This window comes from Denticeps clupeoides, chromosome 20 (genome assembly GCF_900700375.1).
Source record: "Denticeps clupeoides chromosome 20, fDenClu1.1, whole genome shotgun sequence".
In the NCBI taxonomy this organism is placed as follows: Eukaryota; Metazoa; Chordata; class Actinopteri; order Clupeiformes; family Denticipitidae; genus Denticeps; species Denticeps clupeoides.
Window position 1 is genome coordinate 5036676 of NC_041726.1, and position 128298 is coordinate 5164973.

Consider the following 128298-nt stretch of genomic DNA (forward strand, 5'->3'; position numbering starts at 1 on the left):
TGACACCTTGCTCTGTTCAAGCAACACATCGCACTGCTGTGCTTCCTGCCTTGTGCTCTTTCCTTTTTTCTATTCTCATGGCCTGTGATGTCACACACGCTGTGACTCGGAGTGGGTCGGCTCGCCCCAGCAGGCAGCCCACTGTTGCATGACGGCTGCAGACAGGTTGGATCAAGCAGGGGCCATTTCAGGTTACCTACCTGCCCTCCATGCTTGTCAACCAGGAGGTACCCCCTGGAAACTCACCAAACGCTGTGCTTTCAAAGTGTATCTTCAGGATTTATAGAAACAGATACAAACAAGAATTGGCTGCTTTTGAATTACCTGAATTATTCCTTACACCCAGAAGATTATTGGACATTATGGACCAGGAGACCACAGGTTCAAACCCCACTGTTACACCTCGATGGAGCTGGGGAGCTTGGACGTAACATATGATGTGTAAAAGAAAACGACCCTAGGAACAAGGAAGTAACATGCATCCTTTCCTCTCAATTCCCAGAACTCTCATTTGTGTCCATGGGCAGGACACTTAACCGAGTGTCTCCAGGGGGACTGTCCCTATAACTACTGACTGTCGTTCTGACAAGTTGTTCTGGATAAGGGCATCTGGTAAATACTGTAAATTTTTGTAAAGTTTCCAGAGGAGCCAGTGGGGACGATACTCATCTCTCATGCAACTTATTTATCTAAGTCTCCCAATGTTTGACTTACTTTTACTAGTCATTCGTTTAAGCTCTAATTATGGTTGGAAATTAACCTGATGGAAATGATCACATCACTGCAGTTACTTGTTGAGTAATAGTATCCCTTTCACTGTAAAGTGTACTATATAAAGAATCTGCATAGATGTTAATGCAATCATAAACTTATTATGAATTATTTTTCATGACATACCAGTTAATCAATGATCAATCAATTCTGGAAAATCAAACACTCAAAAACCTCTATGATAGATACAGATACGCAGTTATAATACTGGACAGGCCCATGCCACCCTATACTGTACATGCAACTGTGCAGTTGCATCGATGATGTTGCATTTACACATTGTACAAACAGTCACTCTCAAAGGGAACTAGAATTCATGGGTTGTGTGAACAGGACATTGTGTCTTAACGTAAGAGTGCTTGTCAAATGCATAATATGCTTGTTGAGCCATTTCAATTTGAAGCTGACCCCCTTCCTTTTGGTATCACTCTTATCTCCCGATAGCCTTTTGTCTGGCATGTGTTTCATTGTCTGCCTGATTCATAGCTTTTTATCTCTGAGCGTTTAGTCATAGTGTGTCTTAGAGAACCAGAGAGCTGAATCCAGGCCAGTTGTTTTCTTGCACGTAATGAATTCAGTTACGGTTTGATAAAAAGAAGTCTGATCTCAGACCTCCTAATGCGAAGCTGTAGTCTTTGTCTGGGCCTTTGCTGCTGTGCCGAGGAACAAGGATGACAGCATTGAGGCCAGAGCTGCTCCATAAACCTAGGATAACCCTGACTCAGTGTTGTGCAAGTAAAATAAATGATTTATAATTAATTACAATTGTATTTGCCTGTATGAATCCACTCATATCTCCATGCCCTCTGTCCTCCTGTCTACAGAGGGCCAGGAGGTGAAAGTTGGGGAGTATAATGCCATCGCCGATGTGTTGGATCTTATCAACAACACAATGAGATTTCAAGGTAAGGGATGGCCTGTCTGGCTCTGAACTTTGGGTTCCTGTGTTTAGTCCAAACGCACACAGCTACACAAGTCAACTTGCCCCCTTTTCGTGTCCAGCACCTCCTCAAATAGAGCTGGGAAAGCTGAGACATGGAAATCGATTGGCACACCAACTAAAGCCTGCAGAGTAAGCAGAAGGAGGCAAAAAAAAGAGAGAGAAAAGGACAACATTGTGGTCACCCGCCACAAACATTGAATCGGGACACATTTGCAAAAGCCTTACTAATTAGTTTGAAAAAACAGGGTCCAGATCATTTGCCTCTGAAAGCTAAGATAGCAAGCAGTGTTCACACATTTATCCCTCACTCCCGGGCCTTTAGGAGCCGAAACGTACATTGCGGTAAACGAACAAGTGTGACGCACAGCCGCTGACAGCAACGACTTGCACGTCATTGCATTTGTTCCCTTTTTGTTGCTGTCTCAGGCGTGGAGCCTCCAAAGGACCGCACGTTCGTACGTCAGCAGCGGCGGCACATTAATGTTCCACTCTATGCTATCCTGTCAACGCTCACGGTAATGGGCATGTTCATGGCTGGAGCATTCCTCTTCTTCAACATCAAAAACCGGAACCACAGGTACTGCCAGCCATTGTTAAACCACTTTTGCTGTGCACGGGCGTAGCTTCTACTGCATCTAGGTATCTGTCTGCACGGTAGACATATGACATTGCAATGAGAATTTAATTGAAAAAGCACTTAACTTGAAATAATTGCACAGGGCAGGGTGAGTGTAGTCAGTAGTCAGTAGGAGTGTGGGAATGTGTGAGTGGTTCAGTTGCCTGATGGTCTTTGTTCCACGTCATTACTGTCTTTATTATAAGTAAATGCTGAATAATAAAGGGAGCCTGCTGTTAATTATTATGAGAGTTTCACAATACTGACCAGCATGATATGCATATGTCAAGTTTTAATGTGTTCTGCTATTAAATTAATAGTGTTTCATTCTATTAAGGTCTAATAAGTTCCAAAAAACCCAGCAAATGTTTCAATCTAGGAACTAGCCTAGACTAAAAATGTAGAATTCTTTAAGTATTTCTTCTTTAAACGTTGTTATTGTGAAATCTGTCCATACAGACTGATTAAAATGTCCAGCCCTTATATGAACAACCTGATCATTCTCGGTGGAATGCTGTCTTATGCGTCCATCTTCCTCTTCGGCCTGGATGGATCCTTTGTGTCGGACAAAGTCTTCGAGACCCTTTGCACTGTGAGTAGCCCGGCAGGGTCGGCCTCGGTAATGATGCTTGTGAATTGCGGCAGTCCGGCAGTTTATTAGCCATGGCGAGACGGGGTCAGTTCACAGCGATTGCGTCTGGCCCCGGGTGCTTCCTCTGCCGAGCACATTAGGGCTCCTCTCTCCTTCACGTAGTGTGACTGGGCCGTTAATGAAGAAGCTTTGATTACAGAGTTAGTTACGGTCCCGTGGGAGAGACCCCAAGATAATAACAACACAACGCACACAAAGTCTAAAAAAAAAGGCCGGACGTACAGATGGACATCTGGCTGCGTGTGTTTGTCCCCACAATGCAGGGGAATAGCCTTACACACACACCTTGTGGGGATTCATACAACATACACACTGTGTTGTCAGTTATTATAATAAAAAAATATTATAATAATTATATTTATCCGTGGTGCTGATTTTTACTGCGTTTAATGAAAATGACACTTGTTTTTCATTACCAGATTTAAGGTCAAGTAAAGAGACATAAAATAGGTTGAGTTGTTGTTGCCCAATAAGGTACTTTATTGTTCAGAAGGTCAACAAAAGGAACGGCAAGCCAGAATAGTATTGCACATTAATACACACAAAAACCCAATGAGACCTGAAAAAAACCTGACAAGACACAGTCTTGTATAGATGATGTATAGGTGATGGACAGGTGAACATGATTTGGGTGGCAGAAAGGCACAACTCAGTTATCCAGGGACAGGTGGCAACACAAGGAAATTTAACAGAGTGATATTTACTGCAGTTTTCTTCGCAATAGTCTCCAATTCACACGTAGAAATCAGTACTGATCCTGATGTTTCTCTAAAGGTTCCTAATGGATCATGTGACACGTAAAGTAGATCCACATAAACCGACTATGTTTGAGCTAATATGGTTCATTATACCATTCAGCATTCATTTTTCAGTTTAGGCTTCAAATCAATGGTGAAATTTCACGTAATTAAATAAAATAACCAGTAAAAGTACACTACCCTTGGGAAGTTTAGTCATTTAAAAATGTCCTCATTGTTGACTGAAAACTGTTGATTTGTACAGATTACTGGACTGTAATCTGTACATTGCTGTAAATGTTGTAAATGACTATGGTAGCTGGGGGTTAATGATCGAATATCTGCATAATTTGCTAATTACCCGCGGCTCTTGCATGCCAATGTAGTTTCTGGCCTATACCTAATTAAATTAACAATGTAATCATTTTCAGCTATTGGAATGAGAAGGGAAAACTCACGAAGGAACGTTCATAATCATATATTACCCAGCACTTGCTAATATCCAGACAACCTTACAAATCCTTGCTTCTACCCCTGATCAATACACATCGATCAAGGCCTATAATGAATGATAATGGTGCTAGAGTCAGGTAATTGAATTTAAGCACAGAGTTTAGATTTGGGATAGGGTTTATTAGGTTCTTGTGCATGTGACAGCTTTAAGATGGCATTTTAGAGCTCAAATATAACCATTAGTTTACGCTTAATGCATCAGAACACATTTATTTATTTTTTTTATCCGGACCTAAAGCTTTTGATGCTGCTTATATTCATTTTTCTCAATAGTCAAGGAGCGGGCCGGCAAGGAGCGAGAGCCAGAAAAGGTTGCGACTCTGGAGCCCTGGGAAGACTTATCTTTTTTCAACCGCACAAACGAGTGCATTTAGTCCTGGCAGCTCCGTGGAAGCCTCGGCAGGCTGCCGGTACTGGAGTTTTTATCACAGTGCCCGTGTGTGCGCCACTTGGAAGGACTCCTTTCAAACCCCCCTCCTGCTCTCCAGATTTCCAGCTACTGCTTGAGATAAAAATGGGGGGACAGCAGCACACTCGTTTTTTTTTTTTCTGTTAGCAGTAGCTTTATCTGGACATGCCAGCCTGGATGTGTTTTTTAAGGTGACTGTATATTAATTTGTGATTTCCATTGCTTCCTTTGTAGGTACGAACGTGGATCCTCATTGTCGGTTACACCACAGCATTTGGTGCAATGTTCGCAAAAACATGGAGGGTCCATGCTATCTTCAAGAACGTTAAGATGAAGAAGAAGGTATGAAAATTGCCTTTAGATTCACTTTACAACATTGGCAGCAGCATGCATGGTTGTGTTTTGCTTTTTTTGTTGACTATTACTTAATACAATAGGGGAAATAGGGAATACGGAGAGAGAATCCCCAAAATAAGTTTGGGGTGAGGAAGAAAAAAGAGAGAAAGTAGTTGTGTTTCCACACCATTGCATCATATCATTTATAACTAACATTCAAAACATATATAGATCTTAATTCTTTCATGGTGTTTGGAGCTGATGCAGTTCTAATTAGAAACAGAGAGAGAAAACAATTATATTATAAAAATGGAAAACTAAGTCAGATGTAATATGATTAAACTCAAATGAACTTTTAAAAATATTAATCAGTAAAAAGGTAATGCCATACCAAACACTGTTTAAATGAATACATAATCTACATCAAAACTAGATCTTATTTCGAAATCTTATTTTTCGCATACGGAAGCCATATGTTGTTTCCATGGGATTCAAACTAAAAATATTAATAATTTTTCAACTTACTGTATTTCACACGGTTGTTGATTTTTAAAGAGATTTAACATAGAAAAAATACTAAAAAGCTATTTATTGGGCCTCTAGGGGTATGACTCCAGATCCCATTACGGACTTTGTCAGGTAAAGACAAGGTATTTGCCTGCTCTCCCCTTGTTGTTGCCAATTTTCTCATGGTTCTCCGGTTTCCTCCCATCATCCAAAGGCATGTACACTAGGTGAATTGTAAATGGGAGTGAGTGAATGGTGTAATTGTGTGTGTCCAGCCCTGCACCCAGTGCCCCGGGATGGACTCCGGCAGCCGCAACACTGAGAAGGAATAAGCGGTTATGTGAATGAATTATTTATTTTCTCTATACATTAAACTGAATATTTAAAGTATGATATTTGGATATGGTAAATTCCAGGGTGAAAAGGTAGACAAGGGAAACCAGTGAGCATTTGCCATGTGATTCGAGGCAGATTTGGGAAGAGCTGAAACTCAATAATGGACCTTATTCAGAGAGAAACAGGGAGCGCTCATCGCAATCGATTTCCCACCAGGTTCTTACAGGCTTCTTGGAGTTTGGAAATACTATAAACCAAAGAGAAATGATGAGGGATAATGAATTGCAAGACATCTTTCGGAAACGTGTAAAGTGCTGTTCTAATTAACCGTCATTGAGATCGTTACAACAAGCTCTCCTCGCAGTGGGGATCTTTCCAGGTTTCAAGATGCTTGAAGTGGAGAGTTTTTCATTCACCACATCCTGAAGGCATCCATCGCATCAGAAACAATAACAGTGAGCATGGAAATGTATTACACTGATATGCAATGTGTGAAGTGGTGCTGCTGTAGGGGCGGTTCTGATGTTTTGACAGGCACCACCTCCCCCGGTGTGAGGATGAGAATCGGTTGGGGGAAACGAGGGATTGCCTGGCGAAGGAGACAGGGCCTCTGAGGAGGGGCAAGGATGAAAACATGCGGCATGTGGATTGAGCACAGAGCACAGAGACGTTCTTTTCAAATAAGGATTATGCCCCTATACATTACAGTACTTCTTCCACTCACAACAAGAATTGTTATTATAATCATTATTGGTGCCCTGAAATATCTAGTGAGTGTGTGTCTTACTAAATCTATATCTTAGAGCTAAAGGTCCTTACAGTTATATAAAGACATGACATTTTGCCGTTCCCCATTAGGATAAATTATTACTTAGGGTGGTAGTAGCCTAGTGGATAACACACTCGCCTATGAACCAGAAGACCCAGGTTCAAATTCCGCTTACTACCATTGTGTCCCTGAGCAAGACACTTAACCCTAAATTGCTCCAGGGGGACTGTCCCTGTAAATACTGATTGTAAGTCGCTCTGGATAAGGGCGTCTGATAAATGCCGTAAATGTTAATGTACTTACTTAAAACATTACAGATGTACAATGCTATATTGAATACATTTTCCTCCGGGTAAAACATTTAGGGACATGGTTATGCTTAGAAAACTCATGTTACCTACAAGTAGCTGCATATTAATAATACAGATTATTAAATATTAATAGACTTGATGAAATATAATAAATGTGTGGGTTTGTTTACATGATGGATTAGAAATGGTTTGGAGAACACGGTGTCACATTTCAGTTACATTTTGAGTTCCAGAATGGCATCAACATTTTAGACTGTGATTAAATGGTTAATTATCTTATTAATTTGCTCCAGTGCTTTTTCATGGCATCAGAAACATCTTCCCTCTGACCTCCTTTCCCTAACTCCCAATTAAGCCATGAGATGTAGCTCATGAATATGCATTTACATATGCTGTGTAGAAATTAGGTTATGGTTAACTGTTAATTATTATTAAATATAATTACCCCATGTTGGGATTGATTTTATGCCATCAGAATGCAATTTATATTGATAAATCAAGTTATGAGCAAGTGGTTTATTGTTAGTTAAAAACAACCAGGTTATGTGCTGTTTCAGTTTTAAGTTATACATATGAATAAAATTATTCTCTCTTCAAAGCATGTTCAAATTCGTGAAACTAGCCACTCACTTTTTTTTATGTTTACTGTGGAATTACAAGACAATTGTGGCCGCTGCTAGCTGGCTAGCATGCTAACCACAGTAAATACCTTTTCAGCCAGAGCTGTTTTCCCGCTATGTGTTTTTAAAATCTGTATACTTACATATGCATTTGGTCATTAGTCCAGACGAGAAAAATACTATTCCTTAATAATGAAGATACATAAACAAGCTAGATGGGCTCTTACTACACCAATTTTAAATATGATGCTACAAGCTTGGCACACCTATCCTTGGCCAGTTTGACCCATTCTTTGGTCATTCTGCTTCGCCGTTCAGAGAGCAGCAGCTCAGATCTGGAATTTGTCCCCTCATGACATCATAAGGGGAAAGGTTACCTCCCATTTCTCATGCTGTTTCCGCCCACCCCTCCCCTTAAACATTATCTCCACCGTCTGTCATGACTTCCAAATGTGTGAAGCATTGCAGTTACTCTGTGATTGGATTTGAAAATGAGCACAAATGTATTTTTTTAGTTCAGTGACCTCGTCCCGCCTCTCTCGTCCACATTAGCATTTAAAGCTACAGACACCTCATTGTTGGACTGGATCAAAGTGGCTGTAATTCTGCACCAAGGCTGAATTTCAGAAAGAGACTTCAGCGAGCAGTGTGTTGGGACGTTGATCAAGGGCACGTCAGTGGAACCTTGGCGGTGGGGGATTCGAACCTGCAACCTTTCCGGTATGAGTCCACTTCCTTAACTGCTAGGCCACCGCTGTGTGAAGTAGACCACCACCCCAGTAAGAAGAACGCATGGTCTAGACAGCAGCGAGAGACGGTGCAGTAGGCTGGCATCGCCACTTCCTCTATACGACGGACGGTTACTCCCAGGATTAAAGAGGCACTCGTGCTTTTATGTAACACATTTGTAGATACTCACTGACCTCTTTCTTTCTGTAGTCTTTTTTTTCTGTCTTATTTAAGAAGTAAAATAAGAATCGCCAGGCTGCCAAATAAATAAAGAAGGCACAATACTCCTTTGTAGCCGGATTGATTATGTAAAGACAGCCAGGCTTTGGTCGCGCTGCACTGCTGCCCTTTCCCTTTATTTATAGGCAGCGAATCCTGGTGAATTGTGTGGGCCGATGGCTTCGGGAGGAAGTGTGGGTGGACTGTCAGCGCGAGAGAAAGACATAGAAACAGGGGAACAGATAAGGCTAGATGGAGAAATGGATAGAGGAGCTGAGAATGGAAGAAAGGACAGGCCGAAGGACACAGACAGGCCATAAAGCTGAGCTGGGTAGTAGAATAGAAATGAATGGGGAACAAATATAATCCATAGCAGTGAGCAGTTCTGGAGAAATAAATATGCGACGTGACAGAGAGGGAAACTGAAAGAGGAAGCCAACAAGGTGGAAGCAGGGGAAGAAAAGGGAGCAGTGTGTGGGGATGGCGTTTTGCTCAGTGGCACCTCAGTGGCACCTTGGCAGATCGGGTAACCTTCTGATTACGGGGCCGCTTGCTTAACCACTAGGCCACCTCTGCACCAGTGAGCAGGGTTCAGTGATATGCCGCTAGTGTCCGCTGTCCGCAGGATTTAAATAGATAAAACAAGGACGCATTTTAATGATGTGTTTGCATCTTTGTGCATTTATTCGTGTAAATCCTGAGGACACAGTTGACCTTACACTAGCGAACAAGCCATTGAAATTGAAATGAGTCAAAACTCTCATCTTCCCATGACTTCTCCCCCAATTATCCCAGCATTCGCCCTTCCACCCACCGTAAGAGCAGAGACTAATACCGTGGCTGCTGGGAATCGTCTCAGGCTCACGATCGGGCCTTAAATCTCAAGGCATGTTCGTTGTTTTCTCAGGGGCAGTCTGGAAGTCGCCACTGGGGGGGCTGATCGAGCGGAGGTGCTCTAGGCAGAGTGATGGTCGCTGTCAGCTCCTATAGAAGGTGGTGGTAGGGGGGTGTTGGCTGCCGTCCGTTATCGCTTCATCACACGCTAAGGAGGCGGGGGGGAGCGGATGCTCCCCTTTTCTTTTAATGCCCAGGACATATGCCAGACTACAAATCAATGGCGGTTCGGGTTGAGCCGATGGGTGAGCGCATGTCCTGTCATTCACATGCCTCTGTCAGCCGGTTCACACGCGAGATTTACACAGACCGGCCTGAATTACTACCAACACACACCCTCTTGTAGACAGACGGAACCGTATTTTCCCACAGCTAAATAAAACCTGGAGGCTTGATGTTCAGCGATTGGAAGTCTTAACTTCCTATGATGTATTGTGCAGTTCATGATGACATACATTTTAATTAACATTTACCGTATATTCTGCCGTGTAAAAACCAGCAGGACAATGTCACTGGCTGACCAGGCATTTCTGTCAGCCAGTGTGCTGTAGAAAATGGAATGCACTGAATTCCAATTAGTATAGAGAATTATGCAGGAAATATGCATACAAATGAAATTAGGAAAAGGTTTAATTGTGGCCGTTCAGTTCAATTAAATAAAAGTAATCGCATAATCATGAAATGCAAGACTATAATGTGCACGTTTCCATAACGCTGTTACATTAATTTACTTATTTATTTCGGAATGGGCTTTTTAAAAGGTTTCCAATGGGCACATTTTCCATTGGCTTTTAACGTTGCTAGATGACATTCGTGCATTGGTGGGTTGCATTTCAAGCAATCACGTGTACATTTTGAGATTCAGAGATAAGATCAAAAAAATCTGGTCAATGTCTTAATTTTTATACATAATATCCCTAATTTCCTCTGAAATTGGTAGTTTTCCAATAAATGTAGTCTGGATTTTTTTTTATACAGGGTGGGCCATTTATATGGATACACCTTAATAAAATGGTAATGGTTGGTGACATTGAACACATTTTATAAGTGGTCAGAAACTTGTAAATTACTCATGAACGAATAAAGTTACGTTACAACCAAGCACACTTTTTTCTTTCTTGTGAAATTACCAATAAATTTGATGTGTCACATGACCCTCTTCCTATTGAGAAACAAAAGTTGGATCCAAGATGGCCAACTTCAAAATGGCCACTATGGTCACCACCCATGTTGAAAAGTTTGCCCCCTCACATATACTAATGTGCCACAAACAGGACGTTAATATCACCAACCATTCCCATTTTATTAAGGTGTATCCATATAAATGGCCCACCCTGTACTATAGGCCTTGTGTACCAATACTGCGTTCCATTTGCCTCAGAAGTCATTTGCTGGAGCTCAGAATGATTTTACACTTGAACTGTACCAAGATGGAGAACCACCCATGGGAAGACAAAACAGAAAAGCTACTTTCAGAGGGCATTCCAGTGAGAATTTGTAAATTCTGAATTCCAAGTTGGAATAGAATTTACCTGAACATTTACGCATTCATACATGGCATTCATACATGGCATCACCTGGTGGAGCTTTATTATAAGACAAACAGGTAACCGATAAGGCTTTTTACACCGAGAAAATAGTCTTCATTGTTTGTTTACTAGAAAAGCATTCTTTCATTTTCATTGACACTCATTTAGCACATTTCTTTCCTGTCAGTCTTTCACCAGACATGTGAGAGATGCTGGCCAGCCTTTATCTGACCAATTTCTGAAGCCGGTGGATCAAAACCCCAGGAGCCTGTTATAGTGTCAGCTCTATTCTCATAGAGGAGTGGCAGAGAAGCTAAAAGAGGATGGCTGCGTTTTGAGCATCTGATTCCTCTAAAGTGGTCCCTGGCCTCTGTTCCCTGACCTTTACTTTGATTTAGATTCTGCTCAGGTCAAACACGGATTAAAAAAAAATCTAAAGTAGAAGATCAGACATGAGCCCTTCACTTTCATCCTGCTAAAGTTCACAATACAAGACGGTCTTCATATTTATTTATATGCTTTTTTTTTTTTTTTTGCTGGCAAAGTTCTGTTGAAATGTTTGGATCCCCCCACCTTCTCATTCAGTTCCCTAATTTCGTCCCTCTGCTCTCTCTTCCAGATTATTAAGGACCAGAAACTCTTGATCATCGTCTGCGGGATGCTGCTGATTGATCTCTGCATTCTGATTTGCTGGCAGATAGTGGACCCCCTCAAGAGGACGGTGGAAGAGTACAGCCTAGAGGTACATCCTGCCCAGGTGTTGGCTCATGGTTATTGCTGAGGTGGATCTGCTTAGCCAGATGTGTGGGTTGGAAATGGTTGCTTTCACCTTGACGCGAACCCAGGATTATTTGTCGTTTTTATTCTTTGTGGCTTGCAATTTTTTCTACTCCAATGCTTCATTTGTTCAAGTTTTCTTCAGCCTTTAATTAACATATAAACTGGCCTTTAGACCTGAGCTCTTTTGTTCCCATGTAAAATATACAATAATGCTTACCACAAAGGACACTACTTTCAAACTGGTGCAATACTTCTTGTTAAGGTCAAAGAAGTCGCCAGGATTTACATTTTTAAAAATCACATTAATGGCATTTAGCAAGCGCCCTTATCTAGGGTGCTTGCAGCGTTCTGGTTTTGTCTGGTTTTAGGACAGGCGTGTTACCCACCAGGCTACTTCCATCCTGGGGTCATGCATTTGTGAATCGGGTGTCCGATAGAGTTTATTATTATCTGTATATTTTGTAGCTGGATGTTAAAGACTGCAACCCTGGTGGGACTTGGAGGCTCATCCCTATATTTTATTAGGCCACTGGGCCTACAGTTAGATAAAAGAACAAAGAAATGCAGTCTTTATCAATGTTTGCACATGTGACATATTGATGGGCCTCCAGAATAAGAGCTGTCAGTCACTGGCCCTTCTCATTTTAAACTCTGTTTGTTAAAATGCCAAGTCTATATGCAGAAAACTACCAAGTGGTTCTTTTTATTTTTGTAAATTCTGAGGATGCCTTTGACGTTACACCAAAGTGGCGGACTAAACATTTTTTTTTTTCTTATTACTATGATATACAAAGATCTTAGATACATAGTTCTGGTTCCTAAATGCTGGTGCATTCTATGCTCATAGCTGGGGCACTTTTTAGCATATTAGCAGAGGTTGCATCCTTAATGGGTTATTTGAGGAAAAGTTGCTTGGGTAGAGTTTGGCCGAGTCTCCCCAGCCGCCTTTCTGCTTAATGTGAATGTGAATTCCTTACCCAACTGGTTTTCTGTTTTCTAATGCTGTTAGAGAGGCTGTGTCTAATGAAGAAAGTGGCTTTAATGGCCTGCCATGAGGTCTACCTCTGCATGCCTATAAGTGGATATTTTGGGCTAATTGGATCACGCCTTGTCCTCCAGACACCCACATCTAGGCCAGTGCATCCTTGAGGTCTAGCAAGGTTCTGAAAATCCAATGCCATTGGTCAACTTTATTTGAAGCGCAAAGCAAGTTGCAGTGACCTCTCCACCCCACCAATCAGCAGTGGTGTTCTGGGGGAATGGGGGGGGGGGTCACTATGTCTCACTAGGAGACCCAGATAAAAGGCAGCGTTTGAAGGGCTGCAGACTTTGAAGCTATTGAAGTGTGCGGAGGTGCAGTTTTCATGTTTGTTCTTTTTGCCAGATCCGCCTCTTGCTGAGCAGGGCTGGTTGACACTCCTTGAGGTTTTGACTTCTGCACAGTTGCGCAGATGGAAATCGTGGCCGTCACTCTGTCTCCGATACACTCTCTAGAGAGATTAGCAGCAGATTGATTGGTGTGAGGAGAAGGACCATTAACTTCAATTTTACTGCAGGGCATATAGACCACACGCACTCACAGATTCAGTGTCAGGGGAATTAGTTCAAGGCTTAGATGGATAAAAAGACAAAAGTGATGCTGCTTTAAAAAAGGGTATATACTATACTATACTATACTATATACTAATTATATATACTATAACTGTGTGTGTGTGTGTTTGTACATTTATATGGACATTTTATAATAATATTTGCCATCCCATGTGTGATGCTTGCAGATGAGACCCTTACCCTTCATGTGCATATTCTGAACCGACCCTTTAATCTAGTAGGATCTCTTCTAGGAATACCAGAAAATGTAGTTAACTTACCTTAAATATAGAATTATAATGTGTGTTAATCATCATTGATTTAAAAGTATTGCCAGATACAAGGTTGTTTCAACCCGAATGTCCCAAAATGTGTTTAACTTTTAAAGTGAAGTGATTGTCACATGTGATGCACAGCAGCACAGCACAATTTGTCCTCTGCATTTAACCCATCACCCTGAGTGAGCAGTGGGCAGCCATGACCAGCGCCCGGGGAGCAGTGTGTGGGGACGGTGCTTTGCTCAGTGGCACCTCAGTGGCACCTTGGCGGATCGGGATTCGAACCGGCAACCTTCTGATTACGAGGCCGCTTCCTTAACCGCTAGGCCACCACTGCCCCTACTTAATCACCACTGCCCCTACTGGCACAACTACTTAATCCAGATTGATACTTTATTGAGAAAATGGTTCCTTGATACCCACTTTTGACAAGCAGCGTTGCCAGAAATATCATATTCAGCACAGCCCAATTTGGCAACATGATTCTGAGCAAATGATGCAAAAAATTATTTGTATTTCTGTTTATTTTATAAAAACATTTAACTGTAAGTAAATATTATAATTTCTCATTCAAATGTATACATTTGTACAGTACAGGCCAAAAGTTTGGACACACCTTCTCATTCAATGTGTTTTCTTTATTTTCATGACCATTTACGTTGGTAGATTCTCACTGAAGGCATCAAAACTATGAATGAACACATGTGGAGTTCTGTACTTAACAAAAAAAAGGTGAAATAAGTGAAAACATGTTTTATATTCTAGTTTCTTTGCTCTGATTACTGCTTTGAACACTCTTGGCATTCTCTCGATGAGCTTCAAGAGGTCGTCACCTGAAGTGGTTCTCCAACAGTCTTGAAGGAGTTCCCAGAGGTGTTTAGCACTTGTTGGGGTCCAGCTCACCCCAAACCATCTGGATTGGGTTCAGGTCCGGTGACTGTGGAGGCCAGGTCTCCACTTTTTGTTAAGTACATAACTCCACATGTGTTCATTCATAGTTTTGATGCCTTCAGTGAGAATCTACCAACGTAAATGGTCATGAAAATAAAGAAAACACATTGAATGAGAAGGCGTGTCCAAACTTTTGGCCTGTATATATAAATGAAAAAAAAAAAGTTCATATACAAACACATCATGTATTATATAAAAAGAATAAGCGTGCATGTATAGCACTAGGTCCCTGTCAGTCTGCACTGTTTCATGTAAGAAGCTGCATGTTGCTTTGGAGAAACTGTTAGAGACGGAGCGTAATAGTGTCTGACTAGAGAAATAAAACAGCGAGTGAGAGAGAGAGAGAATGAGACAGCAGGTGACTGAAGAAATACAAGCTGCTGCACAGACCCCGGCGTCCCTACAGCACCTACACTGCCACTCAACATGGAGGCCGCTGCACTCAGCCTTCCCCTCTCTGTTTTTTTTTAAATGTGTGTGTCTGAGTGTGTGAAGGTATTTTTTTCTCTCTCGCCATGTCTACCTTTACACACCTCCGATGGGATTAGGTAGTTTATTTAGACCCAAATAGATTTTTTAAGCCTTAAATCCTTTACTAAAATGTCATGACCCAGAGGTCATTAGCTATATTCATTGTGAGTCAAATGCTTTCTATCTACAGGGTCCCTTTCAGAATTTAATTGAAAGTGTAAATTGGCCTGATTTGTGTAGCTGGTGCTCACGAATCGGTCATCCCAGGAGAAAAAGGCCGGATTTGGGCCGGTCCAAATCCTGAGGAATCTTAAGCAATGTTGGTATAGTCAGACTGAAGGTTTTCAAAAGACATGAGATAGTTAGCAGGGTAACGTGATTGTGAATGGTGGTGAGCACCATAATCTGAAAGCTCATTAGTTCCCAAAGCACGGATGAAGTTCTTCTGGTTTTCACATGTTTCTTAAATGCTGAAGCTATGTGATATCAACATGCTTAATGGAGCTACCAGGTCGTGGCCACAGCTTGATGCAAGTCCTCCTTGCATTTGTGAATTTCTTACATTCTTAAGGGAAGTGGTTTTCATTGTGTTACACTGCAGCACAGCACAGAAAGTGTCCACTGCATTTGCAGTGTGTGGGGACGGTACCTTGGCCAGTGGCACCACAGTGGCACCTTGGCGGTTCGGGATTTCAACCCGCAACCTTCCAATTACGGGTCCGCTTCCTCACCTGCTAGGCATCCACAGCCATGACTGATGACGAACCAAACCTTCTAAGGTCCCAGTTTAGGAGTCTGTTTCCTTGGAGAGCAGGCCTTTTACAGCATGAATGCGAAAACCCAGACATTTATCTGCTTTCATTGTGACAAAAAGTTCATGGTGCAGATTGTTCATGATACACGCACAGTCAATTGAGTTGAAAAACGTTCCCAGTGAATGGGTCTCCTGGTATATCAGTGTCAGCTCCTGTGGTCAGTCGAGTTGTTGAGATGCTAAACATCAGGACCACAGCTTGGACAGCAGTCAGCTGCTCCCATTTACAGCCACTGAATTACTAAGTGTTTGCCCAAGGCAATTTATTCTGAACGTACGCTCAACGTGCACTTTATTAGAGACCCCACTGAATGTGTGGAGACTGTAGCCTGGCTGTTGGCAGGTAGCGTGGTGAACCTCATCTAAACCTTCATTGATGGCCATTTTTGAACACAGCTTGCTTGTATTTAAGTCACACCAACATCCTAATACCACGTGAATACCATCGCTGAGTTAACACTGTATATTCATTGCTTTATATTTACCGCTATATATAAAGGGCACTGTTTCCAAACTTCATACTAAGCATGGGGGTGAAATACATAAATAGAACCGCAGTAGATCCACTATGTGTATCTTGAAGGTGAAGCTGGAACATTTTACATTAACATTTACAGTATTTATCAGATGCCTCTGCTTTGACTGTGTTTGGGTATCTCCACATTATTAACAGTATTACGGACCCGTAATCAGAAAGTTGCCGGTTCAAGTGCCTGTCATGTCAGCCAACTGCATACCAAGGGTGGTGGTTAAATGCAGAGGGCACATTCAACTGTGTCACCATGTGCTGTGCTGCAGTGTTTCACAATGACAATCACTTCCCCTTCATGTCACATACACAATTGGCAAGCGGCCTGTCCATCATTGTTTTTCATCTCCGTTTTTAGTGTATGGCACTGTGAAAATGGAAAATAATGCTTGGGAGATGTTCCTTCGAATGTAATATTTGAAGGAGAAATGAGACAGGGCGGTAGGGAAAATGCGGGGGGACGACTCAGATCTTACATTGTCAGCACATGTACGTGTGTGTTTGTGTGAGCGCGTGTGCTCAGCCACAACCTGTGCAGAGTCTCTATTCCATAATGAAGGACAAACAGTGGAGTTATTAGCATTCAGGCGGGGGTCTCTCTCTCTCTCTCTCTCTCTCTCGCTCTACCGAGAAGGGCAGCCTGCATGGAATATAGCAGTGTGGCATTGCCATAGCAACGTCCATGGTTTCTGACACCTATAAACAGGCAGCTGCACTGTTGATCCAGAAGACGAAAATAGAGAATGGGGGATTTGGTGCTGCCGCTCAAGTACAGTGACACACAAGCAGACATTAAAACACAACCGCACACCTGCTGAGCCTGTCTACCTCTCGGTATGTCGGTATGTCTGTAACAGTGTTAACTGTGTTTACCGACACGACTCACCCCGGCTTTGATGTACAGAAGCCCGCGTTTTCTAAAAGAAAAAAAAAAAAAAGCGCATTTAATGGTGACAGTAATCGGTGGCAAAATGGCAGCTCCCACTATAGGCTGCTGCTGACAGGTGATAAGGGATGAGGTGGGTGACAGGGGTCCGCGGCAGAGGTGCACCTCGTGAAAAACGGGGGCCGAATTCTGTCGCCTCTAGTCTCACACCTCCACACGTACGCGGCCGAATGCGCAGACACAGACCCGCTCCCTGTTAACCTCCATCGCTCCCCAGAGACAGACTGGAGCTGGGGCACAGACGGGGGGGGGCTGCCAGCCGCGGCGAGTCTCACCGCCCAGCCGGACCTGTCACTGGGAGCTGGTTTGTTGTCTCCCACAGTGGGTCAGCGCATGTTGTCATCCACACGGAGACGATGGAGTAAGTGGCACTGTAAAGCTCATCAAGTATCCGGAATATGTCGTTGTTCAAGACCCTTCTCTTATGATTCAAAAGGTTTTCAGCGTGCAGAAAATTCCTTGGAGTTGAGTTATGAGCTGCTCTATGCACAATCATGTAATCCGCCATTGATGTTGTTGTTAGCGGGGCATTTGGAGTTCTAGGTCAGGTTGGCGGTTTGGGCAAATACGTGGGGACAAATTTTGGTAATGTGGGAATGTCGACTGCATAATTTCTGCTAGCTGGGGGCACTGCATTCGCACCCTCCCCTGATTTACTGGGGCAGCGGTGGCCGTGCGGATAAGGAAGCGGCCCCGCAACTTTTACCTACAGAATGGAACGTGGTCGGCAAGGCAACTGAAGCATTGCATTAGTGGACTTGTAGTTTGTGTGTTATCAGTGCTTCTTATTATTGGGCCATAATAATAGATCTATATTAAATGATCTCACAGGCCGGATGTTATTGTACTGTGTGTTACATTGTACATTGATTGGCTGAGGGGCAACTGGACATAAACAGGCCAAGTATGTCTGCGCAACCAGAAGAAAACAGAGATCTGGACGCTGTCATGCCAATGAAATAACTTGGCCATAGAATGAAGGGGTACAATTATTGTATATTATAGGATTTGGGGAATTATTTATTATACAAATGCAATAATTATCATACATATCAATATCAAACATACACTGTATGTTTTCAAGTGATAAAAAGCTATAAAAGTGATCAACGTGATTTTTACTTTTCATGCTAGAAATTCAAATGTATTATGATGCACACTCTGACGAAATTTTAGTGGAGTTGTACCCAGCTCCACCAAACCAGACATGCAAGCAGATTATCAGTTAGTTTTCTAAAATCGGTCTGTATCATATCATCTTTATTCATTTCGTCATGCAAAATACACAGATTCTGGAGTTCCAGCAAGGCACGTATGAGCTACGTTAACAGGTATTTTACAGTCGATCTCTACAGTCAGCGTACAGACAACATATATCATCTAATACATTTTGGTTATATTATATGATTCAAGCTGTTATATGATATAGGGATCACCCAAAACAATTAAATTGTGAATACAGAAGTAGATAAAAACAAAATTCCATTAGTTCATCAAAAACTCTGCATCAGTTCTCAATATCCCTGAATCCCTGAGTGTCTCCAGGGTGACTGTCCCTGTCACTACTGATTGTAAATTGTTGGGGATTGTCACGACTACGGACTTACGGGGGAAGGAAGCGCAGAGGTCTGACATGTTGGGAAGGGGATTTATTATAACAAACAATAAATACAAAGAAACAATGGCGCGGTGGCCAAAAACGGGAAATAAAGGGGAACAACACAAACAAACCCGCAGGCGTGTGGCGATTGCCAGAACTCAAAATATACACGTTTACCAAAAACAGGTCAAGTTCGTGCAAAGAGGCCATGAAAGATTGCCGACCTCCACCCCGCCACCTCCACTGATGGTACTGCTGGGGCTCCGAGGACGTAGCCCTTGGAGGGGGGGCTCTGTCAGGATTGACTGCAGCTGGGCTTATCACCGGTGGCCAATCCTGACGGCACGAAAATTAAAATTAATTCAATGAATTTAAATAAAAAATGTTGACACTAGAGCCACAATAAATCACTTTACTTTTTCTTTTTAAGTACATTTGAAGGTGAATACTTTTACTCATTAAATTATAATTATACTGTATAAAAGTCCATGTATACCACAACATACACCAAATGTGGTAATAATTTGTATATTAATTCTTCCTGATTGCATTGCAAACGCATTTCCACCAGTTTTGAGGGGAACCATTGCCATCATGCTTGTGTCACAATCTGCGACAAAAAAATCAACAGCAGAAGTAAGATGGCGCCCGTTTTTGACTAGCTGACAGTAGGATGACACGCCTGTGCCAACATTTCCAGAACTGGTTTATTTTTGGTCAAACGTGCAAAATAAGTTGTTTGCTCTTGGTGGATGTGGGGCATGTGACGGGTGAGTGACAGAGAACACTAAGGCTGTCACTAGGGTTTGTTTTAGTATCTCCACAGTACCTCCACAGGCAGGGCCCTATTTTTTCTAGCATTTGCAGTCTCTTTGTGCCTGATGCCTTAAGTTAGCAATACAATAACATTGTAAAAATGTCGACAGATGGGATGCTCAGACTGGTGCAGTGGTGCCCTAGCGGTTAAGGAATCGGCCCTGTAATCAGAAGGTTGCAGGTTTGAGTCCAAGGTGTCACTGACCAAAGCACCCTCCTCACACACTGCTCCACGGGCTCCTGTCATGGCTGCCCACTGATCATACAGAGGACACATTTCAATGTGTCACCGTGTGCATTGCTGCAGTGTTTCACAATCACTCCTGAGAAAGGGTGGTGTTTTGTGAGTCAGCTGGAGCAGATGTAGGGCATCTTCATTACGTCTGTGGCGGCTGTCCGTCAACTCTCCCTCTCTGATTTTCATGCTGTTCCCCCACGCAGCGCTCCCCCGTTCCTTTCTCAATTTCAAATCCAATAAAGCTTCATTGGCATGTTAATTAACAATATGGAAAGTGATTTTTAATAATGGTTCATGAAGGGGTTGGGAATAAACAAACCTAAATTAATCAGCCTGATGCACCTACTGCTCAGTTTGCTGCTTGCTGCGGCTATTTTCTTTCTTTTTTCAGAGGTGAAAAAGTACAAAGAAATTCTACTTGCTCTATCAAACTAATTTATTCAACAACAACAATAAAGATAAAACAATAAAGCTGGACTTGAAAATGCTTCAAGGCGAGGAATTTCATTAAACTCCGGAGCCCATCCTGGGACACCATTCACTCACACAGTCACATTAAACTTATTATACACATGAAGAAATTAATAACTTATAGTTTAGATGATATTTAGACAGTGATGTGATATGTGATATGAAGTATTTTGTCACATTTAATTGTTTCAGACCAAACAAGTAAAGTAAACACAAAATGCAGTTTTTAAGTGATTATTATATTATTTATGGAAAATAATCATTGTCATAATACTTAATCCCTAAACACAATAACTGATTGTGCCACCATTATCAGCAACAATTGTTGGACCATTTAAAAACAGTTGAAAATATGGGTTAGTGCTTTAAAGTGGACTCTCTGCTCAGAGTTTCTTCCTCAGTCCTGGAAAGCAGGGCTCTGCCTCTGACAGCAGTTGCTAGGCAACAGCTGATTGAGCATGAGGGGGTTGCAATTTACCAATTAGTGGCGTTCCAAATGAAAAGTGGTGTCAAGGGTGCCTGTAGTTAGCCGAGAGACCATTGTCCACCCTGCACAACGTCATGATATGTAGGCTGGCACAGGGGTCTTATGAGGCCCGAACGGTCGACCCCCCCCGGTGTAGACACGACGAGAACCGACGCGCACCTAATTGTGACCTGGACTATTATGCTTCTCACAGCATTTCAGCACACACACTTGGTCAGACTCACTCACTTCAGCATAGTTGCTCAGCCTGTGTTTGATGTGCGTCGGGCAGTTGGACCGTAATGCAGGCTCTCCATCGAGCTCTTACTCGAGTGTGGGGAGGGCGGCCGTGGCCGAGCGCCTCTTCAAGCGGAGTAAGCTATTTGGGAACGGCGGCGTCGAGATGTAGGCCTGGAACTGCACGAGCCCACATTCTGCCTCGTTCGAAGACCAAGCTCGTGCTGCCTAATGTGACCCCAGATCCATTCGCTGGATTAGCAGAGAGGCTAATGCTTCTTTTAAAAGATGGATGATTTAACATCTGTCAGGCTCTCACCCTGTCTTGTGCTCTAAATACCCTTTATGATTGTAAAAAGTGTGGTGCACTTTTTAACTGTGTGGTGCACGTTGTCAATGTATTGTGGGCTTATGTCAGGTTATGTCTGTTTTCTGCACGGGTGCCGGCAACACATCACTAACACTGGCTCCACGTCCCCCGTTGCCGTCAAACAAACACAACGCACCGTACGTTACCAGTTTCATTCATTTATTTATATCTTTGTTATATGAAGTGGTAAGTTGTGAATACGTACAGGGGATATGTTATGTTGATATATAGAAATCTAGAGTGGACCTGATTATGCCCGTCTGCTTTTCCCCCTACCATCTTCAGCTTACCCAAGTAGGCTATGATTGTGGGGTGTATTTAGGGGGACAGCGTAGTAGGCCGGGGGCCTTCGTGTGGGTCAAGGTCAGATTGGTGGTTCAGGGATTGAGGAGCTTTAGTGTAAGAGCTTGCTGAGAATCTGTATCTTTTGTCATACATATATATACCAATTATATATAATTATATTTCATTGTGTGCACCGTGTGCTGTGCTGTATATCACAATGACAATCACTTCACTTTCATGATGGCCGGTTCTGTTTTTGTATTTTTTTTTTTTTTTGGAGTTTTGAGCACTTCCCGCACTGTAAATAACTTCACTACACCTGGTGTGTTTGGCCTTTTTGTTTGGTGGAAGCGCCCATTGTAGACAGGACGTGGACGTTCCTGCTTCACAGTGATCTAAGCAACAGTCATGATTGCTACCATGTTAAACATGCATATGTTTATGCATGTTAAAGGTGCAGCACCTTTAAGTCAAGCTTACGAATTCCCAAACAAGTGGCTATAGCATTAGCAAACCTGCCCCATGTGCTAAGTCCAGGAAAGTAAAAAATGTTTTATTTAATCATCATTATCCGCAACATGAGGAGCTCAGTTCTCAGACCTACGACAGTAGCTAGAATAGTTTCCAATGGCCAAACAAGTAAATAAGATAAAATAAGATCAACCTTTGTCTCGGCAGAAATGGATAGAAACAAAGGTAATAGCAGCAAAAAAATAAATATGTATATGATCTACAAATGTACAGTTGAAATCTACACATGTGCAATGGGTACACCTGTACAGTTGGTAATTACCGTGATGTATTGGAAGTGTGTGTTTGTCTGTGTGTGTGTGGTCAACTGTGAGGTCTTTGTTATAGAATCTCTTGCTTGTGCATTTTTTTTCTCTCAATTTAGGGTTAAGTGTCTTGCTCAGGGACACAACGGTAGTAAGGGGGATTCGAACCCGGGTCTTCTGGTTCATAGGCGAGTGTGTTACCCACTAGGCTACTACCACCCTGACCTTCTCTCGTGCTTTTGAGTATCAATTGGAAGCGTAATTAACAGGAAATTAGGATAGAAGAGAAACGTTGGCACCAAGGCCAGAGATGCTTGCATGAAACTAGTTGAATGGAGCTGTGTGTGTGTGTCACATGTGCTTTTGCTTGCAGTAAAGGTCAGAGGCTTGAATGAAAGGGCCGAGGGAGTGTGTGGGTGGCATTGGGTCAGATGTTGTCTGATCGTTGGCATTGCCATACAGTTCAGTGAGGGTGGCAGAGATGGCTAACATCCTCATTTTGAACTTTGACAGTAAGGCATAAAATCAGACCAGGTCCGATCTACAGTGCCTTCCAGAAGGGCCGCGTCATTTGACCTCTTTTCAGGCGTACATATGGAGAGTGTCCTGGACCGTGGAGGATGAAGGAGGGGAGGGGGGAGTTGTTGGCTTGTCGCGGCTGTTTAACGTCACTATGCCGCGGGGTGACATTGATCATCGCCTCTGGTCCGCGGTGCCCCTGGAGGCCTCCTCGGCTTGAAGGTGGTATAATTATATTGCGTAGGCATAGCAACGGAACTGGCGCCATGCCAAGCCCTGCATGGAATACCAACGTGACGCGCCGACGCAGCCGGAATACCAAATTCTCCCAGCCTCTTGTAAGCAGGGGCCAGGGTTCCATGCTGCCTGAATGAGCATGTCTGCAGGCAGGACGCCCCGAGGGAGGGCGCTGGTGTGAAGGAGGTTATTTATTCACTCATTCATCAAAAGGATTATAAATAAAGGAAGTCAGTGTTTTTCCTGCGTTGTGATTGATGCGCCTCCCCTCCCGCTTGATGGAGGGGTTATAAGGTGTGTGTCGGCGTGATTTGCGATCACTCCGGCGCTCCCGTGGCCCCCTTAGCACTCTGATTAAGTTCACTGTCATTTCGGCGCTGTCAGCACAGGCCCCAGGAGGTATCGGCATTGTTAGAAAAGGCCGCTGGACTGGATCCTGACCTTCATGAATTCTTCATGTTGACAAGGAATAAGCAGGATGCTCAATTAAGTCCCAGTTTTGCTCCATGCGTCAGTAGTATCTAGTATATCATCGTTGTTCCATATATGAAGAGTAACATAAAATGTGGGATCCAGAATTCTTATTGGCTTTCGTAAGATCAACCTTAACGAGACAGTTTGCTTCTAGCTGGAGATGTTATGCAGAAAATGTATTGGATTAATGCTGCTTTCAAGTGCTTGCCAGTTTGGAAATCATAATTACGACTTATGCCTGGGAAAGTACCTCTTTTGCTTGGCAAATAGAGGTTTAGCAATTAAGTTTACTTATCTTGGATAGAGCATGTTTTTAACATGCAATACAATAACATAGTGCATTAAACGATGTTTTTATGGCACAACTTTCCCACTAGTAAATGCGGTTTTGACCATTCTTGCACTTAGAATCACGACAGATCCGGTAGAACATCCATTTATTCTTCTTTTACAAACAATATCAATGGAGCCTGGATTTTAAAGATAAGAAAGAAAAATCAATTTCATAAAATCTGAAAGTGTCCAGATTAAGATTTTAAGATTCAAAAAGCTGAATTCACGAACACGTTTGCTATTGCTGAAATTTGTCCCAGCGATTGAGAAAAGTTGTCTTAACAAACACGATGTGTATAAAGCATTAATAATTCAGCCCTTGCATACGATCTCCTCCCTTTATGGAAGCGAAGCGTTTCCTTTCCAACTCTTTTATCTCACGACCGGCTTTGTGGCAGCGGCCATGCTACCCTTCCGGAGAGTGGTGGGTAAGTGATGAATGGCTGGGGATCGATACTCACAAGAGTTTCAGGAAACTCGGGGGTGAGATGAGATGTCAGCCGTATGATACTATTAAGCCCAGCAGCATCCGTTTTGCCGGGGTCAGAAACGAAGCCACCCATAATACCTTGTGGCCTGGTTTGGAACCATAACCGCGCACTTGGTGACACTGTCCCCATATTTCGATCAGGAATGGAGGAGGGTTCCTCAAGATGGTTTCGTATTAATCTTACGACACGAGTGTTTAAGCCTGTGGTTCATGTTTCACGATTTCAGCAAGTTGTCGTGTGTGCTTTAACTCAAGGTTAACATGCATAAAATGATTCAATTTTTAATGTAAAAATCTACCCCCCGCATCTACGTCCCTTCTTTCCTTCCAGCAGGCCTCCTCGAGGCCTCATTACGCGGTACCACGAATGTGTTATCAGGCGACGTCTCTATTTGTGAAGATTTCAGGAGTGTGTGTTTGGAAAGCTGTTAAATAAAGTGCTATGTGTCTCATCTCCCTCACAAGGACCCCATTGTGGGAAAGCATCTGCTGCAGGTAAGATGTACTGCGCGTGTGAGATGGAACGTGGGCGGCCTGCAGTTTTTTGGATGGGTGAGTGAAGTTTGTAGGAAGTTGGCGAATGAGCAGCGATTAGAGTGGCGGAAACCGAAGGCATCCATTCTTGGAAATGCATTAAAAGTCCGCAAGATAACAGAAGGAAATGATACAAACTATAAAATGTTTTTCTTTATCTTATCTCACCCCACCCATGTTAGTTCAGCAGATCTCCAATTATGTGATGTGTTTTCATGAAACGTAGTACATTCTGTTAAAGTACATTCTGAATATATTTGTAATATGAGCAATTAAATCTGTTTGGCACTAAACATAATTCACCACCCAGAATCTAAAAGTCTTCTGAATGCATCAATTTTTAAATGCACTAAAACAGTATTCATTACTGAATACATGATTATGTATTTTGTGTGTGTGTTGGGTCTTTTACTGTTCAAGCCCAGCGCAACAACAGTGACTAGTTGGAAGAAATTTTATGAAATTTAGTTCCGAAGCCCATTGAATACTTCTATGGTCTCCTGATGGGCTCAGGCTGCCATTGCATGTAATTATTCAAGGTGACTGCACCATTAATTGTGTACTGGAAAACGAAGAGGATCTCTCTATGGTGTGTTGCTGTCTATGGAGCAGTCTATTGCTGGAAAGTGAACCGTTAACATCCCCTTCAGGTCCTTAAAAATCACTGAAATCAGTTATCTAGAGTCATCCCTTGAACATGTGGATTTTTATACGGTCCGGTTATATGTAGCCAGGAGTCTAACCGGCAAGACATGTATTTCTTTTTTTTTAATCAAATGCACTGATTGTTCAGAATGTGCAAGGGGAAATGAATAAATACGATTCCGGTACGTCTGACCTGACAGGGGCCGAGCCTCAGAGACGCAGTAAAATGGAGTGGGGCCGAGAGTGGCTCCCAGATGACTGTGCAGTGCTGTTATCTCAGAGGCGCGCCTGCAGCTCAGTCTCCCCATCAACCATCTGTACAGTAATTAACCCTCGTGGCACGCTGCGCAAACCAGCCAATCGTGTAGCTCCCCCTGCCCTGTTACCGTAGTGAGCATGGGTGTGTGTGTGTGTGTGTGTGTGTGTGTGGGAGCATGCATTATTGGACGTGTGGGGATGCAACACATACATCTTTGTGACATTACAAAGTGCTTTATTTTAGGCTGTTGGTTGTGGCAGGTGTAGTAAATTCAAGTGAGCTTTCAATAGAAACATGTACAGATACACATCATATTGAAATAATATATTGGCCAAGTCCCCCATGGTGCATTTGTAAAGGAATATACCAAGATATGTAATAATTTTGGAACAAATCCTATTTCTAAGAACAGTACAGTGGACAAAGTACATGTTGTCCATGTTGTTGTCCATTATGAGTACTTGTTACATATTAATGCATTGTGTGTGTGTGTGTGTGTGTGTGTGTGTGTGGGATTGTAAACACCATTCAGGTGACGTGAACCTGATTAAATTAAACTGGCTACAGAGCCATTGGCGCCCTTGACCCATTGATTCGTACGGGGAGTGAAGGGTAACAGGATTAACAACAGCAATGATTCAAATGTACATCGTTAATAGCACGTACTGTAGGTGGTTTTAATGTTGTGGTTGATCTTTGGATGTGATGTTTTCTCTCCCCCCCCCCTCTCTCTCTCTGATGTGATGCAATGTAATGTGCTCTGAGAGCAACCGAGCATATTGCAGCTTCCTCCCCATTCCTTGTTCATTAGTCATCACTACCAAGGTCTACAGTGCTCTGTCAGTGAGGAGAAAAAGCCTGCATGAGCAGTCCTCAGCTCTCCAACTTGGTATTTTTTTCATGGTGAATGGACGGAGAGTGGATTCACTTTTTCTAATAAGCCCTCCTGGGATCTGTGTGTGTGTGTGTGTGTGTGTGTGTGTGTGTGTGTATACAGTATGCATGTGCAAGTGTTAGTCGTGAGTGTCAGAGCGGAAGAGCCTCTGCGGCGTAAGCTACGAAGGGGGTCAGTCAACGGGCAGAACTGTCAGACTTGAAGCCTCCACCCACTCAACCAGCCACCCACCCACCCGCCCACGTGCCCGCTCTGTTCCACAGTCCAGCCCCGCACATCAAAGGCATGAAAAACGCCTCTGAAGATCGCGCCTCTTAAGTGCCACTAAGATGACAGGGGCAGTATGACGGATGCCATTTCAGCACTTCATCGTTATTAATGTCATTTGTAGATTCGGGTGCTCTGAACTACATCATGAACAATAACCATAGTTCTTACTCCATCTGTGTGTCAGTGTCACATTAATTGTTCACATTACTAACAGTAATATTGCTGCCATCAGGTGGCAAGGTGGAAAACATCAGTGTCATCTATTCCTATGGCAGCCATTCTGTGTCCATAACCAACACTCTTTATACAGCTCAGCTCAATCAAAATTCACCAAACCTATTCATCCATTTTTCACTATTCAACCCTTTCAAAGTCTCCATATTATTCAACAGTAGCCACACTGCGGCACGGCACATCCAAGGTTTGACGCGGAGAGTTTGCATGCTCTCCCCAAGTCGCCGTGGGTTTCCTCAAGGTACTCCGGTTTCCTCACACCATCCAGTGGCATGCACTGAAGAATACAAAAGTGTGTGTGTGTCACAACGGGCCACCGGAGTCTCCTGGTCTGTTTATTGACTCTGCTGCCATATCATGACATCGTTGCCATGTCCAGCCGTGCGTTACCTGTGTTGAAAGGATTCTCAGAGTCTCCAAATCACATTTTTGTTTTTGTGTACGTATCAATTTTCTGTATTAGGTCTAACAATAACAACAAAACATCCATAACTTTGCTCTCATATTTTCTCCGTGTCAGCTAATTTTCAGATTATACCGTGTTTTGCTGGCCACCCTGCCCTCTGCCACCCATCTCTCCCTTTGTTCTTTAGAGTCAGGATTCCGGGGCAGCTGATCTCTCTGTCTGGGTTATATAATTACAAGCCTGCAGCCTGGCTACGGGCTTTATTCTCTCTCGTGCTTTCCGCCGCTCTCCCCGCAAACGCACACATACACAATGCCAGAGGACACAGGGACTCTGTGCCTCGTGGCAGACCGCTGTAATTAATTGCTGCCCTGGGCTGCGAGGTGACATGTGTTTCTACATCACCTTCTCTCACCACCATTTTTTCAAAATCAAAGTTAGTTTTTTTGTTGTGTGTATACAATTGTGTTTTCATTTTTTTTTTTTTTTTTTGTGATCATATCGGTAATGTGAGGAGCGAATGTCCCCACAAATCCAAAAGAAACATAACGGGGTGAAAGGCATACCTGTCACGACTACGGACTTACGGGGGAAGGAAGCGCAGAGGTCTGACATACTGGGAAGGGGTTTTTATTAACAAACAAAGAAATACAAATAAAGACTGGCGCGGTGGCCGAAAACGATTTAAACTTAAATAAAGAACATAAACAAACCCGTAGGCGTGTGGCGATTGCCAGAACTCAAAACACATAACACTAAACAAGGTCAAGTTCGTGCATAGAGTTCACGAAAATGCCAGCAACCCCGAACGGGCGGAAACTTCCGGCATTTATGGGGCGTCAGGATTAAAGTCAGGTGTGGAGCCCAGCTGCAGGCAATCCTGACAGAGCCCCCCCTCCAAGGGCTACGTCCTCGGAGCCCCAACAGTACCATCAGTGGAGGCGGCGGGGTGGACGGCGGCAACCACAGGGCTCCTGCCCTGCTGTATCCTCCCCTTGGAGGACCCGGTCCCTCGGGCTGGCTCCCCGGCGTGGTCAGGCGTGGCGGCCCCGGTCCCTCGGGCTGGCTCCCCGGCGTGGTCAGGCGTGGCGGCCCCGGTCCCTCGGGCTGGCTCCCCGGCGTGGTCAGGCGTGGCGGCCCCGGTCCCTCGGGCTGGCTCCCCGGCGTGGTCAGGCGTGGCGGCCCCGGTCCCTCGGGCTGGCTCCCCGGCGTGGTCAGGCGTGGCGGCCCCGGTCCCTCGGGCTGGCTCCCCGGCGTGGTCAGGCGTGGCGGCCCCGGACCCTCGGCCTGGCTCCCCGGCGTGGTCCCGCTTGGCGGCCCCGGACCCTCGGCCTGGCTCCCCGGCGTGGTCAGGCGTGGCGGCCCCGGTCCCTCGGCCTGGCTCCCCGGCGTGGTCCCGCTTGGCGGCCCCGGACCCTCGGCCTGGCTCTCCGGCGTGGTCCCGCTTGGCGGCCCCGGACCCTCGGCCTGGCTCTCCGGCGTGGTCCCGCTTGGCGGCCCCGGACCCTCGGCCTGGCTCCCCGGCGTGGTCCCGCTTGGCGGCCCCGGACCCTCGGCCTGGCTCCCCGGCGTGGTCCCGCTTGGCGGCCCCGGACCCTCGGCCTGGCTCCCCGGCGTGGTCCCGCATGACGGCCCCGGACTCCCGTATCTGCACACAATAATCAGGGCCGATCCATCTGGGTACGTGTGGGCCCTGTCTCCACATGTCCCCTCTGACACATCTTGTGTCACCCCCTGCACCGCGCAGGGAGATTGTCCCAGAGCCTCCGGCGACTGTTCCAGGCACCCCAGGCTGGTGCCTTCTGGGACTATGCAGCCCCTCTCGCTGCCCGGCCCTGGTGCCAAGGGGGGGGCATTGCCAGACCATCCGGCTAGCCCCTTCTGCGTCCGTTGGGACAAGCAGGCCCTCTTCCTGCCTGTCCCAGCTGGGTCCTCATGCCTACCCGGGGGCTCTATGGCGCTCCACCCCTCTGGAGGCAGACGCAGGCCCATGCCTGGCCCGCCCTCCTCACTGGCTACCGGAGGACCCAGCTCCATCGCTTCCCCACCTCCCCTCCCCTCAGGAGGAGTCCCCAACCCGAACTGCACCCCCCCAAAAAATTCTTTGGGGGAGCACCCCCCCCCGGCTGGACTTAGGGGTACCTTGGGGCTTGTCCACCTCGCCTTGGACCAGCACATTCGGGTCAGGAACCTCCTCCCTGGGGTTCGGCTCCGCGGCTGGGTCGCCATCTGGTGGACACAAAGAGGGGAAGTGGGGGCGACATACGGACACATATGTCACACAGCCACACACAGACAGAGACAGACAGAAGAGAGGGTCGTCTGGCTCCCTCTCTGGGCTCTCCAGGACCTCCTCAGGGGGCACAGCCAGGATCTCGGGAGGTGCGACCTTCTCGTCGCCCGCCAGTGCTTGGTCTTCTTGCCCCGGATCCTGACTGGCGCTGGACGTGGTGGAGGGGCAGAGTTCGATCCCTGGCTCAGGCTCTGGCCGATCAAACTCCGCCCTCAGTCTCTGCTGGAAGTCCCGAAAACTGCTGTCTGTCTCTCCCTGTTGCCAGAGGGCTGCGCTCCAGCCCCATGCTGACCCAAGCAGACACGAGAGGATGGTGGTGGTCTTATCAGTGTCTGCTGCCCCACTGAAGGGTCCCGGGACAATTGGGCTGTCCCACATGGGGCTGGGCACGTCGCTGGAGATGGTGGTAGGTGTGTGGTGTGGAGGGGGGTGGACGTCTTCTCCAGCAGGTGTGGACGCTGGTGCTGCGCTGCCTTTTCGCTGGGGAACGTCCGGGCAGAGGGAAGGCGGGTCGGCGACTGGAGCAGGAATGGAGGATTCCCTGCGAGGCAGTCCCGGCAGCGCAGTTGCTGGCTGGCGACCTCCCGTCGCCCTCTTCCACCAGCTTTCCTCACACTGCTGGGAGGGACGTGGGTCTCCACGGACCTCGTGACGATCCTGGTCGTCGTCCGTGTCAACCTCGTACCCCCGGAAGTCACATGGGTCATCACGGACGCCGCGATGATCTCGGACGCGCACGCTGGGCGGAGCCATCCCGGCACCGACCGCCCACCGCAAATCCACGTCATCATCGCTTTCGTCATCCGTGTCCTCCCACCGTTGACTCCAAGGGTCGTCCACCCTGCGGACATCCTGAACCCATGGCGCGATAAGCTCCCATGGGCAGTACTCTGGCCATTCGGGCTGGAGGCTGCCCACCTCCTCGCTGGAGGAACGCCGCCGTTGTTGCCGCTTCTCACCCCCCTGGAAGTGACGTGGGTCCCCACGGACCTTGCGACGATCGCAGACTGGCGCGATGGGCGGAGCCCAACTCTCGTCTCCCGTGCTCTCGTCGTCGTCCGTGTCGTCCCAGTCCACGGGGAGCCTTGCCAGCAGAGCGCAGAGTTCTTGGCTCGACATGCCGAAGATCGTGGGGGTCGCATCTTCTGCGCTCGCTGCCCACGTCACTTCCTCGCTGCTGCCGACGCAAACGTCATCGCTCCGCCCACTCACCCGCCGACGTTGTCGCTTCCGGGTTTCGCGGAGTTTCCCGGGGGTGACGTCATCACGCGGCGCCGCGTACCACGGCTTCTCGGGGAGAAAACGCTCCACCAGAACGGGCGGCGCGTCTCTCCCCTGCCGTCCGCGTTCGCCGCGCCGGGCTGCGTCCTTCGCGGCGTTTCTTCTCCTCCGCTTTCCACCTCTGCGCTTTTGGGTGGGTCGCTGGCATTCTGTCACGACTACGGACTTACGGGGGAAGGAAGCGCAGAGGTCTGACATACTGGGAAGGGGTTTTTATTAACAAACAAAGAAATACAAATAAAGACTGGCGCGGTGGCCGAAAACGATTTAAACTTAAATAAAGAACATAAACAAACCCGTAGGCGTGTGGCGATTGCCAGAACTCAAAACACATAACACTAAACAAGGTCAAGTTCGTGCATAGAGTTCACGAAAATGCCAGCGACCCCGAACGGGCGGAAACTTCCGGCATTTATGGGGCGTCAGGATTAAAGTCAGGTGTGGAGCCCAGCTGCAGGCAATCCTGACAATACCTTTGGTTATTTGATTCCAGATGTTGTGTTTCTCAAGTATCATAATATAATATGTAATGTAATAAACAGTACAACAAATAATGCATTATAGTTTGCAATCTCATTTGCATACAATACACAATGTACATATTATATACAGATTAAGACAAACAATGTACATAAAGGGCAAACAGCAACATTATGTATAGTATATACATGGGAAGAGGGATGACATACCTCCAAGTCCTCCCAAAAGTAAAGAAATTCAATGTGTGCGTATATGTCAGCTCACAGGCGAATGCCACTATAATCAGTTCTGTAACGGGAATGGATCTCACCTGTCCTCCGACCCTATCAGAGAGCCAATTCATGCACAGGTTGGTGCGACATTGACTGAGCGGGCGACACGCTTTGTTTTCTCGTTACAAAAGTCGCTTCCATATGCGCCGAATATACCAGTGGCGAGGTCCATTATGCACCTTTCTCTTGAAAGAATCTCAGTCACCTCAGTACCCACCTTATTACAGGGCATCGAAACACAAGGCTAGAGTTACTCAGTGTGCATCACAAATCAGCAGGAAATAGGCAGTAATAGCCCGACTCTAGAAACCATCGTGTGGGAAGGTTATGTGAGGCTACTCCAGGGTTTATAAGGACACCTTTTGCTTTGTTTTATAATTAAATATTGAATTGTTGAGTGTGATCCCTCGCTTCATATGGTGAATCAAACCTGGGAATTCAGAGCTGTAGCGGTAGGCAGGCCACTGCTGAAAGCCAGCATGGTAATGATGGAGGACCTCCATGCTCCCCTTACACCCACACATCTGCTTGAAGGCTTAAAATAGTAATGGCTCCATTCAGCAGTGAATTGCTGCAGCAGTTCAATTCATTTATGCTGGTTCGGACTAGCATCTCATACAAAGGTGCATTCATATTTTTATTTAATAGTTTAATAATGCTTTTTTTCCATGGCAAAGCAACAAACTTCTAAAAATCATTATTAAATCATTATCAAAGATTAAAAAACAGGCATTGGATTCAAGCAAAACTTTCTGCCAATATAGTGAGAATGTTTCACTTGTACTTGTGGTTTCTAAAAAAGATCATTTATCTTACAGACAAACTCTTATCAGATCGTTTTGTCATTTTGTGTGTTTTAGCACACTTATTGTGGATCAACCAGTGACATATCTGGCAACACAGTTCGCACCACTTTGCACATTATGTGTTGAGAGCAAGGTGTTTAAATCACAATGCATGAAATCTGTCAGTAATCGCCAAGCGCTCCTCCTATTTATAAAAAAAATACAATTCAAGTTTATCTTCCAGGTGTCTCCAAGATACAGATAAAAAAGCAAGCCTGATGGCAGGACTGTGGCAGCTCAGAGAAGCGCTTCCGTTTTATTGCCTTTCGGAGAAGCCGTGTCCCTGTTTTTGTGTCCGAGGGAACTCTTGGCGCCACCGGGCACTGATTGTAGCTGAAGCCTCACTTTATTATTCTCATAAAGCATCTGTCAGCAGCAGAATGAAAGGTGTCGGCCGACTGATTAAGGAGGAGAGTGCTTGGTCCTGTCTGAACCGTGTTACCGGATCAATAAAGTATCCTGCAGCTGTCTGCTTATTACCGTGCCAAGGATGGCCGGATTGCCGCGTCACATTGTCAGTCCTGAAAGATAAAGCAAGGCTGTCCGTCGGTTCGATATTAATATTCGGACAGGGGCCAGATCCTTTTTTTTTTAACGTGATTCTGTATGTGGCAGCCAATGCGCATGCCGATACATGGCCATGCCGTGCACATCCTGGCATCTAGCACAATACCAGTCCCTCTGGTGCCCCCCTCTGGCGGGCATCTGCCCCTGTGAAAGGGCGCACCCCCCCAACCAGCCGCACCTCCTGGTGACCCGCTCGGTTTCCAGGCTCCGCAGCAGCTGAGGCCCGGTAGCGAACCATCTGCCAGCCGCCACCGTCGCCACTTCTCTCGCTCTCCCTCTGCCCCCGCCCCCCCCCCCACCCTTGACGGAATGCCAGGAGGGAGTCGGAAGCGCCAGGCCTGCGGCCTGCCTGGCAGCGCACGTGTTCGGGGACCGTCGCAATTGCAAATGCGCCGGAAAGGGCTGACGGAGGGATTACTTCAGCGGGGAGCGATTTATGCTAAGCGCCCGAGTTAGGGATAGGGCCGCGTTATCGCGACACGCAGAATCCCGCCGCCATCCGGAGAGCTGAGCCGCTCATTTGTAACCATGGCAATAAAACCAAGCGCAGTGTCGCATTATTAATCATTAAGTCATTGTCAGCCAGAGATTTGTCCCTTCGTTCGCTGCCAGTGTTTCTGCTGCACAGGAGCCGGCGTGTTGATAGCGGAGGGCCCCGCATGACTGGCCCCGCGTAGTTAGAGCGCGTCTGGGGTTGTCGTGCGCACCAGCGCGTACCCCCACAACGCATTCGGGCTGACAAATAAGCGGCCACCCCCGATGCAATTCGGCAATTCCCTCCCGCCATCCTTCGCCTTTTTACAGAGACAGATTGTTGGCATGCGTTGCCTTTTCCATTTGCCGCTGCGGGTCAAGAACCTCCTGTTAGCAGAACGACTCCGAATATTTCGGGGCGGGAGCCACCCCCCCCCCCCCCCGTTATTTTGTTAGCAGTCATGCTGCCTCCCCTTCGTGGTCGGCTCCACCAGCTGAAATGCCGCACCCACGTGTCATGACGATCCGACAGTGAGAGGGCGCAGCCAAATCCACATACGGTTATATTCGTAATGCACAAGCGGTGGAGTATTTTTAGATATATCTGTATTCGGGAAGGACACAGCACACGCTGTCAAACATACGAAAGATGCGTATATGCAGCCAAGAACAGCTGTACTTTGCAAGTTACACGGTATCACCCACAAAATTTCATAGTCACAGGGCCGAAGGATCCAATGTAAAATAGTTTATAAATGCTGCTAGTGAAGCGCAAAACGTGTGCTACCCTTGTTTGCACATTATTTACATAATTGCTAATTGAAGATGTATGAAGATGTAATATTCTGCATATAAAGACAAAAACAAAAATAAAAATGAGTCAGTGAATTACCATTCTTGCACAATTACTTGCACAAGCTGTTAGTACTGTGTGTGTGTGTGTGTGTGTGTGTGTGTGTATACAGTACAGGCGAAAAGTTTGGACACACCTTCTCATTCAATGTGTTTTCAGGGCAATTTACATTGGTAGATTCTCACTGAAGGCATCAAAACTCCACATGTGTTCATTCATAGTTTTGATGCCTTCAGTGAGAATCTACCATGTAAATGGTCATGAAGATAAAGAAAACACAATGAATGAGAAGGTTTATGTGTAAATTTGAGACATCACAATCATGGAGGTAAAAAAAAAACACAAAAAGGTATTAACTTGCAATAAGATCAGGTGAATCACTTGATCTTATTGCAAGAGACATGCAGGCTCCACACCATAGATTTTTTTTTTTTTTCAGAATTGTGAAGTGAAGGCTCCCTGCCTCTACCTATATTGTCACATCTGCTGCGTCAGGGTCAGCAGCATATTGGTCTGGTGGGTAAACATATGCTGAATTTCAGCTGCTGGCAGAAGTGCCTATGCAGCACTTCTGCCCGGGTCGTCGGTGGACATCGTTTGGGAGGAGACAGTGTGTCTGACATTGCCTGTCTTGTGTAGTCAGTAGCAATGAAGGCCGAAGAGAGCCAAGTGCTTGAGTGCTACCTCACTGACATGGAGAACCTTGCTTCTCTCTGATTGGCCCTCAGGGACCAGTCTATGATGACTTTCTGCATGAGTGGTCTGAGTGGTCTTGGTCTGATATATGTTTTTTCTTTTATTTTTTATTACAAGCATTATTAATAGTCTGTGCACAGGGTGTTTCATATGTGCAACATAGTTTCACAAGATCACAATAAAAGTTAAAAGTTTTATAGTTTTAAAACAGGAACAGTAGGTGTTGTGATGTGGAAACTGACAATCAAACACTGGGACACACACAATGATGATCAGAAGGTGACCCCCCAGTTATAAAAGTTATGGAATCTGTTATGAACATGACTGGGCGGAAAGGACACAACTGAACTTGTTGCATTTTGAAACCAATCTGATATTTCATGTCATTGCATGAGATATCGATTGCCCTCATCACTCAGTTTCATGTGTGTTTCTGCATCTATGGTTGTAACTCCATGAAGACCATAAAGATTCACCTGCGTGAATTGGTTCAAAAGACTTGCGCGGACGCATGGATGGGTGTATTCCGGAAACCTTTGTTGGATGTACAGCTTTTCTGTAGCTGCACCATGCGGCATGTCCCATTCCAGCTCTTGCAACATGTTAGAGAGGTCCACTTCTGCATCACTGAACACTTTCGACCATGGGGTGACCATGGGGACACAGCGGGAGGCAGAGCCATGAGCCTTCATTCACCGAGAGATAGCAGGAACCTCTGAGCATGATCGTGTGCTGTACGCATTTTCATGCATTTTCCTCACTCACACACACACACACACACACACACAGACCAAAAAAAAGACTTCTAAACGTCAGATCACATCTCATCAAGGCCACTTGGCTTTCAGTCATACCCATCCTGCGTTCAGTACCGCCAAATACTGCATCAAAACATAATGGGCAAAACTTAGGCTTTCTATATCCCTGCATAACACAGCCCATTACACCGGCACAACACAAGCCTCATAGCAACCGGGCCCCCGAGGACTCAATTACTGCTCTCCCAGCTAGCTGTGACATAGAAAAAAGATGCAGAGTGTGAGGGAGGGAGGGGGCGAGAGACGAAAAAGCCTCTTCAGCTGTCCCTCTGCTGGGTGTATGCGGCTCCTTTTCCCCCATTTCTGCACTTTAGGGGTAACCGGCCACAAAAGGTCACAAGTTGCAAAACTGTTCAAGTCGTTCTGAGCCCAGAATGAGAGTGTTCCTTAATCAGGTTACAATAATTTGTTTTCTTGCGCGCGATGACAGTCATGCTCTAATCGCGCCGCGGCAACAGTCGTGCGCCTCCTCTGACGACGTTAATAAGATATCACACTCAACTTGTAGCTCGGGCTGATAAAAATCATGTTTAATTTGCGCTAACACGGTGAGTAATTTCGAGCAAGAGATTTATCTAGAAGGAGCCGTAGGTAAACTTGTCGAGCACCAGGGTTTCTTTTACCCCACACACGGGTTTGCAGGAGTTGGATGTTTGAAGTGTACAGTGCGGACCAAACCCAGTTTACTATCAAAGTTTGATAAGCTAAATCTAGATAAGATAAACCTTTATTAGTCCCACAAGTGGGAAATTGCATGTCATGGCAGAAAGTAAGAGCAGCAAAAATTAAATTGTATTTATCTACACAATGTACAATGGGTATTCATTTAGTTGTGTTTTCACCCCACATAGTAGCTCCAATCTTAATGAAACCTACTGTTGTACAAAAAAAATGATACATTTTAATTTTTCAGTTGTAACTTCTCATTGGTGCTACATCCCACATGTCTTCCTGGGTTTCCTTCTACATTCCTAAGGAAATGTTAAATGGCTCCAAGTTTGCATTTGGTTGTGAGTGTGGGTATTTGTGTGTGTGACTGATTTCCCCCCCAGTACTGGGTTCGGCCCTGACTGGGAAAAGTGGTTGTTGAGAATGAATCAATCCAGTGACAACAGTCCAGTATCCTTGTGAGCTGATGAAGAAATAAATTGAAGAAATATATTTTATTCATAAAAGACATAAACCTTGGTTTCCGCCGTACAACACCGATGCTTGTGATGGCATTCTATACATTTACATTATGGCATTTGGCAGACGCCTTTGCCAAGAGTGACTTACAACATGCTTTCAAGTTACGATCAGTCAAAGTAATCAGTTGTAGTTCACTAGGACCCCAATTATGAACACAATCATTCTATGCACTCTGTTGTAGTTTTAAACCAGTTGGTTCCATGAAATATTTGGCTTAATTAACTCCACTACTAACTGCCAAACTTGAGTGTTTTTCAATGATTTTTGCTGGGTAGTTTCACATAAAACACAGCAACGGCCTGTATTTTGGGACTGGCAAGAATTATTCTTATCTTGTTGGGCATCCACGATGTGGCAGGGCCAGGCTGTGGCTCCTCTGCCAGTTGTTGCTGCTCATGCATTAATTGCAAATATTGATTTGAAATAAATGATTAACAGATACCTGACTGGTTTCTGCTCTGCGCTATGAGCCAGATCATGAACATAGGACCCATAAACACACCCTCACGTATAAGTACACGGGCAGAGCATGGGGTGGCATGTAGCCCATAATAAATACATGCGACGCCAGTGTCTTATTTCTGCGCCGGGCCCGAGCAGATCCAGCAATCATCAGGGCTGTGGGCAGAGGTGTGATGGAGGGTGGCCCGGCTCCATCCTTCACTTTCCAGAGGGCCCTTCTTGCTGAAGCCTGAGAGAGGGTCTCCTAATAACTTGTCATGGCTGATGACTTACCCTTTAACTGAGCCTGCTGGTGTCCTTGGCTGAACCGGGATGTATTGGATGCCCCTCGAAAGCCACCAATCTCAGCTTCGCTGAAGAAAAGGAAACAAGTTGCTTTTGCGAGAGTCAAGTGTCCTCTCTGTGTGGTTCTCAGGGGAGGGCGGTGATGGTTGTTTGCGGTGCCAGTCTAGCAAGGTCAGCTCTGTTTAAATTAGCGTGCTTAAGTGAGGGAATGAATTTACATTTACAAAGGTTAGCTTAGTTGCCAACATTAAAAACCAGTTAAAGTATATCATGCATGGATTTTGACACCATAATGGCATCCAAGCAAATGTGTGTCATAAAATATGATAGCTTCATAAACGTGACAGTTGTTACATTCACGGATGGAAATGGAATATTAACATCACATTCTGAACCCTTAAATCATCAGTGTTCCCCCTTAAATTTTACAGAATTCGAAATACGTCCACACAACAGTATCTTGCTACATGTAAAAAATAAAACAACTTTACTTTTTTTTATTAGCTTTTTTCCCCCCTTCTTGTTCTTATATAACAGCTTTGTGTCTCTTGAACTGTTCAAACCTTTAGAATGAGGCTTTGGAAGTACGCACTTTCTATGCTAACAAAATGCATTGTTCAGCCTCAGTTTGTGAGTGTGTGTGTGTGTGTGTGTGTACCTGTGTTGAGTTTGAGTGCGCGAGCGAAAGTCAAAACTGCGCGCAGCAGATGGGTGTTCTGATTAAAACTGGGTTATGACGGAGCATTAGATGAAAGAATGGCCGCCATAAAGGGCGTTAGCACCATGCTAACAAAAGATCTGCGACTGGAGACACGGGGCGTGTTTGGCTGGGGGGGAGGGGGGCGGGCACAGCCGTGATTTGCATATTTAAATGGGCTCAGCGTTCAGGACGAGATGCCTGCTCTAATGATGCGTTTAGCTCTTAATAAATCAGTTAAGGCAGCTTCCAGCAGGAGAGCTGGCGGGGATTTCGGCAGGAGCACTTTGAAGTCGCAGCATTTGAAGTTTGCGCCTGGAACATGGGACCTTTAGAAGAAGAAGAAGCGTGAAGAAAAGAAGCGTTGTCTGGCAGAAGCTCCTTGGTGGCTCGCTCGGCCTCCTGCTCGAGCCAGAAGACCAGGCTGATATAGTTTGCTGCTGGGTCAGCCACATTGAGCCACTTCTTAGCAATTCTCCCTCCGTCCTATTAGAGAGAGTTTAGAAAAATGCTGCTCTATATATAACGATTGATTATTATTGGAGACTTTAACGCCCATGGCTGGTGGGTCTGCCGGCTTTGTTCACGTTTGCTAGTTTTTTGGATAAGCGTTTAAACAAACATGGAAGTCAAGAGCAGAACCGTGATTTCGTTTAGTTGCGTGTGGGGGGAAAACGCAGCGGACACGCAACCCTACAAACAACGTCCGCCTCAGGGCGCATTCAGGGATGTCCAGTAACAGGCCCTCCCCTCCTCCTCCTCCTGCCCATTCTGTGTGTGTGGGAATGACAGATGGCACGCCGCCCCGCGGCGTGGCAAACGTCAAACGGTCACCTGGCGAGAGGTCAGAGCGCTTCTCTCAGCCTGCTTGGGCAACGAAGACGTCCTAATTAACTCTCTGTGCCCACCCATCCCTCACTCGCTTTTACTACGGTACAACTCGGGGAGGGCAACTCGAGAGCGCCACCTCACTGCGCCACCTCACTCGCACATGCGTCTCTTTTGGGTCTCCATGATCTCGCCCGTACAAAGGTGACTGAGAGATAAAAAGAGCAGAGCTAGAATGCCTTCTCCGTGTTGTCCAGTCTCGGGTTCTGTAAACTTCCAAGGACACAGGGAGTCCTTTGAACGGGCTTGATACATGGCAATGGCCAGACCTACAAACAGTTTCCGCTGCTGGTATACGAGGAATATTGCAACAGGCTGGGCCGAGAAGGACAGATGCATTTTTAGCGCTCATTTGAAGAGAGGTCTTTGAATTGGGAGGTCATATTAAATTTAGCTGACTTACAATGGCTGGTTGCAGGTTCAGGCCCAGGGTTAAGTTTCTTTGCAGTTATCTGGGCCATAGGCTAAGTTGAACCTTTTGTGAAAATGTTGATTTAGCATTTTGCTAAGCACAAGTGAAGTGTTGGCTTGATATTTTTTATTTTGTTTTGTCAAATATTCTTGCTATTAGTGAGTCTTGCACAACGAAAAGGCTGGTAGTAGCCTAGTGGGACACTAAAGTGACCACAAAGTGACAGGTTCAAACCCCATTTAGTACCATTGTATCCCTGAGCAAGATGTTTAAGTGTCTCCAGAGGAACTGTCCCTGTAACTCTGGATGAGGGCATCTGATAAATACTATAAATGTGAAGAATAGAGGGCCATTGTCTTCCTCTGAAGTAGCATGGTCCCTCACAATTATAATTTAAATGTATTAGAGACTAATAGAGACTAATGTGGTGGTAGTAGCCTAGTGGGTAAACCCCACTTACTACCATTGTGTCCCTGAGCAAGACTCTTAACCCTAAGTTGCTCCAGGGGGGGGGCTGTCCCTGTAACTACTGATTATATGTCGCTATGGGCGTCTGACAAATGCTGTAAATGTAAATGTAATAGCAGTTTAAGTAATGAACCAAGTTTTAGGGGGCAGTTGTGGCCTAGTGGTTAAGGAAGCGGCCCCGTAATCAGAGGTTGCGGTTCGAATCCTGATCCGCCAAGGTGCCACTGAGGTGCCACTGAGCAAAGCACCGTCCCTCAGGGTGATGGGTTAAATGCAGAGGACAAATTTCACTCTGTGCACAATGTGCACTTCACAAAAAAAAAACAAGTGAACGGCAAGTTGCCGATTGTAAAACGGGACTTTTTCATGCAAATGAAAATTTTGACTCTGGAATATGTTTAATATTTTATATTCATGTTTTCATTCCACCACACAGGGGTTGAGGCCAGAGATGGGTGGTTCAGCCCTCAAAGTGTCGTGACACACTTGCTCTTTTTTTTTTCTTCTTGTTGCTGTGCTTGTGGAGGCACAGTAATGGGAGATGAGGAGGAGGAGGCGAGCCTTTCAGCTGCGCGGCAGCTTCCCTGGAAATAAGCATCGCTTATCCTCATCCTCACAAGCCAGCTCTGCTGCGGCGGGCACCTGGCAAGAGATGCTCAGTCACTGTAGCGTGTCTATCTGCTCGAATGTCTCCAAGCATGTCTGGCCTCCTTCTCGCGGCGCGGCCCTCCTCTCCTGTCTGTATGGGATTTTTTTCTGCTTTTCTGAGATATGAAGTTGCAAAGAAAAATACTCGCTTTGCAGTTTGAATCTCTCTCTCTCTGGACCCCCTCTCGCTCCTCTGTCCATTTCCTGGAAGTGAGGGTGACAGAGTGCCTCCATCAGGAGCCCCATCTCATGTGGCTCAGCTGTGGGCGAGGTTGAATTGAACTCCATTTCCCCACCCTGCTCTCGTCCCCTCCTCCAACTCTCTCCCTCTCTCCACACGCCCTTCTCTTGCCTGCTGCTGCTATTGACGCTGCCCCTGCAACTCCTTCCCCACTCCAGTTCCCGGGATCTGTCCTCCACCGACGGTCCTCTCAGGCCAATGCAGATGAGGCCCAATATGCCGAGAAATGGCGGGACAGACCTCTAGCCTGTCTATGTGCAGTTGCCTGGCAACCATGTGGAGCTTCGTGCCCAGATATATAGAGATGATGGATGGATGAAAGATTTAATTTAAGAAGAAGAAGGTGGTGCATATTTAGAAAAACAGAACTTTTTCCACTCAAAGCTTACTTGGTTGTGTTTACAGATTGGCTAACAGTTTGACATCAAGGATTTATCACTTCACGAGGTCCTGCTTTCTTCTCTATTTATAACCCCCCTCACCACACACACACACACACACACACTGTCTTTTTGCAGTCTGTTTTACTCTCACAACGTATACAAGTCTTGGAGCGTCCTGTAAAAATAGCTTTCCTTCTGTCGCCTGGCCTAGTTTTAATGTCGCAGCCACTTTCCGGTGGCAAGTCCGTAGTCTGCCTTTGCACGTTGAAGTGGTGTGGAGCGATGGTGTCCTGATTGTCGGGGGCCGGGGCCCGGGTGGAACTCTTTATCCGGGGCATGTGTTCTGCGCGAAGGTGCCGCATTTATTTACTTACTCGCTTTTTTTCTCCAAGCTGCAAAGACAACGCGGATGCTAAATAAACCATGCAAAATTAATCGCTTTTGGAATATCCGCATGCGTCGCGAGAGCTCCTGCAAGAATCCGGGCTGCGCTCAAAGTGGGCCAGAAGAAAGTGGGTTACGGAGGGGCTCTTTATAGACTCTGCCGCAGAAGGGAACCCAGTTAAGTTCCTCCCTCCTGCTTTACAGTTCCCTGTCAAGACACGTCTCCCCGCTGAAAGATGCATTAGCCTGTTTCCATGGGTATGTGGGTCGTTCGTGCCTAGATGCAAAATAAACCTCCGTCATTAGCAGTTGCCGACAGCCCGCGTTGGTTTGTTAGCGTTGCACGGAGACGTCTGTGCAAAAAAACCACAAAGGTGTTTTTTTTTTTTCTTTTTTTCTTTCTTATTAAGGTGCCATTCCCTCGCGGGAGGGTCACGTGCCGCATTGCCATGGCATTAAGAGCTGCCTGGGGCACTAATTTGGCCTCCTAGTCACCTGTGACACTTTCAGTGGAGGGTAGAAGGGAGTTCCCCGTTAATAAAAGCCCGTTGTGTGGTGCCACCGCCAGCATTTGAGCGTAATTTCATGCTTTAATGGAAGTCGGAGGTCGCCTTGCAACAAGATCATTACCGTCTGGAATCGTAAGATTTGGCCAGTATGTGTTGCTTTGAGATACAAGAGGCCGTCATGGTCACGGTACAGGAACGATGACATTTTAAAACAAAATTATTGATTTTTAACAGCAAAGCAATGAATTGAAATATATAGAATAAAACCCTTTAATCAAATATGCTCCTTACAGAATGCATAAACCCAAAATACTTTCATAAAATGTGTATTACACATGGATTATTAAAACTGAGGGATAAGGAAATATATAAATAAGGGTCAGTCCCAGTCCCAGTAATTAGAATTAATACTAACCAGAGCATAGTACGTTTGTGAGTGCGTGAAGGACCAGATCATAGATAGTGATAATCATAGTGATAATTAGATACAAGTTAATGTAATATGACATTGTTGTGTATGGTTTGTTATTGGTGTATACTAAAAATGCTAATGAAATAGGAAAAAGCAATAAATTACAATTTACATTATGTATATTGATCAATTTTTGTGCCAGAATCTGGCCATATGGTGTGTGTGTGTGTGTGTGTGTGTGTGTGTGTGTGTGTATATATATATATATATGTGAATTTAAAAAAAATATTGATTAAATGAGAATGTAATGTGTGGACAATGTTGACAATGTGGACAGTTAGAAATAATCATATGAACCATATGAAACCATGAAAAAACAAGAAGTGGCATCAAGTTCAAGAGAAATAAAGAAACCGGACGTTTTATGTAAAGTATGAGTCTAGAGTTAATGATGCAGATTGGGGTTGATTTGAAACAGCATGGCGTGACACCGTCCGGCGCGCCGGCACCGAAGCATTGTTTTGGTGGCTCTGTTGTTGCTCTTGCCGCTGTTGTCACAGGCGACTTTAACATTCGGTGTATATGTTTCCACTCACCTCCACCTCCCCCTCTCACCTTGCTGTGTTTTGCAGGCGGATCCCCAGGGACAAGACATCGCCATCCGGCCCTTCCTGGAACACTGTGAGAACACACACATGACCATTTGGCTGGGGATCGTCTATGCCTACAAAGGCCTTCTCATGGTGAGTCGGCAGCCTCTGCGAAGACAACGAGCCAGCCGCCTCGACATGGCAGCCATCTGCTCCCTCAACAGCAGCCACTGACACTCCCATGATGCCCTTCTATTTTAGACAGGAAGGAAAAAAAAAAAAAAGAGTCCCTCAATTCACCCATAGACTGCCACAGCGGTGTCAGAGGGTTATTGAGGTGCTGCGATGACCTGAGTCTAAGATGACCCCTGAATACATGCAGCATGTTTTTTTTTTTTTTTTTTGTGAGATGACACCATGCTGAATTGTTAAATAGTAAATGATGAATTACAACAAATCGCATGATTTTACTTCTTTACCTTTTTTAATTTTTGGTTATCCAACATCAAATGCTAATAATTAAGTAAAAAAATGGGGGAACTATACTAGCATGCATGTTATAAGCTAATGTTTGCTGTTACTTAGTGGCATTAAAAAAGTGGCTTTAGTTCTGACAACCTGAATGATGATCTACTATAGCGCAAATTCTATATATAAAGAACAGATTGACTGCTTGAATAAAAAGCTGGGAGCATAAGTGAAGTAGAGTCTCAGCCCGACACACAAATGTCACTCAGCACAGATATTGATCTGATAATCTTTTGTGGATACGATAAAGACCTTTTCCCCCATGGCGAAAAAAGTCAGACTCCCTCTGCTCTCCTTTCTACTCATCTCTCCTGGGGTGCACTGCCTAAAGGTCCAAACCATTTCCATTCTCATCCCTCATTCTCATCCCTCAGCCCTCATCTAGTAGATCTCCAGAATTCATATGTTCTGTACTGTGGAGTACTTGCGTGCCAAAAAATTCTCTCTGAGATTTGAGCTAAACTCTATACCGGGGCTCTCTTTTCAGAGGTTCACAGGGTTCTCCATTGTCTGAAGTTTCACATCCCAAAAGTGACCATAGTACCTCAGTAGACCATTATCATTATCATTTATTTAGTTATTTAGGTTTCATTCACTTTTCATGAGTCTCTAGAAAGTCTCCGCAGCCTCTCCGGTACCAAATATGTCTGTATTCTAGTGTCTGGTCTTCACCCCTCTGCTCCTCAGCTATTCTCCTGCGGTGGAGCTGCATCATCAGTGACTGCCTAACTAGGCCTTTTTCATCTCTCTCTCTCCTTCTCTGTCTTCCTCCCACTCCTCTCTCTCTCTCTCTCTCTCTCTCTCTCTATCTATCTTAACCAGTGACATTATTCACTTCAGTGTTGCCATGAGCACCACGTTCCACCTATCACAAATGCCTTTTATTTCAGGGCCACAAAAAACTTCACTCTGACATTTTTCCTGCCCGTAATAATCTTTATTTTTATGGGCGCAAGTGAACAAGTCACTTTGCTGGGACATGGTGACATGGAGTGTGTTAGTTTAGCACAGAGAACAGGCCATACCCCCCCAACCTTGCCCCCCACCCCCCATTGGCTGACTCAGACATCTCAGTCGAGCAAAAGGTGAGTTAATTAAGAGCCGTATGTGCTCTTAGGTGCGGCAGTTGTCATTAGCTGTCTCTAACCTTTCCGTCGCGGTGTGATTCATCGCAGAGTTCTCCATTAACGTCTCGGTCACGCCATTTACTTTTGCATCTGTTTAACTCTTAACTCCTTCAGCTATGAGTCTGTCGGTGTGTATTGATATTCATTTTTAATTGTTTTTTTATCCGGGATAAGTAATCACACATGTTGAAAAAAACAGGAGTAAAGCTAGCTATAATGCATATGCATGAAAGGATGACAGATCATTTCGACAGGGAGTGATGAAGAGATGATCTGGTCAGTTTCTTTAATAAAACACCCTGCAGACTCTGACAGTAAAGAAAATGGAAATAAAACTGTATGTAAATTACTTTGCTTTCCTCAATAATTCACTCGGAACAAAGGGTGCTATGATTGGTGTGTAATAGGTCAGAACACACAGAGAAAATTAATGAAATCTGTAAAACTTTTATGCATAAATAACAGGTTCGGTTTATTTCTTGCAGCTTTTTGGCTGTTTCTTGGCCTGGGAGACTCGGAATGTGAGCATTCCGGCCCTGAACGACAGCAAGTACATTGGCATGAGCGTGTACAACGTGGGCATCATGTGCATCATCGGGGCGGCCGTGTCCTTCCTGACGCGGGACCAGCCCAACGTGCAGTTCTGCATCGTAGCGCTGGTCATCATCTTCTGCAGCACAATCACTCTCTGCCTGGTGTTCGTGCCAAAGGTGGGCGCTCCTCGGGATACTTCGATCCCGTCAAGTTTAGGCGCTAGAAGACCTTTTGACATTCTTTAACATTCTCATTTGTCTTTTTGTCTCCAAAGTTTGTTACAATGAGAACCAATCCTGATGCAGCCACGCAAAACCGACGGCTTAAGTTCACCCAGAATCAGAAGAAGGAAGACTCCAAGACCTCCACCTCAGTGACCAGTGTGAATCAGACGAACACCTCGCGACTGGATGGCCTTCAGACGGACAACCACCAGCTTCGAATGAGGATAACAGAGGTGACCTACAATCAGAAAATGCTTCAAGTTTATGGCTTCCATGCTAATGTTACCTCTGTGCACCATAGTTACAGTAAATCCTATTAGGACGAGGCAGAGTGCATTAGCTTCGCTTGGCTGCCGAGCTCATTTTATACAAATACTTGGCCTGTGGTGACCTTGTAGACAACTGAAGAATTAGACTTAAAAAGCTTTTTTTTGTTGTTGTACGGTCAGCCCATGGTCGATCTTTAATGCCATATAATGTTAAAAAAGGAAAAACAAACTGGGTGAAAAAACATGCTGTCATATTAATTCCATTGATGGTAATATTATATAATATAAGCTCTGGTGCATGTTCCCTAATTTCTTAATCAAGTATGCCAGGACAAACACTTAAAATGTTATGAATAAATTAAATAAAAAATGGAAGGAGACCATAACAGCTCTCACTGTACAATTTAAAGCTGAAAATCTTAGAAGGTCTTCCCATCTCGTCACTTTTGAAAAATATTCTTTTTTTTCATTTGCTTGTTTATGCTGCCATCAGCAGACATCACAAACGTGATGGTCTTGGGAACCTAGCCCGCTACCAAACAAGGAAATACATTATCTGTGCTTTAATTGGAGAATTCTGACAAGTGAATTTTTGTTTTTCACCCATTAAATGAACAAGACCATAGCTGCTTGCACCCCACCCCCTCTCACACTAAGGGATCACAAGCTCAAATCTGGGTAGATATTTAGACGGCCACTAATACAAAATCCTCATGGTATAGTCATACTACATTTGTAAATTTAGTATGAATTTATTATTAACAATATTTTTAATTATACATTTTAGCTGGACAAGGAGCTGGAGGAGGTGACCATGCAGCTGCAGGACACTCCGGAGAAAACCCCATACATCAAGCAAAACCACTACCAGGACCTCAACAATGTCCTCAGCATATGCAATTTCACTGGCGACAAGGGTAAGGGTTCAGAAAGTAGACATATATCAAGTAGCATATGTTAAATATTCAAGTGCACACAAGAACAAAATGCAAATGAAGTTGAGGATCCATGTAGGAAAACTGTTGGAAATGTTTTCAGTCGGCGACAAGTCGGTCCTGAAGAATCACCTGGAGCAGAAGTCACAACCTCAGTGGGGCTCCATGGATCCTTCTAGAATAAGCAGAGGTCCGCTGGAGGACATCAACTCACCAGAACAGTGAGTTGCCTTTTGTTATTTTTTTGACTGCTCAGAAATCATGAGCAGTCCATGGCCTGTCTTATTACAGGGTGGTTTAGTGGCGTACATCGGTGGAGGAGTGATGCTGGTCTCATTATAGGCAGAGTGGGGAAAAAAAACAGGAACTTGTTTCATGCCTCAGCGAGATCGGCCCCGATCCTGGACCTGAGAGAGAGAGAGAGAGAGAGAGAGAGAGAGATCTTACATAACTTGTGATTTACAGCTACCGATGGAGGCAGTGGGCATGAAAATAGACAGCGGCACAGGAATGTAAGAAAACTGAACTATTCCCACATGAATGTTTGATCAGTTTGAGCGAGAGGAGGGAGAGAACGAGAACGGGAACGTGTACGTAGAACCTAAAAAAAAATTAGCCTGCCTTTCCCATGATGAGAATAGTGAGACATATCCAGCCTCCCAGTCTTTGATGGCACGCTACCCTCTTGTGACACCCGCTCATCTTATCAAGAAAACGCCTTCATCGACAGAACGTCAGTGACAAAAGTCGAGTCAAATCACTCGCTCCATTTTCCTGCTCCTCTGCCTCCTGTTTTATTTAAACATGTCCCATCCACCTTATCCAGGACCTCCGACTCAGTTCGTCGACATCCTAGTGTTTCGAGAGTTTCTGTCTGCTTTACATAACCACCATCTCGGTTATGTAATTGGCTTTACCGTGTTTGCCAGTAGTGGGGTTCGTGAGCAGCAAGCCAAGATGCCAGGTATAAGCATGAAATGTGCTTTATTTCTCAGCATCCCCTGAAACCTATAGGATTATGAGTTAGTGCTGTAGAGCAACGAAGCATTTTGCAGGCAAACAGTTACAGTATCTCTGTCTTGTCGCGAGGAAGGACCAGAAATCAATTTCATCTGCCTTCAGTTGCGAACTGGCAACCAGCTAGACGAGGATCAGAAAGAATTAATCAAATCTACCATGTTAATTTGATTAGGGATCAGTGCCTTTTTCTGAATATATATGTAAATTGTAATGTGTGATCGTGCTCAAGGGTACTTGTCAACTCGTCATATCTAGCACGCTAAATGATTGATGGAATGACGGGGGGGGGTTCCTGCCGATCAAATCAATACATCAAATCAACAAATCAGTAATTGATATGTTTAAAAAATATATAAAATAACTATTCATAAATGTTAAAAAATGTTATCACTGGAACTTTTTTTGTAGAATTTGATGGCTTCAAGATGCTTACCCATACGCAATAAAAATATATTTCTCAGTATATTATGTGACAGTAAATTTGGTGTGTATACATATTGTGTGAATTGTACATAGTAATATATGTTGATATATTCTAAAATAATGTATTTAACATGTTAGCAATAAATAAATATATGAAATAGGATATATGACCATATATGAAAATACTGCAATTATTTCCGTTTCATATTTGTATAGTAAATACATTGCTCTTCTATTTAATATATTATTATATATACTGAAAAATGTTTTACATTAAATGAGATTATATATTGAAAAAGGCATTGCAAATATATGGGGAAGTTTCTCATATATTGAAATATATTTACCAATGTAGTGCAATATAAATTCTAGTATATAGCAATATACATTTGTTTTTGAAAGGGTAATTGCAGACTATGAAGGAAAAAAGTATAAAACTCACAGAATTTGAAAATATGTTTGTATATGCCATAATGACCATTCATCTCTCTTTTCATCGTTTTTCTGCCTGACAGTATACAGCGCCGGCTGTCCTTACAGCTGCCCATCCTGCACCACGCCTACTTGCCCTCCATAGGTGGCGTGGATGCAAGCTGCAGCAGCCCCACAACAAGCCCCGGATCAAGCCCACGACACAGACACATGCCCCCCTCCTATCGGGTCATGGTCTCAGGCCTGTGAGACCACACACTCCCCCAAAACTACCACCACCGCCCCGGCCCCTCTGCACTCTCGAGTGGAGCGCCTGCCCTTTTCGTCTAAAAAGAAGATGAGACTGAACAGACTGAATAGATCAGCCATAAGGGGGAAGAAGCGTGTGAAGGACCAAGGAGTTTGAATCATCATGCATCTGTTCTGCTCTCCTGTACTGCAGCCCCGACCTTCAGACAAGAGACTGATCCTTCTGGGTCATAGAGGGGAGACATTTGGAGGGGAGATTCTGACACAACTAAAGTCTTCACCACGCCCCGAACCCCCCTTTTCACATGAAGCAGAGGACACGATCCAACCTGTAGCCTTATCTGCTTCACAAACAAAAAGGTTTCTTCTACGTTCTTCTTTCATATCAAACTAAGAAAAAAAAAAACACATTTTGGTCCCCTCAAAACTTGACCTGGTGTAAACCCGTCAGACTTTGTCATAGTCCATCACTGTACTACGTGGCTGGAGCTGTGATGGCCGGGTCCTAGTACAGATGTAGGAGTCATAGAAGTCACCATGGCAACAGACATGTAAATACCATGCTTTGACATCCAACGTACAGTAAGATTTTTGCTGTGAAGAACCCATTTAAAAAAAGAAACGGGGGAATATCTGGAAAAAAAAAAAAAACTCATGCTGATGACTACAGGACTTAAAAAATAATAATAAAAAAAACATGTCTGTCTGGGGTGATATTACTACATAGTTCAAGTGTTAAAGCTTTGGCTCATGGCAAAGAAGGTTACTGTAATTATCTTTTTCTTTTTTTTTTTTTAAACGCCCTTTATCCTTTTTTTTTTCTGTGCAAATTCTACAACTATCAAAATGTCTCGAGACACCAGGAGCCAATTCCGTTATTGTGGAGTAATATGCAGGGCTGAATTTATTTACCTTGATGATGACTTTTAATTAAACCAGGTGACAGAGGAGGCGGGGCAAACCGGAGATCAGTTTGGGCAATACACATGTGAAAAAAAAAGGCGTGCCGTGTAGCTCCCGACATCGTTCTGGGGTTGAGGCCGGGAGGCAGTCTTCCATTGAAGCTAGGTGTATTTCCTCTTAAAGAAACGAGGAGTGAACCCTTCGAAGCGTATGCCTGGCGGCGGCCATCGTGGTCCCGTGCGGGCAGAAGGCTAAATTCCGCTTTTGTCTAACGTACGGAGGGAAGAGGGTCAAGTGACCAGGCCTCAGGTGGCTTAAAACAGAAGCCCGTGCAAAAGTAATAATCAAGCTGGTAAACAAGATGGTAAGGCCAGCAGTAAAGCTATGCCGACGGTGCGAAAGGGACCGGACTGGCCAAATATATTTTCACTTATTGTCCCTTTATTTTTTTTAAACCAAGCAAGAAAATTCTAGTTTTAGCTTGAGCCAAAAGACATTTTGAAGGAGAGCCACACTGTTGTCGGCACGTCATGTTTCACATTAAAGACCGATTCACAGTCCAGGAGAGATTCACAGAGCGGTATTATGAAATAAACCACCCGGCACTTAGCAACAGTGACCATACCTCATAGTTGCTATAGAGATGTTCTTCAGTGCTGTGAAATCTGTGGCCAGAGTGTAGAAAAATTGCGTAGTTTCCTGTTTCTGTTTTCTGTGTCAAGACAACTAAACAGAAATGTCTTCAAAATACAAACTCTTGAAATAAGCAACGTTTCATCAGTATCTGCAATTTCTTTTTTTTTTCTTTTTCTGCAAAATATCTCACCGTTGGTGTCTTAGTTTTCAGTTTTTAAAACACATGTTCGTTTCGAGCTCTGTGTCTGTAGTCTTACACTGGTGCCCTGCAAGAAACTGGCCTGGTCTATACTATACCAATAACAACAATCACGCAAAATATAGAAAAAAACAAGCAAAAATGACATGAGCAGGACTGTATAGTGGCAATACGTGAGCCGCCTGTCCCTTTAAGTTTGGGGTAACATGGTGGCTTACTCGACCCTTTGTGAGATTTGTGAAGCCAAGATCTCTTTACTGAAAAATAAAATAGTGGCGGCCAATGCAAGTAGAGTAAAATGCTGGAGTTTGTTCCTTCAAAGCAACACACATAGAAAAAAAAAAATATATATATATATATATATATATATATATATATATATATATATATATATATATATATATATATATATATAATTTTTTTCATTACATGTTATTGTGTACTACAATTTTCTGATGCCCTGATGGTGTCTGTGTATGGAATTTTTGGTATTCGGCTTTTCTGAAGATGGCATGAAATAAAATGTTAAACGTCACATAGAGTTACTGCTGTTTGTGCGGCTGTTGTAACCCAAAAATGTCTCTTTCAAATTCAGTCCATTACCCTTGACACCGGGACATTTTGAGCTCGCCTGGCAAAACGCAAACAATACTGAGCAACGTCAAAGCCAAGATGTTTTAATAAGAGATTTCCCACGATGCTGTGGGGCAGCTACCGATGCCATGAACACAGTTACAGCACTGAGGAGACGGCAAACGGCCTCCAAATAGTAACTACGTCTTCAGTGCAACGAATGTAATGAGCACAACGCTGAAATAAACTCTTCCGAACTCTACAAGGGAGCTTGAGATTTTTTAGTGACAGTAAAATTGTCGTCATTATTCGTTTGCTGTTTTTTTTTTTTGTTTTTGATTTCAGATTTTAGAAAAAAATGTTTCGTTAAAGGGCTTCTAGATCAAGACATGGTTCAAATGATCATAGTTGCTGTATCCTTCTCGTCAATGTTAGTTGCTGTGCAAAAGTTTTTATTTATTTATTTTTTTGACATTGCTCACCATGGAGACCACAACACCTGTTGAACCAAGGCAGTTTTGAGGGAGACTGGAGGCTAGGTAAAACAATAGCATTTACCTTCAAAATCACCAAAACAACATTGTGCCCTCATATATGTCCATATAGCTTTTTTTTTTTTTTTTACTTTCGCGCTCTTTGATAAAGGATGAAAAGAGCACTAAATGCGCCCTAATGGTCATGATGGCAATAGAGATTTCTGAATGTGCTACTTAAGCTGCTCTTATGTCCGAGGCAAAAGTATGAAAAAAAATAAATAAATGCTTTGAGGGAGGTAACAAAGCTGGAAATGTCAAAATACATCATCATCAAATATAAGAAATATATATGAAAAACCTATAAAATTATATATATAATTGTCACTTCCATATATGGTATTCTATGCAAAGATTGTTGGATTTATTTTAGAAGGTATTTTTCTAATAAATTCTAACAGTGATGACCATAGAGCATTTATGAAAGTGCCATTAATTGGTGATGTTTAATTGGTCCACAGGTAATTTTATTTTTAATAATAATAATAATAATAATAATATTCTAGTGCAGTTTCTTGGACCGCCTCATCCACCGCGCCCACATTTGCTACTTAAATGTTGTTTACAATATCTGTATCTATGTTATGTTCTGTATAGTGCATAGTTAAGAGAAGCTGACACACTAGGACATTTTGAACAACTAATTGTTTTATGCTTTCTGTTTAAGCATCTCAATGTTAATGACTGCCTTTGCTCTTCTTTGTTCAAGTGGGAAATTATGCAGCACAATGTTTGACACAAAGATATGAAAGACTTAGTAAACAAAAAGGGGCGTTTCAGTATTCAGTAATCTCAATAGGAACCTGAGTTTATTGCACACCATGCATATTTCCTTTATTATAATCATCACTAATTTCAAATCCTCCAATTTTTTGTTCCTTTGTTCCTTGTTCTCTGTGATACTGTTACGCAGCAAGTGAAATAACTGTGAATTTGATCGTCCTTCTTACTCCAGACGCATTTAGCACCAACCTCAGTGACAGTTTAACCATAAGATATCAGCCGCTTGCTTACAGACGTTGCACAGAACTGTTATTACAAGGAACTCTGGGAGTGAGGATAAGCTGAGCTGAGAGTTCACAAAACGGCTTACTTATCTCAGCGTGGTCCATGAAACACGTTCCTGATTAGGAAAGGAGTCTATTGTTACAGGCAATAAATGCTTCAATTAAATAAATACAATTTTCTTTTTAAATTTGTGCTATTTAAAAAAAAAAAAAAAAAAGAAAAAAATCTGTGCTATCGGACAATGTTGAGGGAGGTAAACACATCCACCAATAATGTACAACATCTTAAACTCATGTCATTCAGGACAGACTGCCTTTAAAGGTAGTAGGCCTGGCCTTGGTTTAACAGGGACCGTGTGCAGGCCACCTCAGCAACTTGGAAAAGAAAATAACCTTTTTTTTCCAATTGTATATTCGTTGTACATAAAAACACCTTTTTTTTCTGTACAGGTATTATTCTAATGATAGTTTGGGGGATGTTGTTAAAAACAGAAAAAAAATGTAAAAAAAAATCCTGAATGTTTGAAGGTGAGCGTGTATGTATGCCACTCTGTGACCATGTATCGTCTCCCAAGTTTACATCACTCTATTTATTCTGTATTCTGTGTATTCTCACACTCAGTCTCTTTTGATTTGTACTTTTTTTTATTTCACAAGAAAACCCATTGGTTTGGTTTTTATTATTATTGTATATTTTTTGTTCCTTTCTTCATATGCTTCTAGAAGTGTAACGCCACTGTGGTCCACTGATGTTCTACTCTGTGTGTTGATGGCACACGTGGGAGTTTTCAAAATAAAAGTGGATGTGATTCATTTCATATTCATGTACCATTCAACTGCATGGAATCATAACATTTTTAATAAATTATTGCAAAAAAGGCTTTTATTAATAAAAATTGTAAAAACACTATTTGTTTCTTTTTTAAATCACTGTCCACGTTAAGTAATAATCTGAGGAATGGCAGCTCGTTTGCTGAGCATAGGCAGGAGAATAAATATGTAACGAAGTTCTCTTTATGTTGAGGACGATACATAATGGAGGCTGGGGATGACAAGAGAAGAAGGGTGGAGAAGTGCACCGGGCCTCCACGTCAGAGCCGGCCTGGTCCCTGCTCCGTCACGCACTCAAATATTTAGTATGTCTGTGCTAAGCACCGCTCCCCCGCTGAGGGCTGCCAGAACATTCTACAGCAGACAGGGCCACCGCTGAATGTGGCTGCCTCTCTCTGAGGGACAGAGCCATAGGTAAACGAGGTTTGGAGTATGGCAAGCCATATTGTCCTTTATTCGTCATTGCTAACTTTTTAATTTGGAAAAAAACGTCTTTTTACAAACAAGAAATTAGATCTTCACTATTTATATTGACTTCTATATTCATTTAGGTTGTACTAGTAAGATGAGACACTGGAAATTTACTAATAAGTTGTAATTACAAATTGTTAGAAAATGTGGTATTTCATAAGCAAATTTCTAGTAAATGTAGTACTGAAGAGTTGAAGAGGGGATGACGAGGGATATCCTCCCCACTGAAATAAAAACAGTAAAAATCATACCCCTTCTGAAACCAACATGCCCCGTTCCATCCCTTGTGCTAGTTTATCAATGAATGCATAGGTTTATTGAGTAAAAGACAAATAATGCTTTATTTACTTCAGTAAGCGGCATAGCAGGTTATGTATTATAAAAAAATACATAAGCAAGCCTCCACTTGGGATTCAAGACATGATAAAAAATGCAGCAGGCTGCGACTTATCACAATGCACCACAGACTCACCGAAAAGGAAGCAAGCAAATCGCCGTGATGTTGAGATTCCTAAATGCTGGTTGTGGTCCATTTGGACATGCCCATGTTAACTTGTGTTGGGTGACATTTAGTAAACTGCATTTGAATATGTATTTCAAGTAGCGTAAAGTAGTCCAAAATACTTCACCATGCAGCCCCACCATTTCTTGCAAAAAGTGCAGACCTCACTAGTATTAAATATTCAACAGTAACGTTGAGTCACTCCAATGAGGGAACAGCTTCGAATGTGGCCTAGTTAACGATATTAGAATGATTGAGTCAGTGTCACTTGTGGCATGCAAGCAGTGTCTCTACTGATTCATAAATTATTGACGCCCAACTCCAAAAAATATTTATGGTACCTGGGACAGTACCTTCCCCCAGCACCACTATAAGCCACCATGGGTGGTAGTAGCCTAGCGGGTAACACACTCGCCTATGAACCAGGAGACCCAGGTTCAAATCCCACTTACTACCATTGTGTCCCTGAGCAAGACACTTAACCCTGAGTGTCTCCAGGGGGACTGTCCCCTGTAAATACTGATTGTAAGTCGCTCTGGATAAGGGCGTCTGATAAATGCTGTAAATGTAAAATGTAAAAAAGACACCACAAAGGCTTTAAGAGTTCACTGCAATCAGGCAGCAGTGCATTCCTAACTAGCACAGTATAAAGAATTAATGTATTGATTTGAGGCTAAATATAGGAATCGCTCTGGGAAATTATTCAATATTCTTGCATATTTTACCCACACTCACAGACACATATATCACAGAGATTTACATGAATGATTCAACTGACAAAGTTTGAAAGAAAGAAAAAAAAAAAAGTACTGCATTTAAGCTCATTTACATGAGTTATTTTTATAGCAGCACCAAGTCATGCTGTATTGTGGATTGACAGGACAGACGGGAAAAAAAAGAGGATAAAAACCTCACTCACCAGGGTTCCAATTACACCACAATGTAGATGCATAATTCCACCTTTTTAAAAATCAGGTCTAAAAATATTCTGCGAATTCAGAGAATTTTGACGACTTTCCCTATTTTGCGTCATAGATGCGTAAGCCACCTCCCGGGCTAAATTAAAACCTGTAACACAGAAGCCACGCCCACACAGCTCTGTGCCCTTCAATCAAATCACTCAAGACTGAACAGAAAATGCATTTATTAGAATAATGCATGATAATGTCACAAGTTGAATAACCCCTGTTCCGTGTGATGGGGGATCATTTTACCTCTTATGTCCACAAGTGAAGGACATACTTGATGGGAAGAGGATTCTTCATAGTCATGTGCTGATGTTTGCTGACTGTGTGTTCGAGGAGGAAGGAGGGGGGTGGAGACCAGAGTCTGAAGGAGAAGCTTCAGGAGGCATCCACCTGATTGTTCTCAGGGGGACCACTGAGCAGAAGTCGCATGGAACAAGGAACAATGTTAACAGTACTACAGAGCCTGGAGATGGACATTGAAAATTTTGAGGGCGTGGTCAACTCCAGCACTGGCTAGCTGCACCCATGAGTGATCAAGCTCCGCCCCTTGCTGCCCGGCCAGTCCGGGCCGTGACCTCCAACGTAGCCGCTTCACTGCTAAACTGTGGCTCTGGCTGATGTGTGGGGGAAGATATGGTCAAGGAAACCTAGGAATAGATGCATCTCACAACTTAACTTACTATCAACTCCATTTCTTACTACGATCATGTCATAATTTACCATTAATATATGTATTCATATTTAAGTACAGCAAACTGCTGCAACTTCCTCTTCTAAAATAATCTAATAAGTTCAGACCTCTGTTGTATTGTTCAGTTCTGCTGCAATTTATATTTTTTGGCACAGCTTATTACAACCTCATCTGTTTTTACTGCTTTGCAGATCAAAAGAGTTGTTCACCTATTTGCACTGTCTTGCAGTGTTGAAACTGTTGCACCATAGTCCTGGAGGAAAGTGTTCTCATGTAATTACAAAAATCCTCTCAGTCAAAAATACCAGATCCGAGGTATCTGGAGGGGGTCACACCGATGACAGGAGAGTCGATGACTTCCTGTTATTTGGGCTTAACGACGTCAAGGAGAGACGAGTGATGCAGTGGAGTGTGAGAGCAGTGCTGGGATTTAGTGTCCTCTCTCTCACAGATAGAGGGGGAGAGAGAGAGCCAGCAACGCGCTGTGCTGATCAATGCAAAGGCTTGGCAAAACACAACCTCAATGAGCTTCAAGCTGGCTGCCCGCTGATACTCAAACCATGTGGCCTCAACCATCACAGTTCCAGCACCAACCACCGAATTTGTGTGTCGAAGGTCGTGTCGGATTAGTACAAACATTCACAAGAAAAAAAAAAAAACGGTCATCTTGCGGTGACATGGTCTTCCTGCCTAGAAAGCCACATTGGCATGTAAAAGCTGATGAACTCACTGCAGGCCACTTACGCCGACCGGCGCCCTTGCACTGATATTGTCCTCATTTATTTATTTTTTTTCTCCATTGCTGCCCTACATGAGGCTGAAACCAGACTGAGATGAGGAATAAAAACAGATTCTGCATATGCAACATACCTTTACGTATATATATGTAGGTGTATGTACATGATAATAAATGAACAGTAGAAAAAAATAAGATGAAAGCTATACAATGGTTCAAAGAAAAGTCAACTGAATGGAAGATAATGTTTTGCACTGAGGCATGCAGATTTATTTATTTATTTATGTGCTCATCTTTCCTCAGATTTATCCAAGCACTGCTGAAATTTAAAAAAGCGACAAAGAGCTTTGGGAACGGGGGAATCCTGAAGCTTTTCCTGTAAAGGATACGAATCGTCGGTCTGGCCGCACCTGGTCCAGTCGGAGGCTGCAGACGGCTCCGCCATGGGCCTCCACTTATACAGCAGGATCCTGCCGCCCTCCAGCCCCACCGCCAGCAGGTAGCTGCAGAACAGACAGCAGGGATGAACTCCGGGGGCAGACGAATCAACAAGTCGCAATGTGGCCCAATGCATCATGGTCAATATATGCTTCGGCATCATTAACAGTCAGATGGCCTGCTGGGTTACTGTTGCTGTGTATTTGAAAAAAAAGAACACGGGTAAGGAAAGATGCTTTTCCACCCATTACAATAAAGCACAGGTCCATCTTTTTTAATCGGTCCATTTTGGCAGCAGCAATGGTCCCATGAAGAAACAGATGGACAAGGAGATGGACGGAAAAATGTCTGTTACAATATAAATAATAAAAGAATGTAATCGGAATACTTGCAGAATAAATATAAAATACCTTTATGAAATGTATGTGTAATGCATGGGTGATTAATTAGTCGGTTAGATAAAATGGTAAAAAACAAACAAACAAACAAACATATATATATATAAATAAAAGTCCTCTTTTTTTAAGTAACTAATCTAAATACTGACTTGTCAAATGGTTATGGTAACTGAATGCTAAATCATTCAATTGATTAGTATGAATTCCATTCTACATTTTTCATTGTGTTACAATAGTTGTAGTTTTATATGAATTATGAAGAGATGCCTATGTGTGGAAGTGGGATAAAAAATCTTTTGCAAACAGTGGCCTAAAAAAAAAAATTGCTACATCTAAATCGGACCTAAATGCAAGTGTAAGTCGGTCAGCGCTGCCTGAAAAACACTGCAGTGCAGCACCTGTGGTCTGCGCAGGGGAACGGGCAGAACGCCACGGCCGTGGCCGAGTCCCCGACATCCAGCACAGAGGAGCAGGGGCCGATGGCCACCGCGCCTTCACCCACAGGGTCACCTGAAGCACCGTGTCCCCACACAATCACCTGTTCACACGCATAAACAGAATCTTGCCAAATCATGATAACATTTATTTCCATTCTGAATTAAGATCTTTTTTTTTTTTTTTTGGAGCTGTATGTTACCTTCTTGTCCCGACTCGATGTCACAAAGTACTTGTTATCAGCGCTCCAGTCGCATGACCAAATGATGCGAGCATGCACTGCCGTCTCCTTTTTGGTGTGAGTGTAGAGAGAAAACAGAGGATCTGCCCAGTAAGGAAACACACATAAAAATTACATATGAAAAAACACGCTACAATTAGCACACACACTTTAGCTATTATCGAGTTCCGGTTCATTTTTAAAACTCGATTTTTACAGTCTGTGTATTAATATTAAAGCATCTCCTTCTCCGTATACACTCAGCCTTTATTTAGGGCTTGTCTCTGGTTAGGATCTGTTCATTTATTTCATTTCAACATAAACTATTACTTTTTGATATTGCTATTTGACACTTGGGAGACCAGTGAGCATTCTGAAATCTTTCGGCATCGGCAAATGACATGAAGCCTCAGGTGCCACCGCACAACGTCCTCAGGTCACACTGTTCCCTGCCTCCGGCTCAGGAATGCCAGAGATTTCCCCGTCTCTCCAGGGATGCGGGTGAGCACAGTGGTGGAACTCATCTGTATGATCGAGGTTTCTGGGTGCCTGATATGACCAGACGTGCTGGGGGTGGGGTACCGGGGTGAGTGATTTGAGCCTGAAGCAGAAAAGACGGCGTCCCGAACCCCATACAACTGAAGACAGGAGGCAGACAGATAAAGAAGGTGCGCCTCAGTCAACTGTAATTTATCTCCTCTGGTTTCAGAACAAGGACTTGACGTGTTCTAAGCTGCAGAGACGTCAACTCCCATCCCGCCACTCCCAAAGGTGCCCAATAGCTCCCCTTGCCTGAACGTTTTAATGTCCCTCAGGTAATAATGTCTCGGTGACACCAGAGGGACATAAAAGGGGACTTGAGCGCTATTGTGCGTTGTACCTGAACTCCCAGAGGGTGGGTCCTCTCGTTTCCACAGCGACCAGGTGCGATCACGTGACACGGCCAGCAGGAGGCGGGCGTCGGGGGAGAAGGACATCTGCGTGACTGTCAGGCTGTGGCACGGCAGAGACTGCAGCTGCTTCCAGGAGCTGCTGCTCCAGAGCAGGATGGAGGCGTGTTCTGCTTTCGACGCCTGGGAGACACAGACAAAATAAAGGAGTAAAGCCATTCCGCTTCCACGACGTGTTGGATTTAAAACACCGACACACCTTCTGCAACATGACCTGCTGCTGAACCGATTTGATCAGATCAACCAAATCTCACCAAACAAGGAAGGGTGTGAGAACCACAGAGCTGTGATTGGAACATGGCTTATAAATCCTTTTTAAGACAAATGGGGACTAAGGGTTTTGAGGGATTTTGAAGGGTTAGGCAGATGTTACTGATTTTTCAGCAATATAGAGAAAAACTAACCTGCTTGTTTCCCCATGAGATATTATTGATAGTGAACATATTTAATTGGGGGTTAAAATCAGCAAAATTCTGGCACTGAGCTGAGTGGACATGTACAGATAAATGTGAAAAATTCTCAGCAATTTCTACTTCTAAACATTTTATCGTTTGCCAGGAAAGCTGCTGTGTGGGAGGACCTTGAAAAGAGCCCATGACCACCGCAGCTTCTGGAACCACCAGAGCCCCATTACTCACCATATAGGACAGGGTGAGGTCAGGGCCGCTTGACCTCACAACTCTCTAAGAGCAGCTTGGTCTGACACACAAAAACTAGCCCTTCAAATTTTTTTTCAAAATAAACAGCCCTAATTGATTTTTTTTTTGGCTGAAGGACAGTTTTTTTTTTTTATTTTTAATGCCAGATTGAATTTTTATATCAGGAGGCCCAATGACACCCCCCCCCCCAAAAAAAGTATTGTGTCAGAATGTCACATAGTCCTACAGCTTTATTAATCATATTAGTATGGCAAGTTGTTTATAACTGTATCTGTAGCCACTGCAGGACCATAGACAGGCTAGGGGAGCTCGTATTAATGTTAAATAAAGTCACAAAGTGAAATTTTCATAATAGGGGACCTTTAATGGATTAATTGCTCGTTATTGTCTTGTTCTGACTTGCACTTTTGGTTTTTGTGCACTTCTGCATTATTGTATTATTATAGTGTATATTATGTATAAAAAATGGGGGTCAAACCATTAAAAATCATCAGTGAGCAGCAAGTAAAGAAATAGTTAGGCTGGCTTTCAGCAGGGACATATATTCATCAGGGCTGTCATTTGATTTTTAGAAATTAATTAACTAATTAATTACCCATGTTCAATTCTTCAATCTAAAGCTTCCTATTATGTACCTTTAAAACTATTACAAAAGACAAATGTGGAAAATATACAATCAGGAGTTTTTTTGCACAGCCAATCAAGTAAAATTTATGCAAATATCCCAGTTAACACATTGCATACAAATCAATGTATACAAATGACCTAGCACCAGCTTATCAAACATGAAATAACGATTGTTTCACCATCAACGTATGTGTGAGCTTACAGTAAACAAAACATGGCTGCGTTCATTTTTAAAATTAATACATTAGTTTTGACAGCCCAAAAATTCACACCGTTCTTAATTTGATGGTATTCATGTCCTTATGCATGACGGTGGCCATTGTGGAAGACAACCTCCTGAGAAGAGTCCGCTACACTCCAGCTCTACGTGCCGACAGGTGCGGCGGTGACAGCAATCCCTGCACAGACGCTGAACGTATTAATTAAGCTGCATCCACTGATGTGCTTTCACGCTGAGTGTGAGTGTGTGTGCACGAACATGCGTGGTTGTTTAGCCAGGGACGTCAGTCCCGGCTCAGAGGTCGTCCCTCCAGCAGACTGGTGTACCTTACACGCCGAAGCCACGACCGTCCTCGTCGAGTCAGACGCCAGACAGAACATCTCGAAGCCGTGGCCGTACCTGTGGGGAATGATGCTGGTTAACCGAGGAGGAAAAGAAGAGGAAAAAAAAAAAAAAAAAAAAAGGTTTTCCTCTCCTAATTCGCCAGTGGAGCAAACTCGAAAACAAGGCGATCGATCAAATCAGCTCCGCTGGCAGCACATCTGCCTCCGCGAATGCCGGCGCAGAACCAGCAGCTGCTCCTCAACATCCCGACAAACTGCTACACTATTTTAAACCTAAAATGTCTCCTTTATGTCTACAAGCGTTTGTTTTCGGCAATTGCATTTCTGAAATAAGGGTTTGATGAGTGCAAATGTGTGCTGGCTGTACAGCTTCATGACACCAGGTGGTATTAAATGATGGTTTTTAATTGCGTTTCCTAATGCTTTAAAATATAATATCTAAAATTAATTCTGGTAAGCCAAAATGGGGACGTCTGCTCAGACATGTTGATTCCCTTGCTTATCAATAATCACGACAAAAGAATACGCACTGAAAAAATAGAAGGATTGTTGCTATTAGTCTATTAACAAACAAAATAACATCTTAAAGCTTTCATTCAATCTGAAAAGCTGTAACAATTAATCAGTTCAGAGTGAGCATCGTAGGATCTTAAAACTCACACTACTGGAAAAACTTTGCTAAAAAGACTTTTTAAAGATATCAACAGTACAGGCAAAATGTTTGGACACACCTTCTCATTCAATGTGTTTTCTTTATTTTCATGACCATTTACGTTGGTAGATTCTCACTGAAGGCATCAAAACTATGAATGTTCACATGTGGAGTTGTGTACTTAACAAAAAAAAGGTGAAATAACTGAGAACATGTTTTATATTCTAGTTTCTTTGTTCTGATTGCTGCTTTACACACTCTTGGCATTCTCTCGATGAGCTTCAAGAGGGCGTCACCTGAAATGGTTCTCCAACAGTCTTGAAGGAGTTCCCAGAAGTGTTTAGCACTTGTTGGGGTCCAGCTCACCCCAAACCATCTGGATTGGGTTCAGGTCCGGTGACTGTGGAGGTCGGGTCTCCACTTTTTGTTAAGTACATTCATAGTTTTGATGCCTTCAGTGAGAATCTACCAACGTAAATGGTCATGAAAATAAACACACTGAATGAGAAGGTGTGTCCAAACTTTTGGCCTGTACTGTGTGTGTGTGTGTATTTTATATACACACACACACACACACATATATTTTAAAAAATCAAGCATTTTTCCTGATGTGTGTAACCGTATGACAGGATTTTAAAATAATAGTACTAACTGAAAACAGGATTTGGTTTGAGATTAATGCAGCAGCATCAGAATTATGAAAGAAAAGAAAAGTGCACTTCACTACAAGCAATAATAAGGAGCACAAAGAGAAGAGAAAAAATGTCAGTGTAGTAGCCCCGCATCTTATAAAGGACAGGCTGGTCAATAGAAGAAATGGCACATTCATTGAAAAAGAAAAAAGAAAAAAAAAAAGATGAAAAATATGTGCTGCTGCCCACCGGACAGTAGGCCATTGGACGGCTGGGGAGGGGGTACTCACAACTTCTGAATCTCGGGCCACAAGGTATTCTGAAGGAGGTGGTCTTCTGGTGGGGGTTCTGTCCATGTAAAACCACACACAAAATGGAGGAAAAGACATGAACGTTGCAACTTCAGCAAATGTAAATGGAGTATTAGACAATGTTTACAGACTTACATAAATGAAATAACGGATATTGGGTTTAAGTAATTTGAATATTCACAAAACCACACACAAAAACACAAAATAGATTCTAGTGATGACATTTATTATGAACAGCAGAGTATTAATGATATTTTAAAAATGAAAAACACTTTTAATGGGAACTTTTTTTAATATTAAACTTCATATGTATGTTAATGCTATTGCCTACTTTCAATAATCCAAAAATATGTAATTGTGGAATTTTAACATGCTTCTACTTTGCTTCTGGATGAACCCCAATCATTTTTTTTTCTTAAAAAGGTCATCTGTACCTGACGGGCAACAGCCCCACCCCCCACAGCAAAAACACTTCTATTTCAACTCATCTTCCCTCTAATTATTTTGCCGCCTCGCCCCCATGGAACCGACTGGAGCGTTGCTCTGCCTCAATGCAGTCCCCTGTAGCCCACAGTCATCAATATTTTATCTTTGCAATTACATAAGCCAATAATGATATCAGATAAGGAAGCTTTCTCAATCACATTGACAGATATTGCTACTGTTTGCCCGAAGCTAAAGAAGCATGAAGCCCACTCCTCCACCCTACCAAACATCTCCCCATCTATCCTTTTTTTCCTCTCCCTTTTCCTGCGATTGGCTACATAGCTGCTGCTTGTTATTTTTGGCTCTAATACCAATCAAGAAAGACAGCTATGAATTAAATCTGGTCGAAGCTTTAGGTTTATGAAGACGTTCATTTTTATCCTCCTCAAAACACATCTGAGAAAGTGGTGCTAGATGGCACCAAATACAATATTTTCTAATGAGTTTTGTTACTGGATTTGTTGCCAGATTGGTCTATACAAAGCACATTATTGATTGCAAAACTGAAGTGCATACTCACAAATGTAGGCCGACCTTATCACCGTTCTCTTTAAAATATTGAAAAGAATTATAAAACAAAGAAGTCAGATCAATGTGGTAATTAGTGAGTAGATGCCACTTCTTACTTATTTCTTTTTTAATACCATTTTAGACAGTGCCAGCATAAACTGCAATCCTGATATGATATGCCTGTCCAAAAGTCACTGATCTCCTGCCATCTACTGGCTAAGGGACACCATAGTTGTAGGTTTAATTTGTTGCAGTAAAAACATGAGTAAATGTGGATTTGAGGGGAGGGATTAATACCGTTAAGGCTGAGCGGCTGGAAGTAGGATTCTTTGTACTGGTCAGAAACTCTGCTGGAGTCTTCCGCGTTGTCCTCGCTCTTCTGGGACACCAGGTCACCTGCTCAACCAAACAGCTACTTTACAGACAGGTTTCAGGCATGAAGAGGTTAACATTGCTGGTGTTAATAATAAGGGAACACAATGAAAACCAGCACAAATGCTCCATTACAATGTATAACACTTACAGGAACACTTAATAGTTTTTTTAAACTATAAATTAAGAATACAGACCCAACAGATACACAATGCTACCATATATGTACATAATACATAATCATTTTATTTGCCTCGGTTTTGTGGTCTCATGAACTGTCCTTAAGGAGAGAGACAATGTTCAATCACATATTTTTCACCTTCACCCAGTGCTGCTAGGTACAAATAAAAATCACTATGATGCCCTCATAACATTTAAGACAGTTGCTCTGTAAAACTGTTCTATTAAAATTTTATATAAAGGAACCAAATGCTGACCTTGAAACACAGCTTTATTGGACAGGCCCAGTGCTGGAGTGCTGGCACCTTCAGGCATATCACTAGAGTCCTAAACCATAAACAGCACTTTTTTTATGTATTACATCCTGTTAGTCTTCGTGTACAGCTTATAATAAAACCATTCAACTCACGCTCGATGACAGCAGCTCTTCCAGGGGTCTGCCTGCTATGTTGGCAAAGTTCTCCACGAAGTTCCTGGGAGCACGGAAAACGCGAAGCACCTTCTCATCAGCGCCTGAGACGAACTGAAAGCGGCCGACCATGGCCAGGCACTGCATGTCGTAGCCGTGGATCTGGGGCCGCGAGATCTCGTGCCAGGTGGGCTGCGCAGGCAGGGGCGCAGATTTTTAAATGCATCAACATATGCTGCTATTCTTCCATTATATGCAACTCGATTTTTTGTATAGTAGTGTCTGTCTTTGTGTGTATGTGTACATACACACACGCCAAATATCAGGTCAGTCTTGGGTGCATTAAAATACACTTTGTATCCTTGAATGATTTTGATTGCATTAAAACAGTGATAGAAAGTGTGTGTGTGTGTGTACCTGAAAACGTGGATGTATAAGTAATGTTGAATATACTGCAAAAAGGCTCTACATTCTGCATAGGCGACAGTAACGACTTTTGAACATGTTTGAAATACGTGTTCAGCGTGAAGGCAGGATTAATGTGCGCGCCACCTCCAGCCTCCATGGCAAATGCAAACAGCATGCCAAGCACCTGATAACCACCAGCCAAGCTAATATGCAACACTAATTGAACAATAAATACGTGTTCAAACGGGAGCGGCAGATCTATAACACCCACAGTAGTCATTAGGGATGGATATTTTTTCCCCCTCCATCCTTTATGTTAATTTGATTCGAACACCGCATTTTCCATCAATCTTCACGTCCTCCTGGTTACTGCGGGAGAGAGAGAGAGAGCAGTGAAGAAATACCTGAGCCCATCCTTTCCTCCTCCATGGGGTGAAGAGCCTGGTGGTCTGGTCTAAGCCCACCGTCACTATATAGTCTCCCTCCGGGTCCCAGCTGAGGTCCTGCACGGCGTCAAAGTGGCCGGATACGATCACAGCGGGGCTCCACTCGGCCTGCAGGGCACAGGCATGCAGGAGAGCCGAAGCACCAGTCTTACTCCAGCGTTTTAATCTGCAGAGCATCTCACCTCCTGGTTCGGGTCCCTGTGCCAAAGGTGTAGAGCTCCGTGAAAGGCGTGGGCCAGGATCATGTGACCATCAGGGCTCATCTGGCATCCATAAAAGCCAAGGGTGTTTCCTCCAACCTCACCGACCCGGACCTGGAGTGAAAACAGAACCACAAAGATAAAAAGAAAAAAAAAAAAAAATGCATTTTGTTCCATCGACACTTTGCTTGCCCTAATGAGAGTCACGGTTAAAGCTGCGGATCTCTTCTGAACTTGCTGTTCTGTTATTTATGATAAAGGTAGCAGCACCAGTATATGATTTAGAGAATCACTATCGCTAAGTAATGTAGCCGGATGCATGGTGACAGTCCCAAGCCCGTGTAAATGGGGAGGAAGAAGAAGAAAAAGTAGATGAGATGTAGATGCTCTAAATAAAAGAGGAGAAAAAAAAAGAAATACTAAAGCCACACAAGGACAGGCCTATGGACACCCCACAATCGACTTAATATTCATGGGATAATTTAATTACAATAAAAACTGAGGGCCAGTTTCTCCATTATGGATAAAGTCTAGTCCTAGACTAAAAAAAAATCTTCATTGATGTTCTCTTTTAGTCTAGAACCAGAATCAATCCACGATTGAAGACAGACCAGAGTTAAACATTTGTTGTAATACAAACAGAATATTTTGGATTGTGCAGAGCTAGAAAAGATTTTAGAGCCTTCACACTATCATGTAAATTAATAATGGCCCCACTGGAATTAAGAGGATCAGCTTGATGATTACTCAGTGACTGTAGGAGATAAGCTAGATCAATTTAGCCGACAAACATGCTCAGAACTTGGATTTATTGGAAGACCACAAATATGGCCTTGTGTTATGTACTGTGTTCATTTTGAGCAAATTCTTTCCTATGCACAATTCTTATTTTCTTTGTTCTCTTTGTCGTACAGCTTTAAATGCAACATTAATTAGTTTTCTCTGTTTGACTAGGAGGAACGGTATTTCATTCATGATAGAAACAAGTGAAAACACTGCAAGTGTAGCGCCCCTGCTGGCTGGCCAGTGAAATTTGACGCCCCACCCACCCCTATGAATACAATGTCACTATGCATCTCCAGTCCAACATTTAATTTTCCTTATGATGTATAATGTTGCATCCCCGCTGAAATTAGTATTTAAAAACGAATTATTATTAATATAATTGGCTAGAATGTGCTTCAGGTGGACCTGAAGGAAGTCCACAAGAGACCTAAAGGAAAAATGCCCCAAAAAGAACCCAGACAAGGATTCATAATGACAAATTAAAACCAGCTTCTGACTGGGTCGACCCCTAACGGTCCAATTAGCGCTTCAGGGTCTGCAAACTAAGGCCATCGCTGCGGGCTGAGTTTGGCCCCTACTTCCTCATTTGACAGCAGGACTTGTTAGCCGCGTGTGTGTTTAACGCCGCAGTGTATCAGGCCACCCCACTGCTAAATTCGTCCAATTACGCTAATCGTGGTGAACAAAGCGCTCCCCCTTTAATGTGTTAATTAGCACATGGAGATGCTGGTCATTTAGTGCTTGGCCTGCTCCGGATGCTCTCCAAAACTGTCCAGCGTCGCGCTATACACCCCCAGACAGAGTCGTTCAGGGGTCAAACCCTCTCCTCAACATTCAGCTAAAGCCATGTTCTTTTTTTTTTTTTTTTTTACTATTACGTATTACACGTATTACATTTACTATTACGTATTACAGTACGTTTTACATCTTAACACTCAAGCTGTCCACTCACTGAGTGGAAGTGAAAAGCAGCGATTAGGTGCAAGATGAGCGGCGCTCAGGCTTTTTGTAGGCCGGTTGCCTGTCAGTTCAAAGGCTTTTCAACCCCAAGCCATAATCGCCCGTTTGGATAAAAACAGCGTACTTCATCCAAAGTGCACTTTAACACTGAGGGAAAGACAAAAAGAAGCGCTACGAGGCACTATGAGAAGTGTTTTTCTAATGTAACATGAAGCATACCTAAGAATGTTCCTGAAAACGCCCCTCAATAAGTCCATGGCCGAACAACACATGCAGATGTAGAAATTAACTAATCGTTTTAAATCCAATAAGAATTAGATTTAAAAATAAGTGAAAATGACATTTGTGAACACTCTCCATGCACTACATTTTAAACAGGGCCAGCACCAGGTTCACTTGAGGGAGTCAGGGGGTCATCTCATCTAACTACATACATCAGAAAACTCACAAGAAAAGGCAATCTTGTACTTCTGGGGGACTGTAGGGAATCTCCAGACACAGGAGAAGAAAAGAAAAAAGGGTCAGGGTTCATTTGAGGCCTACACTGATGGGATGGTGGTTCTCTCAGGTATGAAGACCCCAGTCACTAAAGGAATTCACCCGTCGCTCAAAAACAGCCGCGGCAGATGGGAGAGGAGCGCCGTTTCTGCGGTTTAACTTCCAGCGAAGCAGCAAGCCGCACAGGCAGCAGATGTTCCATGGCGGCGGAACCCAGCAGAGAACCTGGCATAGGTGCGCCGTGTAAGAGGCCTGTGGCGGGTTTCTGAAGCGAGCGGGGCTGAAGAGATCCAGAGGACAGGGGGACGGGCGAGTGACCTCGCAGCCGGGCGGCGGCTAGATTGGAAATTGGCGCAGAGTCCAAAGGGAAGTGGAGCGTGCGGCTGCCTCTCTTCTGCTCTGACCTTCGTCTCACTTTCAACCAGCAGCTAGGAACTCTGACTCCAGTGACAAAAATGATGAAGAGCATAAACCATCCGAACCAACAAAGTTTATTTGGGGTCAGTTCTTAACCTTAACCTAGTGGTTAAGGAATCGGCCCCGTAATGGTTGCCGGTTCGAATCCCGATCCGCCAAGGTGCCTCTGAGGTGCCACTGAGCAAAGCACCGTCCCCACACACTGCTCCCCGGGCGCCTGTCATGGCTGCCCACTGCTCACTCAGGGTGATGGGTTAAATGCAGAGGACAAATTTCACTGTGTGCACCGTGTGCTGTGCTGCTGTGTATCACATGTGACAATCACTTCAGTAAGTAAGTAAGTTCCATTCACGAGTTAAGCCTAAGCTGTAGTCTAGAACCAGTCCTGACCCATGAACGGGCCAACAAATCCAGCAGCTTTTCTAGCGTCTCACTTGCTCCACCCAAACTCCAGACGCGTCCTCTGGGCCCCACAGGATCATGGTTTTGTCCATGGAAGCAGAGAGCAGACTTAGTGGCTGATGCACCGTTTCGTCTGCAGGGGGAGACACCGAGAGAATAGATTGGCTACAATAAGCAATGAATGGGAGATTTAATGGGCACAATTCCTAAAAGACAAAAAGGGCCTATAATTTAACAATATAAAAAGAGTTTAACCTTTAATATACGAAGGCTGCCAGTGGATTCCATAGACCCAGTTCTCATGACCAGCCAGCACGGTCTCAAGAGTCATCGCATACAATGAAGTAGTACCTGAAAGTTAAATTATTTATTTATTTATTCATTTATTTTTAAAGAATGACAATTTAACAATGATAAATCACCTCAGTAAATTGCAGAAGGAACAACTGTCTAACGTGATGAGGTACACGACTGAAATTCATTCTAATAATTCAATTTCACAATGACAAGACACGATCATTTGCCATGACAAAGCAATTAAAATTTCTGATTGGGTGGCGGAAAGCGATAAATTTCGAATCAACGCGTCACCGTTTTCAGTCACTTCGAACACGTCCTCCTTCAATCGGAGCGCTGCTTCGGCCTTGTCCTCCCTGCCACCCTGCAGCTTGGCGAACAGCCTCCATACACGGATGAGGCAGTCCTGGGCACAGCTGGCCAGCCACAGTTCCCCATCTGGGGACGAGTGAGAAGGGCAAGGAATGAGACGGGGGCGGGCAGGAGAAGCGCTCGCCTGCTTCAATATTTCAGCGGGAGGTGGGGAGGAGAGAGGGAAACATGTTTCATGCATTATGAAGAGAACCGAGAGAGAAATCAAATTAAGAGGTAGGTGGATCTCCGCCGCATCTTCCACTCTACTATTACAATCAACAGAGATGAACTGAGACTCCTTCCTTTCCAAAGCTCAGTCAGAGCAGATTATAAAAAGAGAGAGTTAGAGCTGAGGCTGTCCGTCACTCACATCAGTGGCTCTAATGACCGATTGGAGTAGCTTCTGTACAAAAACAGTACCTCTGGTGGTCCATTCCACTCCTCGAATCCAATCCTCATGACCTTGCAATGACAGGACCTTTTTAAACTGAAACATATTAATACAGGCATATAAATTATGTATAAGAATGCATGTACATAAGAGTTATTTATACACTTAACTTGCCTTTGATAGCTAAGGTGGAAATAAAAACAAAAGACATGGAGTCTTACAGGACCAAAAAAAAAAAAATCATTCATCAGAATTTTTTTTTTTTTTTTTTAAGTGCAGATAACCTATCTGGTAGTGGACATGGTCCTGACATGATAATAACATCCGAACATAATAACATCTGATGGCCCCATTAACAAGGTGTATAATGAGCAAAGAACATTTTGATTGGTCAGTCATTGGTTTACTTTTCTTAAATTAGCATATTAAATACTTCTCAGATACCTTTTGGAATTTCTAGGTTACTTTTTCTCTGCGTGAACAATCAGGTATCTGGCAATGCAACATGGGCGCCAAATTAGCAGGAGGAGGTTTAAACTCTCCAGAACGAAAGAAGGGTTTGGCAGAACTGTCAATCATTATGAGCTCCTCCATTTTAAAACATCATTAGATTTTGTCTTCAGGGTTCCAGAAATAGTAACACACAAAAGGACTCCTCTCCAACACACAAATGACTAGAAAACCGGTTTATTTATTCATTTACTTATTTATTATAGAAAATCCCAAAGACCTATTTGATGTGACATTAGCGAACATACAGTTAAAAGATCAGCGCATGATTTATCTTACCTGCCCATTTTGCTGGACGTAGTGGTGAAGTTTGCAATCGTCGCCCCCACAGGCAAGTATGGCTACTGCAACAAAACAGAAATGCGCTCATTCATTCGCATCACGCTCACTTGCATGCTGAAAAGGGCACCCAAGCCAATGCAAACAGGTCGGATGTTTCAGACTAAATGAACAGCGCCGGCAGAGACCACGGCATCGCTCAAATGACAGACGAGGGGAATAACAGGAGGGAGGCTGGGGTCTTGTTTCAGTGTCATACCATTGCATGGAGATGTTTTTTTTCTGTTCTTTTACATGACATTCTGTTATTACAGAAAGGCAAGGGAGGCCAATGGAGACAGATGATGTGACGAGGAAAAGCAATACTGCACGCAGCAGTGGCTCACCGCTTACCTCCGCTGCCTGGCAACAGCGTCAAGGAAACATCCATCATAAAGCCACTCCCGAACGTCAGAGTCTGCAGACATTCCACTAAAGCAAACCAGGGAAAAGACAAAGAAAAGAAAAAAAATTCCACATTAAGATGCAGTTACATCTGTATTTTCATGTCACCTGAATCAGAAGATTTGTCTACAGGTGAGGAGATGAATTATTCCATTTTTCTTTTTTAAGATAGAGATGGCAACACCTGTCAACGGTTGTTGGTGTATTTCCAGACACCCGAGGAAAAAACAATGACATATGCGTCTGTGTGTATACATCAGAGGACAAAGCCCGAGGTCACATGAACACACACACACACACACACACACACACACACCCCTGTATGACTGTCAACTAAAATCAGGCAGCTCTCATTTAACAGTTTAACAGTGAGAGTTAAATCCAGAGTTACAGCTAGAAGACACTTAGATAATGATATGAATAGTATTTTTCTTGCATGAATGATTCAAAAGCATAAGTAGGAAAACAGGTCACTATTTATGCCAATTATCGGTGTTTAATTAAGACACCAAGGGACAAAAAGTTGCATGGCCAAACAGCATGTACACATCGTTTCTCATTATCAGCGAACAGTACGTGAACACAATTACCTGTTTTTTTTTTTTTTGTTTAATGTCTAGTTTGAGAGCTGTAAAAAAACAACATTTATACTTTTTTTTGTTGTTGATGCAGATTTTTCAAGCCCTCCTGCATCGCATTCACTCTGATATTAATATGGTATGGGACTGCCATGCGGCCGTAAGCCAATAAATTTAAGAGTCTTTAGCTAATATCAATCCTGTTCCCGTAATTGTTTACCTCCGTAACACTTTTCAGGATTTAATATTCTGCAAGGACACCAAAATGCTTGTAAGCCCTTCCGTTTAGTTAAAGGGTAAGGCCGAATAGTTATTTCAACTTAAACATATCGGTAATACAAGAAAATGAAACTAGAATTTCAGAACTAAAATGAGCATGATTTAAATGTTAAGGCCCGGCACAGGCAGCCAGTAGATGTCGGACTGGTCAATAATTTGAATTCCTTACACAAAGTGCCTTACACCCCTTTTGAGATACATATTACAAAATAAGTATAGGTGCAACACAATAAAGAGCACACACACAAATACGCATACCTTTCCCCTCGTTTGTCAGCCATAGTTTAACAGTAGAGTCAGATGCTGCCGAGGCAACGAGCAGCTTACTGCGTCCCAGAAGAACAGCATCCACAGCGCAGACCGGCCCAGTGTGGCCAGCGCACTGGATCGAGGGTACAAACTACATAAAAGACCAAACGAACACTCAGGTTGTTCACTCGCAGGCGGTACTTTAGAAAATCTCTTAAAGATACACATACCGTCCCATTCAGTTCCTCCCAAATGATGACACTGTGATCTGAGGAGCCTGATATAAGCTTGGATTCAGGACCTGTAATGGTGCATCTTTATTACTAAAGTATGGCATGCACCGAGATTAAAATAATATTAATAATAATAACAACACCATCCTCACCACAGTCCTGCCTCCGCACCCACTGGACGGCATTCACCCTCGCACTGTGTCTGTTCAGCAGGGCAACTGTATTCCGCTTCTGGGTCACATGTGACACATCAGATCAGAAGACATTGCAGGATATTTATTCACAAAGCCAATCACTTTATACATTTGCACACCTTCACCCTACCTGTTTAAAAACATAAACTTGCAATATTTGCATATTGGTTCACTTGAATACTTGCAAAATTTGCAATATTGAGGTCCATAGCAGTCGCAAATGTCCATATCATACCTTGTATGACAAATAAAATTGGAATTTGAAAAACGCTGTCTCTTTCGAAAAAAAAAAGCATCTTATAATTTTTTTGATAACGAAATAATACCACGCAAGCAACTACAACTTTAAAGTAACTTTTTAAAATGTGAAATAGTAGGAAGCGCCCTCTTGTGCGCTAAAAATGCCATTTTTTGGGTGACTTGCAGGGGACGTTTTACCTGCGGATCGTACAGAGCTACGGAATGACACGTCCCGAACGCCACCAGGCCTCTCCTGCTCCACGACAGCACATGCGGGGTCCCGTTCGCGCCGCAGGCGACATGGCACGTCTCCACGACGGGCGCGGCCATCGCGGACCCGACTGCGCGCTCGGCGGAAAGCTCTCCGACGCCAAACAAGGTACCGGAGCAAAGGTTCCGCACGCAGTCGTTACAAATAACGAACGCATGCAAACAAATGGAAACCAAGCGGTTTAACACAGGTATTATAAATGTGTTTTTTTGTTCATTGAGGTGTGTGAATATTTTTTCGTAGCCATAAGAATTTCTATTCATTATTTAAACAGTGGCAGACGGTTTCGTTGTCCGTGTTTAATGCTAAAAGTTTTAATCTTGAGTAATATTAACGTTTTTGTGATTTGTAAATAAAGTAAAGTAAAGATTTGTAGTTTTTTGTTCCCCCCCCGGCTCCTTGTCGCTAGGTGTCACTGGTTCCACGCCCAGGCAGAAGGTTAGACAGTAGCGAAGAAGACGCTCGCCGTGAAAGAGTTTCTATGGTGGCTCTTTTTCTTTTAAAAAAAAAAAAAATGAATAAAGAGACTTCGCCAATTTCCCGGCCATTTTCGGTGGTGATGGAGACGCCGGAGCGCAGGGACGCGCCCTCTGTAACAGACCGATATTACACGCGGTGGTACAAGACGGGTGCGCACCGCGGCGGTCACGTGTGTATATGTTGAAGTGGTTTCGTTTCTCTTTCTTCACCGTGTTCCTTTACTTTGTCCTTTACCTTGAAGACGTTAAGGGCAAACCACGCGAAGATCACTGCATTCTGCAGCATTCCAACAGGTTGGTAGGGTCGCGCCGGGAATAATATTTACATTTGCAGCATTTATCAGACGCCCTTACAGTCAGTAGTTACAGGGACAGTCCCCCCCTGGAGACGCTCAGGGAAACAATGGTAGTAAGTGGGAATTGAACCTGGGTCTGGCGAGTGTGTTACCTTCTAGGCTACTACCACCCTCATAATATGTTCATATGCAGGGACTTGTTTGGAATCAGTTTCTTTACTTTGAATGAACGTGAAATTATTATTTTTTTTAAATGTCTATTTTGTTTTATAGAATATGCGTTATCACCCTTGCTGAATCTCATCCCATCCTTCAGAAGGGACGCGCGGTCAAAAGCATCAACTATCAGATCAGTGCTGGCTGTAGTCGTCTCAACAACAAGGTTTCGGGCAAGTCCAAGCGCGTAAGGACTCCTCGCCTCCTTCACAAGCCTTTTTGGTGCTTTAAACAATTGGCCCAGTTCATCAAGCCAAGGAATGTATTCCTTTTATTGCACGGGAATTTCCTTCCAGCAATATGCTTTTTCCACTCATTTCTTAGTAAGTGTGCTTCTGTTCTGTGTAAAACTATTCAGAAACTTTTTGTAACTTCTAAATTGTGTTCTGTATAAACAATAAAGGGAACACAGAAAAGGAGAATTCCTAGATCTGAATGAATTAAATATTCTTATTTAATACTTTGTTCTTTACATAATGGATTGTACTGACAACAAAATCACACAAAAACTCTCAAGGTGTCTGAGGATCTCATCTCGGTACCTAATGGCAGACAGGCTACCTCTGGCGAGCACATGGAGGGCTGTGCGGCCCCCCAAAGAAATGCCACCCCACACCATTACTGACCCACTGCAAAACCGGACATGCCGGAGGATGTTGCAGGCCGCAGAACGCTCTCCATGGCGTCTCCAGACTCACGTGCTCGGTGTGAACCTGCTTTCATCTGTGAGGAGCACAGGGCGCCAGTGGCGAATTTGCCAATCGTGGTGTTCTCTGGCGAATGCCAAACGTGCTGCACGGTTCTGGGCTGTAAGCACAACCCCCACCTGTGTACAGCTCTGCCAGTGCTCCACCTGTTCCTCCTTGTACAAAGGTGGAGGTAGAGGTCCTGCTGCTGGGTTGTTGCCTCCATGTCTCCTGAGGTTCCGGCCCATCTCCTGGTAGCACCTCCATGCTCTGGACACTACGCTGACAGACACAGCAAACCTTCTTGCCACAGCTCGCATTGATGTGCCATCCTGGACGAGCCGTCTCATACCACCAGAGTGAAAGCACCGGAAGCATTCAGAAGTGACCAAAACATCAGCGAGAAAGCATAACTGCAAAGTGGTCTGTGGTCACCACCTGCCCGACCACGCCTTTATTGGGGACGTCTTGCTAATGCCTCTAATTTCCACCTTTTGTTTGTTCCATTTGTACAACAGCATGTTTAATTGACTGTCAGTGCTGCTTTCTAAATGGACAGTTTGATTTCACAGAAGTGTGATTGACTTGAGTTCCATTGTGTTGTTTAAGTGGTCCCTTTTATTTTTTTTTTGAGCAATGAATATAAATTAACTGAGCATGCCACATGAAGACAGGTAATATGACTGTTTTTTTTTTTTTTGTATAGGGTGGCCAGTTTCTGACGGAGTTGGCACCCCTGTGTAGAATAACATGCACAGACGGTGTTGAATACACGATCTACAGGTGAGCATCGCTGATTCATCCCTTTTTATTATCTCGGCTCATCTTTGAAATCCACGTTTCCTGCAGCTGCATCAGAGGACGCTTGCTTGAAGTGAACGAAGACATTCTGGCCCAGCCCAGCATCTTGCTGGAAAAGGTGACATGCCTCCATCTGGATGTGGTTTGTAATTGATGCTTTAAAGGTCCCCTGACATCATTTTTTTTGCTTTTATTTCTGTCTTGTTGGTCCCCTAATACTGTATCTAAAGTCTCTTTCAAAAAATTCAGCCTTGGTGCAGATTTACGGTCACTTTGTTCCAGTCCCACAGTGAGATTTCCCAGGACGTTTCAGTGTCTGTAACTTTAAATGCTAATGAGGAGAGAGGCCTATAGAAGTTGAGGGACATTCGTAGAAATGACATCATCAACACCATCCACCAACCACAATGTTTGGTGCAGACAGGAAGTGATGTCGCCCACTGGTTCTTCAGAGTCTCGCTAAATTTTTACATCCAATCACAGAGCAACTGCAATGCTTCACACATTTGGAAGCCATGACAGTCGGGGAAGATCATGTTTTAGAGGGGCGGGAAATTCTCTGGGCAGAAAAAGCATGAGAAACTGGAGGTAACTTTTGCCCTTATGACATCATAAGAGGACAAATTCCAGATCAGACCCTCTGAGCTGCCGCTCTTTGAATGGTGAAGCAGAATCAAAGGACTCCACACCTATCACCATTTCTAGCCACTTCAGGACCATAGACAGGCTAGGGGAACTCGTATTAATGTTAAATCATCTCACAAAGTGAAAATTTCATGTTCGAGGACCTTTAAAACCCGTAAGTGAACTTCAAAACCCTTCTTGCTCCTTACACAGCCCTCCACAGAAGGATACATTGCTGTCATTCTGCCGAAATTCGATGAGAGCAAGAGGGTGACCGAAGGGCTGCTGAGCAGGGCAGAGTATGAAGACGTCATCTCCAAACGAGCCACTCAGCAGCCTGAGCTCTGCTGAGGTCCCGGGGCTGGCATAATGGCTCCACTGCCTAACCTGAGGGACAGTATTCCTCAAAAAAAACCTTACTTAGAACAAGATCTTGAAAAAATGTTGGGATTAAAAGGTCTACTTTTGTATAGCTGTACATACTGTGTTTTTTTTTTTTTTTTTTTTTGGTTACGTTTTTTTTTTTTTTTTTTTCATAAATATGACAAACCACACCCCTCGTATGTTTGTAGTTATTGTGAAGAGAAAATATTTATTTTCCGAATACATAAATAAACAAGACAACCATACTTTTACGAAAAATAAGGTATATTTTGATCATTCTTTTACTCTGTTGGCTTAGCAATCATTCAATGGTCCAAAAACTACGTGTTTTTCATAGCTGCACTCTAAACGGCGACCTTCGATCTGACAACTGGGAGTTAAGTACCGAAACACGACTTCCACTGACATTCAGATTTCAAGTAAACAGAACAGACACATCATCATACCTCACAGTGGCCTACATGGCAGTCCACACCGGTAACTTTTTACTACAAATACGTTATTTGCAAAGTTATGCGTCCTTCACAAACCTCTCTCAGAAAATATATATATTCTTAAATGTAACACTCTCTTGACGTTCCAGTGGCAGTTGTTAAAAAGGAAAATTGTCCATGGGGACATCTTATATGCAAGCACAGCGGCGGACTTTTTCGCCGATGGCTACGCAGATTTGGCAACGATGAGCTCTCAGGCGTCGTTCTTACTTGGTGCTCTGTGAACTGCGAGCTGAATCGAGAGAACCATGCTGAGATACGTTAAGACTGACTAGATTGCACGTTACACAGAAAAACAGCCGATGAGAACGCATGCGGATTTTTTTTTTTTAGTCTGGTGTGCTTTCGGAAAAAGATTTCTGGTTTCGGTTCTCACAGAAATACAGTAGGCACACGGTGAGGAACTGAACTGCATTCAGACACTTTTTTTTTTTTTTTTGTGCGTCTGTTTTGAAGCTCGCCCCATCTTGCTGCCGCTGGGCTCTACTTGCTCTCCAGGAAGGTCAGGTTGGCCATGTGCTGCTCCAGGGAACTGACCCCGAAGCCGTTTGTGCTCTTGCCAATCAGGGTCTCTTCTTTGATGGCCGTGGGCAGCTGCTGGTCCCTCCAGGTCTGTGGACAGCCCTGTGCCAACTTGTACTGCGGGAATAGAGGCAGAGCCATAAGAAAGAGCAAAGATGCTCCACAAAGCTGTATTTATCGGTTATGCATACACCTTACAATTTTTCAAGAAATTCCAAATTTCCCAGTGTCATAATTTTTTTCTGGGGTTGTTTAATGTAGGTGGTGATCTGATCGATTACTTTTTAAACATGAGAGACTGTAATCATCTCCTGGTGTTAGTAGCCTAGTGGGTAACACACTGGCCTATGAACCAGAAGACCCAGGTTCAAATCCCACTTACTTCCATGTGTCCCTGAGCAGGACAGTTAACTGGAGTGTCTCCAGGGGGGGATTGTCCCTGCAACTACTGATTGCATTTTAACTAACCTACCTCATGATTTTTATGTTTTTTTTCTACATCTTATAATCTCACCTTTCTAATCAGCTTACTACAGACCGGTAAGAGAAAGACCACTGCAGACAGGATGCCTTTGGTATTCTGAATGGATGATTCCACCTAAAAAGAAAAAAAGATTCAGTGAGGGCACGTACAATAAAGAAAAAGAACTGCTGAACTTTTATTGTGTCATACTATTCACACAACTCTTACCAATTACATGCTTTTATTCTGAAATGTATATACCTGCCATAATAATCACTATATTGTGCATTCTACTCCTATTGCTACGGAACTATCTAATGTATATTGTTTAGTATAAAATTAAACTGGTTTACTATAGTATACATAAAATGTTTGTAATAAAGACAGAAGAGACGTTATTTTGTCAAATGGAACCATGTTGGGGTATTTATACCACAGTGGTACATTTCTTCCAGTGCCCATTTTAATAGCCTGAATTACTGTCCCATTGTGCATCATAGATCTCTGTTTACCTTGCTGAAGCGCCCTTGGAAATAAACTTATTCATAATGAAATAAATACTTCTAATGGGAGGAGCTATAACTGGCCGGGTAGATTTGTCCCAACAGCAGGGTTTACGTGGCATGGTTGTTATTCATGCGAGAACCATGAAGCCCGATGCTGGGAGAATTTCCAGACGCAGATTTACAACCCTCATGTTGAGACGAACCGACACAGCCCATCCGTGCAGCTGGTGCACAGAATGAGGACATGGCGGAAGACCGCTGTTTCAAACTTACCTTCTGGAAGGTGGCGCTCTTCCCCTGCACTGGGGTTTTTGCACCCATCTGGAGCTGCTGACATAAAGACACGAGCTTTTCTGTGTCAGGCAGGATCGCGGCTTTCTCTTCATCCAGCAGCTAAATGAAAGAGAGAAAGAAATTCAAGTAAATGTTACAATTTCTGCACCTGGCATGCTATGCTAACTGGTTATACTGGCTATCAAGCGCTGCCTTTTCTGTTAAATGGGACGACATTTAGACAAATGCACTGTAAGGAACCCACGGCAGCATTAAAGAAGCTTTAGCGGCAGATCCGTTCATTTTAGGTTATCAATCAAACGGGAGCGACACCCAGGTTCTGTCTATTAGTCTTTCGCGGCCCTGCCCATGCGAGGTCAGCCATCTGTAATAACCACATTTCCACTTTGTCTACAAAGATGGATGGGAGTCATTACAGGAGAGACTTTTAATTAAAACCCAGGACAAAGGTTGCTCAGCAGAGCATTATGGTGATGGGAGGAGGCTTGAGGGAGGAGGTGCAGGAGTGTTTTTTTTACCTGTGAAGAAAGGGCCTGCAGGTACGAATGCAACTGCAGACCTTGCTCAGACAACATCTGCACAGAGACAGAGATGCATCACAATTCAGTCAATTGGCCATTAACTTGCACATGTCTAACAAATGGGAGTAAATCACTGTAGAAAGAAATTTTTTGAGGGCATCATCATCATCATCAGCTTTTGAAAAAAAAATGGTCTCCAACAGAGCCTGGAGAACATGTGACAAGAAACAATGAATCCGTTCCAGCATCTTATAGAGCCTGACACCTCAGTGAAATAATTTATTATCAGGCCATCACTTTATAACCCGAGAAATATTTGACTGTACACGTATCACCAATTTGATCAGCATTTAAAATACAGTAGAGCAGGTCAAATTAGCCACACATGTAATGTGAATAAGTGTTTTTATAAATGATGTGAGAACAAATATATAGCAATTATATGTGGAAATATATTAGCAATAACTTCACTTCAGTATAGAAAATGCGTTATGAAGTCAAAATAGAAAAGAATGCTTGTGATTCCAAAAAAAGTCTGTTCAATAAAGAACAGACCTAATTTTAGTGTAAATATGAAGTGAACATGATTGTCATTGTGTAACACAGCAGCACAACACACGGTGACACAACGAAATGTGACCACCACTGCCCACCACTGCCCAATCTGTGCCATATTGTGGGTCGCGAGAAAAGAGGCAGGCTACGTGGCCATTTAGTAGAGCCGCCCTGCTGATTGAGTGATGGGCGGTGTCACCAGCATTTTTCCACAAAATGCACACAGAGCAAGACGCTCTACGGTTACAAGTAAAAATGATGGATCCTTATTTTTTAATAGCATATTGATCTAATCACAATGTAGGAGAATTATTTGTCCTTTAATGATGCTTCAAGACAGCTTCAATTAAAAGTCATCAGGAAGCAGAAAACAGGCGAGCTATGGTGTTACCTCGGCCTGATGAAATAAATCCAGCGTGGTCTTCAGCAGACCCTCCCCTCTGCACGACAAACACATGAGACATCAAATCTTTCATTATGGTCTAAGTTACAAAAATCAAGAAATTGAAACTGGAACATGTTTTAAGCACACACAAAGAGATGCTTGAAAAACAAAAGGACACTACATGAAACGATGGATGGTTGTTCGCCATACCTGGTGAAGAGGTACATGGAATAAGCCATACTGGATATGCTTTGGCTTTGGCGGACAACCTCATGCTCTTGGTCCTCCCATCGATCAACCTCCGAGTCCACATCAGAAGTCAGCAAACGCAGCTCCAGGCCCAATTTGGCCATTGTTGTCTGCTCCTGGGGGTCAGAAACAATCTTTGGTATAACGGTGGATTACTTCTCAATGGTGGAAGACAGGAGTGGAGGACAATGTCACGGAATACCTCTGAATCGAGTTTGACGGCTTTTGCAGTCTTCAGGTTAGCTGAATGTTTCTGAGGGAAAGTAAGCATAACCATAAAAAGTACTTATGCACGTATGCAGGTTACTATGTGTATTGTGTCCATTTCCAGATTTGCCTATATCAGCAGTCCATGTTTTTTGTGTTTCATAGTACACCCTCTACACACTAAGTCTACAAAATCCACTTAATTGCATTATTAAAACATCCATTCAATAAAATGATAGAAGTTTTATACAATGAGTAAAACATTCATACAATATTGGCCAAAATGTAAGACTGTTTACACAAAAAGTGCAATACTGGTAGATGGCACTAAATATGATATTTTAATTAGTTCTAAAGGGTTCTCACATGCTTGGGCCAATGGGGTAATGAATAAGAACAAACTCAGAATTATTTAAGTAATTGCTATTTTCAAAATCATTTCCATTGTATTACGTTTATTGTATTGTACACTTTGTTATATAGATACTCACCCCGGGTCTGGGTAGTGACAAATATGTTCTCTTATCACCTAAAATAAGATTGAATGAGAGATCAGTAAGCATCTAGCATATTTAAAACTCAGTAAATGAAGTTTTAAGACTGCTCCTACATGCTGTGCCACCTCACTAAAGAAGCCTTCCACCAATAACTGGACTTATGGAGAAAGTTATAGACTTCCTGGCAGCTGCTAAAGTGTAAAAAAAAAAGAATTCTTTCAGCAATGATTCATCTTCCTATCCAATTACTCAGTGAGAGGAAGGGAAGTTTCGTACAGATTGTGCTTTGTTAATGTGCCCTGCTTCAAATTATAAAGCATGATAGATTAGCTTTCAGCAGCAGAAAAGGAAAGCTGACACCACTATGTTGGCTGTGAAGCATTAATGAAAATATAAAGTTGCTCTGGGCCCCATTCAACAGTGCTCAACTGGCATAACTCAACCATGAACGAGGCAAGAAATATTCACACGTCGTAATGAGAGAGTGGGAGTAAAGTGGATACCTCTGCGTCCCTCGAACACGTCATTGATCTCTCGGAGCAGGACGGCCATGTCGCACAGCTGAGACTCCCAGGATTCACAGAACACATCCAGGTTCTCTTTGGCGATCTTACTGGAAGGGTGGAGTGCCAAGGTCTGGGCAGCAGAAATGATCTGAGGCAAAGAAGTAATAATAATAATTAAATTATCATATCATAATTCTCTGGTACACAAGCAGCAATGTATTTAGCGACACAAATTTAATGACTAAATCTCATAGTAACATACTTCACAAGAATATTTACAACTCTCAAATCTTGCAAATTTATAATTTTACAATCTCAGAGAAGATCCCAGTTGTTTTTCTTTGTAAATTAATGCCTTCAGTCTCAGTAATTCTGACTTTTTGATGAATTTCAACTCATCCCCCAGCTCAGAAAAAATATATTTGTACTGATACATATATATACACATATACAAATATATATATATATATATATTTGTATATATTTGTATTTTGTATCAGTACAAATATATATATATATATATATATATATACACACACACACACACACACACACACACACACACACACACACACACACACACACACAAAAAAATATATTTGTATCTTATGCACTGCAAAGATACATTTATTTTATGGATATGAATATTATCAGACGGACCTAAAATGTACCCTTAATATTCAAATATATCAGGGCTCTTAGTTTGTATACTTGATATTCTATAGAAATCGAACGAGAATTGCTGGTGTCTTCCCATTGTAAGTCGCTTTGGATAAAAGCGTCTGCCAAATAAAGTAAAGTAAAGTAAAGTAAAGTAAATATTACATAAATCATACTGCTCTAATTGTCTTACTTGGCTCAACTCACAAATTGTGTACTTCACCTTCCTCTTCTCGTTTGATTAGGTGTGCAACGTTACTAAGATGGAAGTACTGAATAAGATCACTGCCATCAATCAAATGTGCACAAATCTAAATCCACAAATCACAAATGCACAGAGCAATGCTTACAAATATACTTCATGTTAGAATGAAATACTTCTGTTTTTATGTGTAAATTGTTAATTGGCAGCGATCTGATTCCATATGGAAAATCCTCAGTGCATTTTTTTCCCTTTCTCGTTTAAAATTCGATAAAACTATATATCAGAAAGTGACAAACCATACTTAAGATAAAAAAAAAGAAACAGATCCTGCCTGTCACCTGAGGAGTTTTTAAATAAAAGATTAGAATCCAGCCTTTATTGACTGACTGACTGGCTGACCTTTGAGTTCGCTCATCATCAGGGTCTGACAACAATAATTGGCATTTCGGAAGTGCCATCAAACCTTCATCTTAGATAAAAACCAGACATAATTACTAAACATTCCCTTTTCTACTGCTGACAATTTCAAGGCAAAAGGTCATTTCTTTTCTTGTCAGATTGATTATAAATTGTGGAAAAATTACAAGGAGATAGATCATTTCGATCCATTTCAACTTGGAACCTTCATATATCAAAACTTAAAAAAAAGAAAAGCAAGTATTAATTAGAGTAGCCAGCTTGTTATATTAGTTGAAATTTCACTTACTGTGACAATATGGTAAGAATTGTAATATCACAAAGGAATGCAAAAGTATTGCGAGGGAACGTGTAACAATTTGAATACAATGTCACAACGTCATCTCTAAAAGGCTTTGTAAATTTGTCAGTAAACCTAGTCAATAATTTAGAACTTGTAAAATAATACAAAATCACACCTTCAATCTAAGTCTTTACAACAAAGTCAGATAATGAAGGCTCAGACGCAAATTCAGCCAACATCTAACAGGAATGGTCATAACGTGAAGCTCCTTAGCGAATGCGTACCTGTGGACCAATGACATGGAAAGTTTCCTCAGCGTGGATGCAGGTGATCTCCAAAGGTTCTGTACCAGAAATGTGGCACAGGAGTCGGCACGTCTAAGACCATTCACAGAAACCCATTAGATTATTCCACAAATGTGCAAAAGAAAAACAAAAACCATCAACCAAATCATGATTTTCTGAATTACTTTGAATATTGTGTCCCTGAGCAAGACACTTGCTCACCCTGTGTGTCTCCAGGGGGACTGTCCCTGTCACTACTGATTGTAAGTCGCTCTGGACAAGAGAGTCTGATAAATGCCACTAATGTAAATGTAAATTCTAGTTACCTCCACCAGCTGCTCCTTCTGCTCGTTCATGGTGCGGGCGTATTCAGCCACTGCTTCGAGGTTCCCCTCGTTGCCCGCGGCCTTCAGTGTCTGCAGAGTGAGCTGGTCGGAGTGCAGCTTCAACAGGTCGGTGGCCCTGCCCACCGCTACTTTATGGAGCTGAGAGGGTTGGACACTCACATTAATCAAATGAAAATTACAGGGTGAAGTGGGTTACTTGTGGCACAGTGGTTATGGATTGGGGTTTGTGGGCTACAACCTGGAATACGTTAAAAACCCCAAACCACCAAATTATGAGCCAATGGGCAAAATGTCTTATTCCACCACCTTTACCATACTTTTTACCATGGAGATCTACTTCCACATAATTTGTATTTATTTATAATGAGTATACACATAATTTATACACTTTTAGTTCATTCTGACTTGAAAGCCATGGTAAAATACATCACTTTTGCTGGTTTGTTTTTTTTATAAAACCCAGAATGGGTCCCAGCTATAGACGCACTGCTTGAGTAGATAAGCAGTGCACCTGAATTGACTTGATGTGTCCTGGCAGAGGGAGCGCAGGGAGCCGCTCACCTCTCGCCGAAGTTCACTGATGCTCTGACAGGTCTTGAGGACGGACAGCTCCATTTCTTCTGTTGCGTCTTTGGCTTTGACAGACTGCTGTAGCATCACGGGCAGACGTGAGAAAGGAAGAGACAGAGAGCGATATAAGGCAATGTCTGGAATGAAGAACTGCAGTCGTAAGATGATTTCTGCCGAGCCGCAAACGGAGTCAGTCAATCACCCGCTTCCCACGGAAGACGCGGAGAGAAAAATAACAGCCTGTTATTGTCAGCCAGCGAGCAGCTGCTCTAGGGAGGCACTTTGTAAAACATGACCAGGCTTTCTCTGTAGCCTTCACCTACCAAGGGGACAGGTAGGACGGACAAGATTTCACACAAGGCATCAAGACATCAGCACGCTGCCAGAATACATGTCCATCCATCCAAACCTTTGTGTGAAATTATAAAATGAATGTCACTGACAAAAGCAAAGAACATCATGGCTGGCGTCAGTCTAACAAGCTCCACAGGCGCTTTTCAGACTGTGCAGTGTGCAGCGAGGTGACAATGCTCATATGAACTTGAAGCTTCTGCCTCGTCCTTTTCTCCTTCAAAAGGCTACTAAGTGTACTTCAATATTTAACACACAGTTCAAAATGGCTGTTTACAGTCACAATGCTCCTGTACTATTTAAATCCACAAAGAAAGGGGTGATTATCTGGAAAATGAAACCAAATGGCTAAATAATAATCTGTAATATTTTACTTGTCCTATTATTTAAGATGGGTACTCAGATGATGTGGAACATCATTTAATTTCAATGTATTTAAAAAAAAATGATTACACGATTACCTCTCGCAATAAATTTTTTTTTATACATTTCAATGTAATTCAAAGCAAATTATTATCATAACTCAGACATTAAAAAGTTCAGATTATATATGTTATAATGAATAGTGAATCAGGCTTAATTAAAATATTCTTACAACGCACCACCTTTTAACTCTTAGTACTCCTATCATATGTTAAACTGAACAGCACTCGTGTAGCTTTTAGTTCAGTGACATTGTCGTCCCGTGCATCACACCATCTGGTTCGTTTTAGTTGCATATATTGGTATTGCATAAAAAATTTTAAGTGTTGCACAGTTTTGACACCCGTTATAAATTGAAATATTTGGTGCTGTAGTTTGTCTGAATGCTTATAGAGTTCACAGAATTTTATTGTGGATGTTCGTTTTAACCAGTGAGACTGGTTAAAACGAACTACTTTATCCTGATAACTAGTGGTCAGAACAATGAACAAGTGTGACATGTATGTAGTACTTGTGCTTTACTACCTATCTGTCTGATGTGTGTGTGAGGAGCTTCCAGAAGTGAATCTGCAATATGGTGAGCTGATGAGTTTGGTTTACCTACAAAATACCTCCAAAATGTCCAATATCTTCACACAAGGTACAATAAAATGTAAAAACCAGTGCAATTTGTATTGTTTCTTACTGATTGCCGCCTTGGCTTCCACGCTTAGCAGCACAGAAAAAAGACACCAGAAAAACACACCACAATTTGAACTTTGGTTGGATTTACAAGTCCTTGGGACCCACTTACTGCACAGTTTATGGTTTCCAGCCCACCAGATTGTTATAATTCACAAAATTATTTGAGCTGGGCAAAAGTAAACTGTTGTTAATGTGCAACGAACGATACGGGTGGAATTTATTTGTGTCAGCAGTGAACAATTCCTCAAAGAATAGACAAAATGAGATTTTTACAAAATGAGAAATGCAGACAGGTTGAACAGTGAAGACAAGAACATGTTGATCGCTTTCTCTCCCCTGTAAAGATATGGTGTGTAGGTGGTGAGTTTATGAACGGGCTCTATGTATGGGGATATGATGGCATACGTGTTCTATGTCTAATTCTATAGAAACATAACATCTTCCATGTAAACGTGACCAGGGACAAGGAAAAAAACGTGTGGGCTCCACGTCTTTTGTGCGCATTTCAATGTGAGGAAGGGAGAGAGAGGGAAGCAAGGTAATCAGCTGAGAATGAAACACTGTGTGTAAGCGTTCCAGCGTCTACAGAACAGTCACTTTCCTGCAGACATGCACAAACAAACAACACTACTTTTCTTAAATATTGCACACTGCTCTCACACAATGATGCTTTATTATTATCACTATTTTTACATGATCATATTGCTACTACTTGTCTGTCTAGTTTGTCTTGACCAGCACTGTATTATGGGTCGCTGCACCATATCCTTTGTCGTATTGTTGTGTTGTGTACTCACTGCACATGTCCAGTCTGCAATGAGCTGCTGTGTGTGTTGCCGAGTGAGGTGGCACAGCTGCAGGATGCCCTCGCGCTGCTCGTGGCTGGTATAGGCCGAGTCGGTGAAGTCCTCTATCTGCTCCACCATCGCCTCCAGCTGCGCTGCCATGCTTTCATAGGGCAGCGGGTATAGAGAGTCGCGAAGACTCTCCACCCTACCCTAATAGAAGCACACACACTAATTGTTTCATAATTGCATTGAATGTGTTTTGCATCTTCATGCTCGTTTCAAACATTTTAGCCCACATCATGCACACGACAGTCCATAATTTCCACATGGCCGTACAAGATTAATTCCGTATCTATAACTGTCTTTAATGTTGAATATAAATGGGTCTGGAGGGTCCAAAGCTACGGAAACTGGGTTATTTGGGAAAAGAAAGTAATCCTGCACCCCAGTATATTTCCCTTTGGATCTCCCCGACCTCAGGAGTTAATACAGATGCTGCTGCACCACTTTGGCCGCTGGCTTTTCTAGTCTGTCTCCCGCCTCACCTTGAAATCTTTAATCCCAGCATACAGACTGACAGGCAGGACCTGGGAATCCCCTGCCGGCCAAGTGTCCGTCACAATCTCAATGACCTGCTCCAGGGCGTAGCGCATACGATGGAACACCGTGTCTTTGTTGATGCGTGCTGACTCGCAGTCGGGGTGTCTGAGGCAAGTCTATTAATAAAGCAGGTTAAGCACAAAAATTTAAGAATCTAACACAATATGTTGCAATATCACAAAACAATTAATAACGAACCCTAATTAAATGTGCCTTTGCACAATAATTAATACGTGTGCCGAATTGTTTGCATATTGGGCAGTGGCCTAGTGGTTAAGGAGGCGGTCCCGTAATCGCATTGTTGCAGGTTCGAATCGCGATCCACCACTGAGGTGCCAGTGTCCCCACACACTGCTCCCCGGGCACCTGTCATGGCTGCCCTCTGCTCACCAAGGGTGATGGTTAAAAGCAGAGGACACATTTCGTTGTGTCACCGTACGCTGTGCTGCTGTGTTTCACAATGACAATCACTTCACTTCATATTAATTGTGCTTCGCTTTTCTGACAGAAGGTGGCACCCTCAACCACTCCTTACTGACCTTGGACGCCGTGAGGAGCATCATGGTGCATTTCTCCAGCACTGCGCGGGCCGCTGCCATACGGGCTTTCTTCTTCTCATCCTTCAGGTCCTGGGGAGGAAGAAAGAGGTGAGAAGGGTTGCGGGCCATAAAGCTGTCCCGTGTGGGTTTTTGTTGAACCGTACTGACGGAAAACGCTCAATTGAAACGACACCATGAACTGCGCAAGGAATAAGGAGGGTCCACCACTTTGTCCGAAGTTGGAAAAAAACATTTAATTGTATCTTGCGAATGAGTTTAAATGTGTTTGCAACTATTGAACAGAGCTGGGACTTGGGAGTAGTGTACACTGCAGTTATGTACACTTGGGAGTTATGTATACTGCAGAATGGAATACAGCTTATCAGACCCTTGCCCCGACAATATAGACATTTTAAATACATACTAAGCACATAGCAATATATGAAGGCTAGAAATTCATGTAACGAAAAGGAACTTGACCTAAAAACCCCAAATTCTGGTAAAAAAAAAAACCAATACCTCTTCATCACATCGGATGCAGCGTCCTGAGATGCGCTGTGAATGCGGACCCCCAAAAGCAAACCCCCACCGCAGCAAGCATATACGCTGCGTCCACACCCCCGGGAGATCTGTGTTTTTCAAAGTTACCGAATGCAAACTCAAAAAGTGCAAATGTGGCTGGATTCAATGCCGGTAGGAGCCCTGGTGGGATTTTCCCAGCAGTGGTGAAGACAGAGAGAAAGAGAGAAAGAGAGAGAGAGGCCAGCTGGATCTTTGTGCAAAAATAATAATAAAAAAAAGAAGCTCACATCCTCTCTCCAGGCACAGAGCCATGGATTACAAAAGGAGATGTGATTATCTTGTTATTATATTTTCCCCCCACATGCAGCTCAATAGATGGGAACCTGCAGATTTGCAGAGAGCGGTGTGGCGAAGGGAAGGAGACGTGATGAGTTTTTAAAAAAACACACACACACGCATACAGGGTGAGAGAGGGCGGGGTGGAAATTCTATATAAGGCTCCTGCATCGGACGTGAGTTCCAGCTACACCTTCTGCCTGATTTCAGCTGTGACTAGCACACTGATATTGTGATAGTAGGTATTAAAAAACTAAATTAAAAAGACACGGTGGCGTCTCACGTTTTGTCGGTCTCCGGTCAAGTGGGCGAACTCCACCATCTCGTTGCCGAACTGGCTGAAGATATGCACAAACTCTTGGAAGGTGGTGACCCGCTCCAGCTGCTCCAGGGTCACCAGCACCTGTGGGAAGATGGAGACATAAACAGTGAATTTACAATAATTTCCCTATGGCACATAAACTCTAAAACATGAGGGCTTTGGTTCTTAAATTATGGTGGTACGTCAGATTATTGTTAATATTCAAGCAAGATGCTGTGTGTGTAAATGGAACTGCACCCTCCTATATCAATACATTACTACCTAGCTACACTCCTGCACGCTCTCTCAGATCGGCAAATGAAATGAGACTGAAAATTCCTTCTTCACGGGGTCTCCGATTCCAATCACCTCTGTTCTCCGTTGTTGTCCCTGGCTGGTGGAACAACCTGCCCTCCTCCACACGACTAGCCGAGACTATCACCACTTTTAAGAAGCAGGTGAAAACAATCTTATTCAAAAAGTATTTCATACAAATCTGACACTTACACACGCACATGCGTACACATTGCACAAAACAATACAAAAATATATATATACATTATAATTTTTTCTTCGTCTAGCACTTCTAACAATCTCCGAGCATGCTCTTTGCTAACAAGTTAGGCCTTATCAGGGCTCTTAGTTTTGTAAACTCAAAATTCTATAGAACTCGAACGAGAATTGCTGGTGTCTTCCTCTTGTAAGTCGCTTTGGATAAATAAAGTAAAGTAAATACAGTGTAGTTATTTTTATTAATATTTCACTTTGTGAGAGTGTTTATGGTCTTTCAGTGGCTAGAAATGGCGATTGGTGTAAAGAGCGTTTTGGTTATTCTGCTTCACCGTTCAGAGAGCGGGGGCTCAGGCGGTCGGATCTGGAATTTGTCCCCTTATGTCGTCAGAATTAGATGTATATCAAAGCAAAAAAATAATCATAATAGCCTCAATCTAGTACAAATGATATTTTCCCTCATTGTGTTCTTGGACGGCCTCCCCTGTAAACTAAAGGTGGCTGTGTAAGCGGAGAGCCAGTGTAGTACTAATATTAAACCTTGTTTGCAATTCAATGCATAATTCTGTAATAACTGCAAGTCCATTATTATCCAAATTCGCCACGGTGGCTTGAAAATGTGGAAGCATGGGTCTCTGCAACATGAGTCCATCCACCTCAAATGCAAACATCAATTATAGATGAATTAAACTAAGTGTGATGATGATGAATCAAGCTTGTCCCCATCTCTGCTAAATGGAGACATAAAAAATGCATTCATATATTTGTGCGGCAATAGCTGTAAAAACAAAAGAAAAAGTGAACGTGCATACATCATCGCTAATCCCTTATTATTCCAGGCTCCCTGTGACAAATGATGGTTTTAGAGGGTTTTTAGAGGGGGGAATTTTGACACGACATGTCCACGTCACCCTGGTCGGGTACAGGTACAGACAAATTCAAGACCCCGTAAATCGAGCAGACAAAAAATGCCCCAAACATTTGCAACATTTACCAGACGTCCTATGGTTCATAGGCGTTAAAAGCAGAGGACACATTTCGTTGTGTCACCGTGTGCTGTGCTGTGTGTCAAAATCACTTCGCACCCTAAATAAACGACTAGATTCAGGCAGAATAAGAATAAGAAATAAGAATAAGAAAGACGCAATCCCTGTACCCAGCTCTCGTTACCCTGACCACGAAGCTGGTTAGCCCTAACAAGTCCTTTTAAATGCACCTGACAAACAATACATTAAGGATGGCATGTATGAGGTTCCATTTACCCCTGTGGAGAAGATGGAATAGTCTGTGGTAAAACATAGATGCCATTATGGTGATGAAATACATGTGCTACCTGAAAGCCCAGAATAAATCTTCTTATTAATGGGGTTTCCAACAATATTTATATATTTTCATATGCCGCATAAAAGTTGCCTTTACTGCTGAATATAGTAGTAGCCCAGGGGGTAAGGCACAATGAACAAGGAAACCAGAAAGTCTCAGGTTCAAACCCGACTTACTACCATTGTATCCCTGAGCAAGACACTTAACCCTGAGTGTCTCCAGGGGGACTGTCCCTGTAACTACTGATCGTAAGGTAAGGGCATCTGAGAAATGCAGTAAAAATGTCAATGTGGACTGTGCAGCATGTGGAGTCACTGTCATTAAGGCTTTAGTTTAAGTTCACAAAATATCTAGGGTACTGTTTGTTCATGTCAAAGTTGCTAATCTGTTAGCGTGCCTTCACTTTTGATATGGACAAGTCTGGGAGTCTTGCTGCCCTGCATTGCAGTCTACGGTGTAAAGACCTTGCGGTGAGTGTCATCAGAGAAGGACAGATCGAAACTGGGCTCTTCGTCTGCATTCAACCAGACGTGATAACCTCTGGGAACATGCATTGTACACACATTGTACTTCCTCATTCTCAACAATGCTTTATAAAAAAAATAATTTTAAATACACGTGACATTGTGCCAAGGTAAATTATCCAAACAAGCAGCTCTGGGAGAACTCCTCTGTGACCCCTCAAAGATTCTCATCTAAACTTCCACAATCTCCTGCTCAAATAAAGTTTGGTGAAACTTTTTGCTCAAACTATTTGGTGAAAAAGGCCGTGCCTGGAGGGATCTACATAGAAAAGAAACAGACCAGACTTGATTTGAGGAATATTATTTGTGTATATTTTGTAGTTGGCTTGACACCACCAGACCACTTGCTTGAAGACATAAACAGATTTTTTAATGTCTAACAAGTCAAATATAACAAAATCCTTATGGTATGTGAGAAAAATTAATATGGGCATTTCAGACATCAAACTGTTAATTATTTGGCATTTCAACATGTCTGTGTGCATTTCTGCCTTCATTTATACCATGAAGATGATTGGACAACTTTCCTTCTCTTTAAACTTTTTGCACAAATTGCTGTAATTTGTAGACAGTCCCTTATGCTTCCAGTTTGGGGTCCAGGGCAAGTGGCTGTCCCCCCCCCCCATGTAAAGTGCCTGTGTGAGGGTTTCATACGAATGTTTCCCTACTTTGTTGCGTGATGTGATGATCTGTTTGATGACTATTCGGTCGGCCAGCACCAGGACTTTGGTGACGGAAGACAGCAGCATGCGTGCGGCCTTCACCATTCCCGACCGGTCGCTGAACACGGTGCTCCGCCCATCTGTCTCCAGGTGCTCCGGGTTTACAACATCGGTCAGCTGCGCAATGGCATTGCCTGGAATGAAGGCGTAATAATGATAGCACATGAACACAGTGGAAAGCTTGGAAAAAGAGCTTCATTTGAGGGCCACTTCAGGGCAATGACAACGTACACAAGCCAGTGACTCACATTCTAACGGGGGGGCGCAGCCAGAAGGGACAAAAGTACAACAAAATACATTTCTTCCAAAAGGCACAGAATTAAAAGAACACATAAGCAAACCCACACTCCTGGAGTCTTCTGGCCACTGTGAGGGTAACAATACACTGACCTCCCTGGTTTTTTGGGTTTTGAAGCAGGGCATTATCCCACTCGTGTCAATTCGGAACAACAGCCGCTCTTCCCGCTGGCAGCTCAGAGCCACGGGGGCGACCCTGCCAGACAAAATGCATCTAGTGTCTTATTTTCAGCGGTTTGGAAGTGCTGCTGTGCCAGGCCCTAGCTGGCACATACTGTGGGGGAGATGACTGGAGCATTTCCAGGCATCTATGCTGGGCACAAACTACTTTTTTCAGTAGATGGAAGTGAAAGCGATTTTTAAAAAAAAGTTTCAAAAAAAGCAAAAGAACACAAATAACAGTAGATTAAAGTGGTAGCAAAAGAAGAAAGAGTGCCCTCCAATAAATATATAAAAAAATTGTCATTTGTCAAAATGTCATTTGTTTCACTTAAGTTAATTCACCAAGTATTGAAAAAGCTACATCCTCAAATCAGAATATTCACTCAAAAAACACTTAAATCGTCCCAAACGCTTGGTCAGTTTTTCTGACCAAACACATAGTTGGTGGTATTGTGAACCAGAAGGTCACAGGTTCAAACCCCACTGATTACCATCGTGTCCCTGACCAAGACACTTAACCCTGAGGGTCTCCAGGGGGACTGTCCCTGTCCGGATAAAAGCCGCAATTGTAAAACATATGACTAGTTCCCTGGGCGCATGGCGGGAATTCACAATTCATCTAATGGATGGCAGGGTTGCTGGATTGTGGGAGGAAACCGAAGAACCCTGAGGAAACATACACCAACACGAGGAGAGGAGAGGAGAGCACACTCTCTCCCAAGGTCCGAGTCAGGATTGAAACTACAACCTTGGAGATGTGACCGCCGCGCCACCTTGTGACCCCACATATTTGTCAACTGGTTTCTGAAATAATAAAAAAAAACCTAACCCCTTGCAAGACAGTAAATGCTTTCTTTTTTTTTTTAGATGGAAGTGAAACAGACAGGGAACGGTGGAAAAAAGAAAAAAGAAAGAAAAGGAGAACAGAACAAAGCAGAGAAAACAGAAATGGAGGTTCAATTGAGCGGTGGCGAAAGAGAGCTGTGAGAAGGAAAGTGTGAAAGTGGTGTTCTGAACACATTCTCCAGACACCCTGATTGCATCCGACAGCCTGTTCCCCGCCAGATTTCCAAACAGCTGAAACGTTCTGGCCCAGACCCCTCCACCAAGCTTTTTATAGTCCTCCTTCGTTCTCCTGCCTAATGCCTATGATGTGCCCATCTCACTCCTGTTCAAACAAAGGCCCAAAAAAGGAGTTTGCCATTTTTGCCTCTTCTGATTTAAAAAAAACAGCTCTTTTTCCAAATTGCCATCCTACCTGAGCTCTGAAGAGAAGCCTCTCAGGGGTGTTATGCTTTAAGTCACCCACCATTGTACAGACAAGACACCACAGGCACTCTTAAATGTCAAGAGAATCCAATAAAGGCCCTCGATGAGATGCTTTTCCCTAATGAAACCACTACCTAGGAGATCATTGTTCGAGGAAGTCCTACCTATGAGCAATTCCTGGAGCTCACAAAGCCAGCGGGCAGCTTCTTGAGTTCACAAAAAATGGACATGATTTGTTCAGAATGGTCCAGACCTGTGGATTAATGGCCACAATTGTGCCCTGTTGGCAGTCCACCTCCGAGCAACAGCAAATGAACCTAATGTAATCACCTCCTTTAGATTACTCAGTTGGATGCATTTAAGGAGATCTGCCCAGTCACTCACTCTGGGCGTGTAGTAGGACAGGAGTGGCTCTTTCCTCTCCATCTCCTGTCATGATTTTCCAGTAAAAATGTGAGTTCATTCTGTTATTTCTGCACTGTTACACGTCTGCACTATAAAAAAAAAACACAACAAAAGAAAATATTTCATGAGATGTTTGAAATGCAAGTTGTAAGAAGCTGAAATCAAAGCGCAAATGCTGTAAAACCACTCCATTTGTGATTCTATTAGCACCCCACTGGTGAATGTGAGTATGACATTTTATAATGCAGCAATAAGGCTGCTCATTTCACCCTTTTTTAAAAGTATATTATAGATATTTCATATTATGGGTGGGCGGGGATTCTGTGAATTCTACAAAAAATTTCTCATCCACCTTTCTCACCAATCCCATTGTACGGTGGGTTCGGTTTTGGCACTGTTCAGGGCGTAATGAGCAGATTATCTGGCCGGCTGCACATTCCTCCCTCTCGCGCTGGCGTGAATAACCCCTAATCCCTGTGAGATTTTTTTATTCCCCCCCTCCTCCTGCCGGGGGGCTAATGTTTTGGGAGTGTCTGGACCACCTGCTGTTCATTTGGGGGGACAGCATTTTACCCGATTAGAAAAAGGAGCATGCTGAATGAGACAAACCCATTAGGCCCCTTTCAGTCACAATAATCAAGAGTGTCCATGTGCCCACAGTCCATAATGCAGTTAGAACATTGGGACATTAGGGCACGTAATGGTTGCCATCTTGCCATCATCCTTCAACGTGAGAGCTTCTTTCAGCATTAAACAGACCCAGGAAAGTAGGGACGCATGGAAACTGCTCGCTCCCTTTGATCAGGAAATGACAATCGATCACGTTGGCTGCTTCCGTCTGACGACTCTCTTGTAAACTCTGGAGCAGACAGATGACAGTGGGCTGCACGGATTAAAAGTGAACATTTGGAACAAACATTTGGTTCTCTCATATAATTAATAACATCTGAGTGACTACCCTTTAAACTGGTATTGGTATTTGATTACAACAATAATTTAGACTGTTAGGCAAATCTCAAATGGTTATGTTATTATGTTGCTATTGTGTGCATTTTGTGATTATGGGCTTTGCATTGTACTTTACTTCTTCTGGAACTCGCCCTAAGCATTTCAACATACATGTGACCAATAAAACAACTTAATGACTTAATTATGATTATAAAAGTTGGAATTTTTTTTTTCATGTTTTTTCAATAGACCAGTGTAGCTAAATAAACGCCTTAGCCAAGGATAGATCTGCCCACGGTGTTAGGCACTTATTAGGGCCGCCAAAAAAACAGTGATAATGGCTAAAAGAGATGGGGGGGGGTGCATGGAAGTATTTTTAGACTGGCTGCTTATAGAGGTGCTGATAGAGAGGTGCGAGATGAGGAGACCACGTCTTTCTCATCCTGTCGGCACAGTCACGCCAAATTATACTGCCAGAAAATGCAAGCCGTTTAAATGGTTTGTGATGAGATGAGGTCAGGTTTGATGAGTTGAAAACAGTATGCTAGCTTGCTAGCAAGTTAGCTATAGCCAACACTTTCTGCTGGTCTAGACTGTCAGAAGCGAACCTGCTCTTCGTGCTTCAAAGCATGCCAGGCCGATCTCCTCCTTCAGCTCCTCATTCTCCACAGCGATAGCTTCGCCGACGGCCACAAAGCGGCCCACAGCCGCGCTGACGGCCTGGCCAACCTTCTGGATGGCGTGTAGGGTCTTCTCTGACTTCTTTGGTTTGTCTTTGTGATTTATCAGAGTGGTTATCTGGAAACAGGGGGAGAACAGGCATAGCAGTCAGTCAATTCATCCATCATGTGTGAAATCCATTCCAGCGTGGGATTCATTGGCTGCTACTGTCAAAAACACACCCGGTCACACACAAAAAAAAAACAAGTGCGCCCTTGGAGGCTCAATCAACTTTATCAATTATGTATCGCAAAGGAAATTGCCTTATCTGTTCTGACAAACAGCTTCCTCTCTCATTTACAGCAGTTTATGGAGTGCACGTTTCCGGACCAAAGGCCAGTGCTAATTGGAACCCCACTGCACAACACCCCCTCCACCTCTCTGCAGGTCTGGGAATTCAAAAGACCACACACTGTGCTGCTGTACTGACTCCTAATTCCTAATTCCATTTCAACAAGCTTTAGCTTAATAGTTACCAAGAGCTAATACTTGTGGCATCATACTTTCACAAGTTCCTTGGAGTCCTTTCCTACTACTTTGGCCTGTTTCCTCCAGGATTTTGCAACGTTGCAGTCACAACTAATGTAAATTGCGGCTGTTAAATTCTTGCAATTCTGTCTGTTCACCTTTCTACAAACTTTTGTTGAACTTTTTTCCTTGAGGTAGTGGGGAGAAGGAGGCCGGAAATTTGGGCGCTCAAAGGGATTTATTATACACACATCAAAGGAAACCAAGGCCGAAAAAGGTGGAAAAAACAGAAACTAACCCTATGGCGTGTGATGGTTGTCAGATACATAAACAAAATGTAAGGACAAAATGCAGTTCATGTCCACATTAATGCAGCAGCCATGTCCTGTGGCTGCTCTCTGTATTTAACAGATCCAAATGCTCCTGCTCAATTATCCTTATGTGGGAGCGATCAGGACCTGTTAATCAGGCACACTGGGCGTCACACTTCACCAATTTACAATTTCACTTTTCCCGTAATTTCACAGTCTTGTTCAAACTTTTTCCCTCAGAATTCTACACACAACACCCCATTAATGACACTGTGAAAAAAAGTTTATTTGAGGTTTTTGGCAAGTTGAGTAAAAATAAAAAATACTCAATACTTTGGCGATGAACCTTTGGCCATGTACCATGGAAAGATTAATGTGCACGGAAGGTGCCTTGGTAAAAAAAATGGTTGAGGTATCACAGCTCCACATCATGGAGCCCCATTGTGCTGTTTGGCTGTGTGACGATGATCCCAGCAGAAGAGTACAAATGGGAGGACAGCAGAGCAATAAGAGCCACATGATCGGCCAGATGGGATTCGGTAGCATTAGCAGTTACCCAGCCTCTTCTTCACAAGGCATCGCAGGGTCACACACAACAAAAGTGTTTTCTAACACCCTGCTATTACAACATACCAAAAAATGTTTCAAATCAGTTTATCAAGACATACGAGCCCTCAGAAATAATTCAATATATATCCTAATAGAAATTATAAGAAAAAAAACCCAGTGAACAAGTTCTGTCCAAGAGCAAACTAACACTGCAGACCCTCATAACACAATCTTTGCTCTTAGGTGCTTGGGTTAAGACAATTGAAACACTGAAAAAACAGAATTTTATATATATATATAAAATCTGTGCTATGGTCAAAATGGTGCTAATTGCTGAATTACACGCATTGCATGGGGCTTGTTCAATAGTCAACATTAGCTAGTCAAAATTGTCCTCAACATTTACATAAGTAGATAGGTTAAACGAGACAGAAACACAATAGTAAAGTAAAGTGAAGTGATTGTCACATGTGATACACAGCAGCACAGCACACGATGCACACAGTGAAATTTGTCCTCTGCATTTAACCCATCACCCTGAGTGAGCAGTGGGCAGCCATGACAAGCGCCCGGGGAGCAGTGTGTGGGGACGGTGCTTTGCTCAGTGGCACCTCAGTGGCACCTTGGCGGATCGGGAATCGAACCGGCAACCTTTTGATTACAGGGCCGTTTCCTTAACCGCTAGGCCACCACTGCCCCTTACATGTACTTATAGGTGCTGGTTTAAATCTTCCAGAATGAATTAGTGTGCCTAACCCTAGCCCCTATCAAGCATTAGGCTCCTCCCATTTTAAACTGTTAATAACATTTTATTATAAACATTAAAGATTTTATCAAAAAAATCACATTTTGGGTGACACAAATAAATGCACACCAAAGATGGTAGTTAATTACTATCCTTCAAGATACTAATAGCTACCAAGCAGTTCTTTCTTATTTTTCATGTACCTGATGATGCCTTCCTTGGACCTTACCCTAGTGAACAAGCCACGCACTTAGCAATGCTTTCAAACATACTTACAGACAAAAATAAAGGTCAGCATCAAAAAAAGTCTCTTTGGAGCTCCTTAAACAGATTCTACAAAGCAGCCGAAAGGATGTGTCAGGCCACTAGTTATCCTACTTCTTCTTCATGCAGGCCTTGCTGAGTCACATCCACGAAAGGCAAGGGAAGGGGAAGTAAATAAAAGAATAGCATATTCCCGCTGCAGCATTTCTATTTGGAGTGCTGCAAGCACTTGTCTTCATTCTCTTCGTAACACGAGCTTTTGGCAAAAAGGGCACAGTGATTAATCAGCGTAGATTCAACATAATTTTTTTTACTTTTGGATTTTTTGCTGATGAGGGAAAATGCCCCAGACTGCTTTTGAAAGAATGAAAAGATATATTATAGAGCATATTTATGAGCCAGCATCCAAAGGGTCACTGGGGAGGCTATAGAGAGGGAACTGTATTTGAGACACTCGGATGTCCTCTCAAGTCGGCGCTGACCCAAGAATGAAAATGGTAACGCAGTACCGAGGCAACCAAGCCGCTGGCCTGATATTTCAGCTCAATCCCGCTTGGAAGGGCCCTTTAAAGGAAGGGGTGGTCCTTCAGCCACGAGAACCGTTCTCTCACAGGCCATTTGCCAGGCAGAGAAGGACAGAAGGACTCCAACAAAAACATTTCAGAATGTCCTATGAAACATGGGAACGAGGTGAATTGAATAGCACAGAACCTGCAACGTCCCCCTCGGGAGGCGACCTCACCAGGGCCGTGTAAACAGGAATGGCTGGGTGGAGAGACATAATATTCATTCGCAACTGTGATCTGCAGATACTTACTCAAATCCAGTCTTTAACTGCACAGCTGATTTCAGTAGGCCTTCCCCGACCAAAACCTTGTTCCATAAATATTGATGAGGGACTAATTATTTCAACGCCTTAATAAAATGCAATTTTCCCTGTGATTTCGATGCACGCCGTGTCCCAGTGAGACACCTTTTTTCCTTGTGCGCAGACAAAATCGACAGATCCGATTCATGCGGCCATACTGACATCATTTCAAGGTCTGACCCCCCAGGCAATATTTCTTAATTCCCACCACTAGATGAAGTCTAATGTAGCCTGCTCATAGCGTTTCAGTAATTTCTATAATGCAGGGACAGTGGGATCTCTCTGATGCAAAAAAAAATATTTCAAAGGTTAATTTTAACAATACATAATGGCATAATGCAATATAGTAATTTTAAACATGGAACATGCGGAAAAACTGCTTCTATGCATCGTTCTGCTTGTTCTCCTTTCTACTGCATGGCAACATTAGTATGAAATCAGATCATTTTGGTTGCACAATATTTCATATTGTTGTATTGAAATGAGGAGATCCTGCTTTGGGCCACAAACAGCACTTTTCCAACAATGGGGATTGTAATTTCTTCAGGTTTGAGCGGAACGATTACGATCAATGATGCTGTTGGACAATGCACAGTGTCAGTAAACAGAATTTGGTGCATGAACCAGAACGGAACTGGTCCCCTGCTGATATAAAACCGGGTCACTTCGGGTAACCATTTACTGGTGTGTTTGGCTCTGACGTCATTTGGCCTCAGAGCCACATGAAGGTGGCAGCAGGCGGAGGCTATTGATCCCCGAGCTACACTGACACACAGGCCATTCACTATGCCCAGTTACGAACAGATTACACTGCTGTCGAGGAATGATTATTATTGCCCCCTTGGCTCGGGACTCGTCTGCAACACAAAATGCACAACAAAACAAAAGAATAGTTTCATGAGCAGTAAACACCTTCCCGGTGCAGCGAAGAAGCGTGCCAGCACACACACCCCCAGGGCGTAGAATTTACACTAAAAGGTTTTTATTTAAGGGGAATTGTTTCCAGATGCGAACGATGTTGTCACGGAATAAGACTCTGTTAAAGGGAGGGGGTATAAACTGTGTTTTTTCACGCACACAGACATCCCTCGCGGCTGGAATTGATGGCACTAACGTTCGGGTCTAGTCGTTGCTGTGCCTACCTGAATTACCGCCTGTCAGATAAATGCTCTCGCACACGAACACAGTGTCTGGTTTTCATTACAAGCGAGCTGGTGGAAGTGGAGATAAATACAGATGAGCCATCGTCTGTCCTGCTGCCAGTCCAGAGTCTGTGCAAGAAAGTTACCAAACTGAGGATGTGTGGAAGTCTCCCCTCGCTCGGACCAGTTCGAGCACAGTCGCTCGTCACCAGGCGCTATTCTGAATCAGTTATGCTAACAGGTACGTGGACGACATGGAAAACAGCAGCTGGGAATGGCAACTACTTCCCGCTTGGCATTATCGTGCCCACGCGCCACGTTCACCTCTCTCCCACTAACCTCCATGCTATGCTACATCCATCCTGAGCCCTACAACAACAGATTCGCCAGGCCCAACGCAGGGTGTCACAAGGGTGCCACAGACACCTCCTGACTTAGCCCCGAGCTGTGTTGAAATTCTGCGGTGCTTCTTTTATCTGCGAAATAAATAGGGGAAGGTAGTGGCCCAGTGGGTAACACACCTGCCTATAAAGTTAAAGGTTCAAATCCCACTTACTACCATTGTGTCCCTGAGCAAGACACTTAACCCTGAGTGTCTCCAGGGGGACTGTCCCTGTAAATACTGACTGTATGTCGCTTTGGATAAGGGCGTCTGATAAATGGCGTAAATGTAAACCAAACCGCTGCTGCTCGGTGAACAAGAAGAAAACCTCTTCAATCATGCACAGATTACACTGCATGTAAGTTGTGCACTCACCAAACAACACAAAGGCCCACGAACAGCTTGCGTTGACAATGGTAGGAAGAGCATTGCTTCCAAGAACAATTTAACAAAATTCTGGAAACGCTACAAGGTTCTTCCTGCGGCTGTTGACCGTATTTCTGGCGCAATAAAGCTTATCAACTGGCTACACAAACACTACACAAAATATTCCCTCTTACTACACATCTGCGCACAGTAAGAATTTGCTGGCAGTTTGGAGCCTCTTCAGATTTTCATTTGTCTCATGCACAATTCATTATAGGTTGGCCTTTCATAAAGGAACTAAAGAAAGAAGTGATGAACTCTTGCAAGAGGCATTTCAGTATAAGTGTCATATAAGGAAGCAAGCTACAACTGGCAAAAAACGATTTTAGATATAGACATCTTTGTACATAGAGCAATCCCTGTTAATCCTTTGTCTCTAATATATGATTAAATGATAAATAATTGCACATACAAAATGGCCACTCAGTAAAGTAGCAAGCACTCATTTCTTTTTACAGAATTCAATTCTTACTGAGGTGTTCTACGTGAGAGTTTACAATGAAATATTTTGTTAAATTTGGGTATACCTGTAATAAGTAGTACTCCATAAGTGTTGTGTAATGCGTATGTACCATGTCTGGCACCTTGTACTGTAATGAAATTGGCTTTTGTTCAACCATGAATGACAATAAAGTTTCAGAACCACTGAACTGCACCAGCTCAGCGTTTTTTACTACACTTCAGACCCTATGGAGCTATACAACGATAAAAAGAAATTACCTGAATTAAGCAATAAGATGAAAAAAAATTGTAATAATCCTCAGTAGCAGACCACCTTGAAAACCAATAAGAATGCGGCATGCGTTGAATGGAGATACCTTTTACGTGAACATGTTAACAAATGCCCTGTAAATTTTAGATGGTCCACTGGAAGTGTCTGAAAGTATTTACGTTAGGTCAGGTTGGAGGTTGGGCTAATACATCAGCAAAAGAGTTAATTTGTTGTCCACACGAATACATTGGGGAGAGATTTTCACTCTAGAACCTCATTTAAAAAATTGGGTCCCTTAAAACACCGGTTCCTTGTGGACGCAGGGCAAAAACGATTAGAAATCGTCACAATTTATAAACAAAATGTTGTGGATGGGGATTCGGACTTTATCAGTCACATTTAGGGAAGTTGCCTAATGAAAGTGAAGTGAGTGTCATTGTGATACACAGCACAGCACACGGTGACACAACGAAATGTGTCCTCTGCTTTTAACCATCACCCTTGGTGAGCAGTGAGCAGCCATGACAGGCCCTCCGGGAGCAGTGTGTGGGGACGGTGCTTTGCTCAGTGGCACCTCAGTTGCACCTTGATGGATTGAGATTCACTTCCTTAACCGCTAGGCCCAAGATGCAACCCGAGGTGGTTTTAGCCTAGCGGGTAACACACTCGCTCATGAACCAGAAGACCCAGGTTCAAACCCCACTTACTACCATTGTGTCCCTGGGCAAGACACTTAACCCTGAGTGTCTCCGGGGGGGCTGTCCCTGTAACTACGTATTGTAAGTCGTTCTGGATAAGGGCTAAACACCAACTCAATCAGTTGACAAGAATCAACAATTGGTTGCTTCTCCTGTGCTCCCTGCAAACAGACACGGATATGTGTAAGTAAAATAAATGCACCTGTGCTACCTGCATTCATTTATTTTAACACGTTTAGCTAACACAAAGCTAACCTGGTTGGAACCCACATTAAAAGCCAATGTCTCCTTGCAGCCAGAAATCAATAGTAACTTACATTTACAGCATTTATCAGACGCCCCTTATCCTGAGCGACTTACGATCAGTTGTTACAGGGACAGTCCCCCTGGAGACACTCAGGGTTAAGTATCTTGGTAGTAGGTAGTAAGTGGGGTTGAACCTGTAACATTGTGGTCTTCTGGTTCATAGGTGAGCTCCTACCACCCCTCACAGTGCATGTCAACGGAGAGATTCAAATCTATTTTATTTTTTCTGAAGCCACCCTTCTCCTTGTGGTTTCAATAAAAAGTTTATTTAAATGAATAAACAAGCATTCAGTAGCAGTCCTGCTCCTGATCCACCTGACTAGCATGCCCCTGGCAAACAGCCATTACATTCTGATCATTTTGTTCTAGACGGAGAAAGCCCGGCCCCTGAATGGCCATCTAGTCACATGATTGCTAGAAAGACATGTAGCAGAACATGAGACGGGGACAGGGGGCAGCAATAGAAGCGCTATTGTGCTTCACAGGAGTCGGTAAATGGCTGCCTCCTCCAATTAGACACATCCCACAGGTCTGATGTCGTCTGAGAGAAGACACAGTTGCCCCTTGATGCTCGTACATATGAAATCTGATACAGATGAGGGGTGGTTCAATCCAAAAGGGATGAAAGAGGAGTGCAATGAAGTGTTCATTGGGAGTCCCTTCATAGTGGCCGAGGGGGCTGGTGGCCAAGTAATTAAGAGCAGGGAGTGGAACGAACTAAGCACAGGACATTCAAACTTCTCATTCTGAATCTTGGCAAAAGGTGGGAAGATTGTGATTGTGTGTGACTGTGACTTTGTGGCCCATAGAGTTGGAAGGTAAAGGGTGCTCTTAATTAAAACTTTTTAAAAACTTTAGAAAGGTGTGAGGTTAGTCTGAGGGAAATATCATTATCATCTTGAGGACAATGTCCACCTAATTATGCCAGAAACGTTATATAAGGGGCACATCAGACTTTTCAGAAGCTGATATGAACTTCCTATGAACTGCTAAGGGAAGAGGCACAGCCTTGTGATCTTCCTGCACCGGCCAAACAACGGCGTCAGGGTTGTTTCATGGCTATTCCAATGGCTACAGAAACAAAGGCAGGTCATAAAAGTCAGTTGATGGAAAAGGGATGGAACAAACCCCCGCCGCTGAAGAGCTTTAGTGACTCCGTTCTTCACGCTTTGAGCGTGAAGCTGTACTGAAACGTATACCATATGGGCTTCTTAGTCCCTATACATTCCTTGCAGGTCATCTGACAGTCAGCAATATATGGCCTTAAGTCCCCATGTTATTAATTCCGCCCGACATCTCGAGACATTTGTATATGATGCTGTTAAATAATTGCACATACAAAATGGCCACTCAGTAAAGTAGCAAGCACTCATTTCTTTTTACAGAATTCAATTCTTACTGAGGTGTTCTACGTGAGAGTTTACAATGATATATTTTGTTAAATTTGGGTATACCTGTAATAAGTAGTACTCCATAAGTGTTGTGTAATGCGTATGTACCATGTCTGGCACCTTGTACTGTAATGAAATTGACTTTTGTTCAACCATGAATGACAATAAAGTTTCAGAACCACTGAACTGCACCAGCTCAGCGTTTTTACTACACTTCAGACACTATGGAGCTGTACAACGATAAAAAGAAATTACCTGAATTAAGCAATAAGATGACATTTTTTTTTAATAATCCTCAGTAGCAGACCACCTTGAAAACCAATAAGAATGCGGCATGCGTTGAATGGCCTCCTTCCCTGTACCAACAAAGACTTATCATCTGAGTCCATCTAGGAAAACAGAGGCCTGTCAAAGTAATGTAGTGCCATTATGGAAAGGTACAGTGCGCACGATAAGACAGGATGAGAAAAGCTTCGTCTTATCAGCCTCTGCAGAGTTCACCTGATTTGATATGCCAGCCGTGCCTGAAAACCGTATCCCGGCTTATCAGAGAGCTCCGGCTGGTAGCAGATCCAAAGCCCTGATCCCACCGCGCAGGCCTCTTAGGCTGATTTAATACAGACGGGCCCTCGGCAGAATGACGGATGGCCCGGGGAGAAAGAGAAAAGCCTCCGTTTCACTCAAACCAACAGATAAAGCAGCAAACAAACTTTAACAACTGTGCAAAAGTGAAAGGCTTTGATTCCGGCTGACTGATGGACAGTAACTGGGACCCACCGCCCTAATTAACTTCCAGCGTTCCGGTGAGAATGTCGAAAGGTCATGATTTGGTTATGATTTAGCTAATCAATAACGACAGACATTTCCCAAGCCTGTATTTAAACCAGAAGAAGAAACTCAGTCACAATTGACAGCATTGGCTGGGATTATGTGCTTTTATGAACTTTATGTAAGCGAAGTACAAGAAACAAGTCCTCCATTGGTTTGTACGACACGGGGTTAAACGGAGGAATATGAGGCTTCCGGTCGGTCCTCACAGGCTGAAAGGCCGTGCAAGCGCTCAAACTGTTTTCCCTCCACTCACGCCCTTCTTCATCGCATTAAGCAGAACACAATGGCCTTCTTTCATTCCGTAACTGCGCGTGATAGCTGAGCTAGAGAGACAGCGGGAGAAGGCTGAGTTTCAACTGCACTTGCTGTTTTGCAACTTTTGGGCAATTCTATGCACCTTTCCATTGTCCAGAACAAAAAAGTTCCTGTTAGAACCTGTGCAGATCTGGTATGAACTGTGTCCAAAGGAAAAAAAAACTGATCTAGAATGGAAAATGTCATTGCTTCCAGCACATCGTTGTGTCAGAGGGACAAAATAGATTCGAATGGTCTGAGATTCAAAAATTACATATCTACAGAGAACTAGAGTCCATAGATTAATATGCATTGTAGAGGCAGAATTTATAAAAATGCCCAAAAATCCATCCCAGATATATAGATATGAATGAGCTTTTGCTAAATTCACGGTTCAGGTCATGATTTTTCCTCTTATGACTGACAAAAGCAAAAATTTCAGTTATTTAGGGAGTGGCCTTGAAATGAGAAAATGAGATTTGTAATCAAAGAGATGTGAATCAGAACTCTTCCAAGGCAAGTTGCTACACGTACAATAATGAAACATAGCGCGCTTATTTTGACAATGTGGCACATAGCGTAACGTAGAAAGTGCAAACAAAAAAAATGTGTGTAAATTTGTTACTTTGAGCATGTGTTCACATGGCGAGAATGTCAGCTACTCCAGGCGCCACACCTGATTTGATCTGACCTGGTGAGGTGTAGCCTGTCCTCGTTCCCCAACCCCCAAGCAGACGTTTCCACGGCGATGTCCCTCTCCAGGACGGAGACAAATCCTCATTCCCCCGCCGGTGCATCCACGCGCAAGATGGTCGGTGACGGAGGCGGCGCGAGCTTCCGAGACTCTGGCCGCCTCTGAGTTCCCGCTAAGTACCTGAAAATGCACTTTCAACTCCTCACAGCGCACCTCCCGCTACACACCCTGTAATCATCATTAACCTGCTTAAAGGCTGCCGTGAGGCGGGGCAGCAGAGCGTAAAAAGGGACGCGTTGCTATTTCTCCCGCAGCTGGAAAAAAAAAAAAGCACACGTGTGCGTGTGCCCGTCTGCATGGTTCATTTCAAGAGCATGCGTGGGATTACTCGCCGACGTTTAATTACGCGCATCGGCGGCCGACGTGGCACAGAGACGAGCATGCAGCGGCGGAAAAGCGAGGTTAGGCTGCCACCAAAGCCTTGTTTCAACACTGGAACGGCTCAATTATCCGAGCATGCAACTGCTTGTGCAATTACATTTACAGCATTTTTCAGACGTCCTTATCCACAGCGATTTACAGTCAGTAGATACAGGGACAGTCCCCCCCTGGAGAGTGTCTTGCTCAGAGACACAATGGTAGTAAGTGGGATTTGAACCTGGGTCTTCTGGTTCATAGGCGAGGGTGTTAGACCGGTTTGGGACAGATAAGTGGCCCAGGAAGACAGAGCTGCTCTCCACACACCTACCGCCTCATCGCCATTACCCAACCCCACGAAGTACTGACACTGTTCATCCGTCTCCTGAAACCAACCATCCACCCATTACCGTGGGTGCTGCTACTTAGACTCATAATTGATGGCGGAGAGGAGAAACAAACAGTGAGGTTCACAAGGCCAGCAAGACATGATGAGGAGGGATGGAGAAGGTGAGCAGTCAGATAGAGCAACAGGTTTCATACGCTTCATACTGGTCAAAATACTAAAAGAGAACATTTCATTTGGAATAAATAATCCGAGATGTTATGTGTAGGGGAACCACATTTCCTGCTGACCCTCACATGGCTGAAACCTGACATTGCAGGAAAAAAGGGAGGAAGGGAGCTGCAGATTAATTTATTCTCACACATAATCAAAATGTCTAAAATCAAAAAGCTTCCAGAACTCGAGGAAATGCCACTGACTAGACTCGTGGTGCCAAAAAAGGACCATATGTTACCATTTTACTGCAGTCACTATTTTTGACAATTCCCTTTCAGCAGTGGAGTTTGGAATCAGATTCTATCAGACCGCCAACAAAATGACAGTAATGCACAAGCTCATCTACACAACCAGTCAAAAGCTTATGTTGCCTATGGAGACTTTATGATGGAAGATATATCACACATATCACCCATTTTTACAAACATTTTTAGAGTTGCCAGTTCACCTAGTGTGCATGCCTGGAGCAGACAGGAACCAGGATTCTCATTCAATGTGTTTTCTTTATTTTCATGACCATTTACGTTGGTAGATTCTCACTGAAGGCATCAAAACTCTGAATGATCACATGTGGAGTTATGTACTTAACAAAAAAAGGTGAAATAACTGAAAACATGTTTTATATTCTAGTTTCTTCAAAATAGCCGCTCTTTGCTCTGATTACTGCTTTACACACTCTTGGCATTCTCTTGATGAGCTTCAAGAGGTCGTCACCTGAAATGCTTTTCCAACAGTCTTGAAGGAGTTCCCAGAGGTGTTTAGCACTTGTTGGGGTCCAGCTCACCCCAAACCATCTGGATTGGGTTCGGGTCTGGTGACTGTGGAGGCCAGGTCTCCACTTTTTGTTAAGTACAGAACTCCACATGTGTTCATTCATAGTTTTGATGCCTTCAGTGAGAATCTACCAATGAAAATGGTCATGAAAATAAAGAAAACACATTGAATGAGACGGTTTGGCCTGTACTGTATCTGGACACAAACTTTGCTTTAAAGGTTTGGTAACAGAGGCTTCAGGGAGCGATCAAAACAAAAGGCCATGTGCTAATGAAGTCACAAATTATGCCTTCAGGCAGAAATCTTTCATAAAAAGAGTAACCTGTGATACCACAGTAGATTGTTGAGAGGTTTTCCTGCTTTCCATGCCTGTGTCGTGTGGACGCTGCTCCTGTCAAACAGCTTGAATGCCCCGATGCGTGAAGGCCTGGCTTGTGTGAAAGACGTAGGAAAGCCCCGCTGCAGAGCTCCTGACTTATTGATAGCAAGGTACTTATATAGCTGGCATTCCATACATTTTTAATGCCATCTTTGAATTATTGACATTTGTTTGACTCGCGCATGCGAATTACGCCAGAGTCCACACGGTAGTCTTGCCTGCGCAAACAGATTGAAAGGCCAATAATTCCACATCTGAATTCCTATAATAGCTCAGGACAACGATAACAGGATGGGGGGGTGGGGGTGGCACCCTCCCGTGGGCAACCACAGTCCTGAGCCAGGCACAGGCTTCCAAAAAAAGCCGTTCAATGTAAGCAAGTGACAAAAAAAAAAAAGACGAATGGCACCACAATGAAGTCATGATGGAAATCCATCTGCGCGTGAGCAGGTCTGATCCAGTGGGTACAGTAAGCCTTTGTTTTTGTTTCAGGCGGGTGGGGGGGGGGGGTTGTTCTGTCAAATTCCAGTCCACAGGCGTGTCGGTTTCACGGCCGTACACTTTTTTTCCCTTCTTCCCCCCCGCTGTTCTTTACGAGAAAATGGCAGCGCTCCGAAACTCCCTGATAAGGGCCAAGCGCTGAGACATGTTACATCCATGTGTGAGGTCTCGAATGCAGCTTATTTCTTTCATATGTCTGCAGTGTTTGGAAGGGCTGAAAAAAAAAAAACATTTCTAAGAGAGTTTTTGCAGGGTTTTTTTTTTTAATGAAGCCTTGAATATGTTCTTTTTGTCTGGAGGAAATGTAACAAAAAATAATACTAAAAAGGTTACTGTAAGCACCTGTTGATATCATGCAAAAGTCATGTTGAGGTATTTCATGGCCTCTAAAAAAAACTTTCAACCACGACAGCTCAGCCTCCAGCAAGTTCTTTGTTGTTTAAAACTGACTTGGTTTGCAGCTTGGATAATCTACGGCCTTGTTACCTTTAGAAGAGGAAAGCAGACATTAAAGGCTTTCAAGGACCCCGATTTCTTTTTTCTCCCCGCCATGATAAATCTTCATTCAGCTTTCCTTTTTAGTCCAAAAGAAGCTAGTGTCAAAGGCGAAGGACACGTCCATTTCTACATCATTAGGAATCCAAATCAATGGCAAACGCTTCGGCCTGCGCCGAACATGCCACATTACCGGCTGCAGTGTATGAAGGAAACCGACACAAGGAGATGAACAGAGAGTGATAACTCCAATTTGCACTTTAGTCCTTTTCAGTGTCACCTTAAATGACAACCCCGGTGCCAGTAACAGGATCCGGTACGGGAAGGGGCTACACCGGGTCCTGGAGTTTTTTCTATTGTTTTCCACTGTGTCTGTCTGTATTAAGCTACCCTGTTTGTTTCTGTTCGCCGTCGGGTCGTTGTTTGGTGCTCTGACTGACCCACAGGCGGTACTGATAGGACAGCAGATCAGGCCCGGCTGACCAGGAATGGATTGGCGTGCAGGTGTAATTGAACAGGGTGGGCCATTTATATGGATACATCTTAATGAAATGGGAATGGTTGGTGACATTGAACACATTTTATAAGTTGTCCGAAACTTGTAAATAACTCATGTTACGTTAAAACCAAGCACACCATTGTTTTTCTTGTGAAATAACCAATAAATTTGATGTGTCACATGACCCTCTTCCTTTTGAAAAAACAAAAGTTGGATCCAAGATGACCGACTTCAAAATGGCCACTATGGTCACCACCCATCTTGAAAAGTTTGCCCCCTGACATATACTAATGTTCCACAAACAGGACGTTAACATCACCAACCAGTCCCATTTTATTGAGGTGTATGTAAATGGCCCACCCTGTATTTCACAGACTCTCAGTCGCTTAAAAAGAGGTGTTACAGCTCTCCACACTTTGACCGTAATGAGGTGAGAGATATGGCATTGGGGTCATTTCGTATTTATACTAACCATCACCAGGGATCCTCAGGAGCAGCCAACAGCCAAGGAACCTTACACCACCTGCTAAAGAGAACCGAGAGTTTCTCTTTGTGAACATGAATGAAACCAAATCGCTGAATCCATCCGTAAGGGGACCCTTCACAGGCAGGTGACTAAATGTAGGGGTTTCCCCCCTCGTTGAAGTTCACTACTCGAGGCGTTTCGGGGGGTGTGGCTACAATACAGACATTTTAATTAAGGGCAAGTTAAAGAACCACAAAACATTCCAGGACGTTCCGTATCAGAAGAAAACGTGACCACACACTCGTAAGCAGTGACTCTGAAGGGAAGGGAGCCAGTCACCGGCCTGACAGAAGCTGCAGATAGACGACGGAAATGTCATAGCGCTATGTGGGGCCACATCCAGGTCTCACCCTTTTGACACGCTGCCATTTATCCGCCTTCTCTGGAGTGGGGGGGTGGCTATGCCCGCATTCAGGGCGCACAAACACTTTCTCCCTGAGGGGGAACAGGAAACCCGAGCCCCCCCGGCCACTGAGGGCCACTGAGCCGTCTGCACAGAGGAATGCACCTAAGCTGCCACCCGCATGTGCACCAGCCAAACGCAGTTTTAAACCCTTAATATTATTCAAAAAGTCAATAATATTGTGTACAATAATGATCTAGTTAGCATGGGCAGGATATGTGAGGCAGCAACAGCAGGTTCAAAATAGTATGGCTCTAAGCGACGAAAAGCGATTATGTGTTGTCCTCGGTAATGTAGAACTTGCCAACTAATATGTTCTATGCAGTATGAAAGCAAGCACAGGCTCACTTCCACATACAATCACTCTGCACAAAATACTTTTTACTTTTTCTGCTCTTTTTTTTAAACATTGTCTTTCACTCATTTGCACACCTTCACCCTACCTGTTACACATATTTTACGTTAAAGTGTAATATTGTAATATTGTAAAAGTGTAATATTTGGTTATGTTTGCAATATTTGCATTTTGGTTCATTGTATACTAGCAACATTTGCAATACTGTGGTCTGTAGCAGTCGCAAAAAGCATTTCACTGCATATCACACCGTGTATGACTATGTATGTGACAAATAAAATTTGAATTTGAATACTGCAATGAAAAATAGCCCAGAACCCTAATGCTGGTCGTGATAATAAATTGAATATCGTGCTGAATATTGACTGTGTAGCAACAGACCTTTCAGAATAACCATGAAATGGCCATGAGATGGTATGATAAGTCAAAAGCAAAGTAAAGGCTTTTAAGACATTTCCGGAAAGCTGCCTTCAAAATGGACGCAGTGCACATGAACAGAATGGCACGTGCGCCGAGTCAGACAGGGATGCCCCGGCGTGTTAAAGGAAAACTGATGACTCTCTAGAACCGCTAGGAGCCATGCGCGTTGAAATGTCCACGTAATTAACCGGGAACGTCTTCACGCGGATGCAGTTGAAGGAAAGAGCAGCTTTCTCGGGCTGACTGTCAGGCTCAGCAGAACACCCATCTGTCGCACATCTCAGATCTCCACGGGACCCTGGGAAGTAGTAAACGCTTGGAACACACAGCTGTTCCTCACAAGCGAGACCTGCCTGTCCCCGTGTCCCCCCTCCCATCCAGTCGACAGTTAGCAAAGGCGCGACACGACAAGCGTAGCAGCAGGCGCGGCGTGGGAAAAAAAAAAAAAGCACTACGGCTCCCTTCAACAACTGCGACTTCTTCAGTCAATATTCATGAAGTTCAGGAGGAGACGGAGCGGGCACGGGGAGGCCACGGCATTAGCATTAGCGCCATCGGAGCTTATCTGGGCTGCAGTGGGGTCACAGATCGCTAATCCCCAAAGCCTGAGTGCAACATGATGGATGGCGCTAATTTCCCTGAAACTATTTTATCCAAATACCATCGGAAATGTGGGGACGGCTCTTTTGTGTCATTTATTTTCTTATATACTACTTTTATAATAAAAAAAGAAAATGCCCAATTTATACTTACAGGGCAAAACTGCCAGAAATCAGTTGCCCTCAACTGATGAGGTAACATTTTCCTCCTCAGACTTATCTTTCCAAGAAAGAAATGTAAAAGATTTATATGTTATTAATGGATCTTAGACTGATCCTTCAGGTTCTGTCACAGTGGTTGTTATTCCACAACCATTATGAAGGCAATTTAAGTGTGACTATTTGCACTGTTAAAAAAGTTAACCTATACTGCTATTGTGCTGGTGTTTTTTACAGTGTTAGAACAGTACAGAACTTTTAATTTGGCATTAAACATATCATTTTGTGTCACTAAAAATTGTGCATTAGAAGTAGAATTACAATAACAATTAAGCAAACCATGAACATAATTCATTCTGGCATCAAGTTAATTTGAATTATTTAGACCCAACAAAAGTGTGGTAGGACATGTCTAGTTGTTGGAAAATATATATCTTCAAATGCTAGAGGACAGAATGTTTCCAGAGGTATTAACAGGGCCAATTATATAAGGAAATTTACATTTTATGAAAGACAAGTGAAAGGCCTGCAGCAGAGCTCAGGAGCATCTGGCATGGCATTTTTCAAGTGACTTTTTCTATGGAAGAAGCCTACATTCCTGAACTTCATGCTAGAGAGCAACTCCGGGTGGCAGATAATCCTGACACACTGACACGCCCTCAAAATGTGTCGAAAGTGACAAGCTTTTATGAGGAACCAGTGCTCCCAAAGCTCCATTAGAGCTTTCTTAAGCAAAGAGTTACGCACACAACTGTAAGACTTAAGATGGCCATTTAATCAATTCCGGAATTTTTCACAGCAGGAGCCCGCCGAATTACATTCTCATTCACTAAAACACACTGAAAGACACCTTGTACTCTTTCTGTTTCTACCGTCCTCCTCAATCATTCATTCATTCCTCACTGGATATCTGTGATATATTGTGTGCCGTTGGAGACACATTAACATGTTTCCAGGGCCAGGTTAATAAAAAAGAAACAAGCACACATACTCCACAGGTAAGTGGCACATTTGTCACAGGCCACTTAAGCTCTGAGGAGCATCAGGGCTACAGCAATGGAAACGAGGTCTCTGCATTACCGTGTCTTCAGAGCGGCAGTGAAATGGGCATTTCTCACGGGCAGCGAGCATTTCCTCCATGCCCAACGGGGACAGAATCTGACCTCACACTTCAAAGTCGGATTGTTTCCTGCCACAATGACTGATAAAATGCCCGGCACTGTGCCAGGTTCTCGAAAAGGGAGGAAGCGGCGTCAGTGAGGGTATGGGGGGAGGAGGGCCTGGCTGCCTGGCTGCTTCAGTTCATTCAACTCTGGCCCTAAGATCTGCTTGGACCATGGCAGGATAATGACTGATGCAGTGATATGGGCAGGCACAGTTCCACGGCTCTCTCTATACACCAGAGTGTCTCTCTTTATCTGTTCAACCCACTTATCTGAGTCAGGGTCACATGGATGATGCACCCTATCCTAGCTATCTTCTGGGAAAAAAATGATTGGAACAGACACTCCGATGGCAATTTTGGATCGCAAATACAACAAACGTGTGCTTTTGGACCGTGTGACAAAAGAAAAAAGCTCAGAGAACATCAAAACAGCAAAGAAGCCAAATCTATAAGTTGCCCATAGACCCTTTCAGGTCTTCCATTTTTTACCAATGGTAATACCTGGATACTCTCATGTAAGGCTCGTGTTTACTCGACTCCGAGAGGTTTTATTTCTTCCGTAATTAGCCAATGAGTTACATCAAGGCAGGATAACTGCAGTGAGTTACTTGGAGATAATTGTTGTTGGAAAGGAAATCATAGATAAACCAAATGTCAAGGATCTTGTTGTCAGGGGTCAACGGTTGACATTTCCTTTGAAAAAACAGACACCAGCATGTTTCCACTCCATATCAACCAGCAAGGTATCGTGGGGTGGAGTTCAGAAAACGGAGGAAGGAAGTGGCCTCAGGCACATTATCAGCTTGGATTTTTGTAAATGCAATACAGCCATGCTGTTTGAAGCTCAGGTAATCTCTCCTGGGACTACAGATAGTCTGAGGAGAAAAATGCATATTCTTCTGCTGCTGGTTGGACCGCAGTTCGTAGCCTTGGCATGCATGCATATATCTGACACAGGTAGATATCCAGTTCGGACTGGACCTTTTCTTCCTTTGTTGCCTGCAGCAGACGTGAACAGCGTCTGACCTGCCTTAAGCACCGACTCGGCTCTTCGGAGTCCAGCTGTCTGTCAGCAGCAGGAATTAGAGCTGTAATCGGGCCTGAAAAGTTGTCACTGATGTGTCACTGGTCATGTGATGTCCTTGGACAACGTCTCCACCATCGTCATAAAAACATCACTCCAGGCTCGTGACGTTTTGTTACTCTTGTTAAAGATGAATGGTTCATATCTAGCACAAGGACGTGCAATAGAAGTGAGTGAATCTACCTACGCATTCCTTGAAGAACAAAGCGGCCAATGACCAATGGATGGAGTTGAAAAGGTTTTACAATGGCCTCCACTGCAATCTTAAGACAAGCTATAGAAAGTACAGAAGGCCAGGAGAGCTTTGAATATTTGAATTTACTGCAGGTTTTCTTCCACCTGGCCACTTAAAATGCACTCAGTGCTTTTCTAATGTCTAAGAGCTGTGGGGGCAGAAGTGTGAAAACTCATCTTAAGAAGCAGAGTCACAGGAACATTTTTAGGCCCAATTATAGCGGCAAATCTTCTTTAGGGTTGAAGGAAAACTTGTGGTGAGTTCTAAAGTTAAAAAAGGAGCACAGAGCCAGAACAAATATGTAAGACCAAGCTTTTCTTGTCGTGGTGCTTCGAGAGCTCGGCGATCAGATCAAAGCGGTAGCTGCATTTTCATAACATTTTCTCTCATTCCCAACTTCCTTCAACGTCCAGGGCCAACTTCCCATCATGTCCACTCGATTTCAAAGTGCAGCCTTTGTTCTCAACTCCAGGGCTTATCTTTGTCGTGTCCTGCCATTAATTATTAACGTTAACAACCCGTATTGTATTTGACTTCCATAGGCAACAAATAAAGACCTGGAAGAAGAACAGAAAGAACCATTCCTGGAGCACAGGTCCTCCAAGAAGCACCGCATCAGACAGACCATCAAGGCGTGTTAGGTAACGGGTAAAAGCGGTCTTTATCCGGCCCGAAGGCGCAGCAGACAGAGGAGGAGCTCAAGAGGGGGGGGAAATGAGAGCGTGAATCACCTCTCGCTATGTGTGTGTGTGTGTTTTCATTTCCTCCACGGTTATCACTTGTGTATTCTTGGCTCCGTTCTGAAACACACACACACACACCCAGAAGAGGAACTCCTATCTGACCTTCAGACGCTGTCTTTATTCTCGTTTTTGTAGCAGAAGCCTTTGCTGCATGCTGATAATGAGTGATAACTAAATGAACAGATGAACAGACCACTGCTTATGAAATATAACGCAGCCATTTAAACTACAATTACCAACACACTTGCCATTTAAGAAAAAAACAAAAAAAGCACACAATATAAACTAGGAATTCAAACAATTTGGCACCTATGTCCTATGTTCTGAGATGTCCTGAAATGCTAAATCTCGGGTTCTCAGTTGAAGCTGCACGACCGGGCAACAGTAACTACTTTGCATAACGGGCACCGAGCAGAACAATCGACTGCGCCCCAGGATTTACTGCAGCCGACCCATTTCTAACGTGACCGGCGACGGCCTCCTCTTCCGAGCGAGTTCCAGGAACGTTCCGCGGTGGAGGAGGGGGAACTCCACTTCTCAGCTCTATTGTCGGTTCTGAAAACTGCCCCTCAGTGACCCCGAATGGGCAATTAGCAGAGCGTTGCTGGCCCATGGTTAAAAGTTCTTCTTAATGAGCAGATAAGCAGATCACCCTTGGGTGTTTTACGCTGGATTACACTGTAATATGACAGGCTGCAAGAGTGCTTATTTTGCACAGTTTAACATTTAAAAAAATCTTCTCCTCCATTTATATCAGGGGGGAGTTTTTTTCTTTATTATTATTACTGTTTGTTTTATAATCTTATTTATTTAGAAAAAAGGTACATGGTATTTTTGTAGCATTGTATTGCATTTTTTTAATAAAGTGTTGTGTGTATTTGCTATTGCCTCTATTTCTCTAGTGGAAATCAGAATTTATAAAGGGTGTAGGCAAAGCAGGCAATCGTCCGGGGACCCCAAGCACCGCTGATAATGGTTCCCTGCATTATATATTAGGGCTGGTAGTACATTTACATTACATTTACAGCATTTATCAGACGCCCTTATCCAGAGCGACTTACAATCAGTAGTGACAGGGACAGTCTCCCTGGAGCAATTTAGGGTTAAGTGTCTTGCTCAGGGACACATTGGTAGTAAGTGGGATTCGAACCCGGGTCTTCTGGTTCATAGGCGAGTGTGTTACCCACTAGGCTACTACCACCCGGTAGTAGTATGAAACAGAACCATATGGTAGTGGTGGGTGGTTGTAAGTCGCTCTGGATAAGGGCGTCTGATAAATGCTGTAAATATATATATAAATATATGAACCAGAAGACCCAGGTTCCAAGACACGTAACCGTGAGTGTCTGTCCCTGCCGCTCTGGATAAGGGTGTCTGATAAATGGAGAAAATGTGAACATATATTTCAATTGGTGTCTTCTTCCTGTAAGTTGCTTTGGATAATAGCGTCTGCTAAGTAAAGTAAGGGATTGTGCAAATCAGAGTTTATGTCTTGAATAACTACTACCAGTTTTCCAACCATTAATCTCTGTAAGCGATAATATATATCAGGTTCGGGTCAATGTAGGGCCCTCCAGGTCCCCACTCCCCCCGGGGCCCCGGAGGGCCGCCGTGAGTTTCTAGGAGAAAGGGTGCGAGATCAACACGATTTTTTTTTTTTCACGTTTTCATCCACGTAAAACCAGACCGTGTGCGTCGAATCTCGCTCGTCGAACTCGAAGCCGCGTTCGTCGCGTCGTTCGCGGTACGGAGTTCGGTTGAAGAGCCCCGTCTTCGTAAAAGTTTGTCCCCCCTCCCACGACCAAACACACGCCCCCACCGCGAAAAGCCAGAAGAAAACACGAGTTCGCCGTCGGAGACGAAAGAAGAAGAAAATGAAGCCGAACTCAGGTGCAACAAACGCCGCGGAACCGACACGACCGCGGGCACACGGACCCATTCATTCCAGGCCGCGAATGTGGAAGTTCCGACCCACCTGAGAGACCAGAGGAACGAGCGTCTGCTCCACGGACCGAGTTTTGATCTCAAGCCCGCAATCAAAGTTGCCGCTGCCGCAAGGAGACGAAGCCATTCCCGCCGGTCGGTGTGGTGCGGGCTCCGCTGCGAGCACCGAGCGGGGTGCCCGGCTCCTGCGAATTGTTCAAAAAAAAGACGGGAAGGAAGCGGGGTGACGGGAGGTGTTCTGCCGCGTGTACTTTACTGAAGTGGGGAATCCGCCAGACTACAGACCGGCGAGGCTGTCCGAGCACGACTGTAAAACACACACACACGCACACACACACACACACACACACACACAGTCGGGGTGGGAGGGGGGTTGCGCGATGACGACACTCAACAATTCACCCTGGCAACTCCGAACATGCATGACAATTCATGCTACAGGTCAGGCAACAGATGTGTGTCGGGGTTTTTCTTTATTTTTTTTTAATCTCCCCTGGCTGTAGGTTAAAAAACAAAAAAAAAAGCGAAGTGATTGTCATGGTGAAACACCGCAGCACAGCACACGGTGTCACAGCGAAATGCGTCCTCTGCTTTTAACCATCACCCTTGGTGAGCAGTGTGTGGGGACGGTGCTTTGTTCAGTGGCACCTCAGTGGCACCTCGGGATTCGAACCGGCAACCTTCTAGAATTAATAATCAGCAGTTTCCATGAGCTAAGATTGTGTACAATTATTTAGTAATAAAACATTAAGCTTACAGTCAGAAGCTACAGGGACAGTCCCGCTGGAGCAACGTACATTGTGGCCTTCAGTGGGTACGGCGAGTGGCTTCTACTTTCCAAAGAAGCAAGAAATTGTTAAAATGAACTAAAATTAAATGCCATTCCTGCACAAATTATAAAATGATAATTATTTTATACAAGGATTCAAGAAGATACAAGCCTATCTGATTCACTGCATGGGTCAATTTTTGTGTGTCTATTGAGAGGTGCTTTAGCAGCCCCCTAGTGAGCAAGCCTGAGGCAACCATGGCAGGGAAAGAACTCCCTGAAAAATGAAGAAACCTTGAGAGAAACCAAGGCTCAGAAATGGGAACCCATTCTCCTCTGGAAACACATCCAGTAAATAATGGCAGAAAGTGCTTATTGCGGTCCAGTTATGTATTACGATGTAGTATTGAGGTTGCATATTGGCGGTCCAGCAGAGAATTTTGGGTGGATTTGGCATATGGCTTGTAAGGGCCAGGCAGGGAAATCCATCAAGGTCAGCGATGGCACATGATCACTCCTCACCAAGATGCTCTCTGGAAAATATTTACTTCCATTTGCTATAATATTTTAGCGTTTGATATGTCAAAATGCTGTAGTAATGGCATTTCATTTTAGGTCAATGTAATAGTAACAATGAAGTTATTTACTTACTGTAATAACAAGTTAGTAACTGTAATAAGAAGAATCTACCCAGAGAACAGCAAACAATTCATATCCTATTGATTGATAATGGCAAAAAAGAACCTTCTGGTAAAAAAAAAAACAGCCATGTAGCCAACTGAACTAATGGATGCACTACACCTAAAAGATTTTTTTTTTATTGTAAAGGTCAGGTTGAGGGGGTTGAGAAGATCTGCTGTCCATTTCTTGGCTTCTTGGACCGATGCTCACATTTGTATTCTGCTGCTGTTACAAAATGTAAAAAACACAATATGCTTAGTTAAAATAGTCATTTTAAACCATTGCAAACATCAGCAAACAAAAGCAGCATGGACATCAAATTCTAAGACTACGAACTGTACATTTCTCAAGACTTTGTGTTGAATTTTAGAGCAGAGACTACAGCAATGTAAGTAAACTTCGAAGGTGACATAAGGCGACATTAATATTGCTTCTAAATAAAGTAAGTCACAGTTAGTGAAATTGTCTAGTTAAAAAAAAAAGGGTGAAGTGATTGTCATTGTGAAACACTGCAGCACAGCACACGATGACACAACGAAATGTGTCCTCTGTATTTAACCATCACCCTTGGTGGGCAGTGGCCGGCCATGACAGGCGCCCGGGGAGCAGTGTGTGGGGACAGTGCTTTGCTCAGTGGCACATTTGCGGATCGGGATTCGATCCACCAACATTCTGATTACGGGGCAAGCCCTGACGCTGATTCCACCTGCTTCACCTTCACCTACAGTATAACCAAGCTGCGCCATGGATGGGTCAGAGCATATCAACACGCAGCCCGAGGGTTCCCTGTTCCCCGTGTATCCATCTGTCTGGTTTGTGTCCTGTCTGTCTTGTATTTGTCCTCTGTGTACCATACAGGCTCATGACTAACCACGGGAGGATCCTGGGCAAGGTGGACTAGCTGTGTTGGCAGCCCTGCAGGACCCCCGTTGTGGCACCAGAGGGGACAATATTCCGTTTATTTCTCCTCTATTTCCCTATTTGTGTTACTGCAACAATAAACTGTGATCCTTTTTCAACTGTCAGTGTCCATTGTTCCTCTTCCCCATCGGTCGTGACAGTATTCAAATGAGAAACATCATTGGTCTTAATGGAACCATCACAGTTCGGTTTTGTTTTATGCCCTGAACCACAAAGAGTGAAATCTCACAATAGTCTCAGTGTGAAACTCCTACTTTCTCTCCAGAAAGTCTTTAAAACTTTCCACCTACTAATTGGATCATAAGGAATGTGGGTGTTCTGCCGCGTGCCAATATTTGGACATTTTTTATCATAACACTGCTGGACCCAACCAGGTTAGTATTTGTTGCACAAGGCAATATGCTGAAAACATATGAGACTATAGATTTCAACAATGACAATAATATGTAAATGCTCTTTCTTCTTCTTCCTTTGACTGCTCCTGCTAGGGGTCAGTGGATCAACTGGTCTGGTGGTCTGAACTATTGGCACCACAAATCACAACATATTACTTTATGTAAAATAACTATATATAGGCAGTAGAACATACAGCGTATATGTTTTGGAGAAAGCTGCAAGTGTAAGATTCTTGGTGCCAGTCCCAAGTCCTGGTGAATGCAAACGTGTGTGTCAGGAAGGGCATTCCGTGAAAAAACTAATCCTGCATCTACAACCAGAACTGCTGATCCGCAGTGCCAATACCTAATGGGAGCAACCAATGGAAGGAGTAGAGGGCGATTGGATGGTTAGCCACATGGTCTCACACTTCCAAGTTTGTGAGTTTGACATTGTGTGTGCAGAGTTTGCATGCTCTCCCCGTGTTGGTTTCCTCTGGGCTCTGCGGTTTCCTCCTACCATCCAAAGGCATGTATAGTAGTTGAACTGTCAGCTCTAAATTGACCATAGTTATGAGTGTGTGAGTTAATGTTGAGTAAGTGTGTCCTGTGATGGGTGAGTTCCCGCGGAAGTCGTGACCCAGACGAGTGCACAACTAGTGCAAAAAAAAGCTTCCACACATGTACGTAGATGTGTGTGCACCTGGTAGGAGGATCATCTGTCAGATGTTCCCGTGACCTACTTCTGACAGGTGAGATGGTGACGCCCCCGTTGGTCATTGATCTCACTGTCCACATTAGGGCACTTCCCACATGATGAACAAGCTGCCAGGGCCGTAAGCGATCCCGTTAATGCATGCCGCAGCAAAGTGACACTACTGAAGGCGTCTAACATTACTCACCCTGTGTCACACGTGTCAAGTGTCACTTTCACCCCCGTGGAGAAGTTCAGGCCTCTTGTTCATCGTCTGTTGACACAACGTGCTTCATGACAGCTTCCAGCTCTGTCCCATCACGACCACCGGGCGTTGCTTTTCCGCATTTAATAAAATCTAAAGTTGAAACAGCGCTTGTCCGCAAATTTTAACGCCCGTTGGTAAAACCGCACCGAGCACAAGGAAACTCCAAGATAAAGTAAAACCTCATCCTCATCTCGACCTCGCTTTAGTACATGCTGAAGTGCGCTTTTCACTTTTAATAAATCTCCTCTGTGCCACGCTGGCTCTCATGTGGAATGTAAAGATTATGAATAGAAAGCAGAGTCGGCACGCAAATGTGAAATATACACGTTTGTGTCCCTCAGGTTAATATGCAAATTATTTTTTTTTTTTTAAGTCAGTTTGGAAATGAGATATCTTATACTGCCCGCCACCTGACATCCATACCTTGGGAGGATGTTTAGTTTGATTTGTGTGGCCTTCCTCTGGTCTCCTTTTCTCATTGCCTTCCAGGTGCATTCAGTCTGCGCTGAAGAACCAAAATTTGTAGTTGCAGAAGCGGTTCAGTGCAGCTGCACTCCTCACTGTGACAACACATTCTGCGTGTTTTTGTGCATTATATCTATATTTTGTGCACATTCGTTAATCAGGGCTGTGTTTTTTTAATGGTGCGAAATAACATTCTCATTCAATTCGCACGTAGATAATGTCACTAGGATAGCATTCTTTCACCTTAGAAATATTGCGAAAATAAGAAATATCATTTCAATGCATGATGCAGAAAAGTTGGTCCATGCATTTATTACATCAAGGTTAGATTACTGCAATGCATTACTGTCTGGATGCTCTAGTAGGTGCATGAGTAAACTCCAGCTAGTAGAGAATGCTGCAGCCAGAGTTCTAACTAGAACCAGGAAATTTGACCACATCACCCCAGTCTTACAATCACTGCACTGGTTACCCATCAAATTTAGGATTGACTTCAAAATCCTACTTTTAACCTATAAAGTTCTAAATGGTCTCGCCCCACAGTACCTGAGTGAACTTTTGGTTCTTTACGAACCGCCACGCCCCCTTCGATCAATGGGTGCGGGGTCACTACTGGTACCAAGGGTGCAGAAGGTCACAGCTGGGAGCAGATCCTTCTCCTATAGAGCTCCGCAGTTGTGGAACAGCTTGCCTGTCAGTGTCCGGGATTCAGACACAGTCTCAGTGTTTAAATCCAATCTCAAAACCTATCTGTTTTCTCTGGCTTTTTGTTAAAGTCCTAGACCCTCATTTCACTTCACTTTGACGCAGTGTCAATTATAAAGTCCAGTTTATCACAGAGTCCCCCTGGAAGACACAGACAAAGTTAAATTCACCCTAGATAGGCTGTCCTAGTTAGGGTACCGGGCCACTGTAGCACCAATATACCACTATAACCACATATTTCAGTATCGGTTTTACAGTGCAACCATCGGCCGCTGCTTCTGTTTGTTTTTATCCGAGACACGGAATCAAGCACCCAGACTACTGGCAGACCCCAGTGAAGAGACCAGCAAATAAATCCTGGTTCCTGACAACTGCTTAACAAGGACATACCATGAAACAAACCAGAGGGTCACCACAGCCACCACCACCATTACAACTACAGCTATAGGGATCTTCAAATGGACCAGTAACATCATTATGGACACGTAATCTAGACCATGACACTGACTACATCCTGGAATTCTCCAACCCTACAACTGTAGGACTTATTATTATATCATCCCCAGCCCTGCACTGACACCATTTGCAGGCTCACTCTACCCTGGAAGGGGGTCCCTCTCTGTATCACTCCTTCCCAAGGTTTCTTCCTTTCTTTTTTTCTCTCTCCTAGAGTTTTTTTTGTGTGGAGTTTTTCCTTGTGTGCAGAAGGGTCAAGTGTGGGGGATGTCAACTGTAGGGCCTGTCAAAGCCCATTGAGACATACTGTGTGTGATTTTGGGCTATATAAGAAATAAATGTTGTTGTTGTTATAAGACTCGTTGGCTAATGTGCACTCCAGCTTATTAGCAGAAATGGCCCCAAATGATATACAGATACAGATATCACAGATACGACTATGCTCGTTGCAGCATACAATTTCTGAATTGTTTTACTATTGTGCCTAATTAGTTATTTTGTAGGCCACAAGGTGGCTTGATGATCAGCAAGTTTGAATCCTGGTTCGGACCTTGGGCACGTGGAGTTTGCATGCTCTCCTTGTGTCAACGCGGGCTACCTCCGGGTTTTCCGGTTGGCAACTCTGAATTGTGCATCCTGCGGTGGGCTGGTGCCCCGCCCTGTGCCCAGTGTGCCAAAGGACTAAGTAGTTGTGGGAAGTGAGTGAGTTATTATGTGAAATTTAGAACAAAGACAACAACAACATTTATTTCTTATATAGCCAATAATGACATACAGTATGTATCAATGGGCCCTGTAGTTGACACCCCCTCTAACTTGACCCTTCTGCACACAAGGAAAAACTCCACACAAAAAAACCTCTAGGAAAAGTCCAAAGTGTAGTATAAAGCATCTGTCCATGTTTGGAGGTACTGGACAGTGCAGAGTAGGTTTTAGTCCGGTGTCATGGTCTACATTGCGTGTCCCGAACACTGACCGGCAAGCCCTTCCAATACTGCAGAGCTCTATAGGAGGTGGATACCAGTAGTGACCCGCACCCTTCGAATGCTGGGGGCATAGCGGGTTGTAAGAAGTTCAGTCAGTTACTGTGGAGCGAGACCATTAAGAGCTTTATAGGTCAAAAGTAGGATTTTGTAGTCAATCCTAAATTTGATGGGTTGTTAGTGCAGTGATTGTAAGACCGGGGTGATGTGGACAAATTTTATGGTTGTAGCTAGAACTCTGGCTGCGGGATTTCTGAACTAGCTGGACTTTACTCATGCACCTACTAGAACATCCAGAAAGTAATGCGTTGCAGGGATCAATGTCACAATGAAACTCTTCTCTGTACCATCTGTGAGCCCAGGTATCAGCACACTTGCTCCATTTCACACACCCATGATATGAGCAGCTTCAGTTTTTGCCACCATTGTCTTTGTCTTCTTCTGTGCTGGACTGCAGATGCCATGAAATGGGGGTGACTGATCCGCGAAAGCCAAAGCTTTGAAGAGGCAGCATTCGCCGAATTTGGCACAGAGGGCAGGAGGAGCATGGCGAGCTCCCTGCGGATGTTTTTGCGGTTCCTATGAAGCCGGCCCGTCAGGCCTGCCAGGCAAGGGTCCTGTGAGGCTGGTGCCTATTTAATTGCCTGTAAACAAAAGCAGGCAGCAGCAAGATGGCCAGAGCCTGTTGCACTAATCTTTTATTTTTTTCTCTCTGAATTTCCATTTGTGGCCATACATAATTATACATATAAATCCCTCTTGCAACACATAGTCGCGCACTCATTAACACCTTCCAAATATAGCGGGCTGAGTCTCGCTGTGGTACGTGACGTTGATTTTTGGATTCAACATTCAAGGCTCAACGTTCAAGTTATATGCATTGCATCTGCATGCTTTTCCTGTTTTTGCAAGTTATGAATGTAGCTGTACCACCGGAAGTCATGGGGCAGTATAGCCAACAGGTTCCAAAATGTGAGCAGGTAAAATGTAGGGAATAAGCAAATAAGCACTGAGCGGCATTAACAAAGCTGCGACTTCAAATTCAAATTTTATTTGTCACATACACAGTCATACACAGTATGATATGCAGTGAAATGCTTAAAAAAAAAACTGTACCTGGCCCTGAGGTCATCGAGCTTGGCCCTGAGGTCATCGAGTTAACAAACTGAAAAGTAGGTCTATATGTATCACGTGATATCTCTACACCGCCAACAACAAGTAACATTCGCCGTCCAAAAAACCCTGGCAGGCCTACAGCATCTGACATTTTTATCGTTAAAATGATACGTTTGAATTAAATGGCTACAAATCAACCTCTCCTCCATCTTGGTTCGAATGGCCATCCATGCTGGACTCGTCCGATCAGTGAAGGCCCTTACTTTACTTTACTTTACTTAGCAGGCACTTTAATCAAAATTAACTTACCGGAGGAAGACACCAGCAATTCTCATTTTGTGTTATAAAACTAAGAGCCCTGATAAGGGCTAACTTGTCAGGAAAAGAACATGCTCGGGAATTGTTAAGTGCTATACGAATATTTATTTTTTTATTTTGTGCAGTGTGTGTGCATGTGCGTCTGTAAGTGTTAGATTTGCCTGAAATACTTTTTGAATAAGTGGGTTTTCACCTGCTTCTTTAAGGTGGTGGTAGTCTCGGCTGGTCGAATGGAGCCGGGCAAGTTGTTCCACCAGCCAGGGACTACAAAGGAGAATAGAGTCGATTGGGATCGGAGACCCTGTGAAGAGTGAATTTTCAGTCTCATTTGATTTGCAGATCTGAGAGGGCGTGCGAGAGTGTGGCTAGCTAGTAGTGTTTGATATAAGAGGGTGTACTTCCATTTACAGCCCTATAGGCAAGCCAGTGGAGAGAGTACTATTATCTCTCTCTCTCTCTCTCTCTCTCTCTCTCTCTCTCTCTCTCTCTCTCTCTCTAATAGTTTTAAACATTATATCAGGCTTTAACCTTGAGAATTAATTGCAATTAATACTTAATTCTTCCATTAGGAAATTAAGGAAAACTGCATCCCTGCGTCTATTTTGAGTTATTTCTTAATAAAAACATAATTCCGTCTTCCGCTGTAACCATTTTTGTTGTCGGAAGGCCTGAAACCTTGGATAGTAAACTGCCCTGCATAGAATGCTTTCCTTAACACCAACGTGAAGGCAAGTGTGCAGACAGTGTTGAAATTGAAGTTTGAAACAGACGTCCGTACTTTACTCTCCCTGAGTAAAGGGGTAAAGCAAGTCATCCTTTAGAAGGTGCGTGTCTGCTTTGCGTCTGGACCTCAAGCGCTTGGTGATTATCCGGACCTGCTTACACATCTGTCCAACAGCGCTGAGGGTAATTAGGTTGTTGTTTCCCGCCTCCTCAGGCGATATGAGAGAGCAAGGGATAATCTGGGGGGACGGGAACTGGCTGATCCTAGTATATGTGACAGTGAGGTCAAGATGGTCACATTCTGACTATCTCTTTTATTATACGGAAAATAAAGGCTTTGGTTCCTAATGTGGAATTTGACAAGGCATTTATCTGTAAAAGTAACAAGAAAGAAATTGTAAAAAATACATGTTAAATGAAAAATCTAGTGCATTGGTTCTCAAAACCAAGAACCGTAATTTTGACCACCATTAAAATACAGTAGTACTGTTCCTAGACAATAAGCAGTTTTATACCTTATAGGAAAATTATTTTTTACTGACTATCATCCAGTCAATACTTCAGTTAACACAGGATATTAACTGTACAACTACAGTGAGGATATTAATAATAACATCTGTTTAAAGACAGTTGCTGTGAATATAAACAGTAATTGGAGAGACCAATATCAATAAGATGCAAAGCAGACACACCACTACACTTGGTGTGCCACTACAGAGACCCTGAAGCAAGAAAACAGAGCCATAATTTTGTCATTTACTTACACAAAATTTCCTCTTTGTGTTAAAGCATTTTAATGCTTATTTTGATAAAATATTTTTTTTTCCAAATCACACTGCCAGCAAAACATTTGGACTTACTCTGTGGCAGTTATGGAGACTAAGAAGGGGGCCATTTTGAAGAATTCAGTACAACAGATTTGTCAGATTCGCCTTCCTTTTACCTTCATGGCGACTTTGTTCACTATTTCAATCATCAAAAGCCGCTTGATGCTCGAGTGAATGATAAGAAGTGACGTTCAGCGTGAACCTTCAGGACGGTTGGAATTGTCCCCATTGTCCAACTTAAGGTGGTGGAGAGAACCAGAAGGTTCAAATCCCACTAGAGAGAAGACACGAGTGTGAAATGCTGCCTGATTTGGAGAGACGCAAATCTTTTGCCCTGTTTGCCATTTTGTTTGTTTGTTGGTTTTGTTTATTACATAACCTGATGTGTATTATTTCATAGTCGTGTGTCTCCAGTTCTGTAACTGATGATGCAAAATGTCCTGGACCCATAAATGAGTAGGTGCCTGGTGGTGTACCCTAAACCACATCCACTCATTAATTCATCACTATCTCAACACCAACTTCAATCATTGCCTCCGTTTTTTTTTATCAGTTTAAGTTTTTGTTACTTTTTACTCCTGACAACTTGTCATTCCATTATCATTCTAAACCTCTAATGAGGAAAAAGCAGACAACGTCTAGTCGAAAATCTTATTGACTCTGGACACGTAATAAGAGGAACTGCTGGAGATCTGACATATTATCACATCTCAGTTTTGTAATTTCTGGTTACTTGTGTTGGCCACTCACCCAAATCT

The 128298-nt window shown here is 43.5% G+C and overlaps 4 protein-coding genes across 9 annotated transcripts in view; 2 read left to right on the plus strand and 2 right to left on the minus strand.

Annotated features, from left to right (window-relative positions):
• The window catches only part of gabbr2 (gamma-aminobutyric acid (GABA) B receptor, 2), a 168459-nt gene extending 118113 nt beyond the window's left edge, over positions 1–50346 (plus strand). For both annotated transcript variants that reach the window (XM_028964540.1, XM_028964541.1), the window contains 11 exons: positions 1596–1676; positions 2141–2291; positions 2790–2922; positions 4876–4983; positions 11511–11633; positions 43997–44107; positions 46095–46319; positions 46418–46600; positions 47424–47553; positions 47675–47792; positions 49530–50346. In XM_028964540.1, the coding sequence (XP_028820373.1) occupies positions 1596–1676; positions 2141–2291; positions 2790–2922; positions 4876–4983; positions 11511–11633; positions 43997–44107; positions 46095–46319; positions 46418–46600; positions 47424–47553; positions 47675–47792; positions 49530–49695 (1529 nt within the window). In that variant the 3' untranslated portion in view covers positions 49696–50346. The remainder of the gene's footprint in view (positions 1–1595; positions 1677–2140; positions 2292–2789; positions 2923–4875; positions 4984–11510; positions 11634–43996; positions 44108–46094; positions 46320–46417; positions 46601–47423; positions 47554–47674; positions 47793–49529) is intronic.
• A 6131-nt stretch (positions 50347–56477) lies between these two features.
• elp2 (elongator acetyltransferase complex subunit 2) lies at positions 56478–74098 on the minus strand. Its single transcript, XM_028964420.1, has 22 exons — positions 73952–74098; positions 73472–73550; positions 73317–73387; positions 73096–73237; positions 71930–72007; positions 71537–71601; positions 70777–70843; positions 70297–70440; positions 69961–70056; positions 69738–69838; positions 66625–66756; positions 66401–66550; positions 65589–65780; positions 65437–65506; positions 64925–65023; positions 63611–63668; positions 62019–62091; positions 60117–60309; positions 59219–59340; positions 58980–59119; positions 58135–58248; positions 56478–56932 (listed from the first exon to the last, which is right to left on the minus strand). Exons 1-22 carry the CDS (start codon positions 74081–74083, stop codon positions 56773–56775), a joined length of 2478 nt encoding a protein of 825 aa, XP_028820253.1. The 5' UTR covers positions 74084–74098; the 3' UTR covers positions 56478–56772.
• A 377-nt stretch (positions 74099–74475) lies between these two features.
• On the plus strand, positions 74476–77598 carry abitram (actin binding transcription modulator). The gene is made up of 6 exons (XM_028964335.1): positions 74476–74653; positions 74746–74797; positions 75073–75202; positions 76408–76484; positions 76551–76620; positions 77340–77598. Exons 1-6 carry the CDS (start codon positions 74506–74508, stop codon positions 77475–77477), a joined length of 615 nt encoding a protein of 204 aa, XP_028820168.1. The 5' UTR covers positions 74476–74505; the 3' UTR covers positions 77478–77598.
• An 89-nt stretch (positions 77599–77687) lies between these two features.
• On the minus strand, positions 77688–118561 carry ctnnal1 (catenin (cadherin-associated protein), alpha-like 1). 5 transcript variants are annotated; one of them, XM_028964190.1, is made up of 20 exons: positions 101247–101409; positions 96788–96977; positions 95211–95320; positions 93045–93232; positions 90002–90121; positions 88861–88950; positions 88267–88437; positions 87731–87931; positions 85467–85553; positions 84885–85043; positions 84559–84651; positions 82707–82857; positions 82198–82235; positions 81702–81752; positions 81461–81615; positions 81257–81305; positions 80308–80364; positions 79769–79888; positions 79041–79124; positions 77688–78643 (listed from the first exon to the last, which is right to left on the minus strand). In XM_028964190.1, the coding sequence occupies exons 3-20, from the start codon at positions 95287–95289 to the stop codon at positions 78488–78490; spliced, it is 2049 nt and encodes a 682-aa protein (XP_028820023.1). In that variant the 5' UTR covers positions 95290–95320; positions 96788–96977; positions 101247–101409; the 3' UTR covers positions 77688–78487. The 5 variants fall into 5 exon arrangements, with proteins under 5 accessions (XP_028820023.1, XP_028820019.1, XP_028820018.1 ...); XM_028964186.1 differs by lacking the exons at positions 95211–95320; positions 101247–101409 and adding an exon at positions 118272–118561; XM_028964185.1 differs by lacking the exons at positions 95211–95320; positions 101247–101409 and adding an exon at positions 106963–107280 and having other exon boundaries at positions 85467–85550.
• Between the last annotated feature and the right edge of the window lie 9737 nt (positions 118562–128298).

Coding starts and splice junctions, on each gene's coding strand:
- elp2 (XM_028964420.1), bottom strand. CDS start 74,083: ATGGCCGCGCCCGTCGTGGAGACGTGCCATGTCGCCTGCGGCGCGAAC. Junction 72,008..73,095: donor GCTGACAAACGAGGGGAAAG/GTATGCGTATTT, acceptor GGTTTGCTTTAG/TGGAATGTCTGCAGACTCTG. Junction 56,933..58,134: donor TGCGGCCAGACCGACGATTC/GTATCCTTTACA, acceptor CCCACACATCAG/CCAGAGCCACAGTTTAGCAG.
- abitram (XM_028964335.1), top strand. CDS start 74,506: ATGGTGGCTCTTTTTCTTTTAAAAAAAAAAAAAATGAATAAAGAGACT. Junction 75,203..76,407: donor TTTCGGGCAAGTCCAAGCGC/GTAAGGACTCCT, acceptor TTTTTTGTATAG/GGTGGCCAGTTTCTGACGGA. Junction 76,621..77,339: donor CCAGCATCTTGCTGGAAAAG/GTGACATGCCTC, acceptor CTCCTTACACAG/CCCTCCACAGAAGGATACAT.
- ctnnal1 (XM_028964184.1), bottom strand. CDS start 107,067: ATGAGGATTTGTCTCCGTCCTGGAGAGGGACATCGCCGTGGAAACGTC. Junction 85,554..87,730: donor TTGCAGACTGGACATGTGCA/GTGAGTACACAA, acceptor GTGATGCTACAG/CAGTCTGTCAAAGCCAAAGA. Junction 85,044..85,466: donor TCAGTGAACTTCGGCGAGAG/GTGAGCGGCTCC, acceptor CAACCCTCTCAG/CTCCATAAAGTAGCGGTGGG.